Below are 142,758 nucleotides of genomic sequence, written 5' to 3' on the forward strand. Positions count from 1 at the left end.
TCCTCAGGAAATTCATTCCACACAGGAACCACCCTCTGTGTAAAACATTTGCCCCTCGTGGACTTTTTAAAATCTCTCTCCTCTCACCTTAAAATAAAAGTCCCTTCCTCTTGAAATCTCCTGCCCTGGGGAAAATTAACCCTATCTGTACCCTCATTATTTTATAAACTTCCAGAAGGTCGCCTCAACCTCCTACACTCCAGTGAAGAAAGTCCCAGCCTACCTGCCTTTCTTCATAACTCAAACCATCCAGTAAATATCTTCTGAACCCTCTCCAGTTTAATAATACCCTCCCTTTAACAGGGCATCCACAACTGGACGCACACCACGACAGGTTGAAAGAATCAGAATTTAGGACTAGAATCAGGAGAAATTTCTTCACTGAGAGGGGTGAGCCAGTGGAATTCTCTCGCACAGAACGTAGTTAAGGCCAAAATGTTATATGTTTTAAAGAAGGAATTAGATATAGTCTTGGTGGTAAAGAGATCAAAGAATGTTGGGAAAAAGTAGTAACAGGTTATTATCATCATAGAATCCTCAGAGTGTAGAAACAGGCCATTTAGCCCAACAACTCACACTGACCCTCCGAAGAGTAACCCACCCAGACCCATTCACCTACTCTATTACTCTACATTTACCCCTGACTAATGCATCTGACCTACACATTCCTGAACACTATGGGCAATTTAGCATGGCCAATTCACCTAACCTGCACATCTTTGGAGTGCACATTGGAGCACTCAGAGGAAATCCACACAAACAGATGGAGAATGTGCAAACTTCACGGGAACACTCAGAAGAAACCCACGCGAACATGGGAAGACTGTCAGTGTGAAGTTTGCACAGTCTCCCAAGGCTGGAATCGAATTCAGGTCCATGGCATTGTGAGGCAGCAGTGCAAACCCCTTCGAGTAAAAAATGAGGTCTGCAGATGCTGGAGATCACAGCTGCAAATGTGTTGCTGGTCAAAGCACAGCAGGCCAGGCAGCATCTCAGGAATAGTCATTGTGCCACCGTGTTAGTTATTAAAACTTTCAACGTTTTCAAAAGTTCATTTAAACTACATCCCAACATTAATTGGGCAAAGTGTCCAGTGTCATTCATCTTCATAACTGGGTTCTGAAGAAGAATCACACTGGACTCAAAACATTAACTCTGTTTCTCTCTCCGCAGACACTGTCAGATCCACTGAGTTTCTCCAGGATTCTCGGTGTTTGAGATTTCCATCAGCAATGTTCTGCACTTAATTTTACTCAGACAACATCACTTATAGACACACACACACACACAATCATGATGAACCAAGTAGTGAACCAATCAAATCACATCTGGAACACAGCATCTTACAGTTGCCTTTAAAAAAAATAAAAGTCAGGGTCTAGGCTATCTCCATCTCTTTTCCAGGGATTTGGTCTGATCTATAACACTGTAAGCCTGAGGTCTTACAAGAGACTCTCATTAAACTAAGATGTAATGTAATTGCTAATACAGACAATACCCAGATTGCCAACAGACTCTGTTTACAAGTTCATTTGTACACAGGTTGGAAAACAATGCAAGACAATATAAAGTAGCTGTTCCTAAGTATAGGCAACATCCATATATCAGATCTTTAAAGTTACATCCCTTTATGGGATCACATTCATAAATATATGTTTTTTTAAAGACAGAGGTTCATAAATTTGTGGATCCCCTGTAAGTACTAGTGAACAAATCTATTCGGTTTCTAAGACCAAGCTTCTCTTTTGGTTTGGCATGGTGGAGGATTCCACCCAATATTCCAGCATGGCATCTTGTTCTAGCTGTGTCTTCGGGATACTCCATCATTACTTCATCAGCTTTCCCCAAGTCCAGGAGCCATTAACTGTACTATAATGAACTTTGTCTTTTTTTTTTATTATCATGTATGACTTCTGTCATTGATGTAGGCACTGTGTGGAGTGACATAAAACATTTCACTGCATTTTTCAAATACACATTGAGGAAGTTAAAATGCCACAGAGGGGTCAGTTCCATGCTTTGCTTCTCTTTCAGGACACATTGGGGATTCAAGAGTTAAACATTCCACTGCTAAAGGACTTACTGCAGTATCAACTGAATCTGAAACTGTACTCTTACAATACAGACAGATATGGAGATGCTGGCGTTGGACTCAGGTGGACAAAGTTAAAAAACACACAACATCAGGTTCTCGTCCAACAGGTTTAATTGGAAGTCACAAGCATCTGATGAAGGAGCAGCGCTCTGAAAGCTAGTGCTTCCAATTAAGTGCTTCCTCCATTCCTGATGAAGGGCTTTTGCCTGAAACATTGATTTTCCTGATCCTCAGATGCTGTCTGATCTGCTGTGCCTTTCCAGCATCTGCAGTCCTCCCTTTTGCCTAGTGCTTCCAATTAAACCTGAACTATAACCTGGTGTTGTATGATTTTTAACTTAATAGACAGAACATCTCAGTAGGGGGGAGGCTGACTGTCTGTCAGAGATGGAGCCTAGTGGAGCCACGCATGTGGATTTCCCCTGTAGCCCCAGACAGAGGTATTTGCCCTTTCCAGATAAGACTGATAGCCTTGGCCACAACCCTGTTAAACTGCCTCCTGCTCCCATTGTCTTATTTTCCCTCCATATTAGCATAGGTATGTGACTCCCCCATATACAGCAGGCAAAACCCTTCTGCCTTAATCTCTTCCCATCAACACATAATCATGAAGAATTTGTGTCTTTCACTGTGTCTCACACCTGCACACACATGACATGGGTGTTGGGGGAAAAAAAATCATGAAGAATACGATCATCAGTTTCTGTAATCCACTCATATTTTCACAGGACATCGACATTCATCGGGCTTTGTAAATTCATAATTACCTACTTTCAACTATGTGATGACAATCGCCCATGTGACTGATAAACCTTTTGTTTAATTCCTAAAAAATATACTGTATCTGTGTGTAGGGCAGACAATCGTGGAGAAGTGTCATCACAAGTAGACAATTTGAATCTCTCGCCGGCTCTCCGATAATAAAGCTACTGCTGCTATACAGATAACTTGTATCATCCAGATTTGTGGTACAGACATCAATAACACAACAATAAACTTCTATTCTATTTTATTCCTTCCCCATTTGTTATAGTACCTTAGACCAACACCAATAAGGAGCACTGGTGGCAGAGAATTTACTAACTACACATCACTCTGGTGGAAACCACTGCCACATACACCTTTCCTGCAGAGCTGATTTCTGAACATATGCCAATTGTTGGTGTGGGTTACAGTTATTGGTTGCAATGACAAGCAAAATCAATTGTCACAGACATAATCAGAATTTATTAATCCAAAGTAGTTCACAGGTATAATATTAAACAAAATCCAGCAGCCATCTAAGGAGATATAGGTCAGGTGTCCAAATGCTTTGTCAAAGATTTAGGTTTTGATCATAACAGAGGACAGAGAGGCAGAGAACTTAAAAAAGGAGGTATCTCAAGAACCAAGAATCAGTTGAGTACATGATTGTTAAAACCAGGGTTACTTCATCGGCCAGAAGTGGAGAGTCAGGGTTACAGAACTGGATGAAATTTCAGAGAATGGAAGAGCCAATCACCAAGGAATTTGAAATTCATGACTGGAATTTTAAAATGGAGACATTGTTTGACCAAAAGCCAATGAGTTGAAGCCCTCCCCTCACACAGCATCACTTCTATCACAATCAGATACGCCTTTCCCCTCCTCTTGCACACTCCCCCTCACATCCCTCCTTCAGCCCTTATGGCTGCCTATCAAAATACTTCCCACTACGCTATCTTCCTTCTCTTCTCCTACGCTTGACTGTCTTCCTCCTTTACACCCCCCCCCCCCCCCGCCTCACTCTCTCCTTCCCTTACTCATCATTCTCTCCTTTCTCCTCTCTTCCTCCCTGCCACTGACCAAGTCTCCCTCCCCTTCGTTCCCAGCCCACAACTTACAGCTCTGCAGTCCCCATCTCCTCTCCTGCAGCTCCCACCACAACAGCCCAGTTCCCATTCCACTTGCCCCCCCCCACCTTTCAACTCCACTCCTCCTGCACCACCTCCCCTTCCACCATCCCAATACCATACTGGCCATCACCCACCCACCACTTTCTCCATCTTCCTCACCACTACAGCCCTCCGCCACTATCTTCCCACCTCCGTCCTGCCCTCTCCTCCTTCATCCTCCCCATCTGCCCTCTATCTTACCCAATCCTCTCTCCCCATCCACTGCATCTGCCCTCTATCTTACCCAATCCTCTCTCCCCATCCACTGCATCTGTCCTCTATCTCACCCAATCCTCTCTCCCCCATCTACTCCACCTGCATCACATTCTCTTACCTTCCTCCCATCCCCTCTCAGTCCATCTCCCACATCATCTCCATCTCCCCAGATCGTCTCCCACCATGTATATCTTCCCTCTCCTTCCATCACATCCTGTTTCCTGTCTCCTCCATCCCATCTCCCGCATCTCTCCATCACATCCTCCTTCTGCCCCTCCATCTACCTCTCCATTCCGTCATCTCCATTCATCTCATTCCCTCAATCCTATTCTCTCCCCCTCCATCCTCTCTTGCCTCCTCTTCCTCCTTGCCATCTCACCTCTTCTCTCCATGCCATCCCCTCAATCCCATTTCATCCTCCCCTCCACTCTCTCTTGCCCTCCTACTCACTTTCCCTTCTCCCATCCCCTATCCTCCTTTCCCATATCCTCTCCCCGCTTCCCCCAAACACTTGTCCCCCTCGCCTAATCCACCCCATACCCTCTCCCCTTTCCCATCTCCTCTCCTCCATCCCTCTACCCCTTTCCCCATCTCCCCTTTCCCATCTCCTCTCCTCCATCCCTCTACCCCTTTCCCCCTCTCCCCCTCCCATCTCCTCTCCTCCATCCCTCTACCCCTTTCCCCCTCCCATCTCCTCTCCTCCATCCCTCTACCCCTTCCCCCTCTCCCCTTTCCCCCTCTCCTTCCCGTTTCCCCACTCACTCTCCCCTCTCCCCCCTCTCCCCTCTCTCCCTTCCAGCTCCACCCTTCTCCCCACCCCCATCCATTCACCCCATTCCCCCATCCTCCCTCCCCTTGTGATGACGTCATTGGGGGGCGGGGCAAAGTGCGGGGACCTCCCTGACGCCGAGAGTCCGATCGAGCGCCTGTTTCTCGCGCGCGCGGGGGGGGGGGAAAGAGAGAGAAAAAAATCCAAAGTAAACGGCGGCGGCTGTACACCGGCAGTGAGCCTGCTCGCTGTAGGGAGTGGGCTGTGACATCCCACTGCCCTCGGATGTGACAGGAGCGGTTCCTGTTTTTGTTGTGACGGTGTGCGGGATCTGATCAGGCGGTTGTTGGGTCAGTCCGTGGGGGTGGGGTCCTGACGGTGACTGGGGGAGGGGGGGGAGTCGCTGTCAGTCTCAGGCCCATCGCCGCCGCCGCCGCCGCCCGAGGGTCTCCGCGTTCCCACAGCCGCGGCCTGGCCTCTTCCATTACACCCGGGACAGTCTCCGGGAACCGGTAACTGCGCCTTTCCGCCGCGGGAACCTCCCACTCGGCCCATCACCCTCCCCCTGTCCCTGTGTGTGAGACTCTCCGCTGTCGGTGCCTCTGGCCCCGGGGCCTGTGTCATCCATCAGCCGGCTCCCTCTCCGCAGCTCCTTCTACTCTCTACCCCTCCCCCAAACCCCAACCCCCCCACTCCCCAACCCCTCCTCACTCCCCTACCCCTCCTCACTCCCCTCCCCTCCCCCAACTCCACTTCCCCCTCCCACAACTCCCCATGCCCCCCTCCCCTCCCCTCCCACAACTCCCCATGCCCCCCTCCCCTCCCACAACTCCCCATGCCCCCCTCCCCTCCCACAACTCCCCATGCCCCCTCCCCTCCCCTCCCCTCCCCTCCCCTCCCACAACTCCCCATGCCCCCTCCCCTCCCCTCCCACAACTCCCCATGCCCCCCTCCCCTCCCACAACTCCCCATGCCCCCCTCCCCTCCCACAACTCCCCATGTCCCCCTCCCCTCCCACAACGCCCCATGCCCCCCTCCCCTCCCACAACTCCCCATGCCCCCCTCCCCTCCCCTCCCACAACTCCCCATGCCCCCCTCCCCTCCCCTCCCCTCCCCTCCCCTCCCATCCCCTCCCCTCCCCTCCCCTCCCCTCCCCTCCCCTCCCACAACTCCCCTCCCCTCCCACAACTCCCCATGCCCCCCCTCCCACAACTCCCCATGCCTCCCCTCCCACAACTCCCGATGCCCCCCTCCCCTCCCACAACTCCCCATGCCCCCCTCCCCCATGCCCTCCATTTCTTCCTTCTCCCTCCCCTCTTCTCCAGATCTCGCCCCTCCAGCACCTTCTAACCTATTACTCCAGCTCTCCTACCCCCCCAAGCTTTCTCTACCTCTTAGTTCCGTCTAGCCCCTCCCCATCAGCTTCCCGTACCCCTACACCCAGCTCCTGAACATTTCAATATCGACTCCTTCCTCTTCATTCTAGATTTTTCCAGGCAAATGCCAACATCACTTGCTGATTGACAGCGTGTTTGTTTAATAAATGCTGCGGTTTATGGACTTTGAAAAACATGTACAGGGAAATATCGTAGTTTATGATCTCTACCCACCCTCACCTTTGGTTTTATATCAGCCATGACCGAATAGTCTAATACTGATCCAGGGCTTTTGGTCTCCAAGAAGAAACTGGCCCATTCTGAAATCATTGATATTGATTTTTGGATATAGTGTAACTTGTTTATGTTATGGTGTTTTGTCGTAAATATTTACGTAATAAACACATCCTATGTTTCCAGTTTCTCATATAATGAAGAGAAGTCAAATGAAACCAAATGTTAAATGTTTTCACTAAGTTATAGCACAGAACTGCTACTGAAGATCAGGTTTGTGAGTATCTGTGGAAAAAAAACAGGGTTAATCTTTCGAGGGCCACAGGACTCAAAAGTTAACCTTATTTCTCTTTCCACAGTTTCAGACCTGCTCAGTTACTTCAGTACTTTCTGTTTTCTTTGTCTTGGTATTACTCGTCATAGTTTTAATGTCGTTATGACTGATCTGGGATTTTGCAGTAAAGTAGAAGTAAGGTTTAATTCAGCTAGCTTTAACTTTGAAATTAAAGTATAAACAGGAAATTTTGTTGAAAAAGTAATGTTGATAGAGATATATGGGCAGCTATATTCATTGTTCTGTGAGGAAATTTGTATTACTATTTATTTTAATCTGCTATTTGTTGTATTTTGTATTCAAACAATAGTTATTTTGTGTGTTGAGGAAACGATGCATTAATCTTTCTATTAAAGTAGGACAACATTCTCAATTTCAGGACGTGAATCTCTGAATTAAACAAAAGTAACATAATTTCTTGTCCTTGCAGAATTACAGTGAGCTACGCTGAGACAGCCATTTTACCGACTGAGTTTCTTCTGAGGCTAATCTTGCGACTTAGTAGATACGCCTATATAAGGTATGATTTGATACCACAGTAATTGATGAGAAAACAAAAGTTGGGATCAACTGGAATTGACTTGTTGTATTTCTGACCTTGTATCTGCGGTTAGTATAGCTGCCTCACAGTGTCAGGGACCCAGTTCGATTCCAACCTTGGGCGACTGTCTGTGTGGAGTTTGTGTGTTCTGCCCATGTCTTTGTGGATGCTCTGGTTTCCTTCCACAGACCAAAGATGTGCACGTTAGGTGGATCGAACATGTTAACTTGCCCATAATGTCCAGTGATGTGTAGGTTAGGTACACTGGCCACAGGAAATACAGGGTTATGTAGGGGGATGGGTGGGGTGGGATGCTTTTTGGGGTGGGGTGGTGTCAGTGTGGAATTGTTGGGCCTGTTGGCCTGTTTCCACACTGTAGGGATTCTGTGATTTCTATTATACTTGGAAAACATCACTGACCTAGTAGTTGGTTAAAAAATGTGAAGTATCCCATTTGTTTTTTAGAATTACAGAATTTTAATAAGCCTGGGAGGCTGTTCAGCCTGGTGTGCTGACAGTAGGAACTTGCCAACGAGTTCCATTTCTGTGCATACGTCAAATGTTTTTCCTCATCTCTTTCAAATGCCCCTATGGATTTGGGTTTCACATTGTTTCTGGTCAGGCATTCTATTTCCTTACAATCCTCTACCAAAAATTTTTCTCCTGACCTCCTTTGTTTTATTTGTGATGATTTGGAATTTGAGGCCTTTATGTTAAACTCACCAGTCGAAAAGGATGGCTCTGGAAAAGTTGAGGGGGTCAGGCAGCATCTGGGAAGCAGGAGAGTGCATAAGCTCTTCTTCAGGAATGTAGATGGGGATGAGAGTTAAATAGGGGCTGGGGCTGGGAGAGACAATAGATGGATGCGGATGGGGGATGTTAAACTCACCAACCAATGGAAATTGTTCCCAGTCGTCCACGTAAGACCTTTTTGAATTTTATGCATTTTTTAATTCTTCTGGGCTAATATTCTCTGGTTGTAGGCATCCTTGATTTCTGAGAGATTTTTCTTTAATTGCCATATCATTAGGCATTGCTTTTATAACATAAAAATATCTAACAACTGGAATGGTCTCAAAATTGAGTTTTTTACATCATCACCACATTAAAACAATTCTACTAAGTTATAACAACCAGAATCAACAGCCCTTAATTTTTAATATACCTAGAAATTTTTTTTGTCAATGTTTGTGCTCAAAAACATTTTTGTGATTTCATAATGTGCATCACTGTGATTTTGCCTGTTTCCATATATGGTACCAATGATGTGACCAAACATTGAAATTAAACTGTATTTTATAGTTTTAGAGTGCATTGGACTCCCTTGGATTTGGCAGCAGGCCATCGTTACCTGATGAAGTGTATCTAGTTTACTGGAATGTGGAATTGAACATTTGAAGCTTTCTACCTTCTCCTGGTGAGTTATCTTCCAGATCAGATTCAATCTATACATTGACCTCGCAGTTAAGTTTGAAAAGTTAGTGGTCACAGCAATGTTCCCCATGTATCTAGCACAATTAAAGATGATTCTCATGGCATCTACTTCAAATCTGCTTCCTTTACATGTAGGTGGAAGCGCACCTTGTTTCAGAAATAAATTGCTAAAATGTAGGACTATATCACGCCAGAATGATATGTCCTTTGAAAGCACTGGCATCTGGAACATAGAGTCAGGTGATGTGAAGTTGTGTAGTAATGGAAGTCAGTCTTTTTTTCCTTCTCTGATGTTTCAATTATGTGTTTTTCAGGGATAAACTGAAGACAATATGCTTAGGCCAGTAGCCTCTACCATTGAATTGTGTCCTGCATTCCACTATTAGCAACTGTCTGATTCAGTATGACTAATGAACTAACACTATTGCAACTGGCACTGAGAGATCGCAGCTGCTGCACCCATAAGAAAATATTCCTGTTTGCATCTAATGCTGACCCCAAAGTTAGAAGAAATTGCCAGTTTGGAACATCTAACTTGATTTTTCTACACCATAATGTTTGTTCTAATTGCTGTTTAATGCACTTGTTATTCAATGCTATTGCAGAAACAGTGATATGCAGATGGAATATGACAGCTTAGTGAGGCCTCATTAAAAATGATTCAATGAAAACGTGAGAAAACAGGATGAATGAAAGGGAGAAAAAAGGCAAAAGGTAAGCAAGTGGTAGAAAATGATAGGAAGAACAAAGGCTAATGTACAGATAGTATTGTAGCTGTGTGATTAGGTAATTTGAGATAACATATGTTAAAACCTTTATCTAAATTACACACTCTTTAAATTAGCATTCTTTGCTACAATCCCTCACAGCTGCAATTGTAATGAATTGGCATTCACACATGACATGTGAGACTACAGGGAATTTGTAGGTGTGAATTTTCTACTTTTTGTGAAAAAGTGAAGCAAATAAAATGTTTATTTTGGGAAGTGGAAGAAATGAAGGGAATTTCTACTTCTGCTTCACTCATCATCTCATCTTGCCTTTACCAAAACAAGACATTCGGTTGATCAAACCCACTCTCACAGATGGAACCTCTATAGGCATTAATTTTCTACTGTGCTCACACTACCTCCCCCACTTTTGCTGTCTTTGCAAAAGATAAAATGAGATGGCTGATTTTGGGGTCGGGGGGTGGAAATCTGCCTTTTGGTGTTCAGAGAAGATGCTATCAATTGAATAAACTTTGGGAGTCTGTAGCAACCCAAGCTGATTTTTAGCTATTCTACATCTAATACAATTGAAGATGTTCTCCACTCTCGAGCTTGCACTGAACCCCTTTGAAGGTCGGAACATTGCTTTAACCCTTTCAGAATTCTCTGTGCTATCTAACCTGCAAAAGGAATGGCTTTTGCCTTTTATTTTCTAATTTTCTCAATCTTCTATTCCCGTCACTTTCAAGTATATTATTGGAAAAGTGGTTTACTTTGGCAGGTTATTACTTAAATGGACAATGACTGCACTCTTTCAGGTGCAAAGGTGTTTCTGTGTTCTAATGCACAAACAATGAATATGCAGGTTCAGCAAGTAAAGGGGAAAGAGATGCTGTGCTTCATTATGGGAGGAAATGAACATAATATCCTTCTTTTATGCTTTGGTAAACAGGATTTGGAGGTGCCAGTGTTGGACTGGGGTGTACAAAGTTTAAAAATGACACAACACCAGGTTATAGTCCAACAGGTTTATTTGAAAGCACTAGCTTTTGGAGCGCTGCTCCTTCAGGTGGTTGTGGAGTATAAGATTGTAAGACCCGGAATTATAATAAAAGTTTACAGTGTGATGCAACTGAAATTATATATTGAAAAATATAATATTGCCATTCAAGATTATCATTGATCTGTATGTTCCATATTCCCATTTGATCCCTTTGTTCTACAAGAATCTATCTTCCCCTTAAACCTATTCAGTAACTCTGCCTCCATTGGCTTTTGAGTCAGAAAATTCCAAAGTCAATCAACCCTAGAGAGAATATTTTAAATTAAGATCTAAAACGGCAATATTATATTTTTCAATATATAATTTCAGTTGAATCTCACTCTAATCGTTTGTTATAACTTCTGTGTCTTACGATCTTATATTTCACAACTACCTGATGAAGGAACAACGCTTCTAGTGCTTCCAAATAAACCTATTGGACAATAACCTGATGTGTGTTGGTGAGACGATATTTTGAATATTGTGTGCAGTTTTCATCTTTTTTAAGAATGGATCAGTATCTGAAATGAGTGAGATTTCTTAGGAGTTAAGATTAAACATACTGGGCTTGTTTTCACTAGAGTTAGAAGAATGCTCAGTGATTTGCTTGATGTGTATAAGATCCTGAATAGTTTGAAAAGGTGGACGTAGAAATGATTAGATTAGATTCCCTACAATGTGGAAACAGGCCCTTCAACCCAACAAGTCCACACCGACCCTCCGAAGAGCAACCCACCCAGACTCATTTCCCTACATTTACCCCTGACTAATGCACCTCGCACTACGGGCAATTTAGCATGGCCAATTCACCTGACCTAGACATCTTTGGACTGTGGGAGGAAACCGGAGCACCCGGAGGAAACCCATACAGACACAGGGAAAATATGCAAACTCCACACAGACAGTCACCCGAGGCAGGAATTGAACCTGGGTCCCTGGCACTATGAGGCAGCAGTGCTAATCACTGAGCCACATGATTACTCTTGTAGATGATCCCAAAAATGGCAGACAGTTTAGCGGCTTTTAGGTCCTTTTTAGAATTTATATTCTCTCTCAGGGTTGATTGGCTTTGGAACTTTGAGTCAAAAGCCAATGGAGGCAGAGTTACTGAATAGGTTTAAGGGGAAGATAGATTCTTGTAGAACAAAGGGATCAAATGGGAATATGGAATACATGGATCAACGATGATCTTGAATGGCAAGCAGGCTTGAAGAGTTAAATGGCTTCCTCCTGCTCTGAATTTGCCTGATTATATGTATGGTACTGGTCAAGAAGCCATATGAGATGTTGCAATACACCTTTATAGATGGTGTACAGTAGTTCATAAATGGAAAGTTAATTATTCATCCTGCATCTCGACTATGAGGTTGCTGTGGATGCTTTCTGGAGGCATTGCCCATTGCAATAGCCCTCCACTGGGAACAGTTTGGCCCTGTTGTATTTGCTGCTTGCAATTGAATCATCTCCTCCAGAATTTCTTTTAGCTGCCTTGGAGACACATTCCATCAGAAAACTATGAGTAAGGTCTCACAAAACAATCCTTTATATTAACAACACATTGTATACAGTATAATCTTGGCTAAAACAATTACTAGCAATATCATCACTTAGGTTGGAGAAAGTGGGAGCGAATCTCAAGCAAAACTGGGCTAATAATGTAGATGAGGAAGTTGGAATTGTCACAGAAAAATGAGCTGAAAATTTATAAACCTCCCAGAAATCAACCTGCATGGTTTTCCAAAGCTCTGCCCAAGTCTGTTTTGGTTTATTTATTGAGTTCGATGAGAAACTACAGTTGAGTCCATTTACAGTATTTGTTTTGAAGTTAGTGGGATATCTTAATTTCAGGTAATAAGTCATTTTGATGTTTAGTTTATATAATTTTGTTCGTATATGATAGAGTCATAGATTTGGCACAGTATAATTTCAGCTATTTGATCCATTGTGTTTCTGCTGGCTCTGCTAAGGTATCGTTTCATACTGCTCCTCCATTATCAGCTCCCACATCCCTGCATATTTCTCCCTATCTCACATTTGGGGTATTTAGAAAAAGTGGGGAAAAAAAATCACAACACAGAAGGAGGCCACTCAGCTCGTTCTTTCTGGACTGGCTGAAACCTGAACCATCCAGTCCCATCATGTTTTTCAGCACTTATCCCTGGAGATTGTGATTTAAGGGGCATATGCAGATATTTTTAAATGAATTCAGTTTAATTTTTCAACCAGTTACTGCAAATCTTGCCTGTCCCCCCCCCCCCCTCGGTACTGACCCATTGCTAAAGAAAATGGGACTGTCTCATCCAGGGCCCTCACATCCTTGTACATCTCAATTAAGTGTCGTCTAAGCCTCCCCTGATCAAAGGAAAACAACTGCAGCGTATCCACTCTTTGCTAGCTGCAGTGATTTAGCCCTGGCAACATCTTGAAGCTTGAGAACTTTAATTCCTTTTTTGCTGATCATGATATTGCTTCTATAGCCCACAAGTTTTCAAATAATGGTCCCTGAATTGTAAGCATCATTGGATTTCTGCAATTGCAGTTCAATTACTTTTAATTAGTGTTGGTCTTTTTTAGGATCACGCCAACTCCAAGGTGGTGCATGTTCAAATGGAAAATTGCAGCTGCTTTAATACCACTCCTGAACCAAGCAGGTCCATTGCACTCTAAGATACTGTTGATTGGCCAAATAGCTTGTTCAGTTTAACTATGGTGATAATTCGGTAACATTTACTATGAGTGGTACTTATTTTTAGTTGGTTTGAAACCTGCAATATCCTTGAACACATTTGATGTCTTGTGAAGAGACGTGATGAAAAGTAATTGATCTAAAACATTAAACTGTGTTTCTCTGCTAACAAATGTTGCCGAACTGGAGTATTTTCAGCATCTCTGCTTCAATTTTGTTTGCAATGTCTGCTGTATTTTGTTTTTCTAATCATAAATTCTATGTATATATAATCTTACTCCATATTAATAGCTCACTTTAGAGATTATATATGTTGATGAACTTCTGCACATCAGACATTAGAGAAGAGCAGTATTTGCGTGGTTGACTTTTGTGAAATAGAATAAGGGCAGCCCTGTTTGTGTGTGTGTGTGTGTGTGTGTGTGTGTGTGTGTGTGTGTGTGTGTGTGTGTGTGTGTGTGTGTGTGTGTGTGTGTTTGCTTGTTTGCTTGCAGGGGACATCCCTATAGAAGAATTTGAAAATCCCTGTAAGTCAGTTGACATTCCCCTGAGCTTCTGCAAACACACGCTAGCATCTTTTGAATTGTCAATATATAAAATGCTGCATCCTGTTTTTTAAAAATGATTTTAAACAAAATGTGGTTAAAATATATTAAGTGCAAAGATTCTTCAAAATTGAGGTATATTAAGCAATCCGATACATGCAACTTGATAAATTTATATGAAAGACTATCAACAGCACAAGGATTATCATAGAATTATAGAATTCCTACAGTATTTGGCCTAACAAGTCTATACCGACCCTTTGAAGAGTATCCCACCCAGACCCATTCCCCTACCCTATTACTCTACGTTTCCTCTGACTAATGCCCTGAGCCTATACAACCCTGATCACTATGGGCAATTTACTTAACCTGCACTCCTGTGGATTAGGCCTAGTTTTGAGGAAGTTAGGAAGTTGGAAATGAATTACATAATCTTCTTATTCTTGAGAAGGCTCATATCTCAACCATCCTAAATTTACAGCTTTTGTTTTTGTTTTGCTGCACATGTTGGATTGGATGTTGAACGGAATATTGCATACTGTCTCATCTTTTTAGGCACTTTATTTGTCCTTATACATGTAACAAGGTTTATATATTTCTCACATGACTGAGTTACCTTGAGGGTATACTTTACATTATTGACCAGTTGATTGGAAAATATGACCGTTAACCAATTCAGAGAAATTTGCAAAGTTTTATTTTTGCATTTGGAATATTTGGGGATCTACACATATGCAATGATGTCTTAGTGCATCATAAAATTTGTGTACAATCGCGTGGGTGCGAGCATGTGATGATGCCTGTGTTTCTTGCAGACTCAGTGACATTGTGACCATGAAGGTACCAAGGTGCATGTGCGCAAATTGATCCTGGAAAGCTGGCAAATTTGTGGATCTGTTTTGGTGTTGGCCATTGCTGTGCATACATGGTGAGGTTGTGTATGCACAGAACACACTTGCCTGTGTTGGCATGGTGCATGTCGGAGAAATTGGCTCAATAAAGCAGAGACCCTACAAACCAGATCGGGTGAAATTGACGAGCTGTTTATGACAAGTGATATCCCTGGACGAGAAACTGACTAGGTTGACATAGAACTGACAACTTGTACAAGTAGATCAAGGGTACTCTTCCCTGAACTGAGGATGAAGCCAGGTTTTATAGGAATCTTGGACAATGAGGTTAATTAAAATGGGGAAGGATACAATGTATTTGGAAATTAAGTAATCCAGTTACAATGATGATAATTAAAAATCAGTTATCAGAAGAATGTCCTGATTGTTGATGCAATGGAACATCCTGACAGTGTCAATGAGCTTTTCATGGCTCAGGAGATTTTTAAAATGTCTGAGATAGGTGAAGAAATCTCTTTTGAAACAGTAAGGTGCTTCCATTGTTCCTGTCCTGGGAGCAGGGTCCTTTGCTGCCTCTCTGAATGACCTGTCCGTTGTGTGGCTTTGGTATTGCTGTGTTATGAGACTGCCCTCGGGGCTTCGGGACTGCTGTACTGATCTGGTATTGTTCGTGGGTTTTGGGAAGTGTATTCCCTTGTCTGCGAGTGCTGACTGGTTTCACTTGTCAGCCTGTTTGGACCCTGCTGAGGCATTCTGGATGTTTCTGGTATAGTTTGGCCAAGTTTGCTTTCCTATATTCTGTGTGGGCCTACTATGGGTAGGCAGGGTGGCAGATCTTTTCCCACAGTACACTTTATCAGTATTGGTGATAGTCTGTAGGTCGCCTGCTTCACTCCTCCAAATCTGAGGTTACCATGAAGAACACACTCAGAAATATACTAAATTAACTTTTTTGTTCCACTCCTTCAAGCTGAAACAGATATGTTTGTGCATTTTTCAAATTGATGTACAGTATTTGCAGATCACAGTACTCCAATTTAGAAAGAACAAATGCAGATTGGGTGATTACTTAATTGAACACTTTAGCAGGCATGCCTGCCATTTAAGTTGTTTGTGCTGACATCCTTTGCCTTTCCAGTGAACCTTGAGGAATAATACCTCTTTTGATTAAGTACTTAATAACTTGCTGGACTCAATTTAATTGAGTAGTTTTCAGATCATAATCACCACTCCCATTTTATGCCCCCAAAGGGGTGCTGGTAATGTTTCTGACTCTTTCAGACCCATGTTGGTTTCTTTATCCTGTCCTATTGCTACTCATTTTACTCTGTGATCATCCTTTTGACATTTAATCTCTCCTACTTTCAAGAAGTGTTATTGGACTTGAAATGTTAACTTTGTTTCTCTCTCAACAGATGCACAGATGCTTGGAAACTTGCTGAGTTTGTCCAGCATTTTGTTTTTATATCACATCAGACACCTTTCACCACCCACCACCCTTTAATCCTTGGCTTGCACATACTTAAAAAAAAATTCTCATTTCTGTCCTTTGGCCAGTTTTATACTTACTTTTTCTCTCGTCACAGATATTACCGGAGGGCTGAGTTTGTGCAGTATCTTCTGTTTTTATTCCTTTTTCCATATTTTCGACTTCAGGCCATCAGGAGAGCACAAGAAGTCTGTGAGCATGGAAGAAAAAGATGCCACAGTTTTCAGCAATGAGACCAGAGGCAGTAAAGACAAAGAATCTACTGACAGAAGGCCCGTGTCCAGTAGGGAGAAAGGGCGGGATGAACTTAAAGCCAGTAGCAGAAGGGAAACCATAAAGGCAGCTGAAGAGAAAAAGAAGAGACAAGAGGATGAAAAACGCAAAAAGGAGGATGAGAAACGAAAGAAAAAGGAAGAGGAAAAGTTAAAAGCAGAGGAAGAACAAAGGAAGAAAGAAGAGGAAGAAAAGAAGAAACTAGAAGAGGAGGAAAGGAAGAAACAGGAGGAGGAGGAAAAAAGGCAGAGAGAAGAAGCAGCAGCTAAGCAGAGGCAAGATTTTGGTTTCAAAGATTTTAAAGATAACTGTTGTATTAATTTGAATTCTGAACAAACTTTTTTTTCTTGAATATGTAATTATTCTTCCTCCCTTTTAATATTTATTGTATTAACCAGGTTTTCTAATCCTGAGTAGTTTTGGGTTATACTGAAACTCGGAGGAACAACTCTTGGGTGCAGAGTACCTGAGGCTGGTACTTCATTGCAGCAATAAGTGACTTGTGCAGTTGAACAAGCCATTTTGCAGGTGCAATGTTGTTCTTAAAGTACAGCACAGGAATAGAACCTTCGGCCCACCACACTTGGACCCAACACGTGATACCTTTCTGAACTAAAAACCTTTTTGCCTCTACTTCGTCCATATCCCTCTATTCCCTGCCTATTCATGTATCTGCTAAGATACCTGTTAAATGTTGGTATTGTATCCATCTCCTCCACCATGCTTACCACTCTCTGTAAAAACAAAACTTGCTTCACTCACCTTCCTTAAACTTACCCTCACTTACCTTAAGCTCATGTCCCTGATTAATTCACATTTCATCCATGGAAAAAAAGACTCCATCTGTCCATTCTATCCATGTGGCTCATAATTTTGTAAAATTGATAGAAGTTACCCTTCATTCTTTCATGTTCAAGTAAAAGCAAACTGAGTTTGTCCAATCTCTCCTCGAAGCTAATATCCTCCAAACCAGGCAACATCCTCGTAAACCCATTCTGTACCCTCTCCTGCCTCCAGTAGGTAATATTCCAAATGTGGCCTAACTAAAATTCTGTGCAGTTGCAACATGACTTGTCAATATTTGCCCCAACTGATAAAGGCACACACACCACGGGCCTTCTTGACCACCTTTATTCACTTGTGTTGCCACTTGCAGAGAACTGTGGGCTTGTGCACCCAGATCCCTCTGTATGTTATACTTTAAAGCATTCTGCCATTTGTGCTTCGGTCCTGCATTAAATCTTCCAAAATGCATCACCTCAGATTTATCCAGATTAAACTGCATCTGCCACCTTTCTGCCCAAATCTCCAGCCTTTCCAAATCCTGCTATATCCTCTGGCAATCCTCCTCATTATCCATAGCTCCCCCAATCTTTGTGTCATCTGCAGACTTACTAATCAGGCTATCCATGTTCGCCTCCAAATCATTTTTATAAATTACAGACAGTAGGGGTCTGAGCACAAATCCCTGCAGAACACCACTGGTATTAGATTGAAAAAAACACTTTTCCATCACTACTTCTGTGTCCAAGTCAGCTCTGTGTTCATCTTATTATCTTGATTGAAATGCACCATTCCTCTGTTTTAGGAATCAGTGTCTCTGAATGGACTGAAGAGCGACCTCCTGCATCAGTCATGTAACCTTTTATTTGTTCATATCTGCATACATGAAGTATGTGATCAGGACCAATGTCATGAATTAACACTCCAGTTTTGGATAAAGAAATGCCATAAGCATTAAGGCAATAGTATGGTGATGGAGTTCAGATGAATAGAACTTTGAAATGATAGACTTCGGTCTCAGTCTTGTTTTTCTTATGTTTATTCTGTAGAGAGATGGAGGAAGCATATCAGTTGCATCAAGAGGCCTGGGAGCGTCATCAAACAAGATTAGAACTCCGTAGTAAGAATCAGATAGCGCATGAGAACCGTCCAGAGGAGAGTTTCTTTACCAGGCTGGACTCGAGCCTAAAGAAAAATACAGCATTTGTCAAGAAGCTCAGAACTATTACTGAGCAGCAAAGAGACACACTTTCCAGCGATTTCAATATGCTCAACTTGAGCAAGTATATTGCGGAAGCTGTTGCATCCATAGTAGAAGCCAAACTGAAATTATCTGATGTGAACTGTGCTGTTCACCTTTGCTGCCTGTTTCACTTGCGATACGCTGACTTTTCACCATTGCTCCTACAAGGCTGGAGAAAGCACTTTGAAGCCAGGAAGGAAGAAAAAACTCCAAACATTAGCAAGCTGAGGACTGACATGCGCTTCATTGCAGAACTGACGATTTGTGGAATCTTCACTGACAAAGAAGGCTTGTCACTCATCTATGAGCAACTGAAGAATATCATTTGTGCCGATCGTGACACTCATACTCACGTCTCTGTGATTATCAGCTTCTGTCGCCACTGTGGAGATGATGTGGCCAGCCTGGTGACCAGGAAGATGAAGCTTGCCTCTGAGAAATACAACTTGAGCTTCCCTCCCAGTGAGATCATCAGCTGTGAGAAGCAGCAGCCCTTCATGAACCTGCTGAGGGAGTACTTTACCTCTCTGACCAAACATCTTAAAAAAGATCATCGTGAATTACAGAATCTGGAGAGACAGAACAGGTGATTTTATTCTGTTTATTTTCAGAAGCTTTTGCAGTGGTGTATTTTTGCTGTGATATGTAATCAAGGTTGTGGACCTATATTAGTATTGATGCACAGTCTATAAATGTGAATTAACAAAGCTTGCAAAGCAGTTAATGGTACACTTAATGGTAAGGCCCAAGGGAGTGTTGCTGAACAAAGAGACCTTGGAGTGCAGGTTCATAGCTCCTGGAAGTGGAGTCGCAGATAGGATAGTGAAGAAGGCATTGGTATGCTTTCCTTTATTGGTCAGAGTATTGAGTACAGGACATTGGTTAGGCCACTGTTGGAATATTACATGCAATTCTGGTCTCTTTCCTATCAGAAAGATGTTGTGAAACTTGAAAGGGTTAAGAAAAAATTTACAAGGATGTTGCCAGGCTTGGAGGATTTGAGCTACAGGGAGAGGCTGAACAGGCTGGGGCTGTTTTCCCTGGAGCATCGGAGGCTGAGGGGTGACCTTATAGAGGTTTACAAAATTGAGGGGTATCGATAGGGTAAATAGGTAAAATCTTTTCCTGGGGTGGGGGAGTCCAGAACTAGAGGGCATAGGCTTATGGTGAGAGGGGAAAGATATAAAAGAGATCTAAGGGACAACATTTTCACGCAGAGGGTGTTACATGTTTGGAATGAGCTGCCGGAGGGAAGTGGTGGAGACTGGTACAATTGCAACACTTACAAAACAACTGGATGGGTATATGAATAGGAAAGGTTTGGAGGGATATGGGCCGGGTGCTGGCAGGTGGGACTAGATTGGGTTGGGATATCTGGTCAGCGTGGACAGGTTGGACCGAAGTGTCTGTTTCCATGCTGTACATCTCTATGACTCTGACAAATGGAGGAAACAAAGCTGAATTTTAGTTTCATTATGTTGTCATTGCCCTTTGCCTGGCCAAAGTTAAAAATCACACAACACCGGGTTATAGTCCAACAGGTTTATTTGGAAGCACAAAATAATTTGGAAGCAATAAACCTGTTGGACTATAAGCTGGTGTTGTGTGATTTCTAACTTTATCCATCCCAGTCCAACACCGGCTCCTCCACACCATCCCTTTACTTGGTGACAGTAATTTTCTTAAAGCGACAGAAATTAACTTGATCATTTTTTTCTATTTCTGATGTAATGATTAGTGCTTAAGCAACATTATTTACAATGACAAAAAGTCACTGCACACATGTTCTTGGCATGAGCATTGATGCAGGCTACTGTTGGATTGTAGCATCAGTAATCTTATTGAAGATCAGTCTAAGTGGTCACCAATACACTTCATTGTGAATGGTGTGTGCAGAGCAGAATCATGATAGAAAAGGTAGACTTATGGGCAATTGGTGTAAACTGCTGTGATCCAGTTTCCCTCGCCTTTTTTTTCCATACATTAATCCAATTCCTTTATAAAATGTGTTTTCATCTTCACCTTGGTAACCATTTGTGATAAAAGTTGCATGTTGTAATAACTCTTTATAGAAACAACCTTCATACTTGTCCTTTTTTAACTGTTGAATTTGAATTGTCAGTTCTTTTAATGCAGACTGGGCTTAGTGCAAACAAAATTTAACTAATTTTGGCCAGATGTTTACAATCAGTTGCAAATAATGGTGCTTGCTACTGATTCAGAGTTAGCCTTGCTGAAAAATCGAGTAATCTCTGGGAATTGCAGCTCCCTCTCTGTGCAGTGCTACAGTAACTAATTGCAGTGTTCATGACCGGGGGTTTCCAGTGTTTGAGCCGTACTGATCTTATAAGTCTAAACAGCTGCTCATGATAAAGAATTTTCACAAACACACAAACGGAACAAAGTAGTAACAAAATCACTTCTCTCAAAATGTGACATATATGTGGAGTATAGGCAGAAGTTAAACTGCTTTTTCTTTTTACAAAGCAATTTGTGTTTTTTTTTCTGAATTTATTAATTAATCATTTAATAAGGTTCCACAAATATAAAATCTTTCAGGGGCAGTTCTGTTTATCACATTTTACTAATTACATTGCTGTTTGAAATCTCATCTACCTGACTAAGTGTTAAATGTTTTGATACTTTTTAAATAATAATGTGAAGAGAGGGAATCCAAAAATCCTCACATTGTTTTCTCATTCCTTCTGTACAGTTATCAAATATTACATATGCTAAGTTCCAAACTGGGCTACCTCATTCAGTTTGGCTATCTAATTCTTGTTCTTGAAAACCTCTTTGGGTTCTCTTGATTTGACTGGGCTGGCCTAAAGTAGATGTACTTGGTGCCACGATGTGCCATTACTTTGCACTACACTCAATCACAACAGATATTCTCATTCTTTTGCAATAAAATGGTTGCTATTTAAAAAAAAAATTAGAATAATCAACTTCTTTCTAGAGAGAAATTCAGCTTTAGTTAATTTTGTTACAAAAACAAAGTGCTGGAGGAATCCAGCAGGCCTGACAGCATCTGCAGACAGGTAAGCAAAGGTAATGTTTTGAGTCCAGTAACCAACAATAGACTAGATTCCCTACAGTGTGAAAACGGGCCATTTGGCCCAACAAGTCCACACTGACCCTCCAAAGAGCAACCCACCCAGACCCATTCCCCTACATTTACCCTTGACTAATGCACCTAACACTATGGGCAATTTAGCATGGCCAATCCACCTGACCTGCAGACCTGCTGAGTTTCTCCAGCACTTTGTTTTTGTTTCCGATTTCCAGCATACACAGTCTTGTTTTAATTTTAGTTTAAGTTTGTTATTTGATTTGAAGTTTTGAGATGATTTTCAATTTTTCTTGATGTCCTGATGTATATATTCTCCATATGTGATGCAACATAATAAGCACTATTCCATTCTAGGGTGGAGCTTGTCAAATATGATATCTTTATAGCTAAACTTACCATAGTAAAGGGTTAAATCAGCCAAACCTGTGATTTTTACTTGATGAATTTGCAGCTATCCCAGTCAGGAAATTTTGTAATCTACATAGGATCTACTTCAGATCCTCTAAAATTTGTTCAATTTAAAATTGATTGGAACCTGGTTTCTATATCAGCAAGATCTATATCTCTCATGGATATTTGCAGTGCTTCCATTAATTTGCCCTGTTCATTATGTACTGCCATGAGGAATTTGGCTTTTTACTAATGGCTAACTAAAATGACTTAGGCACTGCTATCTAATTGGAAACTGCGGTTTTGCAAGAATATGTATGTAGAAATTGATATCGAGAATTCATAATTGATCAAATGATTTAGCAATAAAAGCTTATGTTCCACACATAATTAACAAGGCAGTAGATTTGAGCCAGACTCCCTTTTAACTTCTCTATACATTGCTTTTTCTGGTAGGCGAATTTTACACTCAAAAGGAGAACTGAGTGAAGACCGGCACAAGCAGTATGAGGAATTTGCTACCTCCTACCAGAAGCTGTTAGCGAACACACACAGCCTGGCTGACTTGTTGGATGAGAACATGCCTGAACTTCCCCAGGATAAAACTGCACAGGAAGGTAAAGTAACCACCTAGTTTTTATTTTAATCCACTTGTGTGGCATGGACATCACTGACTGGGCTAACATTTATTGCCTGTCCCTAGTTGCCCTTGGTGAGCTGCCTTCTTGAACCGCTGCAGTCCATGTGCTGTAGGTAGACCTATAATGCCATTAGGGAAGGAATTCTAGGATTCTGACTAAATGACCAAAATTCCACCTCTGACATGGCTAAAGCCCAGAGGAATCTCAACCTGGAAACTAGGTTCTAGTAGCAAGGCCGGAAGAAGGATCTAGGCAATCTGGTATTTTATCATCTTGGGTCTGCCGTTATCCTGGAAAGATCCCATTTCTGCTGGTCGCTTGATGGGTCTGCTGGTTCCAGCAGGCCCACCTGAAGGAGTTGGTACAATGGTGTCCAAGACTCTGGAATTGGCAGGCCTGTGGTTGAGAGAACAGCGGAGCCTGAGTCTCCTTGGGGTTCAGCATTGGGCATTGGGTTGGTAGTCTGTTGAGCAAATAAAGGATGGGGCACATCTGTGAGTGGGAGAGGACCATCGATCAATCTGTCACCATAGAGCCTGGCTGGAGCCTAATGAGTATATAAAATAGTAACACGTTTCCATGCAAGTTTTAATATTTATGTGATGTAAATTACTCAATTATTATATTGTGGGTATACGGACAATAGCAAACCCATTCATTTAAATGGGAAACTTACCTCCTCGTCCGCCCCCTAGTCCCTGGCTCTGAAATGCTGTAGGTAATATGTTCAGGCTGTTGTAAAACACGGGTAACTGAAACTGCAGTAGCCAACTCTGCAGGTATGACAGTCTCCCTGTATTACGTTTTGGTACAATAATCAGGAGCAGCACCTATATGGTCGGGCCTTGGGTAGTGTTGTAGAACAGAGGGACCAAGGGGTTTAGGTACATAATTCTTTGAAGTTTGTGTCGTACAGACAGGGTGGTTAAAAGGAATTTAGCAAACTTGCTTTTATTCTTTAGTCCTTTTGAGTATAGGAGTTGGGAAGTCATGTTGAGGTTGTACAAGACATTGGTGAGACCTCTTCTGGAGTACTATAAATGCAGTTCTGGTCACCTGTTATAGGAAGGATGTTATCAAGCTAAAGAGGGTTCAGAAGAGATTTACCAGGATGTTGCTAGGTATGGAAGGTTTGAATTATAAAGAGAGACTGTGTAGGCTGGGACGTTTTACACTGGAACATAGGAGGTTGAGAGGTAACATAGAGATGTATAAAATAATGAGAGATGTAGATAGGGTTAATGGTGGATGTCTTTTCCCTAGGATGGGGGATTTCAAAGCTGGGGGTACATTTTTAAGGTGAGAGGAGAAAGATTTTAAAAAGACGTGAAGCAAATGTTTTCTCCAGAGGATGGTTTGCGTGTGGAGTGAAGATCCTGAGGAAGTGGTGGAGGCGGGCAGAGTTGCAATGTTTAAATGGCATTGGAGAAGTAGATGAAAAGAAAAGTTTTAGAAGGATTTGGGCCCAGGAACAGGCAGGTGGGACTAGTTTAATTTGGGATTAGGTTCGTCATGGACTGGTTGGTCATGGATTGAAGGGTCTGTTTCCATGCTGTATGACTCTGTGATTGTTCTCTGGTTCCTTCCACAATTCATATTCTTTTATATTTGGATAAGAGAAAAATTTGCAGGTCTTTTCCTTGGAAGATGTTTGTGTTTAAAGTGTGTCTGTTATACCATTAATTAGTTCAATCAAAAATGTGTATTAAACAGTGAAGAACATCAATCTTGAGATCTAGTACAAAAAGCTTGAGTGTCATAAATGTATTTAGTAAATTTGCATGAGTATCCACGAAGTATTACTAGAAGATAGCTGTTCCGTATCATCCAACAAGATTCTGTAATTCTATTTCAACAGAACATGGCACTGGCATAGACATCTTCACACCAGGGAAGCCTGGAGAATATGACCTCGATGGAGGAATTTGGGAGGATGAAGATGCACGCAACTTCTATGAAAACCTAATTGACCTGAAAGCATTTGTACCTGCCATATTGTTTAAAGATAATGAGAAGAACTCGCAGAACAAAGATTCGAGTAAAGAAGATTCAAAAGGTAACAATGTTTAGGTGTTAAATGGAAAATTCTTATCTACGTAGAGCATCTGAATTAAATTGGAAAGTGATAGCTGTATGTGTTTGAAGCTGGAGTTTTATTGCTTAGTCTGGCAATCTGGTTTGCTTTTGCATTTCAGAAATTGGAAAAGTAAAATATATTTTTGGAAATTTTGGCAACGTGCAGAGATTCACAATTCATGGGGTGACTTTTCTCCAAGTTCTGAAGTAACTTTTATATTCATAAACTGCATAATTCAGATGCTGATACTTTTCCAGTGAAATCTGGACTATTGACCAAATTTCACCATTGACTTACTGTACATTCATGACTGATATATCTCAAGGACAAGTGCACTCACTGTTACTCAATTGTAATGGATCTCTGTAGGATGTAAATAAGCGAAAACCACAGGAGGCTTCTACTTTGCATAGACTTGTTGGAGCCATAGTTAAAAAGTTAAAACGTCATGTATGTAACAAAAATTATGGTGTTCCACGCTGTCTTGATGACAATCTGCTGGTCCAATTATAAGTTACAAATCTTTTTGCTTAATTGCAAAAAAAAAGACATTTATTTTATTATTGATATTTAAATTATCTAAAATATCTGGTGAAAACATATAGAAATAATATAAACAGAAGTAACCTTTGTAAGTAAATGTTGCTAGCTGGATTCCTTTATTTCTTGCATTCATATAGTTGTTTTATATTCCTGGGGAGGCATGGGAAGTGTGAAGATGAGAGAACTAACCTGTGGACATTTTGGCCTCTTGCAAGTTTCACACCTAATATACGTAAATTCGTAGCCCGTTTTCAGTAAGAATGCCTATCTTGGTTTCTCAATACCATATTCCAGCTCTGAGCAGTGCAAAAGCCACATCTAAACCTCAAACCCCTGTAAACAGAGGAGCCTTGATTATCTGGCATTCCATTATCTGAACATTGGATTATCCAGCAAGATCGCAAGGTCCCAATACTTGACTGAACTATGTTATCCGACACTCAATTATCCGGAATTCGATGAACCGATCGGAATACTCCCTGCCCGCGTCCTTTGGATAATCGAGGTTCCTTTGTGTACTGACACACACGCACCCAATCTTAGCTTTTTTAGCCCATGCCAATTCTGTACTCTGTGTATCCTTAATGCCCTGTGCTCTCCCCTCTCCCATTGTTTCCATGGCCACTCACCGAATCTGTACACAATTTCCTGAAAATTATCTACAGTCCATGAAGGTGGGGGAGTCTTCTCATCATCTAATAAAAGTTTCAATTCATTGACAGAAATAATGATTTTCTGGCACGTGAAAATAAATGACTGGACTCCTTCTCAAAGACAGTTATTTTAATATAGAATCCCAACAGTATGGAAGCAGGCTATTCAGCTTGTCAAGTCCACACTGACCTTCCAAAGTGCATCTCACCCAGGCCTTACCCCTACCCTATCCCTCTAACCAGACATTTCCCATGACTAATCCACCTAGCCTGCACATCCCTGGACACTATGAGCAATTTAGCATGGTGAAACACTCTTGTTTTTCAAAGAATGAGACATTTAGCTGAAATCAGTTAGCGTTTGAAACTCAGTTGAGCATTAATAACTGTCTGTAGCTCTTCAAACAATAAACTATTATCTAGGTAGAAAAGAACAAGTGTTTATAAGCAGATGGCCTGTCAATGTTGGAGGGCAGATGGTTAGAATTCTTCATGTGTCAAAACTGTCCATTTTTTTTTCAGGCAAAGCCATTTAAATCCCACAAAAAAAAGCACATGCTGACAGGATATTTTGATAAATTTCTAACTTCATGATGCTACATTCACCACGTCAAGTACTGGTGAACAAATATACCGAGTTAGTCATTATAAGAATCAATGTAACCTTTAAATGACAAATCCTAGTGATGAGTTCCGACACGGACCATCACTTTTAATTGTGACACTTGGGTAAACAAATACATTTCTACTTTATCAGAATATCCTTCAGCAGGTTTGCCATTTGCTTCTCAAACCTGGTGAGGTTTTAATCTATTTCCAAAATCTGAGAGATTAGCAAAAAGAATCTTCCTGCAATGAAATGTGCCTTAAGATATTGACCGAAATTCAGCATTAGAAGCAGCAACAGCAGTTTGCAATAGTACCTCCAAATGTATTAACACTTTGTTAAACTACAGAGAATTTTTTTGATGCTCTTTAAAGAGTGTCTTTTTTGCTCTTTTCTTCAAGTGATTTAGATCTAATCTCTACTGACAGTAATTTGGAGCAGTGGCTCCTGAAAAATTGAGAGCAACAATCAATGCCAGTGTTGTCCTCATAGAATAATTTTGCCCTATTAATGGTATTGCAGAGTCATATTACACAGTGAAGATTTCTCAAGTTCTCAAATATTCTGGCATATTTTTGACTTTAATAATATTTTATCCCCACTTGGGCTAAGATTATTTATGTTAATGAAATTTATGTTATAGTTCAGTGTTTAATTCTCCTAAGGGCATTCTCATAGTGGAGTACAGTTGAATTGATTGTTTTTGTAAGTAAAGGTTGCCTCAATGTAAATGTTTTCTGTTGAGGTTAGAGACCTAGCTCTCAGGAGATTGAACGAGCGGGATTAAATTATCTAGGTAAGGAAGTACAAACTCTGATTTCTGGATAATTCTGAATTTGCTGCTGACATGGGGAACAGTGCAGACGGCACCCATGTTCCAAGATTGGGCAAAAAAAATTAGCTTTACTTGTATCTGACCACTATTCAGTACTCCTTCAGTTTTTTGCAGCTAATCTGAACATATTTATTGGATTTAGCTTACCTGTAACACCTTGCAGTTGAATAACTTGTTCATAGATGAAGGACAGATAAAGTTTTAAAGGATTGTGGATAGCTTGCAGCTGTGCCCAAATTGACACATACTGCCTTCAGGAAGAAGGAGAAAATGATGATATTCTGGTCTGTGACAGATTGTGGGAGGTGAAATAGAAACTGTGTGATCTGCTTGTTCCTACCTTGCTGTGTTAGATCATCAAATAAAGCATGGATGGTTAATTAGATATGCGAAGACTGATCTGTGCACAGTTGGGAGTCTAGGCTGAAATGTCCTGCAGCATAGGGCTTATGCCATGAGCAGGAAATCAATCAGTCACCATTCCAAATTTCAAGGCTTGCCGCTGTCTGGATTTGCCTTTTTTATTCAGGCGCCAAGAAGTCAAAAACTGAAAACAAATCAATTTTCTGCCATAAAATCCAGCCCTGTGTTGCTATGGGAAATGTAGGAGATTTTCTCAAAAGCCAGAATTTGTAACAGTTGAAGCAATATGGAGGAATGTCTAAATAGGACTGTCACTGTTTTGAGTTTCTTCTCCACTTTGTACAATGAGTAACTGTTTTAGGGGAAAAAAAAACAAGTGGATAGTTTTGAATGACAAGATATGGGTCACACGAGAAGCTTGCAAAATCCACTGCACATCTTAATTTATTGTAATTCACCTGTTTGTACCAGATTCCAAAGATGGAAGAGAGTCCAAGGATGGGAAAGAATCCAAAGAGTTGGTTGCTACAGAAGAATTGGAACTAGAACTAGAGAATCTGGACATTAATGATGAAATATTAGATGAAGAAGGAACAGAAGAAACAGAAGACCTCAGTCAAAAACTGCTCGAGGAGCATGGTAACACTGTATTTCTAACTACTGGAACTAAACTGTCCAGCTTGATACTTTCACTGTGTCGTTGAGCTGCATCCAACCTCTGCAACCTACTCGACTGCCTGTTGCATTTTTATATTTTCTTTTCTATTTTTAGGAATTTGGAAAATTCTAATGGGCTTAAAACAACCATCTGTTGTTGGCTGTATTGACTGCATAGGATTACTAGTCATTAATTGTTTATGTACTGATAAATTATCAAATAGAATCGCCCTGAAGTTTTAATGTTCCTGTTCTGAAACTGGTCTAATAGAGGGCTGAATAACCTGTACTGTACTTCCCCCAAAGTAAAATATAAATGTCAGTCAGGTTGAATGTGTTTTCAGCTTTAAGGGAGAAAACATTGGGCAGTAGCTGTGATTTCTGAGATCATGATTCACTGTGGATTACTAAAACGAAAGCAACATTCGGAAACTTTGGAGGACACAATGACTGGGGTTTCTAAACAAAAAAATTACTTTTGTTTAAATTTACTTTTGCTCCCAGCTATTGCCAAATTTTTATTTGGCAGCAGGAGCGAGGAGACTTCACTGAGACTACTGCAACTGGATTTAGTAATAATAGGCTGTGCAAAAGTGGATGAACTTGATGATGTCCCTGGTTGGCAGTGCTTTTGTAGTCAAGTGTAAAATGACACATGATGTCCCAGTAGCTATCTAGATCAAAATGGAGTGCTAACCTCAAAATTTAGTGAAATTTGACAACTTTTCAACAACTTGACATCATAATATCAAATCAAATTTCACTTACTTTGGTTATGGTATGGATGACTGAGATTTTATGTCTCTTCACTTCTATCATAACTGGGTGAACCCTTACTCTGATCAGTATCAGATGCCTCTGATTGTAGAATCTCCTACATGGGGACACAGCCTCTCAGCATTACACTCTGTAAAGCTTCTTAAGAATCTTTTTTCAGTAAGATCTCTCGTTCTTCAAACTTCAACAAGTACCAAACCAACCTACTCAGCATCTCCTCATGAGAAATCCCTCCATACCTGAGATCAACCTTTGGACTGCCTCTAATGCCAAGATGGCTTTCCTGAGGTAGACTGTTCACAGTATTCTCGATATGGTCTCATTTGTACCTTGTCTAGTTTTTGTAACATCCCTACTTTAGATTAGATTAGATTCCCTACAGTGTGGAAACAGGCCATTTGGCCCAACAGGGCCATACCGACTCTCCAAAGAGTAACCCACCCAGATCTATTTCCCTCTGATTATGGGCAATTTAGCATGGCCAATTCATCTGACCTGCACATCTTTGTGGGAGGAAGCCGGAGCATCCGGAGGAGACCCACGCAGACACTGGGAGAATGTGCAAACTCCACACACACAGTCACCCAAGGCGGGAATCGAACCTGGGACCCTGGTGCTGTGAGACAGCAGTGCTAACCACCTAGCTACTGTTGCCATTTCCTTTGAAATAAAGGCCAGCATCAAATTTGTTTTCCCTATTACCCACTGATCTTGCATGCTAGCTTTTTGTGATTCATGCACCACGGCCCCATATCCCTCTGTACTTTAGCTTTCTGCAGTCTCCTTCCACTTAAAAGATGTTCAGCTCCTCTACTCTTTCTGTGCATAACCTTATATTTTCCCCACATTATGTTCCATCTATCAAGTTTTTGCCCACTCACTTAACCTGTTTTTATTCCTTCGTAGTTTTTCTATGTCACCCTCACCACTTGCTTTACCATCTATGTTTGTACTTGCTGATAATACATTCACTTTTGTCATCCAAACTATTATTATATTGGTAATTAATTGTGGCTCCATTATTGATCCCTGTGGCACTCATTACAGGTTCTCACCATCCTGAAAACTTTCTCCTTATCCTAACTCTAACTTCCAATAGTTAGCCAATCCTCTATCATACTACTCCAATACCATGAGCCCTTGCCTTGTTAAGGATGTCATGGAAATCAAAGTGCCTTTTTACCTGGGGCTACCTTTTATGGAAATGCTGGTTTGGAAAGTTTGCTGTACTGTGATTGTGTTGGGAAAAAAGCCAGTAAGCTACTCTTGGAACCCGACTGCACCACCTGGCACAACTCCTGTCTGTTGGGTTTCTTTCATTATGTCTGTGTTGTTTTCAAGAGAATAAACACAACATATTTGCTCACTTGCTGGTGGATACTGTTATTCCACCACAGTCTTCTCATGTTGTTCTGACAACCTGCTGAGAGCTTGAGCTTGAAATTCGTCTATTGGCTGTTCTTGTGGGACAGGCTGGACAAAATTTGATTTTTTTTGGGTTAAAGTAACTCTGGAATGGTGCACCTGAATTGAATTCAAGTCACTTCCTTTGTTATGAGCTCTACAAATTTAAACCCAGGTCAGGGTACTGTTAATGATTGACCATCCTATCAGGCATATGAATTACACCTGGTGCTGTTGAACTGTTGCTTTGGGCTGGAGTTCCTTCCACTTGCCCTTTGGTAATGGTGAAAGTCAGTGTCTGAGTGGGTAATTTGGGCCTGGTTGGATGAAGGCTAATGATGAAGGTGACTGCCCAAAGTCTTGCTGGCACGGTTACCCCAGGGCAAGATACCGAGCTGGTGAAAATAATAGTTTTCTGGTTACAGAATAGTGTTGTCAGAGTTTTCACAATGTTAGTCCGACTGACCATGGCTTGGTGTTTTTGAGTCTTGTTCTCGACTGTAGGATGCAGGAAATCATGCAGCTAGTCCTTACTAAACTTGTTTATGGGCTGACAGGTTTAATTTCTCATTTTATTTTATATTTTTCATCCATTCTGCTTTAATTACTCTATTTCGTTGAATAGCAAGCTTTTGCCCCCTCGCTACAGCTAATGCTAAGCACCAGAGTTTTGTCAGTCTAATTTGCATTGTTCATAGTGTGTTACTTGTCAGCCATAAAGACACATCTGCTCTGACTTTTCTTAAATCGTTTAGCCAAGATTGGAGCTTCCAGTTAGCTTAATACTCAAAACTATGTCCTACTACCCAATGATTCACCTCCAAGTCCGGTAAATCTGTCAAGAATGACTTTTATTCACTGGTGTAAGTGGGTACAATGTTTGGACTAAGTAACCTTAATCTTATTGTGGAGAATTACTGTGGGCCTGATGGGATATTAAACATAGAGTTGTAAGTCTCAGGATAACTGACATGGAGTTAGAATCTGACTTGTCATCATGGATCTCTTGGGTGGCTAAGAGGTGTTATTATGGAGAACTGGAGATGTTTGTTCTCTTGCACCATTAATGGTGATAGAAGAGATATTTATAACTTTGAATAAAATAACATTATATAATACATTGTCCCAAGACTGAGTTTCTATCTTGTGCGATAACTGATAAAATGTCATATTATTGCATAAGATAGGAGCTCATGGTGTTGGGGTAATGTATTAGCATGGATTGAGGATTGCTTACCACACCAAATGTAGTCAGAATTAATGGGTCTTTTTCATGTTGGAAAGACTAAACTCATGGAGTGTGGCAAGGATCAATGAGCTTCTGGTCAATGGTAACCCTAAGGATAAAGTGAGGTCTGCAGATGCTGGAGATCAGAGCTTAAAAATGTGTTGCTGGAAAAGTGAACAGGTCAGGCAGCATCAAAGGAACAGGAGAATCGACATTTCGGGCATAAGCCCTTCTTCAGGAATGAGGAGGGTGTGCCAAGCAGGATAAGATAAAAGGGAGGAGGGACTTGGGGGAGGGGCATTGGGAATATGATAGGTGGAAGGAGGTTAAGGTGAGAGTGATAGTAGACAGGTGCTGAGGAAGGAGATGTGGTTGTGGTAGTGAGTCTGTTTGAGGATGTAGACAGGTGCTGAGGAAGGACATGTGGCTGTGATAGTGAGTTTGTTTGAGGACCCTAAGGTTGTTGATAATTGGGGATTGAGTGATGGAAACACCATTGAATATCAAGGGGCAGTAGTTCAATTTATCTCTTCATGGAGATGGACGCAGTCTGGCATTTGTGTGGTGCGAATGTTACTTGGCACTTGTCAGCCCAAGCCTGGGTATTGTCCAGATCTTGCTGCATCTGAACATGAACTGCTTCACTATCTCAGGAGTAATGAATGGTGCAAAACATTGTGCAGTTATTGGCAAACATTCCCAGTTCTGCCATTAAGATGGAGAGAGGGTTATTTTTGAAGCAAGTGAAGGTGGTTAGGCCGTCAATACTACCCTGAGGAATCTCTGCAGAGATATCCTGATGCTGAAATGACTGACCTCCAACAATGACAAACAATGACAACCATCTTACAATGTGCTAGGTATGACTCTAACCAGCGGCGAGTTTGCCCCCGATACCCACTGATGCCAGTTTTACTGTGATGCCTTGATGGCACATTTGGTTGACTGTGGCCTTGATGTCAAGGGCAATCATTCTCACTTCATCTCTAGAATTCAGCTCTTTTTTTCCATCTTTGAGCCAAGGCTGTAATGAGGTCAGGAGTTGAATAGACCTGGCGGAACCCAAACTGGGCATCACTGAGTAGGTGCTGCCTGTTGCACTGTTGGTGACACTTTACTAATAATTGAGAGTAGACTGATGTGGCAGTAATTGGCTAGGTTGGATTTGTTCTGCTTTTTGTGTGGATGCCACAACCTGGGCAGTTTTTCACATAGTTGTAACTGTACTTGAAGAGCCTAGAGTACTGTGTACAGTTTTGGCTCCTGTATTTAAAAGAAGATACATTGAGTTTGGAGGCCATTCAAGAAATTCACTAACAAGCACCAGGAATGCTGGAGAAACTCAGCAGGCCTGACGGAATCATTGGAGAGAGAAACATAGTGAAAGTTTTTTCACTGCAATGATTCCTGGGATAAAAGGGTCAATTTAACAACTACAGATTAGGTCTTTATTCAATAGAGTTTAGAAGAAAGAAGGGTGATCTTATTTAAACTATTTTGAGATGTGCGAGGAAAGGCTTTTACACAGAGGGTGGTAGGTGCCTGGAAGACACTACCAGGAGAAGTGGTAGATCACGGTTGCTCACAACATATAAGACACGTGTGGACAGATACATAAACAGGCAGAGAATAGAGGGGTATGTTTCATGTGCAGGCAGATGGGATTAGTTCAGAATGACATCACTGTCAGCACAGACAGTGGTTGGAAGGGTTTGTTCCTGTCCTGTACTGTTCTATAAAACAAGATTTTGAGGGGACTTGACAGAGGATGTGACATAGTCACAAATATGGGGACACTGATTTAAAAATGGAGATGCAAAGAAATTCCTTCTCTGAGGGTCACGAATGGCTGGAATTCCCTACCTCCCAGAGAGCTCTGGAGGCTGGATCACTGAAAGTAATCAGAAAAGAGTTAAGTTTTCTAAAATACGGTGAGCTATAGGCAAGGAAGAGCTGGCATGAAAGAGGAGTTGAGACCTGGGGCAACTTGAGGCATGATCTCATTGAATGGCAGGGCTGAATGGCAGGGCAGGCTTGAGGAGTCAGAATGCCTACTTGTGCTCTGATTTGTTTTTTATTAATGCAAAGTATCGCCTTGTGTCCTCACTGAAATGTAGCAAAGTTTAGAAATAGACTCAATAAAATTACTTATTCCTCCTTTCACTGATCCAATTTCTATGTAAGAAAGTACCTTTTTCATCACTGATATTTGGTAATTATATTGCAGAGCAAGATGAAGAAGAAGCCAGCACTGGTTCTCATCTGAAACTAATCGTGGATGCTTTCCTACAGCAGCTGCCTAACTGTGTCAACCGGGACCTTATAGACAAGGTACTTTCAGAGTCTCATTTCACTTCAAAGCTTCTGCAGAATTTGTGCAGCTTCCATTTCTTTGTGTGCAAGACTTCACTTATCTGCTGTTAACCATGTGGAATTTGTAGGTTCTTCTTTGCTGTCCAAGAATCCAAAATTAACCTCTATCCTACTACAGTCTTGTTTATCAATTGTCAATTAAATTTTCTCTTCAAAGATCCTATAGTCCCTGCCTCATGCGCTCTCTGAACCAAGGTGTGCGATGCCCCATGACGGAAATTTATCCCCTCCCTGAATGATGGGGACTCCTATAAATTATCCATATTCTGTTTTAGTGGAATTAAATCATCTCAGTAACAATGGACCTAGCAGATGAATGAATTGCAATCATTGCTGAATGTAAATGAACTTGTGAATCATCAAATCTTTTTATTTCTTTTTACTCAGGCTGCAATGGATTTCTGCATGAACATGAATACGAAAGCTAATCGAAGGAAGTTGGTCCGAGCCCTGTTCACTGTGCCTCGGCAGAGGTTGGTGTTTGTTTGTTGTGGCACTTTTTGATGGATTTACATGGGAAGAAAGTTTTACATTTTTCTTGATTGTGGGATGTGGATGTCATAGGCAAGACTGCTTCTAATACCCAACTTAGTTGCCTTGAGAAAGTGAACGTGAATCTTTCTCCATGCCCTACTGCAGTTCTGCTGCTGATATTCCCACAGTGGCATTTGGAAGGAGTTCTAGGCTGTTGTCAGTATCATGTAAAGAATGACCATTATTCATCCAAGTCTAAGAAGGGAGTTTGGATGTAATGTTATTTGCATGGCATTGCTGTTCCTGTCCTTCTAGGTGGTGGATGCTTGTATACGTTTTTAAAGAAAGGGAAAATGTAATGTGTTTTCAATTGCTCTAACTGTTTACAGCCACGGATGGCTTGTGGAGTTCAATGAAAGCAGTCAAGGCTAAAACATTGAAGAAGTTGAATATAGCCCTTGGCTAAAGGGATGAAAGGATGTGGGGTAAAAGTGGTAACAGACCATTGAGTTGGATGAGCAAGCATGATCATAATGAATTGCATGGCAGGGTCAAAGGCTGAATGACTACATCTGTCCCCATTCTCTGTGCCTGTATAATACAATTACTGAAGGAGTGCTAATTTGGAGGTGCTGTCTTTCAGATGATAAATTAGTCTATGATGGATGTGTAAGATCCTATGGCACTATTTCAAGGAACAGTAGGGGAGTATCCCCTGCTATCCTAGCCAATATTCCTTCTTCAACCATCATTACTGAAGCAGATGATCTGGCCATTTTCGTATTGCTGCTTGTGGGTCTCGTGCTTTAAAAAGATGACTACGCTTCATAGATTACAAAGTCTTTTGGGTTTATCTGAGGGCATGAAACATTATTATAAATGCAAGAGTTTCATTCTTTTAAACTACCTGAACAATGGTGTTCATTACTGCAGTTTGTTACTCATAGATGCAATATTCTTTTCTCAGCCAATTGGAAAGTTGCATCTACACGATATAATTCAGCAACTTACCCATACTCCTTCAAAGATACCATCCATACCCTTACTGTCTCGAAGGACATGGGCAACAGACACATGGGAACACCACAAACTGCAATATTCCTACAAGCTGTACACCATCCTGACTTGAAATTACTTTGTCGTTCATTCACTGTCACAGTGTCAAAATTATGAAAATCCCTCTCTCATACCATATTAATAGCAGCAGTTCAAGAAGGCAGTTCACCATCACTTTCTCAAAGGAAATTAGGGCTGTTCATTGAATCTTGGCCCAGTAAGTGATGTCCACATCCTAGGAATGAATTGAAGAAATGCTCTGAATGACTACAACTTTATTTCATGTAATGCATTCTGACTTTAGAGAGTCCTCCACCTAGTGCACCAGAAGTTATATGCTATAAGTGAGTGAGCTTCCTGTTGGGTCAGTCAGATCTATGCAATTATCATGAGACCTGGATGTTGAAACCAGTTTTTGGTAGAAATAATGAGTTTAAAACAAAACCAAAAACCACCCAAAACCAATGCACACTGGCCAGCGATTTCTTTCTAGTTGCCTTTAAGGTGAGCTTTAGTTTGTTCTAACAAGAAATTGCGTATTGTAAATTACATGGTCTTGTACTTATAGTTTATGTACCTTGCATTTATTTGATTGCAACCTACTGCATTTTACAGTAGAGGGCACAAGAGGCCATCTTTTTGCAGTGAGCATAATGTATGCTGTTCTTCATCTGAATTTGTATATATTATATCATAGAACAATTTCTTTCTGTGTTACAACTACGCGGCCTATTTCTTCTGGAATATATTTTTCCAGTATTTTGCATGCAATTCAACATCTTATTTAGGCTTTGACTTGAGTAGAACTGGAGGAAATATGGGCTACCTTAAAAAAATATGGGAATTTGATTGAATACCACATTTCATATTATAAAGTTTCATTCTACTTTTGATGTTCCATAGTTGGAGAATAGGAATTCCATCCTGACTGAGTGATCCAGCTATTGATATCTGATGTTCTGATACTCTAGTGAGATTGTATCACAGGCCCCTTTGTGGGAAGGACATGCAAGAGGAAATTTATGGATGGATCATGGAAATGAATAAGATTAACACAATTACCCAGTTCTTATTCGGACAGTGAGGAACAATTAGGAGAAAAGGGACACAAACAAAGTGCTGGAGAAACTCGGGTCTGGCAGCAACTGTGGAGAGAAATGAGAGTGGAAAAACTGATAGTATTTTAAGAAACAGTAGGGAAATTATTCCTGATATTCTGTCCAATGCATAACCTTCAGCCAACATCACAGAAGAAGATGAACTGGTAATTTTCACTTTTCCGCTTCACTTTGCGGACCACACTGTGCGTAAGTTGTCTCCTGCTTTAAAAAAAACTTAAGAACCAGTGAGATGGTTAGTCACTCCTTTTGGGAATTGCCTTTAGCTGGCGCTTAGTGTGATTGTGATTTGCTACCTCTCAGCCCAAATTGGATGTTGTTCAGATCTTGCTACATATGAACTTGGACTGCTTCATCTTCTGACAAGTGGCAAATGTTGCTAAATGTTGTCTCATCATCAATGACCATCCCCACTCCTGACCTTCTGATGGAGGGAAAGTCATTGTTGAAGCAGCTGATGATGGTTGGGCCTGGGGCATGACCCTGAAGAAATATCCTGGGACTGAGATGATTATCCTCTTGACAACCACAGCCAATCTCTTTCTGAAGGATATGACTCCAACTACTGGAAGATTGTTTCCTTGATTTCAACTGATTTCTAGTTTTGCTAAGGATACTGCCAATGTTGCCTTTATGTTAAAAGCAATCACTCTCACCTCCCTCCTGGATTTCAGTGTGTTTGTCCATGTTTGGACTATGATATTAATGATGTTAGCAGTCTAGTAACCCTGTTGGAATCAAAACTGGAAGCAGTGATTAGGTCATTCCTTTGCAAATGCTGCTTGAAAGCACTATTGATCACCCTTTTCATCACTTATGATAGTGTGGCACTTCATTGGATTGGATTTTTTTCTTTTTTTTTGTCGGCAAACCGTACGTGAATAGTTTGAATACCTGTCAGATAGCAACTGGTTTTATAGCTCTACAAGGACAGCTTGGCTGAGGGTGTGGCTAGTTGTGATCATAAGATGTCAGAGCAGGAAAAAGTCCGTTCAGCCTGTTGAATGGTGAAACAGATTGAGTGAGATAATGGCTCATCTGATAATCCTCAACTCCACTTTCCTGCCTTCTTCCCCAAAATCCTTGATTCCTTTACTGATCAAAAATCTGTCTCAGCCTTGAATATACTTAACAACCCAACATCTACAGTCCTCAGAATTAAAGAATTCCATAGATTCACTATCCTCACGCTTAAACTGAATACTAAATTCTACTACGCTATGGTCACTGTTCTCTTCCAACCCTGTACTGGGATCAGTACCCCATGAATCAAAATCCATTTCACCCACTTTTACCTGAAGATGGCACTGATGTGCTGGGCTTATGGGTCAGACAGGGATATTTGTGAGACTGCCTCCTGCCAGTCAGATAGTGTACTTAGGAGGTGATGGTGGCCTTGGATTTTGTGCAGTGTTGAATGTTGCACTGCTTCTTGACTGATCTGTGGAACAGCTCTCCCAGTTTTGGTACAGGCTATTTATAAGGTGGATGTTTAATGGTTAGTGGGGTTGGTTTTGCTGGTGTAATTTCCAACGCCTTAAGCAATGCTGATGATCTGTCTGGATTCATCCTTTTGCTTCGTTGTGGTGATTTGATACAAGTGAATAGCCTTGTCAGGCTGGTGAAAGGTTAACCACACTGGGAGTCAGAAGACCAGATAAGGACTACTTGCCTGAAAGAAATGAATGAATATAATAGTTATTTCAATTTTTAATTGCAGAAATGTCCAGTCATTCAAATTCCATCATCTGCCATAGTGAGATTCAATCTTCTACCGCAGAACCTCAGCCAGGCACACAATTAATTTCTTCCGGACCCAGTCCTGAAGAAGGGTTGCACCCACAACGTCGATTTCTACACCACCTGATGCTGCCAGGCTTGCTGTGTTCTTTCAGCTTCCTGCCTGTCTGTGCTCAATTAAATTCGACAGATATTACCATTGCATACAGCTTTCCCCTGAGTAATTGGAATAGTGCCTATAGAAGAGGAGAGGAAATTGAAAAAATAGTAATTCCTGAATTGTATAAAACATAAATGTGCAATTTTATTTATCAAGAAACTGTTAGAATAGTTAATTAGGTTGAAGGAGGGCAGAGTGCCTGTGTGGGATTAATTACCTCCAGCATTCTGTGATAAAGTAATATAGAATTGCTCAGTTATATTACAGGATTCTCATAGAATGCATTTCTCTATGGGCCTGGCATGAGCCCAATGAATCACCTGTTTGGAGAAAGAGAGAGAGCTAATCGACATGTGACAGGGCAGCCTTTGAAATGTTTGAAGATTAAATTACTAAATATCTCGATGAATAGAAAATGTTTAGAAGCCGCCAACAAGGATTTCTACAAGGAAGGTTGTACTTGGTGAGGTGGGTGGTGGGGTTTATGTGGGAAATGCAGTAGATGACCATATTAATAAGCTCTTGGCAAAATATTGAAGGACTCCATTGGCGAAGAAGTGTACAGAACTGTATTGGGGTGCAGACAAATAAATGAGGTTAAAACTGTTTGAAAGGATGAAAAGGTGACTGATAGATAGAAGGTTTCTCAGATGGTTTTGTCCTAGTACTACATCACTGGTTTTGTGATATCTAACTTTGTGAGAGTGGCAGAGGGTGTAAAACAGGAGGTGAAATGCAAAGGTGAGTCAGTGTAAATCCTGGGTAAAATTGCAGTGGATTACTATGTACATTGCACCTTTTCATTCCATATTATAGAAATTGTCTTCAGTTAGTTGTGAAGGTAGAGCGCGTTCACTTGAATGTACTTGGTGTGAGAAACCACCAATATGAAAGGAGACTTGGAATAATTGAAAAATGGATATTCAGTCAGTGAAGAACTTTTATAGTAAAGCCATTAATGTCATGCAGGAAATCTGGCAATTAATTTAGACAATAAGATCCCACAGACATCATCGAGATAAAAACCAGAAAACTTATTTTCTGTGTCAGTTGAGGAATGAAAGCATGAATGACTATTTTTATTGCTAATGGTTACTTCGTGTGGTTATTTTTCTAATCATGTCTTATTTGTATCTGTTTTGTAGTAGATTATTGTTTTTTTTAATTTCCATGCAGAACTAATCTTACATATTCACTTTGTGGGGAAGATTAATTTCTTGTGAAGGTTGGATGCTAACTGTTTCCTTTGTACAGATGCTACCAGACCACATGAGTTTCCAGTGCTTTATGGCTTTCTTGAATAATATTGAGTTATTTCAGTTGTCCAGGACGTATGGGATAAACTCCTTACCTCCTCTTCAAATAATGACAAAGGAACTTTTACATCAATTTGTGTGTAAAGGGAGTCTTGCTTCTATTTCTCAATCAAAAAATGGTATCTCTAATTGTAGTATCACAATAAAGTGTCAGGTTAAATTAGGTGCATAAGTTTCTGGAGGTGTACATCAACCCATATCCCTCTGGCTCAAAGCCAAGAGTGTGACCAGCTGGCCCATGGTTACTCTTGAGGACTGTTCTTTTGAAACTGAGATTACAGTGCATATTTTAGAATTAAGAACATACTGACAGTAATTAAGGGGCTTAAAGTGAGGGAAACATGGGTGCTGTAAAATTCACTGAAAGATTTTGCATTAAACAAGGAGTAAATGTTTTCCGAAGAGGAATGTGTAGGTGTGGAATATACGGTGAGTTGGTATTTGCAGCAAAGATATGACATAGAGAAGTGGGATTAGGACTGATGCAGATACAGAGGATAAGCAACATGAACAGGGTAGGGCAAATTCTATTTTGTGCTGCAGAATCTTTGTCCTGTACTGGAGAACTGTGTGAAATTGCAATTTAAAAATTCTTCATGCACTTGCAAACAATTGAGGAATGCATTTAGTATATAATGAAACTAGTGTAGTCATGATTTTCTTTTATAGTCTTGTTGTTTAATGTAGTTAGTTCTCTGATTTGTAATAAGTTTCAGATCTGGTTTGTAATAAGTCTGTTTACTGCAATAATGGGGATTTTACATATTTGGTAATACATCCCCATTGTTGGGTGATGTGAATAAATGAACTTCAGTTTTGAAAGTGAGGGCTATCATAGAGTTTCTGCTGGTTTAGAATGAGTTATGATTAATTACATCAAATATGCAAAATCCACGTTTTTTTTTACGAATTGTTTTTAAAAGTATACATAGGTTAAATTTTTTTGACTATGTTGTACTTCTAAGTCATTTTTAAGAATGGATTGGTTGGTCAGGAAAAGATCATTTCAGTACATGACAGATTGGTACTATTTTTAAAAGGGACCTGCAGTTGAAGCATCATCTGATAGGCCTGGTAACTTTTTATAAATGTGGAATAGTCGAGTTGAGAGAGTTAGTTGAAAGATTCTTTAATGGTGACATTTTTGTGCCAGAGTGACTGAAAATTATGCTCAACTGTGTTCATGACCATCAGATTCAGCTTATTAACTGGAGCGATGCTTTCTATGTGCACAGACCGAAAACTCTTTTTTAAAAAATTGCAAAATGTATCTGTGGAGCATTGCTGTGGCTTGCTGAACTTGCAGTAGTCCACTTGTCCAATCTTAATCACTTAAGTTGTCTCCTTTTATCTGAGAAAACTGCCTGCGTTTGGAAAATAGTATGAACTGTTTACCATTGCTGCAGATATACATTGCAAAGGCTGGCTAACTTGAGCATCTCACTTTGTTTGGAATCGATTTTATTCTGACTGTCCATTTGACCTGAAGCACACTCTTAATGTATTTATGTCACCACACTAGTCAAAGTTGCTTTCTAAAAGAAAATGCATTGGCAGTGATTCAGGATGTTGAAAATTGACCACAGCTGTTGCTGGCAGTTCTGAACGACATTGGCGATCAAGACGTTAGATTGAACTGTATTCTCAAATAGGCTTTTTCAAAGAAAAAAGTAATAAAAGCCTTTCTGTTGGCCAGAATTCATTTTGTTTTGCACTCACTTAGCAGTGACTTTATGGTCAATATTACTTGTAAATATCCTGGTCTTCATAAAGCTATGTAAATAATTCTTCTTACTTGTAAGATCAATTTACTAATAATGCCAACCCAGGCATTATTTTGGGAGTTCATCTGGGATCTAATCAAATGTTGCACCAGCCATCATGTTCGTGGGCAAATCGCATGCAGGCAACGTGACAATAAGACTGTTTTTGACATTTGAAAGCTTTGGATCTGTAGACTTTGTCAATAGTGAAAGTAAATTAGCTGTGGAGTGAAGCTGTAGACAAAAGGTCTAACTAAGTGGGAATGGAATAATTTTGACCTTCGGGATAAGGGTGCTGTTACTTGTAGGATTTTTTTTTGAGTTGGGTCTAGACATCCCACATCTGACATGATCTCAACATAGACCTCCTTCACCTTTTGAATTTATGCCAAAAAGAATTGTTTTTTAATTAAAGAGACAAACTAGAGTTAACTTCTAAGATTACCGTTGAACTGATAATCAAGGTGTGATTTTTGTTTGACTGCCTTGTTAAATCAGTCACTTTTTTTTTTCAGTTAATCTAAACGTATTTACAGTCTGGTTTCAAGTCAGGTTTAATTGTGCTCTAAACGCTCCATATGTTTTATTAATGTTGAATGTTTCAAATAATAGTTTAAGAACAAGAAATGTATTTTTTAAGAAAATCTTATAGTATTTAGCATTAATAGTCTGTTCCTGGTATATAGAATGCTTCATTTTAGTTAATTATTTAACAACTTCCTACCCCCTTTAGGTTGGACTTACTTCCATTTTATGCCCGTTTGGTTGGCACTTTATATCCATGTATGACGGATGTGGCAGAAGACCTTTGTGCCATGTTAAAAGGAGACTTCAGATTTCATGTATGTTTTAGATTTTTTTGGGGGAGAATACTGTTGTGCATTCTTCTATAATTATTTGGTACAAAAGAACTGTTTGTTTCAAATTAATTTTGCTCTTGTGAGATAAGAGCATATATTGTAATAGCATTCAGTATGTAGTGGACTGGACCATAAAATACTGATTACCTTTGTTAGTTTGGTATAACAATAGTATTGTAAGTGCCCGAGGGTCATTAGTATTTTTATATAGTTTAACACATGTTTCATAATGCACTTTAGGTCAGGAAGAAGGATCAGATCAATATTGAAACTAAAAACAAAACTGTACGGTTCATTGGAGAATTAACAAAGTTTAAAATGTTCTTGAAGAACGACTCACTTCATTGTCTAAAGGTCAGTCTGAAATGATTGTATCTATATGTTATCCATCTGTGTGATCTTCATTGAACTAAACTTTGATAGAATAATGAACCGATTCTGAGCATATCTTCTTGATATATAATAGTGTCAAGTGGAATATATTATCTTAAGGTTACTTTGTCCTAGCACTGACATGGGTAGTAAGGTCAAAATTTTGTGACACACAAGAGATCAAATACTGCAAAGTGAAAAAAAATTATAACTCATGCTCTGCTGTGTACAAGAATCTTAACTGTTGGAAACATAGCTTGTGATTAATCTGCAATTTTTGCTCTAAACCTTGAATTTTTGGTTAACAAAAGTCTGGTTTCAGATAGAAATGAACAATTAATTGCCATTTGCAGAAGTGTGTTCTAAACATCAGCTGCCTCTTACATTTGAGAAGTGTTTCACAATTTGGCTCCTGAAGCTTGTTAGATAATCCCCCCTCTCCAAACCTAAACTCTCCAACCGATGAAAATAGTTGTTCTACTTACCCTGTCTGTATCCCTTAACATCATAAAAAAATTCAGTCAAATCATCCTTCAACTGACTGAATTCCAAAGAATTCAACACTAGTTTGCATAATCCCTCTTGAAACTTAACTATTAGTGTTCAGATATCATTCTAGTAAGTCAGTGATTTATGCTCCTTTAGTGCTGCTAACCTTCTGAAGTGTAGCGCTCTGAATTTCTCTCAGTACTCAAAGCATGATTCAAGGTATTGCATAGCTCCTCCTTCCATGATTTGTAGTTCTCTGCCTATAGAAACTATTCTCTGTATTCGTTCATGTCATTTTTTAAAAAAAAAATCTACATTCCTGGCTTCCAAAGTGACTTTGGACCTCCCCTGTTTTTAAATTATCCATTTAGGAAGTATCCTTTCTTTCAGAATAGATTAACTATTTGTCTACGTTGAAATTCTTCTGCCTCTTAGTGGCACCTTCACAATCTCTTGTAATGTTATGCTTCGTTAAGGTACATTAATTGCAATGCAACTATCCATGCATTACCAGCAAACATGGATATGTGGATTTCTGCTCATTCATCTGAACCATTAATTAATAAGCTAAGGAGTTGAGACCCCAACCCAGATCCTTGCAGCATCCCACTTGTCATAATCTGCCTGCTACAGTAGCTGCAGTTATTCCTACTCTGTTACTCTGCTAATGTCCTAACTAGGTCAATAACCTGTATTTAGCTCTGAGCTTTAATTTTAGCTAGCAAGCTCTCATGAAAGACTTCATATGTACATCTACAAAGCAGTAGATCCAAGATATTCCCCACTACTTGAATTATATTTTCAAAACATTCTGAGCTTTAAGGGTGATATGGATGGATTAGTCAGTAGGGCAGAATAGTGGCAAATGGAATTTAGTTCTGAAAAATGGGAGATGGTGCATTTTGAGAGCACGAACATAAGGGAATATATGATGATTGACAGGAGCCTGAGAAGTACAGAGGATCAGAGAGATATTGGTGTGTATGTCCTTAGCACTTTTAAGACAGCAGTGGAGATAGATAAGCTGCTTAAGAAGGCATATGGACTAATTTCCTTAATTTAGATGAGGCAGTAAATACAAGAGCAGGAAGGTTATGATGGCATTGTCTCACTTCGTACTCTAGGAAGAATGTGATTGGACTTTAGAGGGTACAGAGGATATTCCCCAGAATGTTACATGGGCCAGAGTGATTCAGTAATACGTTTAGGGTTGTTCTGTTGGAGCAGAGAAGGCTGGAGTGACCTGACTGGGATGTGAGCAACATTGTGGAGTAAAGATGGGAAGAAACCTTTTCCCTTAGTTGAGGTGACAATAACTAGATTTAATGCAAGGGGCAAGAGGTTTAAAGAGGGTTTGAGGAAAAGTCATTTCACCCAGAGGTGGGGAGGCATTCTGGAACTTACTGCCTGAAAGGGTCGGTAGGGACACTAGTAACATTTAAGAAGTATGTAGATGAACATTCAGCGCCAAAACATACAAGGCTATGGGCCAAGTGCTGCAAAATGGGATTTGATAGATGCTTGATAACTAGTGCAGATGCCATTGACCAAAGGACCTCTTTCTGTATTGTGAAACTCTTTGACTTTGTAAGTCAACGAGGAATAAGTTACTGATTACAATTCCATGCTAAGTTTCTCTGATCAAATGCAGATTTCTCTACCATTCATTCTCTCTATCCATAATTGTAAACTCTAGTAACTTTCTGACAACAGTTAAGCTAAGTTAGTCTATAATTCCCTAGTTCCCCCTCATCTTTCTTATTTAAATGTTTATAGTGGTAATTTCATAAATGCAACAGTTTATTATTTTTATACAATAATGCAATAAACTAAATTAAAGACTTTTCACTTGATGAGAGAAAAGATCCATGTTCTTTATTCTCTACAATGAACAGATGCTCTTGGCTGATTTTTCCCACCACCATATTGAAATGGCCTGCACACTCCTGGAGACAACTGGTCGTTTTCTTTTCCGGTCACCTGATTCCCATTTGAGGACAAGTGTTCTTTTGGTAAGATCTGAGACTACAAATCAGCAACATGCTTTTGCTGACCCTTATTTTCTGTGGAATGCACAGGTTACATTTTACTCTACATCTTTAAGTCAGTCTTTGAACTGTCTTCAAGTGAGTTTGTGGTTTGATCACTGCTTTTGTAACTGGCTGTGTTGACTATGGTGAATGAATTTATAGGGTTTTTTTTAAAGCTGTCTATGTCCAAGCTTTTATGGTTCTATTTGTATATTGTAAATTGCTCTCAAGTTTAAAGAAGTGGGTTTTATGGTAAGGTGGTTCTCAAATCCTGTGTATTCTTTTGAGGTGTTAGAAGTGCTTACTTTGCATTTTGGAACTTGTGGTTTGAGTAACTAATGCTGTTCACACAAATTCTCAAAATGTGTTTACTGTCAAAATGAGGATATTTTTAAAATAGAATGTATATTTCTTGAAAAAATTCTTCTTTGTTTTCCACAATAGAATGATGACCCTCATTGCTAATTTCAAGATTGGCCCTATTCTATATATGAGGGTTGGTAATTTAAACTTGCATTCAACTTATATATTGAACATTCTGGATATTGGTAAATTTTTCAATTTGAGATCAAAAATGTTTGATTTGGAAATACAATCTTTTGCCAGCATTTGTTCTCAGTATAAGTATCAGGCATGGCTACACATCGAAAATTTGTTTTCTACTCTGCCACTTCCTAATATTTGAAAAGTACATTTAGAGTTTCTTCCCCAGCCAGACATAAAGCTTCATTAATCTAAAGTGGATATTTTTTATTCTTGATGAAGGGCTTTTGCCCGAAACGTCGATTTCGCTGCTCCTTGGATGCTGCCTGAACTGCTGTGCTCTTCCAGTACCACTAATCCAGAATCTAAAGTGGATGTCAGCCCAAATTACAGAGATTAGGTTAGACTCCCGACAGTATGGAAACAGGCTGCTCGGCCCAACAAGTCCACACCAACCCTCCGAAGAGAAACCCACCCAGGCCCATTCCCCTACCCTACATTTACCCCTGACTAATGCATCTAACATTATGGCCAATTCACCTGACCTGCACATCTTTGGATTGTGGGAGGAAATCCATGCAGATACTGGGAGAATGTGCAAACTTCACACGCAGTCTCCTGAGGCAGGAATTGAACCTGGGTCCCTGGCACTGTGAGGCAGCAGTGCTAACCTCTGAGCCACCATGCTGCCCTGAGATGAAAGGATAGGCTCCTCTTTCAATCATGACACTGTTTACTACCATAAATACTCATTTACACTCATGGTACAGTTAAACATGTCTCCAAGGCAAGAGTAAGGACTGCAGATGCTGGAGATTAGAGTCGAAAGTGTGGTACTGGAAAAGCACAGCAGGTCAGGCAGCATCCGAGAGAATAATAGACGTTTCAGGCAAAAGAGAAGGGCTTTTGCCCAAAATGTCAATTCTCCTCCTCCTCGAATGCTGCCTGACCTGCTGTGCTATTTCAGCACTCTACTCTAAACATGTCTTCAAGCCATTCTTTATTCCTTAATAAGATTTGCTGTTTGCTTCAATAACGCTGAGCACTTTTAATGCAATCTCTTTAGGAGCAAATGATGCGCAAGAAACAAGCAATGCATTTAGATGCTCGTTATGTTACAATGGTGGAAAATGCATACTATTATTGTAATCCACCCCCTGTCGAGAAAACAGTGAGGAAGAAGCGTCCTCCCCTTCAAGAATATATCCGCAAACTTCTCTACAAGGACTTGTCCAAGGTCACGACTGAAAAGGTAACTACTAGTTGATTAATTAAAGTTAATGGTTTACTCCATTAACCGTATTCATTTCCCAAAAGCAGGTTTGCAAAAATGCATATCTAGCACAAATAAAGATGGCCTGGCTGCTGGGAGGCCAATTTGTTTAACCACAGCACATCACTGCAGCTCCTTGGAAAAGTGCTATTGACCCAGTCATCTTCAACTGCTTCGTGTATTACTTCTCAAGTAACGTAGAGACAGAAGTGGGAATGTTTGCTGGTGATTCCACGGTATTTTGTTCCATTTGCAATTCATCACATTAGGAAGGAGTCTGAATTGCAACCAACAAGAACAGGACAGTAATCAAGCTTTGATTAATAGCTGGCAAGAAACATTTGTTCCAGCCAGTATCTAAGTAATTACTATTTTCAACATGACAGAATCTGAGCATTTCCTGAAGCACTCAGTGGTGTTGCCATCATCAGGTGTCCTACCATTAACATTGTGGGGGTTAATACTGACCACAAACTGAATTGGACCTGCCACACACGACTACAATAGGAACGCAAAGGCTGGAAGTGGTTTTGAGAATGTCTCGCTTCCTGACTCCCCAAAGTGTGTCTGCCACCCATATGGCACAAGTCAAGAGTACGATGGAATATTTAATACTTGCCTTTATGTGAATGAGACTAATAATACTTGAGGTTCAACAAAACAATTTGCTTGATCAACATCCTATTCACTATCTTAAACATTCACCCCCCCCCCCCCCCCCCCCCCCCCGAACCCCTGCCAGCCATCACCAATGCCACATGAACTACGATGTGCCCCAACTTACCAAGTGCACTGCAAAAACTTGCTGAGACCTCTTCAGCAGTACTTTCTAAACCTGCAACGTTTACCACCCAAAGGTATGGTGCCAGCATCACCTTTATTATGCCCCACTCATTGCACCATCCTGATGTGGACACACACCACTATTCCTCCTCCTTTTCTGGGTGAAAATCTCAGAACTCCCTATAAAACCATAGTGTGGAAGTTCCTTGACAGCATTGCCTATGGTGGTTCAAACAGATGGTTCATGACCACCTTTGCAAGGGCGATTCTGGGCTGGCAATAGATGTTGACTTTGTTTGGATCCGAAGAATGAACAAATAATTTTTAAGCATGCAAATTTATTCTGTGTTGATTCCAACAATATGCCTGACATTGTTATATTGTTTGTTGTCTTCTGTTATTCCACGGTAGTGTTTCAATCCTCCACACTCCGTTGACTTGAGTTTATCCAAAACATGTTCTATAATTTGCAGCTGTCACTTTCAGTTATCATCCCTGTGCTCATTAATTGACATTGGCTCTGTGTTCTACTGACACTTTGATTTTTAATATTCTTATCTTCATGTTGAAAATTCTTCTGAGCATCACCCCTTGAGATCTGTGCTCCAGAGCAAGTGCTGCATTCTCTAAATTTACATGGTCAGTTCTGCTATAACGCAGTAGTTCCACTCTCATGCAATCCTGTGTTATAAGAAAATCACGTGAAAGCAGCGCTGTTTAAACTAATGGGACCAGAATCACGTTATAACCGACACACACCTGAAAAGTTTGCGCTATAAACTGTGTCCCCAATTTATCAATTCGCATTAATGAAAAACACGTTATGGTAAAATGACCTGTATCTGAATACAATAGACTTTGTTAACTTGGGTAATTAAACAGTGGTCATTTTGTTAATGAAATCAAATCATTAATTAGAAACAGTACCATTCATCCTTTTGCTTTTGTACCATGGAACAATTGTACTGTTTTTAAGCTGATTTTCTGTCTGCAACTGTGTACATCAGCTCTCAAAATACTTTACACTTGGCACAGTAACCAAAAGTTAAATTCTGGGAAGAATAATATTCTTCCATTTTGTCTTTTTCTCCTATCTGACCCTTTCTCAGGAAGCCTGGCAGTTACTTGTTGATCATTATTAACTAGTTAATTTCCCATTGCAGCACCTCTACCAGTCACAGTTTACTTGAAAACCAATCAACGCTCTCCTCTCAGTTTTTAAATATTTTCCCCTTAAATCCATATTATTATGAATTACCCTGATGAGCATAAGACCAAAGTTTCAACAGAATGTCATTTTCCTTCCCCAGCAGTGCTGAAGGAATGAAACTTGTTTTCCCCCACAGCCCTGTGGATACCTCCCATGTGGTCATTCTTCATTCATCACAAAAGTGAATGTCAGTGAGGTTCAGCCTGATTGACCTCAAAGTTTCCAAGCTTGCCTCAATCTCTTGCTCCTCTCTAACCCACCTCATTATTTGCTGCTCAACAGTTAAGTTCAACTGCCAGAAGAAAATCTTTTTTTTTCATTGGACTAAACCTGCATTTGGATCTTTAACAGGGTGTTCTAGTTAATGCCAAGGACTGAGGTCTCCTCAGCATTCCTGAAGCAACCTGCAGGACCAAGTTTTACTACATTTATAGTTGTTAGCTTTAAGAAGTGCCAAATATTCTTGGCATCAGAAGCGGCAGGAACATTATGAGCAGTGCCAGGTTGACCTATTAGTTAAATATGTATATACTGTGTGCCACTTATACTTTGGTTGTTAAGGATAGGAAACACATTTTAATGAAAAGTAAACATTTCGCTCTAATTGGAATTCTTCTGATTAGAGAAGAGAAAGTTTGAGTAAGATATATTGGAGCAAAAAGTGTGCTTGAGGCAGTTGTAGTGACTTTCAAAAAACAATTGAACTTTATTTTGAGGAAAACAATTGCAGTGCTGTTGGAAAAGAGCAGTGGAATGTGATTAATTTTTCAGAGCTGAAGAAGGGCTGAATAATCTCCTGTTATTTTATAGTCAGCCCACTTAATATGAACTTCAGAAGCATTTTGCAAAGCGCCATGTTCTTTGGCCAATCAGCAATTAAACATCGATCTAAGCTTTAGATTTTGTACCAAAATGTCCCCCTCTGAATTTTTTGAACTGCTGTCCTTTTCATTTTTGGCATTAAATACCCTGTGGTCTGCTGTGCACTGTTTTCAAACTTTAAATGAAACTTGATATGTGGCTGAGAGGCAGAGCGTATTGGTGACATATGTTATGGAACTGCAGGATGTAGTTGTACCTGTTACTCTCTACATGGGGTATTCTTGATTTTAACGTCTATAATAGCAGAATGTTGTTTTGATACAGTTGGCTTTCTGGTGAAAAGGGGAAAGCCATAACAATTTAGTCCGTTCCTTTTTCAGCAAATCACTTGTACATCTAATGGTTAACTTGAGTTAAGGATTTTAGAATGAGGTGATATCAAACAAATTCGTGTGGAGAGATATGATATTCGAAGACCATGGAGGAAAAATGACAAAGGCGCCCCATTATGGTATGGTCAATGCTTATGACACGACTGGACAAAGAAAAAGCAATTTTACATCTACAAATAATGACTCTACTTTGCATATTTTGTTTCTATTTCACAATTCAATCTCAATCTGACTGTTGATATGCAATGTGCATTTTTTCTTTAAAACTGACAACTTTCGTATTGCAGGTGTTGAGACAGATGCGGAAATTGGCATGGCATGATCCAGAGGTGAAGGAATATGTTATTAATTGCATGATCAACATCTGGAATGTCAAATATAACAGTATTCACTGTGTTGCTAACCTATTGGCGGGTTTAGTGCCATACCAAGAAGATGTGGGAATTCACGTTGTGGATGGAGTGCTGGAAGACATCCGTCTGGGAATGGAGGTGATATTATTTTAGCAGAAATATTAAACAATTAAAAGATATGAAACATAGCTATCTGCAAAATTGATGCTTAGAAGAAACTGTTTATGTTTTGTAAGAAGCATAATGGTTGTCCTAATTAAATATAACTATTTATAATGATGTATGGGGAACTTTGGTGCAAATAGTCATATTCTTTGGATTTCTCTCTCCATAATGTGCTGATAAAAACTGGGGTATGGTCCTGCAGATGCCAGAATCTCTCTCTAATAACTTCAAGCTGTGTTTAATTATATTGACTCAGCATCGGAAACAATCAGAAGCTGATCCAAACCTCTTGTACTCTCTGTAGTCATCACCCTCCACCACGACCACAACACCCTCACCAAACATATCTCAGCATAAAGGCCAATGTTCTCGTTGCTTTCCTAACTACACATTATAGTTGTATACAACTTTGTGACTCGTTTGCAATGACACCCAGGTCCTCTGTGGTTCCTTAATTTAAGTCTATTTTTTTAATCATCGTACCAAAGTGGTTAACACATTTTCCCAAATTATACTCCATTTGCCTTTTTTTTCCCACGCATTTAATCATAGAATCACCACAGTGTGAAAGCAGGCCATTTGGCCCATCGAGTCTACATCGACTTTCCGAAGAGCATCTCACCCAAACCCACCCCTGCCATATCTATAACCAGGCGTTTCCCATGGCTAGTAAAAAGTGAGGTCTGCAGATGCTGGAGATCAGAGCTGAAAATGTGTTGCTGGTTAAAGCACAGCAGGTTAGGCAGCATCCAAGGAACAGGAAATTTGACGTTTCGGGCCAGAGCCTGATGAAGGGCTCTGGCCCGAAACGTTGAATTTCCTGTTCCTTGGATGCTGCCTAACCTGCTGTGCGTTTCCTATGGCTAATTCACCTAACCTATGCATTTTTGGACATTGGGAGGAATGAAAAGAATGTGAAACTCTGCACACTGCACAGACAATTGCCTGAGAGTGGAATTGAACTCAAGTCCCCGGTAACCACTGAGCTACTGTGCTGCCCAGTTTGTTATATTACATGTCACTGCAGACTGTGTGTTCTGGCAACTTGCTTGTCCACTTCTTGCTGTATCATTAGCAAATGTGTTTGTCATGCACTCAGTCCTTGCACCCAAGCTGCTAATACAGATTACTAGTAGTAGAGGCTCCAGCACTGATCCCTCTTCCACTCCAATAGTTACAGTTTACCAATTTGAAAATGGCCCATTTGTCCTGACTTCCCTTTAGTTAGCCAGCACTCTATTTTTGCTCATATGTTTCCCCTGACATCATGAGCTCTTATTTTGTGCAGTGACATTTGTAATGTGGGACTTTATCAAATACCTTTTGAAAATCCAACTGCAGTACACCTGTTGATCCCTCTTTATCCGTTTTGCTCGTTACATCTTCAAAAACCCTTTTTTAAAAAGCATTTATTACTCTTGCATCCAGTGGTGCTGATTTAAATTGAAGTTAAAATTGACCAAACTAAAGTTGAAAAGACTCCAGATCTGTCATTCACTGCTGCCTCTATTTGTGGGTTTCACTGATGACTAGCTGCCTTTTGCTTTTCAGGTCAATCAACCCAAGTTCAACCAGAGGCGTATTAGCAGTGTTAAGTTCCTTGGGGAATTGTACAATTACAGGATGGTGGAATCTGCGGTCATCTTCCGAATTTTGTATTCCTTTATTACATTTGGTGTAAGCGCTGATGGCAGTGCGACACCTCTGGATCCACCAGAGCATTTATTCCGTATTCGACTAGTTTGTACACTGCTGGACACTTGTGGACAGTACTTTGACAGAGGTTCCAGCAAACGGAAGTTGGACTGTTTTCTTGTATATTTTCAGGTAATTTTCAATTATTTTGAAGCTGTCCTTTCACAAGCTTTGCTTAAAACTAGCAGTAGTGTGTATGTATAATATCTGGATCAAACCTTTTTTAAAAAAAAGAGAGACAGCATACTCTTCCCCACCATTCCCTTATGACCTCTTAAAATGTCACCACAGGGTCACCAATCAGGTAAAGATCTCCTCTGTAGTTGGGAGAAATTAGATTCTGTGGAGCTACACTGCCAATCACCGGTCTCTCTCTCTCTCTCTCTCTCTCTCTCTCTCTCTCTCTCTCTCTCTCTCACATCCCCATTGCTTCAACTTCTCCAATCACCAGCCTCTCCTCTCCTGCAGTTTCAACTGTCAAGTGACAGCACCTGTGATCGAAGAAACAGCAAGAGAGGAAGGAATCTGTGATTGGGCAAGTTTGGTCGCGTTACACTCTGGCAAGCCCTGGAGCTGCATGCAAAGATTTCACAAAGCTTTAATGACAGGCTATTCAGATTGGTGACTACATAATGGAGCTGGGTCCCCATGTCAACTAGACAGAACAGGTCTAGGGAGCAAAGGCCCAGAGTGTCAGCTGGACAAGAGTTTGAGGTTTGAGATTGATTTATTGTCACATGTACCAAGGTACAGTTGTTTTATCTGCTATACAGGTAGTTGTACCATACAAAGCCCATCAGTGTAGCAGGAGAGAGTGCAGAATAGTGTCACAGCTGCAGAAATGTTGTAGATGGAATAGAACTAACACTTGAGAGGACCAGTCAAAAGTCTGACAGTGGAGAAGAAGTTGGTCTTCAATCTGTTTGTAACATGTATTCAAACTTTTATATCTTCTCCCTGACAGAAGTGGGGGTGGGGGGGTGGGAGAGACAGTATAACAGGATGGAAGGAGTCTTTAATTATGTTGGTTGCTTTCCCAAAGCAGTGGAAATAAAGATGGAGTCAGTGGATGAAAGGTTGTTTGCATGATGGACTGGGCTGTGTTCACAGCTCTCTAGATTCTTGTGGTCTTGGATAGAGCAGTTGCCGTACCACACTGTGATTCACCCAGGCAGGATACTTTTTATGGTGCAACAAAAAAATGATCAGGGTCCTTGTGGGCAGAACAAATTTCCTTAGCCTCCTGAGGGATTAGAGACCTTTTTTATGCTTTCTTGAATATTGTGTTGACATAGTTGGACCAGGACAGATGGTTGGTGATCTTCACTCCCAGGAGCTTGACATTCTACCATCCCACCTTCAGAACCATTAATACAGACAGGGGTGTGCCCTCCACTCCACATCCTGAAGTCATTGATCAGTTCTTTCATTTTGTTGACGTTGATGGAGAGGTATCAGGTTTGGAAATGTTGATTAAGCTCATGCAGTGCATGAAAGTCTGCAGAAAGCATAAAAATATTCACTGGGGATAGAAGTTGCTAATTCAAGGTTCAATCTATTTGATGTGACCTCTTTTTAAAAACGTGTTTTAATGCTTTTAATGTTATTCGTTATCAAACCTCTAGGATAAAATAATTATGGTTGAACTGTTGCACTCAAATCTATGGTGTAGAGATGAGGTATTTTGCAATTGTTTTTAAAATAGCTACTGCTGGGAAAGAATAGGGTACATGTGTTGATGGGACAGATGGAGATATTATGGTCTGAGTTAGAGGCTAGGACAGGGTTCAAGTCTTTGCTTGGTAATGGAAGAGGGACTGATTTAAAATTAGGTGTTATGATGCTTTTGATAAAGGATCCACTAAGTTATCACAAAATAGGAGAAACCTTGGACATGTCTTTTGATAATAATTCACATTATGAAGAACCGTGCCTCGTGTATTTTAAAGAATGGCAAACTCAAACTTAACGTGCGTGAAAAGGAATTCAATTCTGTCCAATAGATGCCTGTAAGGTATTAGATAAGGCTATTGATGGTGGTCTGAAGTTACAACATACTGCTGTTTCAAAGGATGCTGAAACAAATACTGCAAAGGAACTTTTTTTCCAAGGGGCAAGGCCAGCATTTATTGCCTATTCCTAATTACCCACAGAGCAGTTGAGGTTTTGTGTGTCTGGGTCACATGTAGGCCTGACAGTACATTTCATTCCCTCCCAGATATTATGAATCAGACAGATTTTTTTCAAAATGGACAGTGGCTACATAGTTGCCATTAGGGCAGGGTTTTTCTTTAACTGAATTTAAATTTCACCATCTGTCATGAGGGTATTCAAATTAATGCCCTCAGAACATTAGCCTGGGTTTGTGGACTCCTAGTCCAGTGACATTGCCACTACCTCACCAATTTCCATTATTGAACCAGTAGGGGAACCAGCTGAACAAACCCTGAATAGCATCAAGCACTAAAGAAAAATATTGCCAGTACTAAGCTAACTGAGTTTTGATGATTGGTGATGTTTCTGTAAAAGATCAACTTGCTGCTTTGGAACAAGGACTGGATATTTTCTATACTGCACTGGGAAAAGAGTGCAGAATTGTACTGTATTTATGATTCAATTTTGGAGTATGGTGAATGTGTTTATTATAATAAACTGCATATGTCTTATTTATAGATTCCAAGATAAAATATCCAATAACACATATGCATACAATCTTTGAAATTTGTTCTATCTTACCTTCCTTAAAAAAACCTGAGAAAAATACAAAGGGTATGGTTTCTGTGTGACTGCATCATCCAATAAAGGGGTTAACTAGAATGATAAGGTAGCCATCGAAAATGTCTTGCAAAAGTGCTTGGGAGGAGAGCAGCAGTTGGTCCCTGATCTGAATAACAATTCTGGATTTAGCAATGCTGACATTTAATTGAGGTCAGTGGATTATGTTGATTTGCTGCAGGGGATGTGCCATAATAGCTCTAAGCGTTTTACAAAAATAGCAACTAAATTGTTGACAATCTTCTCCACTGTCAGCAAAGCCAGGAGAAATTCAACATTGTATTTTTAAATGACTCAACAATGCGATTGGGGACAATGATACAAAAAAAATCAAACATCTGGTTACTGCAAAACCTCGAATTATGCAAGAATTTTATTTGAATAGGATGTCTTTCTCGCTGTTACCCATTAGGTCTCTGATTGTAATTTAGCAATCAAAAGAAATGTATGTCTACTTTGTGTCCCTCCACACTGTGTTAAGAATGCAAACACAATGTCCTTGCTTGGGAGGAGAGAATTTTGCAAAAGTAAAATGTTGTAGATACTGGAACTCTGAAATAAAGCAAGATGTTGGAAAGTAGCATCTGGCAGGGAACAGAGTTCATTTACAGGTCAGTGACCTTGCATCAAAGCTGAAGAAAGTTGGAAATTCAAATTTTTAAACCAGTGGTAAGAAGCAGGAAGAGCAAAAGGACAGTTCTGTAATAGGGTGGAGAGCAGGAGAGATTAAATGACAAAAGATTTCATGATAAAGAGAGAAGGAGTGGCTAACATAAACTAGGTTAATGGCCAATGTGAAATATTAGTTCATACCAACTATCTGATTCTGGCTTGAAGGAAGAAACGAAGCAAAAATATAAGCAAAAACACAGCACAATGGAGGTAAAAATAATGATCTTGTAAAGGTTTACACCATGGAAAAAAAGCTCTTCAGGCCATCATGTTGTGCCTCTCATCAAACAGCTACCTGTCATACTTTCCAGTATTTGTTCTACAGCCTAATATTCTCTAGTATTTCGTGTTCATCGAAATACTCTTTAAATGTTGATGCTTCCTGCTTTTTCCACCTATTCAGGCAGTGGGTTCCAGATACCCCCACTATCTGGGTGAAATTTTCTCCCTCAAATCCCCTCTAAGCCAACTGTCTCTTGCCTTAAATCTGTCCTCCCTGGTTATTGAGCCCTTTGCTAAAGGGAACGTTTCTTCCTGTGCACCCACCCGTACTCCTTATAATTTTGTACACCTGAATTGTGTACCCCCACATAAACCTTATGCAATAAAGAAAATAACTCCAGTCCATCGAGTCTGTCTTCATAGCTGAAATGTTCCAGCTCATTCGATGTCCTGGTAAAACATAGAAACTCCTGTTTGTATTCCTTACTGCGGAGTTTCCTACCACTATTGCTGTCTTTTTTGTCCACCTTGTGCAGATGAGCTGTGGATACACTTTTTAGAAGAACCATCACTGGCATAATTTTTCAACACAGAAAAACTGTACTTGTGTGAGATCCACTTTGGGGCTTTCCTGAAAACCTATCTGACTGGTGATCACCCATGCCATTTGTGGCTGCACTTTATTAAGCAGCGGGATGAGCATGCCGAAAAATATCCTGTCCACGTAATTGAACCTTGGGATGCAATGCCGACCCTCTTCAAGCTAATCAGACTGGTTACACTTCTAGTCATCCAGGCTGCTCGCAGCCTCTTAAAACTTTGTGCAAAGTGCAGGCTATGTAATACATTTCTAAAGTTATTGAACTCAGCAAGGAGTCCAAAGGCCACTGAGTATCAATACAAAAGATGTGTTGTTAGCTTTTGTGTTAGTTTATTTGGAATGCTGTATCAGGCCATGGAGAGATAGTCTGAATGGGAGCAAAGTGGAGAATTAAAATGATAAGCAATAGGAAGTAATAATAAGTTTTAGTTCTTTTTATCTCCAATTTCTAATTGTCTTTTAGTTTTATTTTCTTGTGGAAAAGATTTGAAATCCATTTAAGCTGAACCATTCAGTCGAATGATTAAAAGAAACCCTGAAAACGTTTTAAAAGCTGCATGTTTTCAAATTAACAAGCAAGCTGCTAATCTGGTCAGACTGTGTCAATTTGGGTGAGACAAAGTAGAGATCTGGTTTCTCAGTAATATCTTGTTTGTGTTAATAAAGACAATGATCTGAAAAATAATTGGGATTTGACAAGTTAACTGTAATTGTATATCTTAACATGGAGAGCATGAATAGGATCTGATAGGCATACATTTAATGGTGTCTGTTTTGGCATATTCTTGTAAGTGGCAGAGAACTGTGCCTCGTCAAAGAAAGACTATATATCTTTGCATCTATTCACCTGATCATATCTCTGAAGCAACCACAAGTGTCTGCATGCAATATAATTTGCAGTTTCTATTGCATAAGTGAATAACTGCATAACAAGATTCGACACATAGCAACGAGATAGTGATCTGTAGATCTCTGCCTTTGGCTTTAGATGGAAAGAGTTACTTGGAACACACAGAACACTTTGTTCTTAAAATAGTACCATATTCGCTTCATATTTTACTGTCCCTTTCCTTATCATTTTCTTGGTCCTCCTTGGCTGTATTCTTAAAAATCTCTAAATTGTATGAATTTATTGCTACTTTTTGCAACTTCATAAGCCTTTTCTTTTAATCTCAAACAATCCTTTCCTTTGTTCCCCAAGGGTGGCTGACTGTTTTTGAGTTTTGCACCTCAAAATTCTAAGGATGTAAACCGTGTAATCGATCTTTAAAGTCTGTCCATTGCCAATGTGCAGTCATGCTTTTTAATGTGTTTCCCAGTCCACCTCTGCCAATTTGTGCCTGAAACTTTTATACTTTACCTTCATTCTAAGGCAAGGGTGTTAAATTTGAAATAAGTATCCCACTGTCAAATCATGTGAAGTATCTAAAGGTCCTTTAACAACAAGATTATTAATTAGTCCTGTTTATTCCATATTACTAAATATAAAATAACATGCCTTCTAGTGGTTGTAATCTGGGAAATTTTGTTTATTTCTTCTGTTGTTAGTTTCTTTTCTAAATTAATTAAAACTTTTTTTGAAATCCATCACTATGTTGTGGTTCTGTTCGCCGAGCTGTAAGTTTTTGTTGCAAACATTTCATCCCCTGGCTAGGCGACATCATCAGGGGACAAAACGTTTGCAACAAAAACTTCCAGCTTGGTGAACAGAACCACAACAACGAGCACCCGAGCTACAAATCTTCGCACAAACCTTGAAATTATCACTATATAGATTCTTTACATGCTAATAAATTAGATTCTTATGCCATTTGCAGCGTTATATCTGGTGGAAGAAGAGTTTAGATGTGTGGACGAAAGATCATCCTTTCCCGATTGATGTCGACTATATGATTAGTGACATACTTGAGCTGCTTCGACCAAAGATGAAATTCTGTGGCTCCCTTGAAGAGGCCATAAAACAGGTTCAGGAACTTGAACGCGAGTTCTTGATTAAACTAGGTAAGGAACAGTTCCAATTATATCATTCTGAAGAAGAGTCATACTGGACTCAATGTTAATTCTGTTTCTCCGGCATTTTCTGTTTTAATTTCCTCAAAACATAACTTTGCGTGTATGTTTATAAACACAAAATGAAGAAGCAAATTTTCTTCTCGCATATCATCTTGTTTCTGATGAAATAGTTTTGATTTCTTGCATAATCTTTACATATTAATGAAGTAAATCTCTGGTTAGAAAAGAAATCCACAGAGACACTGTCCCTTAGAAGCATTTGTCAAGCAAACTAGTCCTCTTTGTCTGCAGCAGTTATCAGGAAGTGCATGAAAGTAAAGCAGATGCTATTGAGTGACCTGGAAAAGAATCTTTTCTCCTGTTTAGCCCTGCCATTATGTGTGGAGGTACCAGCTGTAATGACCTTGTGAAAATCTGGGGTGGTTCTCCTTGGAGGAGAAGAAGTTTAATAAGAGATGTTTAAAATAATGAAGCACTTCTGTAAAGTAAGTAGAAATAGACTGTTTCCAGTGGCTGAAGGGTGGATGAAAGAGGTTTGTGTCGCTAAAGAATCGGAAGAGATTCATGGAGAAGCTTTCTTACACAACAAATGATTAAGATTTGGAATGCAGTGATACAGATTTAATTGTGGCCCTCAAAAAGAAGTTGTATAAATATTTGAAGGATAAAAAGATGCAACAATGTCAGGCAAAAAGGAGAAGTAGTACTTGAGTTCTGAAGAAGAGCCACTTTACTTGAAACATTAATGTTGTTTTCTCTCCACAGTACTAGACCTGCTGAGTTTCTCCAGCAATTTCTGTTTTTGTTTGTTTCAGATCTCCGGCATCAGCAGCTTTTTTTTTGTATTATGGAGAGGGATTTAATTAATTTCTATCTGAAAGAGCTAACACTGACTTGATAAGCTACATAGCTACCTTCATTGTGGTACTATTCCATAATTATTCCATCTCTGTTACCTGTACTTCAGTCACACCACTTTCTGCTTACTAATCTGGAGCAACAATGCATTTTAAACTATTTCAATACCTTCTGGTTTTCCTCGCTTAATCTTTTATGTTAACTCTCAACTTAAGCATTCCAACGCACTTATGGCCTCCTTTCCACCGTCCAAAATGAAAGGTCATTCAAAACTCCATTGTACCTGTCTGCTTGCTGACCTATGTTATTCCAAATCCAGCAACAATTCCATTCTAAAGCTGAGTTACAGTTCTGCTATTGTCTGAACATCTCAAGATATCACCTTGATGATTATTTCTGGCTAATAAAGCCGCCACTGAATATTCTGGCACAGATGGATGTGTGTTGGTGTTTAGCAGGAGAAATTTATTTATGCACCTTTGAATTTCACCGACTTGGAAGTTAAGCAAGCTAACATTATGCTGAATGACCTGGCAGTACAGTTTTTGTACGTCTTTGTTAATTTTGACACTTCATAAATGCTGACAGTGTAGGTTTGAAAGGGCTCTTGTTCTTTGTTTCATGGATTTAGCGAGGGTGGAGATGGAATGTCTCATAAAGGTCTTCTGTTAACAACAAATTGCCAAGCCTGTTTCTATCCAGCATTGCATCCAGGATTATGGTACACCAAAAAGTGAGAAATTTTTCAAATTCTTGTGATATGAGATTACATTTTGGTAATTTATGTTACTGATAACGTATTTTGATCAGTTTGTTTTGAAGTTTTGCTTTGGAATACACTCCTTTCATTATTAATTTTAGATACAGGAGTGATTGCTTTACCTTTAAAAAGAAAGAAATTTGTGGAACACGTTTATTGCTACTTTTCACATCAATAGCAATTTACAAAAGAAAAGCCTTGCATTCCAGGCACTTTTAGGTTGAGGAAAATTATTTCAGGAAACAGGCATTGATGAAACTATCTGACCAGGTTTGGAGAAATTATATTTCAGTAAAATAGTTCCTCCTCTTCAGCTTGACATTCCTGTTTATACTGGGATGCCTCAGTGAAATTAGACCAGAAATTTCACAACTATTCATGGATTGAAATATCATAATAATTAGCAAAACCTGCGTTTCTGAATCTCAAGATTAAATTTTCTCTTAGAATCTTTCTTCTTACATTGTACATTTTATTCTGAGAGAAACAGGTTTTTATTTTAGGTAATAAATTTGTCTAATAATTTAGCAAATATTGCGCTCATTAATCCAAATAGCTGATGTTTTTCAGTTTACTTTTGAGGAAATTTTTAATGACGTGATATTAATTCTTGAAGCCATTGGTTTTAGGAGCTCACTCATTGTTGCTTTGTCAGATTGGGCAGAACAACTAGCAGCAGACATAGGGAATAGTCTAATTATGTTTCATATTTTTGAGGGCATTCGTAGCATTAACAATGGCCTAAAATATTTTGATACAGATAACTGAAAAATTCTATATCACCTTCTGATTTCTTGGCATTTCCTCATGATTGTTATTTTCTGCCTTTTAATTTGGAGTTTAATGAATGTAACTTCTACATTTCTAAAAAGAAAAATCATTGATTACATTTGGAGAAGTTGTTATTACTTTGAATCAGTAAATTCATATTAATCAATAGGTTTTATGAACATTTGAAATAAGAATAGAAGGCTCCTTGCTTTTACAAGAAGCATATAGTCTTCAAAAATCTTATTCATTGCTATTCCATGATTATGATATTTATGCAACAATCTGTTTTTCTCATATAATAAAACCTAATATAACTAAAAAGCTATCAAATTGTACTCACATGATTGTTCCAATCCTGCATCTTGATTTTGGGGCTTTGACTCTTCATGTGATGGCTGTAGATGAGGATCTGAGTTCACCAGCCATTCTTTCCTGTCATATGAGTTACCCATGTATGTTAAAGCTAGAATATATAAAATGTTGTAAGACATGAAATGAGAATATCAAAACATTCAAAAGGCTTTGCCAAATTGCTGTAATTATATGTTTGCCACCTGCCCAGGTGGTAGATTGAAAAGCTACAAGACTCGCTTTTAATATTGAAAGCTAAGCTCTGAAATCATTTCAAATCCATATTCGATACACTAAATTTTTTGTCTGCATAAATTCCTAACATATGAGAGTAGGTTCTGTCCTGACTAATTCCATGGTGTATGTTTCATTTTCAGACTAAATCTGAAGCAATAAAAGTTAACACTAGATCCATGAATAAATCAACAGTTTGCAGCTTTACCTTCCTAAAGGTGAAAAACAGACCTTTTCTGTAGTGAAGTGGCACAAGATGCTAGCCAAAATCTCAACACTGTTATTTCAATCCTCCTGCATGCACGTACACTAAAAATGTGGTTCCTTGCAATCAATCTGGTTATCTTTGTGAATCTCCCAATTGTTTGCAGTGACTGGTATTGTCAGGCTGGCTGGGAGTCTTGCTACTGATTGGAGAACTGGTGAGGAATTACTATTAACTCCATGATGAGGCCTGACTGAAACAAAGACTTCAAGACTTTATGGTTATTGTCAGGCCTACCCTACAATTGAGGTCCTAATTGGTGGAAGTTCTTCTATCAGAGCTGCTGCTCAGACAGAAGCTGGCAGTGTCTCCTGCTGCTTACAAGAGTGGGATTGGGAGCTGCTGATGGTACTGCAACCATCCAAGGCCGCTGTTTGGGAAGTGACTCCAGGTCACAGATGAGGAAGGGCAGGAAGAGATTCACGGGATTGGGAGGCAAGGAGAGGGGGATGGGAGCAAGGGCAGAAGGTGGCTCTCAGTGGTTGCCACACACAATGTCCCCCCACCCCCAACTTTCCTGCCTGCTCAGCTTCTGTCCAAGACTGATCCTTCTGTGTGGGGCCCACTTCCAGGAGGCCACTAACAGAGATGGTAGGTTTTGTTGGGTAGCTGAGGATGCAGGGCAAGTTAACCTCTGAGGCACCACTAAACTGCACTGATCTTAGAGTTAACTATTGGCCTATTAATGATCCTAATCCAAATCCCACTGATGGAAGGGAAACCCTCACCCGTTCAATTTAGTCAGACAATGATTTCTTGCTGTCAGAAGACTTGTACAGGGAGTTTCCCAAGATTGTGATGCATGGACTAGGAGGGATATGTGAACGGTACTCAAAATGGTAGAATATAATTGAGGTGTCCAAGATGACAAAAATGACTTGGGTTTTGTTTGCTGCTGATAAAGATGAGGAACCTCAGTACTCGAGAACAAAACATTTTGCCATTTAAGTAACCAGTGGCATGAAGCATACACCAGTCAAGTATCTTATTACTGAAATCATATTACAACTCCCTCTACTTTCCCCCAATTTAAAAAAAATTAATTTATGGGATATGGATGTCACTAGCTAGACCAATATCTATTTGCCTATCCCTAATTGCCCAGAGGACAGTTAAGTCAGCCACATCACTAGGCTTGTGAGAAACATGAGAATGACAAGAACAAGGGTAGGTCCAATCAAGGACAGTAGTGGGAGACTGTGTATTGAGTTGGAAGAGATAGGAGAGGTCTTGAATGAGTACTTTTCTTAAGTATTTGCAAATGAGAGGGACTGCATTGTTGAAGAGGAGAATATGAAACAGACTGGTAAGCTAGAGGAGATACTTGTTAGGAAGGAAGATGTGTTGGGCATTTTGAAAAACTTGAGGATAGACAAGTCCCCCGGGCCTGACGGGATATATCCTAGGGTTATGTGGGAAGCAAGAGAGGAAATTGCAGAGCCATTGGCAATGATCTTTTTGTCTTCACTGTCAACGGGGGTGGTGCCAGAGGACTGGAGAGTGGCGAGTGTTGTGCCCCTGTTCAAAAAAGGGAATAGGGATAACCCCGGGAATTACAGGCCAGTTAGTCTTTCTTCAGTGGTAGGCAAAGTAATGGAAAGGGTACTGAGGGATAGGATTTGTGAGTATCTGGAAAGACACTGCTTGATTAGGGACAGCCAGCATGGATTTGTGAGGGTTAGGTCTTGCCTTACAAGTCTTATTGAATTCTTTTGAGGAGGTGACCAAGCATGTGGATGAGGGTAGAGCAGTGGATGTAGTGTACATGGATTTTAGTAAGGCACTTGAAAAGGTTCCCAATGGTATGCTTATGCGGAAAGTCAGGAGGCATGGGATAGTGGGAAATTTGGCCAGTTGGATAAAGAACTGGCTAATCGGTCGAAGTCAGAGTGGTGGTAGATAGTAAATATTCAGCCTGGAGCCCAGTTACAAGTGGAGTTCCGCAGGGATCAGTTCTGGGTCCTCTGCTGTTTGTAATTGTTATTAATGACCTGGAAGAGGGAGACGAAGGGTGGGTCAGTAAATTTACAGACGATACGAAGATTGGTGGAGTTGTGGATAGTGAGGAGGGCTGTTGTCGGCTGCAAAGGGACTTGGGTATGATGCAGAGCTGGGCTGAGGAGTGGCAGATGGAGTTCAACCCTGTCAAGTGTGAGGTTGTCCATTTGGAAGGACAAATAAGAATGCGGAACACAGGGTTAACGGTAGTGTTCTTAGTAAGGTGGAGGAGCAGAGGGATCTTGGGGTCTATGTTCATAGATCTTTGAAAGTTGCCACTCAGGTGGATAGAGCTTGTAAGAAGGCCTATGGTGTATTTGCGTTCATTAGCAGAGCGATTGAATTCAAGCGTTGTGAGGTGATGTTGCAGCTGTATAGGACCTTGGTAAGGCCACATTTGGAGTACTGTGTGCAGTTCTGGTTGTCTCATTTTAGGAAAGATGTGGAAGCTTTGGAGAGGGTGCAGAGGATATTTACCAGGATGTTGCCTGGAATGGAGAATAGGTCTTACGAGGATAGGTTGAGAGTACTAGGCCTTTTCTCATTAGAACAGGGAAGGATAAGGGATGACTTGATAGAGGTTTATAAGATGAACAGGGGAATAGATAGAGTAGACAGTCAGAGACTTTTTCCCCAGGTACAACAGAGTGTTACAAGGGGACATAAATTTAAGGTGAAGGGTGGAAGGTATAGGAGGGATGTCAGGGGTAGGTTCTTTACCCAGAGAGTGGTGGGGGCATGGAATGCGCTGCCTGTGGGAGTGGCAGAGTCAGAAACATTGGTGACCTTTAAGCGGCAATTGGATAGGGACATGTATAGGTGCTTCAGCTAGGACAAATGTTCGGCACAACATCGTGGGCCGAAGGGCGTGTTCTGTGCTGTATTGTTCTATGTTTAGGCTTGGAGTCCAAAGTAGGCCAGCCTTGGTAAGGCCAACTATTTCCTTCTGTAAAGATTTGTTTTTCTGACAATCAACAATGGTTTCATGATCATCATTAGACCCTTAATTCCAGATTTTTATTGAATTCAGATTTCAGTGTCTGCCATGAATGTGATTCAAAATCTAGGTCCACAGAACATTACCCAGATCTTCTGATGAAGTCTAGTCAAATAAAACTAGTCTGGCTCCCAATTTTGAAATAGCACTGCCTGCTCTACCATTGTGTTCTTTTTATTTGCAGGACATCACTCCCCGCCCACCCTGGCCAAAATCTGTGTTCTCTCTAGGTAGTGGAAGTTATTTTGCTGTCAATCCATGCTACTATGAATTCATACCTTATAGCATAAAAGAGGACTGTTCAGCCTATAACACCTGTAACAGCTCTCTGAACTGCATAAGGTACTCCCTCAGTCACTGAGCATCAACACCCTGTCTACTTGAGGTCTGAGTTGGGCTTGAACATGCTGCTGCTGCTGCTGCTGAGCAAAGGCTTGAGTGATTGCCTTATTTTTCAACCTTTTGTTGCTATGTACTTGTAAACTACATAAGGGAGTTTTGAAAAGAGGGTTGGTAAAATATAATTTATTGGGTCACAAAGAATAAAGTTTACATTCTTGACATTTTTTGTGATCCAAGTCCTCTTTAACCTTCAACTGACCACATTATTGTTCAGTCTTACATTGTCTTAACTAATCACCCTTGTGATATTGCAATATAATGAGTTATTACATATATAATTAATGATTAAATGCTTATATCCATTTTACCTCTATTAATGGAACTTCCTAAATTAAATTGGCTGACATGTTTTCTAAGCATGCATTTTCAACCAGGCTGCATATTAATGACTGCAGTCCTTTAATTTCTTTGAAACTTGATCTTCAAACAAAAATTAAGGAGTGTTATGTCCCGTATTTCATTTTTGTTTTAAAAGCCGAGGCATACATGGCTTAATTTGAGACCTTCAGCCTTGGCCATATGAACTGTTAAACAATCTCCTTTTTAAAACGTGACGTTTATCTTTGATATGTTCTCCTTTTATTTAAAGCATTATTGTCACAGGAACATGGTCGATTTTGTTTTTACGCAAGCATGTTGGTGGACTTCATTTTGTTCTTGTTGTCAAGATTGCATCTCTGTCTTGAGTACGTTGCAGAAATGTGATCGTTTAGGTACTTTACAATTTCTAGTGATCCTTTTAGCAAAAACGTAAGTTTGAGTTGTGTTCAAAACATATGTGCAATGAAAACAAAGCCAGATAATTAATGATTAAGGTTTAATTTAGTGAGAACTCTGTGCTTTGGCTTTTCTTCAGATTACCAGTGCTCATGCATTTTCTTTTTGACTGTGTTTGTTGTCAGCACAGCTGTCAGGGCCATGCACACTGCTCAGATTGTCACAGTTCCAATGATGCCACGGCATGTCAATCCAGGTTTACCTACCTTTTCCTATCAGACTTATGACTGTATTGGAAAGTTCAATAAACTGATTTTCATGACCTTTTTTTAAAAATCTCCCATTTATAAACTCTGTGCAAAAAAACTGCTGACCCAGTGGATCACTCAGGAAGAACCCAAAGTGAGCTGCTCCTGAGAGGCAACAAACAACGAGCGCACAGAAGATATGTCAGCAGTGTAGATTTTTTGATCCAAAGCATTGGTAGGAGATGTGTGTTTCCATTTAAGCTGCACAACAAACATTCTCTCTTCCTCTTTCTTGCCTTTATCAAATTCTCTCACCTTGGGCTAGCAACATGATGCAGGACATTAAATGGCTTGAAATATAACTGCTGTTTGTAGTGAGCGAACTTCCTGATCTTCTCAACAATTCTCCCTTACCTCTCTGGAATTAAATTTGACATTTTGCACGGTGATCCTCCATGTAGAGTAGGTGCTGCAGCGTGCTTGAAATACTTTGTGCATTTAAATTGTGAAGAGTGAACCACTGGAATGACTTGGGATATGTGAAGTTCTGATTATGTGATTCCTGATGAAGGGCTTATGCCTGAAATGTCGAATTTCCTATTCCTTGGATGCTGCCTAACCTGCTGTGCTTTAACCAGCAACACATTTTCATATGTGAAGTTCAGCATGTTTCAATATTGATAACCACAATGGTTAAAAATGTGCACCAAACATCAACTTGTTTATATCTTGATGTAATATAAATCAGAAGTATCCATTCCTACAAGTTATTTAATTAATCCTTTAGTCTATTCCTAATGTGTAGCCAAGGGTCTATAAGATGTTGGGGGGACATGATAGAGTAGATACTTATTCAGGAATATTCTGGATTCGTGCTCTTGGCTGGCAAAGGGAGATTTGGAGATGGACTAGATGAAATTGAAAGAAAGGTAGAAACTAGAAACAAAATGGATTAATTTTTCCACTTGAGGCCAAAATAAGTGGCACAGTTACATTGGTGTCCTGGAAAAAGTATTGTGGGAAGGGTCCTGAATGGGTCTAGAACAAGAAATGTTCCACTTCCGCCTTAAAATGATTTGTGTAGCTAGGATCCACGCAGGCGCACATGAAGTTCCCTTTAGAAGAAATGAGAGTAGTGAACAGAATCATCATTTAATGAGTGAGCAAGCTCAGGCAGGCTGAGGAGAGTGCTGCATATGGACTATTTGGACCAACATTCAGGGAAGAAACAGTCCTCAGGCAGTCCTGGTGAGGGATGGAAGTGTAGAATGGTTGGTGACCACTGAAGAACAGGTGGCTCGGGCCAGAACTATTGAAATGATGTACGGTGTCAGGAGATTGGTAAATGTAAGTGGGACTGACTCATCCAGAATGTTATTGAATAGTGGAGCAGGCTGAATGGTCTGTTTGTGTTTTTTATCTTTTTATCTGCAAAATCCATTTGATCTTTAGCTATGCTGTTGTCTCATTTTCTCTATTGTGTGCCCCATTTGTGCTGATGGAACTAGTGACCCTAACAGTAATGAAAGTGAAGATATGTATATGTATTTATCTAGCTCCAGGCTTTACACCAGTACAGACATGTGTAATGTTGAACTGACATTTCTGTTCCTCACTGAGGGGCTTTTGTCATTGACCTAGGTTTTAGCGTATGTAATACTGTTCCTTTTATTCTTCTGGCATCAGTGCTGCATCTTTCCTCTGTGTTTATATTTTAATGTAACATGGTAAGACATCATTCATAGCTTTTGTTTTCCCAAGCTTTGTGTGTATTGTAAATTTAATTTGTGGATCCTGATTTGGGAGTGATAAACTGCAGGTGGCATCTATTTCGTAAAAAAGCTGTGCTGTAAAGAATCTAGGGTATTGTTGTAATTAAGCATGTCATGAAAAAGATAGAGCTGTCAATTGAGTCAGTTTCCATTGAACTAGTGGTTAGTTGGGAGAATTGACATTGGCAGAACACCTGCTTGCTCCTTTCAGCATGGTATTAGGGGCACACACAGACCTAGGAATGAAAGTGAACTAAAGCGTGAGGTTTGTGGTAGTCCACTGGAGGGAATTTAAGGAAACCTTTTGGCAAAGTAATTGCATTTGTATCCAATTGTAGGAAATTTTAGATGATCCTTGGAATGTAAACCTAATTCTGGTGCACAATCTTTTATCCAAAATGCTCGATACCAGCTGGTTTTCAGAATTTAGAATTTTTTGAATTTCTTCTGAGGCTAATCTTGCGACTTCGTAGATATGCCTATATAAGGTATGATTTGATACCACCTTAGTTGATGAGGGATCAACTGGAATTGACTCTTTGCTGTAGTTCTGACCTTGTATCTGCGATTAGTATAGCTGCCTCAGTGCCAGGGACCCAGGTTCAATTCTAGCCTTGGGACCACTGCCTTTGTGGAGTTTGCATGTTTTGCCCATGTCTATGTGGGTTTCTGTTGGGTGCTCCGGTTTCCTCCCACAGTCCAAAGATGTGCATGTTAGGCGGATCGACCATGCTAAATTGCCCATCATGTCCAGTGATGTGTAGGTTAGGTACACTGGCCACAGGAAATATGGTGTTAGGTAGCGGGATGGCTCTGGGTCGGTGTGGAATTGTTGGGCCTGTTGGCCTGTCCCCACACCGTGGGGATTCTATGATTTCTAAGTGACACTTTGGTGAAATTTTTAAAAACCTTGCCAGACGGCAGATGCACTGAGAGTAAAATGGGCCTCGAAACAGAATTGAGGCCTGCCAGTACCGGCACACACCCCCACATGATGCATCTGAGTGATACGCATTGAGTGGGTGTGGAGTTGGGTTAACTGTTTGCATGCCAAACAACATTGTTAATGAGAAAGAATCTTTGCAAAAAGCCTTTGGATTTCGGAGCTGTTTGGATTTTTGGATTTCGAATAAAGGATTGTCTACCTGTATCTAGTTTGTAAAACTAAAGTTTTGCTTCATCTGAATTTATTTTTAAATTAAATTCGGGTTTCTTTCATAGGTCTTGTAATTGATGGGAAAGATTCCAAGTCAGACAAATTGTCTGGTCTGGGGGAAGGGGAAGAAAATCAGGATGATGATGACGATGAGGAGGAGGAAGAGGGTGGAGCAGAAACAGAGGAACAATCTGGGAATGAAAGTGAAATGAATGAACATGAAGAAGAGGTATGATTTCTAATAATTGTCAAAACTACCATTATCTTAAATGGCTGTCAGACTGGAATGAATGACATTTCCTAATGTCAAATAGGGTTTGTTGAACATCACATTATTTTCATGTCATATAGGAGCTGAGCTTTAGCTTAAAAACATAATAAATAGAGGGAACCTTGATTGTCTGAAGGACATGGGTGGGGATATATCGTTCGGTTAATTGAATTCCGGATAATTGAATGCCGAATAACATAGTATACCCGAGCACCAGACCATGTGATCTTGCCAGATAATCTGATATTTGGATATTCGAATGCCAGATAATTGAGGTTCCTCCGTAATTGTTATATCATCCTCGAAGTTATGCATTTTTTAATCAAGCAAACAGGCGAATTTGAAAGGTGTTCTATTAGTTTCCTCTTCAGATACTCATCTTGAAAATTCCCTGCAAAGAAATAATTCATGAGAGTTTCTCAAGTTACTTCCTTTGGAGTGTACTGACAAATTATTTTTGAGGCCTATTTCTCATTGCAAGACTTGGTTCAACGACTTATGAAACTTAAGAATCTTACAGCATTATGACACCAAATTATCATCATTGGAAAGAAATGCTTCTGTGGGCACATCCCTTTTACATTTGACTGTAACTAAGTTACTGTCCTCTTAGCATCGCCTGAAGTTTGCCCTCTTGTGTTGATATTTCAATGCTGTTGGATGTTGTCGGAGGTATGAGCTCTGACGCTGAGTTCCCATTGCACAAGTTGAAGAGCGCTGTGACCTGTCAGTATTCCTTGATCCAGCCCAGTGAAAGTAGATGTAACTGGTCATTAATCTGATAGCGAGAAATAATTTATTTCACTTGCCAGTAAAATGGTTTCGTGCACAAATGAAATTAGTTCAGTTGAAGCGCTTTAGAAAGATTTTAGAGGTATTAAAATAATAGCCTGCATAGCTGTAAAATTACCTTTTTTTAAAAGGTGAAAGCATTTAAACATGTATATCTTTCTTGCAACTAATTCCTGTAATGGGAAGCATAATAGAAAACTGGAGAGCGTTCAGAAAAGATTTACCATGATGTTGCCAGGAATAGAGAGTTTGAGATATAAAGATAGACCGAAAAGTCTGGGACTCTTTTCACTGGAGAGTAGAAGGTTGAGGAGTGACCTTATTGTGGTTTATAAAATCAAGGGGCATAGATAAGTTCACTGGCAAGTGTTTTTTTTTGCTAGGGTGGGGGAATTCAAAACTAAATGACATATTTTTAAGGTGAGAAAAGAAAGATTTAAAAAGAACATGAGGGGCAGCATTTTAATGCAGAGTGTTTTTTGTGTGTGGAATGAACTGTTAGCGAAAGTGGTGGATGCAGGTACAGTTAAAATGTTTAAAAAATAATTGGATAAGTTCATGAAGAGGAAAAGTTAGCGGGATACAAGCCAACTGCCGGCAGGTAGGGCTAGGTTAGTTTGGGACCATGATCAGTGTGGACTGGTTGGTCTAACAGTCCATGTCCATTGCTGACCCTGGCATAATTCACGAACAACTTTACAGTCAATTGCTTTAGAAGCGCGGCCGCTGTTGTATTTTGGAGACCTAATCGTCAGTTTGCATTCAGTAAGCTCCCACAAATAGCAGTGTAATACTGATCAAAGAGTATATTTTTGTGAAGTTGATTGATAGATGGATGTTGGCCAGAACACTGTAGATAACTCCATTGCTCTTCATTGAAATTGTGTTGTGGGATCTTTTACATACACTTGAGAAGGAAGGTCAGACCTCTCATCTGAAATTCAGCAGATCAGACAGTGCTGTACTGAACTGTTAACCTGGGCTCATGTCCTGGAGTGGGATTGAACACTGAGTCTGCCAACTGAACTAAAGTTAAAGCCAGATTAAATTTTTAATTTTTAGTACCAGGTTCCCTTTGTTGCATTTTGTACATAGCAAATTCAATGTTCAAATGTTTTTTCTAATTTGTATTACTAATGGAAGTGTAATTGGACATTTTAACCCTCGAGTCCAGCCCACTAATGAGATGGTGTTTTGCGTGGCAATGTTATTATCTTGGCCCTTTTAAAAATATCATAATCCCAGACCTATACTGAGCCTTGAGTAACTTTCTGTACAATGGAAGCAACTCTCAAATAATCTCTAATATTGGGCATTCTGCAACCAAGTTCCAGAATGGCTAACGTGACCTTGACTGGTCCAGAATAAACCATAACTGAGCTTGAAAAGCCCAGTGAAGACAACCCACATGCTAATGTTTTTCCCACGTTGGCACAAGAGTTTCTTGAAGATAATTTAAAAACATCACAAACCATTGCTCAGTGTCTTGTTCACTATTTAGTACTACTTTAACGTCCTTTTATGAAATTAGGTTAAAATATACCTTTTGGAGCGCAACGTTATGCACCGACAGTGTTCAGGTATATCAATTGGTGATTTCTGAGCTACAACAATGGAAAAATCTCATTAAAAGGAAGCAAGTAATTTGCATTGTTTATGTAAGATTATAGCTAGATGAGCACATTTTGGTTGAGTGCCATAGAAGCAACCACACAACACCTTTTATAAAACCAATGTCACAAATAAGGTATTGTATCCAATTCTGGTCATTACACTTCAGGAACAAATGTTATGGTGAAGAGGGGCTTCACCAGAATGGTTCCACGCTTGGGGGAATTTTAACTACAAAGTGAGGTCTGAGAAACTGGAGTTGTTCTCTTGGTACAAAAGACATGATGGGGACATTTAGATTAATATGTATTGTGACAGGTTTTGATAAGGTGTACAGGTGACAAAGGGCAAGAAATGTAGGAAGGATGCGAAGGAAACGTTTTTACACACGTGGTAATGATCTGGTACTCAGTAGCAGCAAGATCGGTGGAATAAGACTTGAATAATTTTATAAAGAAGTTGGGTAGACACTTGAAGGAAATAAATTTGCATGGTTGTGGGATTGAATGGGGAGGCAGGAAGGTGTGGCTTGCTCCACAGCGAGCTAGCGTGATATGATAGGCCCAAATGGCTTCCTTTTGTGCTCTAGAGTCATAGAGATGTACAGCATGGAAACAGACCCTTCAGTCCAACCCGTCCATGCCGACCAGATATCCCAACCCAAACTAATCCCACCTGCCAGCACCTGGCCCATATCCCTCCAAACCCTTCCTATTCATATACCCATCCAAATACCTCTTAAACGTTGCAATTGTACCAGCCTCCACCACATCCTCTGGTAGCTCATTCCATACACGTACTACCCTCTGCGTGAAACAGTTGCCTCTTAGGTTTCTTTCCCCTCTCACCCTAAACCTATGCCCTCTAGTTCTGGACTTCTCAATCCCAGGGAAAAGACTTTGTCTATTTATCCTATCCATGCCCCTCATAATTTTGTAAATCTCTATAAGGAGACCCCTCAACCTCCGATACTCCAGGGAAAACAGCCCCAGCCTGTTCAGCCTCTCCCTGTAGCTCAGACCCTCCAACCCAGACAACATCCTTGTAAATCTTTTCTGAACCCTTTCAAGTTTCACAACATCTTTCCGATAGGAAGGAGACCAGAATTGCATGCAATATTCCAACAGTGGCCTAACCAATGTCCTGTACAGCCGCAACATGACCTCCCAACTCCTGTACTCAATACTCTGACCAATAAAGAAAAGCATACCAAACGCCTTCTTCACTATCCGATCGACCTGCAACCCCACTTTCAAGGAGCTATGAACCCGCACTCCAATGTCTCTTTGTTCAGCAACACTCCCTAGGACCTTACCATTAAGTGTATAAGTCCTAAGATTTGCTTTCCCAAAATGCAGCACCTCGCATTTATCTGAATTAAACTCTATCTGCCACTTCTCAGCCCATCTGGTCCAGATCCTGTTGTCCTGTTATAATCTGAGGTAACCCACTTCGCTATCCACTACACCTCCAATTTTGGTGTCATCTGCAAACTTACTAACTGTACCTCTTATGCTCGCATCCAAATCATTAATGTAAATGACAAAAAGTAGAGGGCCCAGCACTGATCCTTGTGGCACTGCACTGGTCACAGGCCTCCAGTCTGAAAAACAATCCTGCACCACCACCCTCCGTCTTCTACCTTTGAGTCAGTTCTGTATCCAAATGGCTAGTTCTCCCTGTATTCCGTGAGATCTAACCTTGCTAATCAGTCTCCCATGGGGAACATTTTCGAACGCCTTACTGAAGTCCATATAGATCACATCTTCTGCTCTGCTCTCATCAATCTTCTTTGTTACTTCTTCAAAAAACTCAATCAAGTTTGTGAGACATGATTTCCCACGCACAAAGCCATGTTGACTATCCCGAATCAGTCCTTTCCTTTCCAAATACATGTACGTCCTGTCTCTCAGGATTCCCTCCAACAACTTGCCCACCACCGAGGTCAGGCTCACTGGTTTATAGTTCCCTGGCTTGTCCTTACCACCCTTCTTAAACAATGGCACCACGTTTGCCAACTTCCAGTCTTCCGGCACCTCACCTGTGACTATCGATGATACAAATCTCTCAGCAAGAGGCCCAGCAATCACTTCTCTAGCTTCCCACAGAGTTCTCTGGTACATCTGATCAGGTCCTGGGGATTTACCCACTTTTAACCATTTCAAGACATCCAACACTTCCTCCTCCATAATCTGGACATTTTGCAAGATGTCACCATCTATTTCCATATCTGTATCTTCCATATCCTTTTCCACAGTAAATACTGATGCAAAATATTCATTTAGTATCTCCCCCATTTTCTGTGGCTCCACACAAAGGCTGCCTTGCTGTTCTTTGAGGGGCCCTATTCTCTCCCTAGTTACTCTTGAGTCCTTAATATATCTGTAAAATCCCTTTGGATTCTCCTTAATTCTATTTGCCAAAGCTATCTCATGTCCCCGTTTTGCCCTCCTGATTCCCCTCTTAAGAATACTCCTACTTCCTTTATACTCTTCTAAAGATTCACTTGATCTCTCCTGTCTATACCTGACATATGCTTCCTTCTTTTTCTCTAAGTTACTCTGTGGCTTTATCCTCTGTAGAATAAGTAGATAGAGGAATGTATAAGCATGATCTATCCAAGAAATAAAAAGGTTGAATTAACTGTATTCTCTTATTCTTTTGTAGAATTATTCATTTGAACATGTAATGATAATTTCATTTAGTTCACCTTCAGCAGAAGAGAACTTGCTTTCTGCATGTTTCTGAATGAAATACAATTAATGTTCATGTAACCTAGCATGATTTTATTTTCTATACCTTTCAGAATAAACATCTTCTCTTACTATAATCTTGTTATGGCAGCTAATTGATATTATTCTCTGACAAAATCTTTTGAAGTGAGAATCTTTCCCATTTTAGGATGCTTCTGAGAATGAAGATGATGATGAAGAGGAGGAGGAAAATACAGATTACCTGACTGACTCCAATAAGGAAAATGAAACTGATGAGGACAACAACGTAAGTATGATTAGTGAATTGATAAAGAATTGTCTAATGTGCATGCTCCTACTTTTCCAAGATAATTTAGTTTTGAACCCTTAAATCAAGAGCAACAGATTTACTTTTGGCTGCTTGGGTACATACATGACATGCAGGACATATTGAATAAGGATTTGTACAAGGCATTTGATCAAGTGTTGAGTAGGAGGCCAGCTACAAAAATTCAAATATTTCAGTTTGTGAGTTGGTTGACATGGGGAGAGAAAGAAAGGAATGATTGGCTGTTCCCTAAATTGGATGAAGGGTTGAGAAATCTGTATTTCAGTAATTGGTCCAGAAACCAATTTTGTTTTCAGTATGTGGGACCAGTTTTGAACGTAAGAAATAGCAACATTCTGCACCCAACTATGCGTTAGTGTGAATTTGGCTCAGTCGATAATACATGTCGATGACCCCCCCCACCCCTATCCCAGACTCTCAAGTTTCAGGATTCAAATCCCATTCAAGGGCTTGAACACAGATCCAGTACTAAGGTGCGCTATAGTATCAGATGCTGGCACCTTTCGGGCAAAATGTTATAAAAGGTCTTACTCTACAGGATGTAAAGGATCACATTTCAGAGAACTGCAGGGCCATTGCAACATTGATCCAACATTCAACAAAAACAGACTTACCACAAACCAGGTCATCTGGTTATTGTTATGTTGCTTTTAGCCGGAGCTTGCTGTGCACACGTTGCCTGGAGCATTAATAGTAACGACATCTCAAAAAGTACTTAATTGTTGTAAACACCAAGAGATTACCAAAGGGATAATGAAAAGTGCTGTATAAATGAAAGTCTTCTCTCCCAAAATGTTTGGTTAAAAATTAGGCAAAGTGTAAAAAAAAGTGTTAGTGTTGAAGAAGACAGTAGTGCACCTGTTGAGGTGGAGAAGAGTGCTTTAATACATTTTCAGAGGTAGAACAAGGAATGAGAAGATACAATTATTGGAACAACACCAGTGGATTAACTGAGTGACTTAGAAATTCAAATATATAATTGCTTGAATGTTTAGAGTGCAGGCAGCTAATGCTAAGAGTTTTAATTTTTAAAATTGCACATCACAGAATGATGCAGTGCAAAGGCGGAACTCCAGCTCTTCATGTTTGCACTTTTTTTTGTAATCTGTCGAGTACAAGAGCAAGATATAAGGGCACTGCTTCAGAATTCCAATCTGCCTCACATGGTCTTATAAAGTTTATAATCTTGATTTAGGATCGGAATTTTAATAGAGAAATAAATGGTTTTAGTTCTGTAAGTGACTTCTTAAAAGTGAGTCTTTTTTTTAAGACTTAAGCATAATCAAACCAGCAAGCATGTGACCTTAACTAACCGAATAGACAAACTTCCTGGAGAATTGATGAAATGTTTACAAAGTTGAACTTTTATGATGTACAGATAGACTGGCCAATCCACTCATCTGGGGCCATTTGGGCTTAGAACAGCAGTACGTCATTGCAACTTGATTTATGGCTGTTCAGGCTTTCAGAAGTGAAAGAAGTCTGAAAAAGTGTTTTAGCGATTGAAGTAAATGGGATTTACCACAAAAGATAAGTTAGAAAAATTTCCATCAAGTAGTCATTGTCTGTATGTCTCTGGGAGAGACATCTGGTGAGTGTGTAGAAACTTGCCAAAATGAGCTGCTTAAAACCTCATCAATCAAGCAAAAAATTAAAATTAAACTAGGAATGATAATCCACTTGTGATGAGTCCGGTAAAGGATATTGCTGGAAAAGTAGGTTGATTACATCTTTTTAAAAATGTAAATTCATAAATATAGCTTTTTTCTTTTGTCGAATAAAGTTTTGTTCCTTTGATTAAAAAAATACTCGCAGCCTCGTGAATAAGTTTAGTGACTGAGCACTGCCAGCATCTGAAACTATATAGCACACTTCAGTACTGCACTGGAGTGCTACCCTGGATCTGTGTTCAGGCCCTCAAATGGGATGTGAATCCTGAAACTTGCAAGTAGAGGGGACATTAACATGTTATCAACTGAGCCAAATGCACACTAATACATCGTTGGGTGCACAAACTGCAAAAATGAATTGTGTGATCTGTCAAGTCAGGTTTCGTTCTGAGATCTGACTTGTCCAGTATTGCCATCAGCTGGGATCACAACACAATTTTTGAAAAAGGATTTTAATAGCCCATTGGTTTTAATTTGTGTCGTTTGTGACTTTTTGTTTTAGGGATTTCCTGTTTTTCTGCTCACCATATAATTATCTTTAAACAAGGAAATTTTCAAGCAAAACCCTTGAGCACATGAGTGGTAATGGGAAGACTGGCTGCTAATAGCAGCTTTGGGGGCAGCTGATATCATAAATGATTCCTGACTGTGAAAACTGCCCACCTCTCTTTCAATGCTACCATCATTAGATTGTCCACAAACATAATGCCTTTGTCCCTGTGCATTCACTAATTTGCTCTTCGAGATTGTTAAATATGGTTTGTTATTACCAGATTTCTACATATTTCTCTGAAATTCCCTATTAGAATCCCACTAATCCCTTTCCCGGCCACTGAAACACCCCTAACCACAATTATGTTTGGTACTTCGTTATAATGACCATAATATTTTATTCTTTATCATCCTCCCCTCTCTGTGTGCAGCTTTCGAGAAAGTCAGTTACACCTTTCTTTCTTGTATGTTTTTCCTGCATTGTACAACTTACTCAAAATACATTTACTTCATTCCATTCCCTATATGATTCTCTTTCCATCACTGTACTGTGACCTTAAAACTGCCCATTCTTCATCTCTCTCTTCATTATTTTATTTGTGAATGTTGTTACCAGGGGATAGAAAATAGGAACAATCGCATAGGTGAACTGGCAACTGGCTGCAGTTTCTGATCTCTTTCTGTCTTTCCATTGCCACTTTTCTACTTAACTCATTGATTAACTTTTTCTAGCTACACATTACCAAGACTGAATTCAAAAAATTTAATTTGGAATATAAACTGTGTTCCTTTGCCATGCAGTTGCCCAGCCCCCTTGCTACCCTGCTGTATCCTCAGTCTGATGAATTCAACTATTCACAGCTTGGCTTCCTACTTGAACACTGGAATTCCCATATGCTCTTCATTACAAAGATTCTTTGAGATTTCCAGCATCTGCAATATTTTTCTTTTGTTAATTACAAAAATTGTCTAGTTGCATCTCTTTAGCATCTCTGTCCCTAACCAAGCTTACCTGCTTTTGAAATTCATGCTTTTTGCCAATTCTAGGCTTATTGCTCCAATGTTTTAACAGAAATTCTCTTATCGTTAACCCTCTGTGTGCACTTTTAACTCACCAAAATCTCAACTACAATATTCTTCAATACAATGTTGTTTTTCTTCTCTCAGCTAAACTGAAAGATGAGATTGGAGGTGGTTTAGATTAGATTACTTACAGATTAGGTTAGATTAGATTACTGACAGTGTGGAAACAGGCCCTTCGGCCCAACAAGTCCACACCGACCCGTCAAAGCGCAACCCACCCATACATTTACCCCTACCTAACACTACGGGCAATTTAGTATGGCCAATTCACCTGACCCGCACATCTTTGGACTGTGGGAAGAAACCGGAGCACCCGGAGGAAACCCACGCAGACACGGGGAGAATGTGCAAACTCCACACAGTCAGTCACCTGAGTCGGGAATTGAACCCGGGTCTCAGGCGCTGTGAGGCAGCAGTGCTAACCACTGTGCCACCGTGCCACCCATTTGTGTATTTGTGGATTCTGTTTCACATGTTAAGAAGAGTTTCAAATGTCCAGAATAAGGATGGACTTTTAAACTAGATTTCTTTTTTTCAAAGTTTGAAAACCGTGTATCTTTAGGAATTGCGTTGGGTTTCGGAATCTTTTTACATATTTGGAATCAAATTTTTTGATTTGTTATGGGATACCAAAATTAAGTAATGCTCTCAAAACAGTACTCCATTTGTAATTTGGTTTGCAGGAGGTGATGATCAAGGGCGGAGGCTTAAAGCATCTTCCTTGTGCAGAAGATGAAGAATTCATTCAAGCATTGGATAAAATGATGCTCGAAAATCTGCAGGTACCTCGTGCATGGAAGTTACAAGCTGTGATTTTACATTCAGAAACTTTGCACTGGAAATTCGGACTAAACTCTTTGTTCTAAATTCTAGTTTGAATGTAACAATAACAGGAAATACAGAAAATTCATTTGCATTAGAAAGAGTGTTTTTAACATTTCTAGTGCAGATTAATTCTGCTGTTTTAATTTAGACCACTGACAGTGACCTCTTGGCAGAAAAGTTTAAAGTTTCTAAAAATATTTAGGAAGTACTTGCACCAAAATCATTCCTTATGCATTCTTTATGCAGCAGCGATCTGGCGAGTCTGTCAAAGTGCACCAGTTAGACGTGGCTATTCCACTGCAACTAAAAAGCCAACTGAAGAAAGGTCCTCCACCCCAAGGAGGAGGAGAAGGCGATTCTGAAAATTCAGAAACCATGCAGTTTGTGATGCTCACCAGAAGAGGGAACAAACAACAGGTACTCTACAGCTGCAAATTACAGATAATTGTCATGCAGAGACTTGGTTGGAAAGTCTGTTCATTGTCTTGGCATCCTACCCAACCCCAAGTTCATTTTCTGAGTCTGTGATTGGCCTTTGTCATCATGTTTCATTAACTTAACCTGGAATGTTGTGTGGTTCTGATCCCTAAGAAAGTACTTACTTGTCATAGAGGGAGGCAATGGAGATTCATTGGAATGATGAGACTGTCCAATGAGGAGAGTCTTAAGGACATTGGGCCTGTATTATCTGTAGTTTAGAATAATATGTGCTGATCTCACATGAATATACATTTTTTAAAAAACCGCTTTGATAGGTAAGTTTGTCTTCCCTGGCTGTGCAGCCTATAATAGGGGACACAGTATTAAAATAAAGGCCAGCCACTTAAGACTGAGATGAGGGTAATGAAACTTTGGAGTTCTCCTGCCCAAAGGCCAGTAGTTGCTCAGACATTAAACAAGCTCAAAGTAGAGGTTAATAGAGTTCCAGTTACTAATGATATCAAGTATTAGGGAGATAGTGTGGGAACATGTTGAGGGTAGAGCACACTTGAGCTGAGTAGTTGTCACCTCCTATGGTCCTGAAGGTCATTTCAGTCTGACCCTGCCTCAGCCTGAAACTGTCATTCCTGCTGTTGTCACCTCCAGACTTAACTACTTCAATATTGTCTTGTGAGCCCCCATTCCACACCCTCTAACCTTCAGCCCGTAAACAGTTCTACTGTTCATATGTTCTGTTCACCAGTAATTCCTACCTTTGCAGACTTACTTGGGTTCCCAGTCTCACAGTGCTTCACACTTAAAACACCCATTCTCATATTTGAAACCAATCATCATGCTTCTCTCTATCTCTGCAATCTCCTACAATTTTAACAGACCCCTTTTCCTAAACTACCCATTCCTCTGACTCTGGACTTTTATACATTTTCACATGCATTCAGCCAACTTTTATTGGCCGTGTATCCAGCTGTTAGGGGCCTATGCTGCAGTTATCTCTTTGGCGTTAGAGGAATGTAAGGTGGATGGTGGCACAGTGGTTAGCACTGCTGCCTCACAGCGCCAGAAACCCAGGTTCTATTCCCACCTCAGTCAACTGTCTGTGTGGAGTTTACAGATTCTCCCCATATCTGCGTGGATTTCCTCTGAGTGCTCTGGTTTCCTCCCACAATCCAAAAAAAATGCACAGGTTAGGTGAATTGGCCATGCTAAATTGCCTGTAGTGTTAGGTGAAGGGGTAAATGTAGGGGAATGGTCTGGGTGGGTTGCTCTTCGGAGGGTCGGTGTGGACTTGTTGGGCCGAAGGGCTTGTTTCCACACTGTAAGTAATCTAATCTAAGAATAGAAATAGTGTTGGACCTGTGAAAAATAATTTTTGATAAGTGGACTATTGGTTGTTTGATCAGGGCTGAAAAGCTAGAGAGATCTCTTCCTGCTATCTTCCACTTTGCCCTCTGAAAGAGGCCTCAGCGTAGGTGTAGTTGGATGTTTCGGAGTGCTTGTAGAGCTCTGCAGTGGATATGTGAGGATGGCATAAAACTGATAGATATGACATCATGATAGCGGATTTTCTGGCAGGAACAGTTGCCAGCAGGATTGCTGGAGTGACGTTGTCATTAAATATGTGCCTAACTTGTTTTAAAGGTTGTGCTAACTGAATTGAGAATGGATATTGTATTTTTAGTATCAATACTCTGTAAACAATATGTGGCAAAAGTGCAAACTTACTAACCAAACTGTTATGAAGATGTGTACTTGTACCTTTGAGAGTAAACACGAGCAGTGACAGCACCAAGTGTTCTCAATATTCACAATGTAACATGTGCTCCAGCTACTGGGGTACTAGTTGCTGGGACATGACAAAGCAGATTTGAATTAGGACAATCAGTTTAAATTATACCCCAAAAAATACCAAATTCTAATCCAGTTTGAATTGAGTATATTGACAATCTTTAAAAGCCAATGACACAATCCGATGCTTTGTGGGAGACCAGGGAAAATTGAACAGTTGGAAGGAGAACTGCCACCAGACCAACAGCTGTAAACTGCTAGTCAGAACTCTGAGAGGTACCCGTCTAGTGAAGGAGTTTGCACAGAGAAAAACCTCACCACTGACCTGGAGCGTTAAAACACCGACGAAGATAAAGAGAAGATTCGATCGCTGGCTGGTTTTAACATTTGGATTTTTCTGTAAATCTGAATTGGGAGTTTTATTGGACCAGTATTACAGAAGGGAAAGTAAAACATATGTTAGAGCAAGGAATTGTGAATAGTTATTAGTTAGTTATTCTCTGGTATACTTTAAGAAATAAAGTTAATTTTTACTTTAAAAAGTTCTTGGCCACTCGGAAATTTACAGATTACTGCACAGGATAAATCTTTTCTGTGTTGCTCGTTTTAAATTGAGCAGGAGGGCTTATACCGTGTTGTAACAATATCTCCGACATTATCATCCAAATCATTTATATAAAGGATGAAACGCAATGGCACAAGGCTGGTCACGAAATTCCAGCCCGAAAAAGACCCTCCATCATCATCCTGTGTCTCCTACCTTCATGCCAATTTTGTATCAATCTGGTTAGCTCCCCCTGCATCCTATATGATCTAACCTTGCTAACCAGTCTACCGTGCAAAACCTTGTTGAATGCTTTGCAGAAGTCCATATAGACAATGTGTACCACTTTGTCTTTATCAACCTTGTCACCTCTTCAAAAGCTTGCTCAAGTTAGTGAGACATGATTTCCCATGCACAAAGCCATGTTGACAATCCCTAATCGGTCCTTGCTTTTCCAAATGCATGTAAATCCTGTCCCTCAGAATCCCCTCCAACAACTTATTCATCACTGATGTCAGGCTTATTGGTCTGTCGCTTCTTAGCTTTTCCTTACCACCTTTCTTAAATAATGGCCCCACGTTTATCTCCCTTCAGTCTTTTGGCACCTCACCCAAAGCTGTCAATAATACAAATATCTCAGTAAGGGGCCCAGTAATCTCTCTCTTAACTTCTGGGATATACCTGATCATATCCCAGCGATTTATCTATCATTACATGTTTTAAGACCTCCAGCACCTCCTTTTGTCATGAGGACATTTTTGAAGACTATTTGTTTCCGTAGGTTCCCAGCTTTCAGATTTATTTTTGATTTTCTGTTGTGTTTTTCCCACTGGTTGATTTTGTTTTGTACGTTTAAATTAATCTAGGAAATAAAACTCATGGATCTTAATCAGATAATACAATTTTATCCATTTGCAGCTGAAGACCAGATTACCTGATTTTATTCAGCTAAATCTTCTCATAAATAGTTCAAAAACAAAATCACAAGGTGATTATGGATAGTAAAAATCATTCTACTCATCTCGGCTCATTCCTCCAGAAGCCCCTTAATGGCAGTATCTGGTTTATCTTAACTAGTTACAGGATTTTTGTTTCCATGGTCTTTTTGGGCTTTTGAGATGAGAGAGAGAGAGAGAGAGAGATATTAGCCCTGTGGTCTAACTCTTGATATTATCCCTGTGGTCTGCTATTTCCCTCTGTTTAAGACAGCTTTTTAGATTTACCTCTTCTTTATTACATTTAAGAGGCATTTGGCTGGGTATATGAATAGGAAGGATTTGGAGGGTTATGGGCCAGGTGCTGGCAGGTGGGACTAGATTGGGTTGGAATATCTGTTTAGCGTGGACTGATTGGACCGAAGGGTGTGTTTCCATGCTGTATATCCCTATGACTCTATTTACAGTACCACATATTATCTTTAAATTAGTTTTAAGATGTCTTTTTTTTCAGTTCTCTGAAATGTTTCAGCATTTTCTAAACGTAATGGTGTTATGCAAATATTAATACCTTTCTAAAAGAGCTGATGAGAACGCCAAGTTCTCCATTCTTCCTAACTGAGATCTGTAAAGTTGGAGATCAAGTTAAACACTGTTCTTTGACCAGAATTTCAGTGTTCCATTTGCACCTTGGTGAACCAGAATTGACACTGTACTAGAGATGTGTTCTGACCATAGAACTAAACAGTTATTGCAACTTCCTCTGGCTTGTAATTTATTAGTTTTGCCATATACATGCAGGTTTGTTCTATCATTCAGACATTTTATTAGCCATATTGATTGCTTTGCTAACGTACTCAGATTCCTAGTTCTTGCCTTAAAATGAACAGCGTGCAAAATATGATTTTGAAAGTGTTTGTATTCTGAAACAAGTGGTTGGTTGTTCAGATTTTGACAGTTTGCTTCAGAGGCTGGTTAGTTACGTAATGAAGTGAAATACATGGGAGGTGTATTGTTTATAGCAGGTTAAAAATTGACCCACAATCACCAAAGGGGACAAAAAGGTTCAGTCATTACATCTGAACTGATTATGACGCCTACTTTTCAGTGTTGTGTCATGACCAGCCTCATTACTTATTATATTGAAGAATCAATCTGTGGGCTGCAAACTTTCAGCACGATGCTGTTAACAACGAAGGATAGCATTGATTAAAAATAATCTGTGAATAGTGATACTTAAATTGCTCTTTATGCACCCAATTTAAATATTAGAAAAAACCTAGCAGACTGTTCATCTGAAATATAGGTAGTGTTTTGAAGCCTGTTGTAGGTTAAATTGTAACAGAAATGCACGCTTTGGGTTTGTGGTATTGGAGTAATGAATCTGTGCTTTGTTCTAAAGGAGGTTTCACTGTTTTCTAAAAGGGTGGATTCTTGTTGGCAGTAATGAGAAAATTCCTGTTCAGATTCCACAACATTGAACAACGCACATTGCGTATTAAATTATATTTTAACTGGACCAAAAAAAGGTCTTTTTGTCAACCACCAAGAAAGCTTTGAAAAACAACTTCTTTTTCTGGTATACGAGAAATTATGGATTGGGGTGAGACTGCTCCTCAAGCTTTATTGTGGAAATCTCAGCATAAAATAAAGCCTGACATACTGCAAGAGGTTGGCATGCATGCCTTTGAGTGCCAATGTCTCTTAAAAATAACTTCCTATTTAATCCAATAATGTATGAAGTATAAGGATAGGAGGCATCCCTACCCTATCCCTACATTTCCCATGGCTAACATACCTAACATGCACATCCCTGAACACTATGTGTAATCTAGCATGGCCAATCCACCTAACTTGCGCATCTTTGGAATGTGGGAGGAAACCGGAGCACCCTGAGGAAACCCACGCAGACACTGGGAGAATGTGCAAACTACACACAGACGGTTGCCCGAGGCAGGAATTGAACCCGGGTCCCTGGTGCTGTGAGGCTGCAATGCTAACCACTGAGCACCTTCTCAATGGGTAATACAGAGGAACCTTGATTATCCGAAGGACAAAGTTGGGGAGTATTTAGTTCCGTTAATTGAATTCTGGATGATTGAATGCTGGATAATATAGATTAGCCAAGCATCAGGACCATGTGATCTTACTGAATAATCCGATATTCAGATAATCGAATGCTGGATACTCGAGATTCCTCTGTAAATGCTGAAGTACCCACACCCAGCAACAATTTTAAATCATTTATGGAACTGGATCACCCATATACTGAAGGAACTGAATAACTGTCAGCATCATTGCTGTAGATTGGTACTATGTCACCTTACACCATGTATGTAGCTCCATATAGCCTCCTTTTAAAAAGCCCATTAAAATCAAATTCTTAAATTACATTTCTTGGATCCCCTCTAATTTCTATTCAGGCTGGCTGATGTTGTGATGCATTAAAGGACCTGTGTGGACATACTTTTTTTTCAGGGTAATACATCCTGCAAGCAGCCATTATATTCTTGATTTGGAAATGCTGGTGTTGGACTGGGGTGGATGAAGGTTAAAAATCTCACAACACCAGGTTATAGTCCAAAAGCGCGAGCTTTCGAAGTGCTGTTCCTTCGTCAGGTGACACAAATTGTTAAAGCTCACTTGAGAATGTAACTGTAAAGAAGTTCTGGAATTTATATATGAAAGAACTGAAACTAACATGTTCATTCTAAAAGACGAGCGACTTAACAAACAATCCAATCTTTTTCAATGTATAAGTTCTGTTCCATCACGTTGTAAACTTTTGCTATAAATTCTGTGTCCTGTGATCTTATACTCCACAACCACCTGATGAAGGAATAGCGCTCCGAAAGCTAGTGCTTCCAATTAAACCTGTTGGACTATAACCTGGTGTTGTGTGTTTTTTAACATTATATTCTTGCAGAGTCATTGTGGCTGTTGAGGAGGTGTCAACCAATGTTTGTTATAAATGCACAAGCAGTGTACCAAAGAACAAGTTACAAGTTTGAGATTTAGATTATTCAAATGTTGATGAAAGGTGGCAGTGTCTCAAGTCATGCCACTTGTTTACATCAAGTCATGTGCTAAGATAGGATGGTTTGTTCTAAGTACCGGGGTGTATGCTGTTAAAAATCAAACATCAGTTTACCAGGAATCTATAGACACAAACTTCATTTTAAACTGCTCAATTTTCAGATGAAAATGGAGCAAAAATCAATAGAGGAGAATGTGTACCACTAAGTTTCAACAGTTTGCATGTGGACTGTCTGAATACATTCTAATGAAACTTAACTGAACACCTACATACCATAAGGTTGAAGACAAATTATTTATTTTTGCCACTTTGAGCAGCAGCTGATAACGCAGACTGAAGTGCTTGATAGATTTATCATTCAGATTTCCCCCTCTCTCCATCTTCATTATTATCTTGCAATTGGCAACTGCTGCTGCCTCTGCTTCTGTAATCGTCCTTACCATCATTCCGATGTCTTTGTAATGTATTGGCCTATAGCAACTATCTCTGAGACATTGCTGCAGTCATTGCAGTCCAACTGCGATTATTCTCCCAATGCAAATGCACTTTTATTTAAACTAATTATATTTAAAGCTACAAGATTTATTTGAATGATGTAGGTCAGGAAGCTTTTGTGTTCACCTAGTTCGCAAGTTGGCTAATGTGTAAAAGTCAGGGTGATGCTTGGGTGGTGCCTCTCTTCTTCCACAGCTATTATGAAAATTCATTAATTGCGAATTATCGAGGGCGTACAAAATAATGGAATTTTATCCCTGTAACTGAAAAGGAAAGGAAAAAAACAGTTCTGGGGAAAATTACTGTCAGACATGAATATAATTTACAGATCACTTGGGAATCCATCTAAAACCAGAATAATCACTAACCTCAGCTATTAAACTACAGTATACACCATCAGTAAAACTCACTGACCTATTGGTGTAAAGTTTTCTCTATCTCTTACGAGCTTATTTTTGGCTGCTTTGAAGTAGACAAATCTGGACTCAATTCTAACAGAAATTGGGTTGTGATTTTTGCCAAATAAGTTTGATGTAAAACCTTGGCTGTGAAGGAAGGATAATTATAATTGATTTGGACATTCCAGTGTTGGACTGGGGTTTACAAAGTTACAAATCGCACAACACCAGGTTATAGTCCAACAGGTTTAATTGGAAGCACTAGCTTTCGGAGCAACGCTCCTTCATCAGGTGGTTGACAACCCCACCTGATGAAGGAGCGCCGCTCCGAAAGCTAGTGCTTCCAATTAAAACTGTTGGACTATAACCTGGTGTTGTGTGATTTGTAACTAATTAAAATTATAACTAATTAATGTTGACTTTTAACCCAAGTTGAGTTATTTTTGCAGCAGATGTGACGGAGATGAAACGCATCATTTGCCAAGAAACTGCGTAGTTGATTCGTTTTGCAGTTTCGGAGCACAAGTTGTAATTCTGCAGAAAATGATTGTTCGGCTTTGCTATGTCATTAACCATCTGTGTAAAATCCATTTTCTGACCATTTAAATTATTTTTATCCAGTTTAAAATACTGAACGTACCAATGAATTCGCAGCTTGCTGCAAATCACTGGAATCAGCAACAGGCAGAACAAGAAGAAAGAATGCGTATGAAGAAGCTGACACTCGATATTAATGAACGGCAAGAACAGGAAGATTACCAGGGTAAGAAAGTGGGAGGAAAGAGCTTGCAGTAATTCTGGAGTGTTTATCATTAAACTAGAAAGTGATTGGAGCAGTCTTTCTGCAACTAAAAATAAATGTTTTGGTTTATAATCTATTATGTATATTGGTACACCCATTATGTCTACGCTGCACTGTCAGCTGAGCTGAGATTTGGGATTGTGCTAACCTGTTTCCAGTTTGCAGTATTCACAACTTCAGGAGTTCAAGTGAATATAATCAGGGCTGATTTAGTCCAACTGGTATTTGCCAACTGGTTTACATGTTTCCCAATCTTGCTTTGAGTTAAATTTTGACAAAACTGTTAGTGATTGTCTAGGAAGTAGGAATATGGCTAGAAGTAACTGAATTCTAGTCTTTGTATTGTTTAGTTATGCATGCAATTTTGTAGGAAAAAAGTCTGCATAGCTGAAAGCCTGTGATGGCGCATAATCATTAATAACTGTACAGGTCCCAAATGTAAGCTTTAATTGTTTGGAACTTCAGCTGGAATCTATCAGCATAGGCAGGAGAAGCTCTTAAAATCTGCGAGAAGGTTATAATTTATAATATTGCCTACATGTTAAAAGATCTGGCCAGGTGCCTTGTGTGATTGCAGCACAGGTTTGGAACGCAGATTTCCCAAACTGTGCTGTGGTTTCCTACAGTCAGGAAACTCTGGGAACACAAACAACTTGTTTGATGTGGATGTCCAGGAACATTTTCTGCAGCTAATGCCATTGGAAAGTTCTAGCAAAATGGAAGACCTTGCTCCATAGAATCAGAGTCATTCAGCACGAAAACAGACTCTTCTGTCCATCCTGTCCATGCTGAATATAATCCCAAATTAAGCTAGTCCCACCTGCCTGCTCCTGGCCCAAATCCCTCCAAACCTTTCCTATTCATGTACTTATCCAGATGTTCATGTTTTACCTGAAATAGTATTCTGTAAAGTATTTCCTCTTTAAGTATTTTGGTGAGGTTAGAAAAATACACTAAATCTATAGAAATTTGGAAACAATTTTCAAGTAAAATTTGTTGAAGGAACAAGTATGTTTCAGGTTCTTTAAATATTTTGTCAACATTTTGAATATAATTTTAGCATTTCTTTTTCTTGTGTTCAGTACACGGTTGGTGTGATCAATACCTGTTTTTTAATCACTTCAGGTTTCCATCAGACTGTATGCACATAGTATTAAATGTAAATGTAATTATTGTTATAACCTGAAAATAGATGTAATATTTGAAACAGCTATGGATTTGAAAAGTTTGAGAAAATGTTAACAGTTGCAATTTTGTACAGAACTTGATCTATACAATGAATTATGTATGTCCAACGTAAATTTTGTTTTCATTAATTCCTGGAATGTGAGCATTACTAAAAAGGCCAGTATTTATTGTGCATTCGTGGTTGCCCTTGAGAAATTCTACAATCTGCTTCCCTTAGATCACAACACTGCCAAGTTTCTCCTTGTCCGTAAACTTTGAAATTGTTCCCTGTGTGTCAAGGTTTACTTCATTAATGTATATGAGAAAGGGCAAGATCAGTAATATGTTGGTTTTAATTTGAGTGCATAATGTGCAGTGCTGTACCATGCTTCAGTGATATATTGGGAATACCTAATACAATACACTACACTAGGAATTATTTGCTTATTATTGCATATTTCCACGATTCATGTCGTTTCCAGTGTTAGGACAAGTTGAGTGGGTAAAACTCACGCTTGTTGAAGCAGGGTTTACTCATTTGTTCAATCAGGGTAAAACTGCTGATTTAGATTTGATAGAGTAATCTCATACACAAATATGGCTGAAATCATTCCACTGTTTACATAAAGAAATGGTCACTTGGGAAGGGTGTCAGAAGCTGATAGCTTTCACCTCAAGGAGCTTCGGTGGGGTTGGTAAAGTCCTAGGGTGTGTTGTTGAACAAAGAGACCTTGGAGTACAGGTTCATAGCTCCTTGAAAGTGGAGTCACAGGTAGATAGGATAGTGAAGGCGGCGTTTGGTATGCTTTCCTTTATTGGTCAGAGTATTGAGTATGGAAGTTGGGAGGTCATGTTGCAGCTGTACAGGACATTGGTTAGGCCACTGTTGGAATATCGCATGCAATTCTGGTCTCCTTCCTATCGGAAAGATGTTGTGAAACTTAAAAGGGCTCAGAAAAGATTTACAAGGATGTTGCCAGGGTTGGAGGAGTTGAGCTATAGGGAGAGGCTGAACAGGCTAGATCTGTTTTCCCTGAAGTGTCGGAGGCTGAGGGGTGACCTTAGAGATTTACAAAATTGAGGGACATGGATAGGGCAAATAGACAAAGTCTTTTCCCTGGGGTGGGGGAGTCCAGAACTAGAGGACATAGGTTTTGGGTGAGAGGGAAAAGATATAAAAGAGACCCACGGGGCAACGTTTTCACACAGAAGGTGGCATGTGTATGGAATGAGCTACCAGAGGAAGTGTTGGAGGCTGGTACAATTGCAACATTTAAGAGGCATTTGGATGGGTATATGAATAGGAAGGGTTTGGAGGGATGTGGGACTAGATTGGGTTGGAATATCTGGTCGGCATGGATGGGTTGGACCAAAGGGTCTGTTTCCATGCTGTACATCTCTATGACTCTATGACATACTAAATAAAATGAGGAGGAAAAGGAACTGAGACAAAACAGAGGAGGAATAACGAATGAAATGCAAGAATATTTAAATGATCAATTTAAATAAGAACAGCAAAGTAATCTTTTAAAAATCAAGCACTTGTTTTCATGAACTTAAAAGTTATGACTGGCAACATGCAGGATGTTGAAGTTGGAGCCCGCAGAGCTTCTGCTTTGATGTTTTGATGAACTCTTGTGCTATTAAAATTCTTCTGTGTTGGGCTTGGAGGCACAGGGTCTTGTAAATAAGTAAGATCTCACATTATTTGAACTATTTTTGGCAGTGGTTAGATGAAACATTGCTAAGCTTATGGACACTTTTGAACGTAGCATGTTACCAGTCTTGGCTTTGAGGTAACAACTTAATGTTATTAAATGATTTTATTAAATTACTTGAATTATTGCACAATTAATTGGATAGACCGTTTCTTACAAGATTTCAAATTGCTCCTCTTTCACTTTGTTTCAGCATTCCTGCTTGGAAGTGTTATTTATTCTTCCTTGTTTGTTCATTAGGACACTAGAGGTGTGGAGAAACATATGCAAAAACAATGCTGAGAAATATGCTGCCTTGAACCAGTTTAGACAAATTGCTTTTTCCCCTCTCTCTGCATGTAGGTCCTTATTCCATTACACACCCTTAGTTTATTTACCTCAATCTATAATATTCTGAATCTTAACTGATGGATGCATTGTAAAACACACTTCGCCACTGAAATTATTGCAGTTCATAGTGTATGATACAGTTAGTTATCCTCCTGAAAGTTAAAGAGCAGTGAAACTTAAAAGGGATTTTCCAGCTCCTCAAAGTGACAACTTGGAGTATTGTTTCACTGGTAGCAAATCTCTTCCCTTCCTACCCACCATCTCTATTCCTTTTGCCTACTTGGATGGTGAGTGCTGTCAGGCAATTCAAATCTGCTGTCGAGTTTTTTTTGCATAAAATGGCATTATATTCACTAGCGCCCTGTGAGACTTGGAATTGGCCCAATTTACATCTAAATGAAGTAACAATATGCTTAGTTTCCCAAGATGTATTTTTGGATTTTTGCAGAGGATGGCTGTGTTCAACCTGTCAACACCTTTCCCAAAACTATGTTGTGCAGAGCAGTCAGAAGTCGTGGTAGCCAGAGACTTTTAATCACTAATCGTAGAATCCTCTGTTTGGACAGGGCACAGGAAGAGTGTCACTTATGTTACATCATAGACTCCTTTCTTAAAAGAAAAGGGGAATTTCTCAACCGCTACTGAGCACAAGCTTAAAATTCAAAGTTATATCGTTATAAATGATTTATTCACCCCATTGGTTAATTTAGACTTGAAAACAATTTGGTTTCAGCTTTGTACGTCACGCCTGCATTGATTTGGTTCAAACCTGTTTCAAATTGGCTGGAAAAAGTGTTCAGGCAGCCAACAGGATTGACACCACCATTGCTCCAAAACTACGACCTTTTTGCTTTTTGTTGGAAGAATTGATTTTAGCACAGGGGTCATTCACCATCTAGGTTTTGCCTTGGTTTTGACTTGCTCTGTGAAGCAATAATATTGTATTATTGATGACAATGCTGAATAGATACTGCACTGCATGTTGTTAATGGAAATGCTTGAATGGTTAAAAAGCCTTGTGCTTCTCTGTTTCTTGTGCTGGGGTTTGAATAGACAAGAACATGAGCCCATAGCTTCTAGAGGAGAGAGGTAAAACAAAACTATTCAGTCGGTTCTACAATAATGCATGTTCTTTAATGTGAATTGCCTTTAATGTGATTGAAGAATTTAGACCATTACTTGTAGAATGTAAACTTTCCTCACCTGACTTGGCTATACCATGATTCCTGCGCCATTAGTTTACCTGGCACGGCTGTTGTGCGGTTTTCTTTTAACACAGGATCTCATGAGAACAGTGCTATCACGTTATATCAGAACCAACTGCCTAATTTAATCCTTTCTGATTCAGCAACAGTAATTTACTTGTCCTTATCCTGAAAATCATAACTAAAGTATAATTGAAGGAATCCTATAGTTAAAGCGAGAGGAACCTTTATTTATCAACTTTACATATTGAGCATTTCTCTTTTTTGGTGCCTTAACATCCTTTGTCCCACATTTTCAGCTAAATGAAAATTTTGGAAGCACTAGAAAATGAGAAGAAACCTTTTAAGTTGCAATGTTTCTCCTAATAATTTTAAATTATTGTTACAGAGATGTTACAATCCCTGGCACAGCGCCCAGCTCCAGCAAATACCAATCGTGAGCGTCGACCGCGGTATCAGCATCCGAAAGGAGCACCAAATGCTGATCTCATCTTCAAGACAGGGGGGAGGTAAGGGTGTTACAACCCTCCAAGAACTCTGCGTTCCTCCCACTCTGGCCTCTTGTGCATCTCCCACTCCCTTCACCCCATCGTTGGCTGCCATGCCTTCAGCTGTCTAGGCGCTACGCTCTGGAAATTTGTTATTAGGTCTCTCCGCCTCCCTCTCTTCCTTTAAGATCCTAAAAACCCAACTCTTTGACCAGGCTTTTACTCATCCTTCCAAATATCTCCTTTGAACATCATTTTTTTTCCCAGATTGCACATCTGTGAAGGGCTTTGGGACAATTTAATGTGTGAAAGACATTACAAAAACGCAAACAGTTATTGTTGGATATTATTGTATTAAAAATGAGCATGCTTCTCAACAGGTTACTCAGTGTATTTTCACCCTGGCATGCAGAAACCCTTGCTTCTTTGGGTGAATGATTTTATTTTTAAAGAAAATATATATTAAGGAGGTTCTGTAAAAGAGTATTAAATTATTGAGATTGATTCACTGAACACAAGTGATAGACAAAATCTAAACATCTTGATAACATTTCACTTTAGCTCATCATTCTGAGTTGTACAGAAGAAGTCTAAATTTCCCTCAGATTTTCCTTCTGTCTGCAGGCAAATGCTTCTTGGCATTTTACCAACAACAGAACCAATGTGGAACTGGTTTTGTCAAGTTAGAGTTATGGATCTATCCATGGAGCACTTAGGTTAAGAGCTCTTTTATACCTTACTCCATTACCCAGGAGTTCACGGCAATGTTATAACAAAAATACTTCTTGCTAATTATGGTTAATTGGCCTTATTTTAAATTGTTATGCAGGGGTGATAGAATGCATAATGTGAAGTAAGAAGTTCTTTGAATTTGCATTCATCAAACAATAAATATCCCAAGACCAGTGACTTGGCACTTCAGGTCATGTCCATTTTCACGAGCACCCTTTTTAATGCCCTTGATTAAATAGGATATAGCTATATTTTATTTAATGATTATGTTTGTAACATCTACTGCAGGGTTCATTCAGTTTTCAGTTTGAAGTATTTTCAATCTACTCGATCTGTCATGGGGTGCAGGGATGGTTGTGTATTCATGTTCATTTTGCTGCCACTTTACACTTAAGCTGTGCAAAAAGAGCTTGTGTCTGAATGCCAAACCTCATACAGGCATGGGAGAGAATGATTAGAACAGGCAAAGGATACTTTACTATCCTTGTCTGCTATTGTAAAGGATAATCAAGCATTGACATTGTCTTAGATTGTGGGAGATATAGCAGTTTGGATCAGTAATTGGCTTGCTGAAAGAAAACAGAGGGATGTAGTTGATGGAACATGTTCATCTTGGTGTCCAGTTACTAGTGGCGTACCGCAAGGTTTGGTGTTAGGTCCACTGCTGTTCGTCATTTTTATAAATGACCTGGATGAGGGCTTAGAAGGGTGGGTTAGTAAATTTGTGGCTGATGCTAAGGTTGATGGAGTTGTGGATAGTGATGAAGGATGCAGTAGGTTGCAGAGAGACATAGATAGGATGCAGAGCTGGGCTGAGAGGTGGCAAATGGAGTTTAATGTGGACAAGTGTGAGGTGATGCACTTTGGACGGAGTAATCGGAATGCAAAGTACCAGGCTAATGGTAAGATTCTTGGAGTGCAGATGAGCAGAGAAATCTCAGTGTCCATGTACACAGATCCCTGAAAGTTGCCACCCAGATTGACAGGGTTGTTAAGAAGGCATACAGTGTTTTGGCCTTTATTAATAGAGGGATTGAGTTCTGTAACGAGGAGGTTATCCTGCAGCTGTACAAAGCTCTGGTACGGCCACATTTGGAGTATTGTGTACAGTCTGGTCACCGGGTTATAAGAAGGATATGGAAGCTTTGGAAAGGGTGCAAAGGAGATTTACTAGGATGTTGCCTGGTGTGGAAGGAATGTCTTATGAGTAAAGGCTGAGAGCCTTGAGGCTATTCTCGTTAGGGAGAAGAAGGTTGAGAGGTGACTTAATAGAGACATATAAGATAATCAGCGGGTTAGATAGGGTGGACAAGGAGAGCCTTTTTCCAAGTATGGGAAAGGCAAACACGAGGGGACACAACTTTATAATTGAGGGAAGATAGGTATGAGACAGTTGTCAGAGGTAGTTTCTTTACTCAGAGTAGTTTGGGTATGGAATGCTTTGCCTGCAATGGTAGTAGATTCATCAAGTTTAAGTGCATTTAAGTTGTCATTGGACAGGCATATGAACGTACATGGAATAGTGTAGGTGGGATGGGCTTCAGATTAGTATGACAAGGCAGCGCAACATCGAGGGCCGAATGGACTGTACTGCGCTGTAATGTTCTATGTTCAGAGGTTTAATAGATTTTGGATCACCTTTACTGACTCTCTTCAGACTCGGGCAGTGGCTCTTGCAAAGTTATAATGTGGCAACTCAAACATACCACATGAGGTGTCAATTTTCAGGACCGACCATTATGATTAAGAAGAAGCAGGTTCAAGAGGTAACAGGATATACTTCATATGTGCAGTGGCTATATAGAGCAAACAATTTTGGTGAGACTGAAAGCTATCAGGTGCTAGTAAACAGTATTTCAGCATGAGGGAAGAAGTGAGGTAAGGAAGAGGGAAAGTAAGATTTCAAGGTAGAAAGCAATTGTTTTGATGCTACTCTGCACTGATTTAGTCAAGCTTTATACTTTAATTTGGAGTGTGGATTTATGCTGTATCTCTGGACACAAATATATGATGTAATCAGGGGAAGCAGAAGTATGAGAGAATGTGTTCTGTGCCACTTTGCCTAATTTTGGGCAGTAAATTATCGAGTGGTCATCCCAAAGATTAGCAGGTTATTTGCCCAGTACTTTGAGGGAAGAGTATGACATAACAGAGGCTACAAAGACCTCCAGAATGTTGGTGGGGTGACTAAGGCTTGTGTGGTTTCAATCTCTTTGAGGAAGTAATGTCCAGTTGAATTGTGTAGGTGTGTTTTAAAAGATGATTGTTCTAGTGAAGAGTTTGCATTGTTCCTTATGAGAACAAATAGGCTCAACTTGATAAAAATAGTGGGGTAGACTGACTATAATTTCAGGTGACAATAATGGAAATAATGATCTATGATAGTATTTGATTCACTGTGTTAAAATATTTCTAAGTATTAGTTCAATATGTATTTTGAAAAATAAAAATAACCGCATTTTTTTCTATAATTGTTTCAAGTTGTGTTGCATTGTCCCTTCAAGTCTGATTTTCAGTACCTCAATCAGAGTATTAGCCAAATGTAATGGAAAAATAATTTGCTAAGCAGTGGCCATTATGGAGATATGAGAGTTGTGCCACACAGAATTGAGCAACAATAAATGTTACACCGGTGTTCATTTTAAAAATTCCGATATGAAAACAATAAAAAATGTATTTGCGAATTCTTTTTGGTTTTGTTATAGATGAGTTTCTAGAATATGTAGAAAAGAATTAAATTAGTGAATGCTTGAAAAGTCATGACATAATCAAAGATATTCATTTATGAAAGGCATGTTACATTGATTAACTTGAGACATCAAGTAATTTAGAAAAATGTAACAATGTGAATATTTCATTAGAATTTTCAAAAGACACAGTAAGGTATTATCTCAGAGACTTGCTATAAATTAATTGTATACTAAAGACAACATAATTGAAATGACAATTATTGGGGAACAGAAAGCAGAGAGTATGGATAAACTAATGTTTCTCAGATTGATAAGACATGGGTAATGAAATATCACAGTTCTACCTGGAGCCTTTCCATATATAAAAGTTGTTTGATATTGGATGCCTGAATGATGATGCTGAAGTATTAAATATTAAATTTAATGGGGAATATGGCAAAATGAATAATGTATGCTACTGCAGTGGTTAGCACTACTGCCTCAAAGTACCAGGGACCTGGGCTCAATTCCAGCCTTGTGTGGAGTTTGCGCATTCTCCCCAAGTCTGCGTGGGTTTCCTCCAGATGCTCCAGTTTCCTGTCATCTAAAGGTGTGCAGGTTAGGTGGATTAGCCGTGGGGAAAATGCCTCATCATTTCCAGAGATGTGCATGTCAGGTGGATGAGCCATGGGAGATGCAAAGTTACAGGGATAAGATAGAATCTGGTATTCAGAAGTTTGTTGCAGATTCGATGGGCTGAAAGACCTCTATTTGAACTGAAGGGATTCTATAGTTCTATTCGTGGAGTAGCAGAAGTATTTAATATTGGGAAGAAGCATAGTAACAGGAAATATACTGTCAATATGCATGAGTGGAACAAAAAACAGTGGGTACACGTTCAATAAATCTTTTAAAGAAAGAAGTCAGGTGCAAATGATCAAAAAAGGGACAAGTGAAATTCTTGATTCCAGGGAGATCTTGGAAATAAACCAAGTAGTAATGAATTTATGCAAGGCTTATACCATGGGTATTGACTTACTGCAAAATTGACTACAGTGGTGAGCAGAAGTATGAAATTATGTTTGTGAAGGTTGGTGACAATTGAAAGCCATGGTTATGGGACATCTGCTATACACGTTAAAAACTAAAAGATATTTATGAGGTTAAATAACAAAATTTTGTTCTGCAAGCAAAATGGGCAAAGACTTGAGCTTATTAGTAGATGGAAAGTAACATAATCAATACACAATACTTTCCTGGTGTTCAAGAATTAGAACTGGAGATGATCCTGTAATGTTGGATTATTTAGCACTATCTGGAAGTTGATTTGTAGATTTCAATGAACTTGCAAGTAGAAACATTGAATGCTGTTCTATTCAGGACGTACAACTCAAAAATCAACTTGAGCAAATTTCCTATGTTCCTCTGCTCTTTTTTTGATGATGGAACAGAACACTAGTTTGGATTTGCTTACAGCTTTGTACTTTTTATGATGTTGAGGAGTTGCGAAGAGTAGGAGAAGGGAAACTTGAGTTGTTAAGTTTAGACATCAACTAGCAGAGGCAAGTTTTTTTTTCTGAAATGGTATTTAGGGGAATTAGACCATTTGCAAATATAGTCAGACTGGGCTTTTGTTTTCTTTAAAAAAAGCTAAAGCCACTCAATTAACATTTTCGTTTTGTCAGAAATAGTTTTCGGAGGCTTCCCTTAAAAAAAGCCTAGTTTACATTACTCGTTTTAAAAATATAAGTTTACAGCACCAGGTTAATCATCTCTGGGTCAGCGAAAAAATCCTGCAGCAAAAACTGCAGAAAGTGTCTGGAAAGCTAAACAATAAATAACAGACAGACAAGTCTTTTGTTCAAGATGCTTACTTAGAGGTCTGTGGATTTAATTTGTGTTAATTTTTGTTTGATTCTTGCTGTAAAACGCAACAGAATTCAATCCTGTTGTGTTTTGCACAGTCTTTGAACTAAACATATTATAGCTACAAAATATTTTCATGGAGGGAATTGTCTTTGTCTTTTTCATTGGTATGTCTTGTAGTCGCACAAGATTTTTTCCTCATGTACCTGTTGTCTTTTGAATTTTTATTTCACTGTGAAATTCTGCCTTACAATGAAGTCGTCTGACTATTTGAAGTCAATTCTCTTTCATCAACTTCAAAACTGGTTCAATTTAATAAAGTTCCATCAAAAATTGAACAGTGCCAAAATACTGTCTACATTGAAAAATCTTAATGGTTTTTATTTCGGTTCCTTTTCACCTCCTTATCTGTTTTCTACAAAATTAAGCATCTGTTTTCATTTAATGTTTAATTTTATATTGAATTGTTTTGGGTTGTGTGTGTTTTGTAACCTGGTCAAAATATCTAAAAACAGTTTTCTTTTGAAAATCATATCCAGTTGTGTAAGTTAGGAAATTCTAAAGGATTATTTGAGCACTTGGAAGTGTACAGGCACCACGTCTGTATTTATTGACCTGATCTTTGCACATTTTTGCTGGTCAAATTCAAGTCTGGTTTCTCACTATGGAAGGAAGTTATTGCAATAAAATGATTTGGTATCTGGTTTATCCTACTTCTGTTTCAAACGCAAATAATTTCAAGGAATGCAGTGTTGTAGTGGTAATAAACCAGAAGCCCAGCTAATACTCTATGGAGATGGGAACAAATCCAATTTGTCAGGAATTTAAATTCAACTCCTAAAAATCTGGAGTTAAAAGCGAGTCTCAAAAATGCTGACTGTGAAACTTATCTTTGCCATTAAAAACCTATCTGAGTCGCTAAGGTCCGTCAGGGGAAGAAAACAGCCATCCTTACCCAGTCTGGTCCTATACATGATTTCGGACTCAATAATGCGGTTGACTCCTTGCTGTCCTCTGAACTAGCTTACCAAACTACTTAGTTCAAGAGCAATTAGGGGTGGGGAGCAAGTATTGGCATTGCCAGAAATACCTGTAAACCATGAAAGAATAAATCAGGATAAGCTAATGTCACTTGTTGAAATAGAGCTTTATGTTGTTTTCTTTCCAAACAATACACCATTTATTCCGGCATCTCTCATTCTTGAATGTGTGTAATATCAGAGTAGCTTTAATGTGCTGAAAATTCAGAAGCGAACATGGTATGTGTCCATTTTTGAAATTGGCATGATGAGTGCTACTGGAGAATACATTTTTCTTAAGTTAATTAGACCAGTTCACGAGCCATTCACTTTTCTGATAAGATATATCCGATCTGTATGATAAAATGGGAATCTAGTTAATTTATGATACCAAGGTTTTGCAAGACTGTAGTCCTTAGTTGCATTGCATGTCCTGTAAATAATGTCAAAAATGCCAAGGAGCATGCTATCTTTGCATTTGATTTTTTTTTGTGACAGCATCATACAACTAATTTTAGAAGTCTTATAAAAAGACAGGGAAAGATTCAATGGCTACATATTGAAGTACTGATTCAAGTTCTGCTGTTTATTAGAATTGTTTGTTTTCTTCCTGTCCCCTCCAAAAAGTATTTTTTTGTTGACTATAGAAGTGTACCTTGACCATGAATAGCTTCTCATTTTGATGCTGGTTGTGATTTTTCTTTAAGTATTGGCTGCAGGTGATGTTTCCTCAATACCTCAGCTCTCTCCGTAGCTTTATACTTGGGTTCTCTTGTTTTAATAAATTAATAGACTCCCATTAATTAAAATTATGAAGGTGTTTTTTTTCCCCCACAGTTGAAGAACAGACCCTTTTAGTTTGCACAATGAAATGCTCCAACAATAGCAAAATGACATCAATACTATCAGACATCATGATGAATTTTGCAAGATGAATCACTAGTTAGGGTTTATGTATGTTATTATTTAGATTAGACTTACAGTGTGGAAACAGGCCCTTCGGCCCAACAAGTCCACACCGACCCGCCGAAGCGCAACCTACCCATACCCCTACATTTATCCCTTACCTAACACTACGGGCAATTTAGCTTGGCCAATTCACCTGACCCGCACATCTTTGGACTGTGGGAGGAAACCGGAGCACCCGGAGGAAACCCACGCAGACACGGGGAGAACGTGCAAACTCCACACAGTCAGTCGCCTGAGTCGGGAATTGAACCCGGGTCTACAGGCGCTGTGAGGCAGCAGTGCTAACCACTGTGCCACCGTGCCGCCCACCTGTGCCACCGTGCCGCCCACCTGTGCCACCGTGCCGCCCACGGGTTCAATTTAGGTTCAGTTGCAAAGAAATGCTTGCTATGGTGATACTGAATGGCCAGGTTCATAAAGTTCCCAATAGGTTCTAATTCTCTATTTTTGAAAAAATACAGTAACCATCATATAACACTGCATTGCAGAATCTATAAAATATCTTTATCTTTTTCTGGAAGCTTTATGGATAGACATATGGTATAGTGATAGGAGCAATTCCATATGCAGGATTTCCCTTTGACCGATTTTTGGAACATTTAAAAAAATCAAAGAAAATGGTACCTACTTCTGGAAATAGACAGTAGGCTCTATTAAGCAGAAATAACATTAGCTTTTCAGTTTCGATCCGTTATTTGACTGTAAAGACTGGAATTGATTCCCACCTGTGAATATATGACAAATAAAACCTACGTTTATGGATGCCTGAAGGACCCCATGCACAAAGGTCATTAAAAGATCTCAAATCCTTTACTTTGGCTTGGAAATAATTTTAGCAATGTTATTACGGTGTCCCAGTCTTCTCTCTCTAGTACATTAGGATCTGAAGAACAGTCACCAATAGAACTTGCTTTTAATTGTCTTGCATGTTAAGATGGCTTCTTCTAACTTCTTGGTTGAGTATTGCTACCAGCAACATGAGAAATCGTTGAACTTAATTGTAAAAGTAATTTGTGGAATAATGGATAGATGACAATATAATATTGTTGAGGGTGCAACAACAAAACTATTAAAGCTTCACAATTATTATTTGAATTTTGTTAAATAACCAGCTATGTTTGCTTTTTAATTTCAGTTTTAGAATTTATCAACAAATATTTTTGCTTCTATCTTATTATTGACTGATATCTGCGGCCAATCTTTCCATTATTAAATAGCTCTGAATCTTGATTCAAATATTATAATTTAACTTACTGAACTTAGTTGAATATAAACAGAAGTGTGATGCAAAAAACAAAATCCACTTTGGGTCACAGTCACTATAATTGCCAAAATGCTAAAATATCTGTGGAGAAGACAGATGAGTTAATATATCAGCTATGATATGTTTGCTCATCTCTCCATTGACACTGCCTACTGAGAGTGTTTCTGCTTCATTCTGTGAGCATTTCTTTGGGCCTATAATTGGTGAGTTTATAGATGTGTACTGATAATTGCCATACTTGATTCCTCAAACTTCAGTCATGAACTTCACATGTACACTGTGGGATTCTGGCCAAGCAACACTAACATTCCGTCTCTTGTAAAGGCCAGTCCTTTTATCTTCTGGCAGAGCTGGTGAACTAACATTATAATAAACACATAGCAGGTTATGCAATACCCTGTCTAGTTGTTACTAATGCTAAGCAGTAGCTGGTGCAAATTAGTGACAATACAAGGATTGTACCTTGGTGAGAAAATTTTATGTCAATAGAGATAGCTTTGGAACCTTGCGGAACAAGTCCCACAGATGATCACATGGAAGGTTTAGATAATGGGACTTTGTTCCTTGTAAGCGTCAATGGTGTAAAAGCAATAAGAAAGCTGCAAGAATTTCTAGTGAGGAAAGTTTTATTGCAAAGTCTTTTGCTAGGTATAATTGATCTCATAATACGGATTTATGGTAAATCTATATTGTCAATTTATTTTATTTAAAGATTGACTTGATATCTGTCTTATTAAATGGTGTAGCAGGAAATTTGGGGATCTGGTTAGTGCTTCTTAGAAGCCCTACAGTGTGGAAACAGGCCATTGGGCCCAACAAGTCCACACTGACCCTCCGAAGAGTAACCCACCCAAACCCATTCCCCTACTACTCTACATTTACCTTAATCTATACATCCCTGAACACTATAGGCAACTTAGCATGGCCAGTTCACCTAATCTGCACATCTTTGGACTGTGGGAGGAAATTGGAGCACCCAGAGGAAACCCAGGCAGACGCGGGAAGAAATTGCAAATTCCATACAGACTTGGGACCCTGGTGCTGTGAGGCAGCAGTGCTAGCCACTGAGCCGCCCCATTCATTCTGCCAACAATGTTTTTATGCTCATTATTTATCAGATAATGGGAACCCAATTTCGACTATATTTTTGAAAACGCCAGCATGGCATACCGATTGTTCCTTACAAATGCTTCACCTATTGAACCAAAGTGACACTGAAAAGCATGCAGCTTACCTCTGTTGAATCTGCAGGATTTTAAATGAAGTGGCTTGGTCCTTGGTTTTTATGCTCATCACCCAAGAGCTGTAGCCCAAACTCAGCACTCCGAGGGAGAATAACACCTAGGGTTCCCATTTAGAGTCATAGAGTCATCTCAGTGCCCAATCCTTCCTGTCGAAAATACATGATTGTCTGCTGGGGAAGAGAAAATCAAGCTTTGCTGTGACATCAAATGATTTGCCAGTGCTTCTTTTTCAGGCACTCCCATTAACATTTCAACCCCAGGGCATCAATGTGGACTTCACCAGTTTCCTCATTTCCCCTTCCCCCACCTCACCCCAGTTCCAAACTTCCAGCTCAGCACTGTCCCCATGACTTGTCCTACCTGCCTATCTTCTTTTCACCTATCCACTCCACCCTTCTCTCTTACCTATCACCTTCATCCCACCTCCATCCACCTATTGTACTCTTTGCTACCTTCCCCCACCCTCCTCCCTGATCTATCACCTTCATCGCCACCCCCACTCAACTATTGTACTCTATGCTACTTTCTCCCCACCCCCACCCTCCTCTCATTTATCTCTCCACTGCCTGTATTCCTGATGAAGGGCTTTTGCCCGAAACATCGATTTTCCTACTCCTCGGATGCTGCCTGAACTGCTGTGCTTTTCCAGCACCACTCTAATCCAGAATCTGGTTTCCAGCATCTGCAGCCATTGTTTTTACCTGTTGACAATACATGCTTGCTGTGCCAGAGGGTAGCTACATTGTTTGAAAGTGTAATCCGAAAGTTTTCAAATGCAAATGTTGACACGTAGTCAAAAAGCATTTGGAAGGCTTCTAGCTGTTTAAAGGAAATACAACTATATGGCAACATAATGTCACTTCAGTAAATGGCAGCAAAAGTGGATTTCAGTAGGTCAGCAAATATAGCAGCCTGATGACTGACAGACTGAAAACTCATCTTGGAATCTCCTGGGGTCTGGGCACCCGGATTGGAAACATTTTCAAGGCTGCAGGAAAGGTGTGGAGTAGTTTGGATGCAGAAAAGAATTGTTTAAAAGTAGGGTAATGTTTGCGTGTATTGGATAACCTTTAGAAAAAGCACTAGCGTAAGCATTTTGCAAGTTCTTAATATTTTTTGTTTCCTCAATTTTCTTCAGTGCTTCCTATGCAACGTCCCTGGAAGGCAATCTGTGTGGACCACCCTGAACTTAAATTTTAGAACTGAAAGCACTTTTTCCTTGTCCTTGCTGGTTGATCTGATCTTTACAAGCTGCTGGTATATGAACAGGTGGTGCACATCAGTTTGCAGTGTGCATTTTCGTTGCATGATCACTACAGGGTCCGATTCTGATGGCCCATAAAGCAACTCAGTTCACTGATGCTTGGCATCTGAGCCTGTGCACTTCTATGAGAAAATAGCCCAACAGCAATGAAAGCTGAAAACGTGTTGCTGGAAAAGCACAGCAGGTCAGGCAGCATCCAAGGAGCAGAGTTCATGCCCGAAACGTCGATTCCCCTGCTCCTTGGATGCTGCCTGACCTGCTGCGCTTTTCCAGCAACACATTTTCAGCTCTGATCTCCAGCATCTGCAGACCTCACTTTCTCCCAACAGCAATGAAACTCTGATTTTATTATTTGCAAGAGGTGGGGAGGAGGAAAGTATAAGAATATTAAAAATAGTATTTTGTAATTGTTTCAAGGAATACATTTTTGAATTTTATCAAATCAGTACTTTATTGATCTTTTTTATTATTTACAGGCGACGTTGATGTTAGTGACAGGTGGCACTTTGACTTGCCCTCTGTATCTCTGATATCAAAGGTATCTGAGTCCTCCCATCGAGAGCAGTGGACACACCTCACCATGGCTGTCTAGAGATCAACACGTGCCTGGTATGTGCCAGGCCTTGGGCAGACATTGCAGCCTCCGACAATAGCGTAAAGTGGCTGGCAGGCTAAACAAAACGAGAATTGATAATGCATCTACAAGAACACTGCCAAGTGTTAATTCTTATACATCATTTGGCACCTTTTAGAATGAGAGTGAAATTGTGAGGTGGCCTATGTGTCAGTAAGTAGTAAAACAAAAGAAAAATCCATTTAATTAAGGATGGGGATTACTTCTCAAGTCGAAGACATTTTGGCTTCATTCATCAGTATCTTCTGGTTTCAGAATTTTTAACTTTGTGCGAATGTAAACATATAAAAATATTGAAATTTGATATGAAATGGCAGAAGTGAAGGAAGACAGTTTTGTTTTTGTTGAATGGAAAGTGAATCATAAAAAGGCAGTAATCCTTCCATGAGGGTCATATGGGTGGCGCTGAAGGGAGGGAGGGTGAGAGATGAGGGAAATGTTTTTCCCATAAACAATTTGGTTGGCACTTTCAGTGAAAACTTGGCTGTACTCCTGGATAATGGGGCAACGATATTGAGCTGAACATCCCAGATCCTATGTGGTTTCTACTTATGGGTGCTACTTAAAAGTCAGTCATTGTTTTTTTGCTGTCACTGGTTAGAAGAGGTTTCAGTTTTATTCATTAAAAAAAAGTTAGTCCCAGAATTGCAGATATAAAGCCGACCTTACAATTGCCATCCAATAGAACATGTTGGCCGTGGAAACCAATATTAGGGCAAAGGAGCATCTAATTCAGTTTTGTTTTTACATTCAGTTTTTGGAATTCTTTCAAAAATTTGTAAACTTATAAAACCTTTGTTTTATTTTCCACTCTTTTGGCGACACAGATGAACACACGAACGTAGACTCGGGTGGGTTTGAATTTTTTTGCACAAAAATTGTCATCTGGTTGTCAGTTCAACTGCAGTTGTGAGCAAACCCATTTGTTTAAATGTGTTTATGAAGGTACAGCTATATGCATCAAACAGATGTCACTTTAGCAAATTTATTTGTAATAGCACTGTAATTTCAGTTTAATGCTTGCCATTGTTTGTTTCTTCTGTTTGTAGTATCTGCTTGTATAATACTTAGTGGAAGCTAAGTGTAGAAGTATATGTTTGGCTTTAAGACACTGCATGGTCTAATTCATGAGTTGCTAAACTTTTGGCTGTTGCCAGTCTTGCAGTAAAAAAGAAAGTTGTTGACCTAATTAAGTTTCTGCTCAGAGTTTTTGTGCACACAGGCACGCGTGTATTTTAAATGCCGCAGAATGAGGAGGACTAAAAGTAATGGTGATGCTGTGTATAAGGCATTAAAGTTCATTTCATCAATGTTTTCCAAAATCATCCTAGCTTTTGGCTCTTGGAGGCCTCTCTGGTTGCTATCTGACTTTGATGGATTTCTGAAACTATATGTGTAACATTATCACATCCAGAAAAGGCAAATTTGTTAATATATAGAATGCAGATTCAAGCTCTTCGCTGCACGAACTGCTTAAGTTCCAATTTACTGCTTAAGAGCAGATAATGTTGGGGGGGGGGGGGGGGGGGAGGGGAAGGAATGAAGATATTAAATTATTGTTTATCCCTGTACACCCACATGACTATAACTTCACCACGGTTGATTCATTAATAACCATGAATTTCAAAAGATTTTGGGAACTTCAAGTACTACATGTCCCAAATCCATTGGGTTAGAAGCAAAATTACCTAACAAGTTATTGAGAGATTGCACACTAGTATTTCAAATTTGGAACCAAAACCAGCCCATCCTGTTGGAATTAAAGTCTCCTTTGTCAGTCCTTGGCCAGCTTCATGTCTGCTTCAGATGGAAACCCTTCAAAATACTGAAGATTTTCCAAAACAAACGATTGAGAAATCCAGACAGGTAAAGCTTTTCTGATAGCTATGCATCCTGCTGCGTGGATACCATCTCTCACTTAGATCAACTGAGCTTGAAGAGTCTAGGTCTAGAGTTCTTTACATGTCCATGGGTATTGCTGGAATTTATTGTTATAGATCCACTGTTTGCAGACTGTAGAAACAAGCTTCTTGCTCCGCCACCTGGGACCAACTAATCTGATGTAGCAGGATTGCTTGAAGCTGAGAAAAAAGATTCCGAGATTCCCAGGTAGGTCCATTCCTTCAAGGCTTCAATAATAAACCAGGATGATCAGTCTGTCATTAATAAATCCTGGGATACAGCTAAACTTCTCAACTTTGGTGTCTGACTGCCCGATCTACTTTACAAAATTGTAGTATTCTGTCACTTGGCACGATTAACTTTCATACCCTCTGCCCAGAGAATGGAAATTAGACAGCTGATGGCATGGGTTTCAGCACCTTGTTATGTGAATGGAAAATGTCAGTAACACAACAAGTGCATGATGAATAGCCCAGCATATAATGGTTGCTTGGGTTTCAGGATTATTTGTGAAATGGATTTCAACTTTGTTCCTGGTGAGGATAGAAGAATTGCAGAAAATGGCTCCTAATTTGGCCTAAACTTGGCAATCAAGGGGGAGGCTGACATGGCAACTGTGAGAGGGATACAAGAGTGAATATTCCTTTTTAAACTGAGGATCAGAATATGTCATGAGACAGAGTAGAAGAACGTTTCAGTCTATACCTGACCCTAAAACAATATGGTGCTGATCCTGGGTGATTGAAATTGGAAAATTATTCAGAAATTACATTTCCCAAAGGCTACACCAGTCACTCTGCAGTTCAGTTTAAACTGCATGTAGAAGTATGTGGATGTCAGGTAAGTACAAGAAATGGATTCACTGTGTTAACTGCCATGATCCATTCACCTTATTGACACTCCCGAGGCTATGGTTATGGTGATGGACTGCCACAGGCATCATTCCTCACAAGGACTCAGGACTTCCAGGGAGAGGGGTGGGTAGAGTATAATGTTATGCATCATGCTGTACAATAAAGGTTATTTTTGACTGTAAAATGAGCAGCACGGCTAGGTTGGCTAAATTGGTGGAAATTTTTGTACATGTTCGTATGTTCCTGTTCAGTAGCTCCTTGTATTAAAACAAATTGCATTTTCAGAAATGTTCTTTGACTGTGAAGTGGCTTAGGGTGAAATGAGTTCATGAAAAATCCTGTATAAATGCAAGCTCTTTAATTGTATAGTATTGAAGTGTTCCTTTCTGCTTCTGTTGTGAATCACAAATTCCTAACAATTTCAGTGTTTTAAATTTTAAAAGCTAATGGTTTGCTTTGTTAACAATTCATTGTTTCGTGATATGTTGTGAAATTCATATTTTGGGATTTGAATGTTGCGCAGATTGAATCTCAACTGTTTGTGTGGTCAACATAATTCCTGTTCTACTGGAACAGTTAATAAAAAGAATGAGAGGCATGTAATGCTAGCAACATTAAACTAATGAATTAGTACTTCTCTCTGCGTTCTAGTATGATCTATTTGCTGTTATTCAGAATGAATGATTGCGTTTGATCAATATCTGATTGAACAATATGGCAGGAATTGCTAATCAGGATATGTGGATATCTTTTATTGTTTCACCAAAAATTCAAAATAGTAATTTCACATGAGCTAGTCTAACAGATTATACTTTGAATGTGAGCTGTAAAATGAGTACTTTGTGTAGTTATCTTTTATTTTTGTCTTGAATATTTTGGTTAAAGTTGTGGTATGGTACAAAGTTTAAGCTGATAAGCCACTTTTCTTTTATTTGTTAATGGGATATGGATGTGAGTGAAAAGGCCAGCAGTTTTCGGTCACCAGTTAGCTGCCACCTTGAGCTGGTGCAGCTCTCGTGCACAGTTCCATTGAAGAGGGAGTTTCAGCATTTTGACCACAGAGCCATGAGAGAATAGCAATATAGTTCCAATGGTGACCATACCGTGACATTTAATGGTGAGAGATTTGATGGGGAGTTTGCAGGTAATAGTGCTGATACGTATCTGTTGATCTCCTAAATGCTAGAGGTTATAGATTTGGAAGCTGCTCAGTGACATTTTATTTTACAATGCTCTGGTGCCGCCCCTTGGAGCACATTACATTAAAAACATACCATCAATATAACCCTATTGTTATATCTTCAGACTCTTCACATTGCAGAGATATGATCTGCGGTCAAAATCTCTGCTAACCCACCTGGTTTAACCCATGCCTGTTAAAAGCTGCCTTCAGTTGTAACAAAAGTAAAGATACATTAGAATTTACTAATAGGTTAGCAATAGCAACCAAACCTTTGTGGTTATAATATTGAAACTGACAGGTTTACCATCGCTGCTCCAGCTGTATATGCTGTTAACCATGGGAATCCAGAAGATGCAATCTGATTGTTTCAGCTGTCATAAATTTTAATCTTAAATCAATTGATGTGAACCTTCACATTCTAATCCTGTTAGTATTCGTGTAAAAGAAAAACACTTTGGTGGTGCAACTGCATTTTTAGCACATACTTAGTTTTATAACTATTAATCAACACCCAGCTGGTCCTGAAAACCTAATTACACATTTGTGGAATTGCAGAATTTCTCCATTTAGTGAAAGTCTAGATTTTTGAAATTTACCTCCAGTTTGGTCTTTGCATTTCAGCTTCCATCTTGGTCCTGTGTGGATCTCCCTTTTTTAAAATACTTCCTGTAAAACAAAATTTTAAAATTGATTGGTAGTTACTTTTACTTCCTGGTCAGGTGCCTGAGAATTTAATGTTGATTTGACTACTTAACCCACTAGTTGCTGGGCATTTGAGATCCTTACAGTTGGTGCCTAGGAAAGGTGAAATCTGCATTTCATCATGTACTCGTTTTGAACAGCTTTGTTCTCAGTCAGTGGTAACCACAAATTCCGGACCACCATGTTTTGGATTATATGATCATTCTGATGGTTTTACATCCTTCCTGTACCTTTGTATTATTGTGTAATGTGTAGGTACCACACCAAACATCCCCTTCCCTCCTCAGCATGCCAGGGTCTTCTTGAATGACAAGTATCAGTTGCCCTGAAAATAAAACAAAGAATTGCAGAGTTTGGAAACTTGAATCAAAAACTCAGCAGTTGTGGTGGTAGTCAGAGAGAAAGTATATTGACCCTTCAGAACTAATGGTGCCAGTCCTGTTCCATTCCTCCAGCAATTTCTGTTACCCCTGTTAGGTCTAGTTAAAAATTAAACTATACAGCAATGTATTAGATCTTGATCTTATTCAAAATAAGTTTTTCCAACTTGCCCAGACAGCTCTTAAATAAAGAAATATTTGCATTCATGGCAAGTATCTCATTAACTCCACAAGTGTTTCAAAGACTAGGAGGCCAATATGTCAGCATTTAAAGCAGCCAGTGTGGGGTGAGGGTGAGGGTGACGAGTTTGCCAAATATATTAATTTACTTTGTAGATTAGATTTGGACAACTGTTAAGAGTGTGGTGCTGGAAAAGCACACAGCAGGTCAGGCAGCATTCAAGAAGCAGGAGAATCAATGTTTTGTGCAAAAGCCCATCAGGAATGAGGCAGTGAGCTGAGGAGGGGGTGGCAATGGGGGGAGGGGGAGGTAGCTGAGAGTGTGATAGGTAGATGGAGGTGGGGATAAAGGTGATAGGTCGGAGGGGAGGGTGGAGTGGATAGATGGGAAGGAAGATGGACATTCAGAACAGGTCATGAGGGCTACAAAGTTTAGTGCTTGCCTATTACATCAATCAGCAAGATTGACTAAAAACATTGGTCTTAAGATAGCAATTAGGAAGATGAGAGAAGCAGAGGGATTTGGAGAGAATTGCAGGAACTTGTTTAGCTGAAGATGTAGCTTGTTTGGGCAGAAGCAGGAGGATCAGCATCAGATTAAATGAGAAGGAATGAAGCTGTGAAGAGGTTCAAGCAGCTACATATAAGGGTGTTGAATTCTGAAGTGTTGGGATACCAGGAGGTGGCAGTAGGCAGTCTTTCTGTCAGAAGAATGTGGTTGTGAGTTTAATTTGAGGCCTAATAGGATGCAAAGGTTGTCAGCAGCCAAAGACTAGAGTGGGTGGGAGTTGCAGTGAAAGTGCAGAATTTATGCAGGAGTTGTTGCTGTTCATTAACCAAATATGGCTGTTTTTAGACCAATATTGTAACAGGTATCTTGAAATATTCAGTACCTCTAGCACTATTGTGTGAAAAGGAAAAAAAATGATAATGCTACTGATTAAAGCATTACCACAGTTTTGATTTTTATTTAAGGTCTCTCACTCTAGTGCTGTTCTTTCCAGATATTTTGCCCAGTTTCACGGGCTTGAAAATTGCATTGAACTTACAGTGAGAACTTCGAGGGGACAGAGTATTCAATCTGTCTGAGATTTCCTTTTCGCTGAGGATTGTTATAGTCGAATTCAGCCTTCAAAGATTGGCTGATACGGCCATGTTGCTCATTAAAAAGAAACATGAGGCATTAAATGGGCCTAGTGTTGTTAAAACTCACTGAGAGCTCTCATAGTAGTCATTGCTGGCTAGGACATTGTCCCCACACTATGGGTTGCTATCTACAGTTTGAGAGGTCCTGCATCAGGATATCCGCAGATGCAAGGAGTCATCTGGTGTTCAAATTTTCTTCATTTGAAAGTCTAGGTGACACATCAGCTGAAATCTATTAACTAAATACTGATTTGCACTGTGAACTTTTTTTTGTGGGTTAAATTAAGCCAAGAGAGCCTTGTGACTCAGTGGTCATCTCCCTGCGTCAGGTTCAGAGGCTCTGGGCTCATTACCCTCAGAAAATCTGATAGTTAATGGAAGTCATGTTTATTTTGCAGCCCAATTGATTGATTACCAACTTGTAAATTCTTCATACCTACCTATCGTAGGTGGTTTGAGCAGGAGTCTTTCATTGTCAGCCTAAACTCTGAAGTAGCTAAAATGTCAAAACCTTCCCACATTACCAGACTCTTGTGGGAAGATTCCTGCCAGTAGTACTTGTCATCCTCATTCAGAGGGGCTACCGAGCATTGGTATGCACGTTTACCCAGTAAACATCAGGAGGATTTTTCACACAAAGTTTCTGGTTCAAGATAATGAACACAGTCATTCCAAATTTTTACAAAAACAATTAGCTTCTGTCAATCTACATCTTCAAGGCTTCAGTGATGGAAGCCCTTGTTTTGACTTAAATAATCTGGTTGTCGTGTTCTGAGGAGTGCTGGGTGCCTTCCACATGCTGCTTTGTTAGAGGCTTTGAGCCGTGCACTTTACTCCAATTTACTTAGTAACCAGAGCCCTGCTCTTAATGAAACAACCGTATGAACTGACATAACTTAATTGCCTTCTACATTAAGACTGAGGTCCAGATTAAAAATTCACATCAGTCAATATCTGGTTTTTGGCATACTGGACTGAAATGGTATTCTTTACAAATGTCTGTCCTAGTCATGTGACATCTGCCATGAAGCACAGACTCTGGAGGCAGACATCTTAACCTTCACTTCAATAAAGTCCTCATGTTGAACACCCTACTGTGCTATACATTCCAAACACAGTGTAAGAAGTGGTGTCAGGAACTTAAAAAGCACAGCTGTGAACTGCCAGTGAAAAAAAATTCTTAAAGACAAATGAAAAATCATAGTAGAAACACTGCTTAAGGAATGATGACTTCAGCTTTTTCTCTTCCAGCTCCTGTCCAAATGATGGGACTGAGTGCCAAAACTGGGCAGTCTTCCATCAACAATGGCAGAATAATGCAATAGCAATTGATTTGTTCACTGCGTTTTTAATCAGTGTTGGGAAGGGGCTGTTTCAAAATATATTCCACATGAAATCTGAGTAGAAAAAAATCCAACAGAAATTTTAAAAATTTTGAAGGCATGTTTTGAGCCCCATGTTAGCATTACTTATTAGGGTACAAAGTGAAAGAGGGTCCATTTATTAATAGGTATCACCATGAACTTAGCTTGCAGAAATCTGTGAATTAACACAATTAAAGGATGAGCTGATTAGATACAGGATTGTAGTGGAATAAGGTATGCTCAAGTGAAACGGCACTCAGAAAAAGCAAACTTAGACTCAGGAGGGCAGCTGAACTTCATTCGGAGGCTCACTAAAAATGTTACCTCGTGTGGTGACGAAACATCTGAAAATGAACCTTCCAGCTCAGTGAGCAAATCTACATCCAGAACCTCAACCTGAGCTACAAATCTTCTCAAAACTCACTAACAGCTGAGCTGTACAGAAGTCCCCAGGCTGAGAGTCAGTAGTTGTGGCAGTGTGTCCCAGGTTTTGCTTTCTGCTGACGGATATTCCAGGCACACTGAGCAAAACAATCATGGACAAAGAACACACTGCAGAAGAAATTGTGCACAAGAGAAGGCAGTGCCTCCAGAGGTGGGGGAACCTGTGTTCTCACTGCACAAAGCTAAATCAAGTTGCACATAAAGATATAGCAAGAAAAAACAACAATAAGGTGGCAACTGGAGAGAGCGCCTGAAGATTCTGGCAAGTCATCTCATGCTAAGGGCCAGATCTGTTAAGTCATTCACTTTTTCTTTAATATGTTCAGTCACCTCAATAGGTGAGGCATGGTTTAGAAAGAGGATTATAGAAGGAGAATATCAGGACAATACAAAGTGTTAAATAGCCCCTGGTGCAATGTGCAGCATCATAACCTCCATAGAGTTAGGCAAAGTGGTTCAACACAGATCTGAAAACGAAGCCTTCAATAGTAAGGCTATGTACTGGAACCATGAAAGTTAAAAGGACAGATTACTCTGAGCCCATTGAAATGGTACGAAGAAGGATCTGCGGTTCCAGATCTAAGATGGCAGGCAAATGTCACTGATCTCAGCTGGAGCCAGTCTAAAGCTTGGACAGGTAATCCTCAATGTGCCAAAAGGAATTTGCAATGTGTCGTAGAAACATAGAAACCAGGAGCAGGATCCGACCATTTGGTCGGTCTCAGGACTTTGAGCCTATTCGCCGTGATCATGGATCATCCTTTGTCTTGACACCATATTCTCACTGTCTCCCCATACATCTTGATGATTTTAAAATCTAAAAGAAAATCTTTCTCTTTCTTGAATATATTCAGTTACTTGTCCTCTACTACTTCCTGCGGTAAAGAATTTTGCAGGTTCTCTATCCTGAGTGAAGGCATTTTTCCTCCTCTGAATCCTAAATTGTCAACTCTGAGACTAATTCCTCTAGTTCCCACTTCCCCAACCAGGGGAAACAACCTCCCTTCATCCTGTCTGTCCAGCCCTGTTAGAATTGTATACATTTCAGTCAAATCTTCACTCACTTTCCTAAACCTGGTTGCACCAATCTGTCCTGTGGGCATTTTAGATTAGATTAGATTACTTACAGTGTGGAAACAGGCCCTTCGGCCCAACAAGTCCACACCGACCCGCCGAAGCGACAACCCACCCATACCCCTACATATACCCCTTACCTAACACTACGGGCAATTTAGCATGGCCAATTCACCTGACCCGCACATCTTTGGACTGTGGGAGGAAACCGGAGCACCCGGAGGAAACCCACGCAGACACGGGGAGAACGTTTGTTTCCCGTTTCTAATTGCCTTTGAACTGGATTGCTTGTTGGGTTTTTCAGAAGTCAGTTCAGAAAGAACAAAGTTGTTGTGGATCTGGAGTGACATAGGCCAGACCAGGTAAGGATGGCAGATTTCCTGTCTTTATGGCCACCATCAGGCTAGCCTATAATTCCAGATGCTGCTTTTTCCCCCTTCAGATTCAAATTTTACCATCTGCCATGGTGGGATTCGAATCCATGTCCCCAAAGCAATAAACCTGGTATTCTGGATCACTCATCCACACCTTCACGAAGATACTAATCATAATTCTCTTAAGGACTTTGCCAATTTTACAATGTGTTACTTTCCCGTACTGTTTGTTACTCTGCAAGTAATTTTGAGAGAGCAATAGTCATTTGTTAGTACAGAACTTGAGTATTACTAAAAATAAACACTGTTGGTGAAGCAATTATCCAGAAAATTCCTCTTGAATTTATATTTTTGTGAAACCCACATTTATTTTATGTGAATGGAGAGCACTGATTGGTTTCACAATAATGCGCTAGAGAATGGATTGTCAACTTCTTTCTTAAGCTGCTAATCAGAAGCTGTAAAATTTATCACAACTAAGAGATGAAAAGAATGTTTTGTAGGCTCATTCCCTGGTGGATGGTTTGTAGTCCTTTTGAGAAATAAAAATAAGTTCACTTTTCATGTGTTGGTCAATTTACTTCAATTACCTGCTGAACACATTTACTTATTTTAAAAAAACGCTGAAATCCTACCTGACCATGGAGCTGAGAGAGAGAGAGACAATTGGTGGTGGTTTAACCTGAGGGTCAGCACTCCCTTTGAGGGGAGAATGGAGGAGAGTCTTTCATGGTAACCTCAGCCAATGTAGGACTTGAACCCATGCTGTTGGCACCACTGAGCGGATATCTGCCAATAGAAAGAACATTGTGCGCCAAAATAATGGTCTGTGCCTGACTCTGTTTCAATTTATTTCATAGATTGGCTTTAACCAAAATTATCATTGGACCCAAAAACATTCATTCTTGCTTCAGAAGACCAGCTGGACTGAGGCATGTCCACCTATCTCTTATCTGTTTTACAACAGAACAAAAATTCCTTATTGGCAAAAATAATAATTCCATAATGAATCTTGCCTTGAGAATAATTCTTACTCATTCTCTGGATTCCAGTTTAGAATGACTGTTCAGTAAGGTATGTTTGTATTTGTTATAACCTCAAAACCAAACTGAGGTATTTCTTGTTAATGTTGTTTTATTGCCTTTGAAGAATTCCAATGCATGAGAATTTTTTTCATTTTTTTCCTTCGAGGTTAAAAGAGAACATTATAAGACTATAATATGTCGGAGCAGAAGTAGGCCATTCAGCCCATTGAGTTTGTTCCAACATTCAATGAGACAATTTGCAACTCTACTTCCCAACCTTATTGTTTGCTAGTTTACCTTCGTAGTTTATTTTCTTCCTCTTTTTATTTTTTCATCTTTTTTTTAAAAACTTTTCCAATCTTTTGACTTACCATTAATCGTTGTCATATTGTATGCTTTTGTTTTCCTTTCAGTTTGAAGGTATCTTCCCTGGTTAACATAGTCAGTGTAACCCTACCTACAATCCTCCATCCTTACTGGGATGCATCTTTGGTGGCAGTCACAAACTATTCTCTGAAATGTTTGCTGTTGTCCCTCAACTACCTTTTTTTTGTTGAAATCCTTTCCCAGTCAACTACAGTGAACTCTGACCTCATGGCTGTATAATTGCCTTTCTTTAGGTTTAGTACAGTTGTTTTTAATCCAAACTTCTCTCTCTTAAACTAAGTGCTACATACTACCATGTTATGGTCACTATTCCCTACTGAGACCAAACCTGCTTCATTGTGCATGACCAGATCCCAAACAGTCACAATGTATTCTTCTAGGTAAGTATCTCAAATACATTATATGAAATTTTTCCTCGTAGCATCACGAATTCCTGATGAAGCGCTTATGCCCGAAATGTTGATTCTCCTACTCCTTGGATGCTGCCTGACCTGCTATGTCTTTCCAGCACCCCACAGTCGACATCACCGTGGGGCAGCACTGCGGCTCAGTGGTTAGCACTACTGCCTCGCAGTGCCAGGGACCCAGGTCGATTCCAGTCTCTGACGACTGCGTGGAGTTTGCACAGTCTTCCCTGTGTCTGCGTGGGTTTCCTCCGGGTGCTCTGGTTTCCTCCCACAGTCCAAAGATGTGCGGGTCAGGTAAATTGGCCATGCTGGATTGCCCATAGTGTTAGGTGCATTAGTAGAAAATGGGTCTGGGTGGGTTACCCTTCAGAGGGGCGGTGTGGACTTGTTGGGCCAAAGGGCCTGTTTCCGCACTGTAGGGAATCTAATCTAATCATTAATTATTGGTGAGTCAGACACTGAGGTGTTTGCCACCTTTTTGATCTAATCTACCATCACAGTGGGTCAGCAAATGCTGATTCCTATAAATTCCTGGCGATCCCCGTTAGTCATCACTTTAGAGAATTGTGAGCTGAGTAAGATAGATGTCGTGCTGTGTTTCCCAATTACATTTACTTTCCCAGGAGATTATTCAGACAGTGGGTTATTCGGACAAATCAGGCTGAGATCACCTTTGTCCTGCATGGAGTGTTTGGAATAAATAAACAACAGCTGTACCCCCCAAGTCGACACGAGGTGGTTTTGGCTGCACCAAGAACTTTTCAAAGTACCTCTAATGTTATGGCTTGACAGGAGAGATACTGAGAGGCTAATCTTTTCAATTTCACCTCATAAGATGTTTGGTTATATCATGTATTCATAAATACTCTGCTGTTACATCCTTTGTAACAGACTGTAATGTTTTCCCAAAGACTGTTGTTAAGCTTACTAGCCTATAGGTACCTACCTTTGGGCTGCTTTCCTTTATAGGTAAAGGTTGTAGGTTTCCAATCCCCTGGGACTTTGCCTGGTCAAAGAACTCTTGGAAGATTACCAGTGCATCCGCTATCTCCATAATTACTGAGGGCGGTTTCAGAGTCTGGAGCTGGAGTTATGGGTGTCATTTTAGGAATCATTTTAAATTCCTCAATGTTACAACCTCTCAAGCAACGAGAAAAGGGCACTAGATGCGGGCCCAGCCTGGGAAATCCCCGTATCATGAATACATAAAAAGAATTAGTATTGAGACCGTGTTCTGATTGCAATGTTCCATTGATCTCAGATGTTCCCGTGTACAATGAATTCTGTCAGTAATACAGAAAAGTTGCAGCACAGCTGAAGGCCATTGAGACTGTTATCTCTGTCAAGGAAGAGTAAAGGAGTTATCCAGCTTGAAACCATTTTCCACCTCCTTTAGTTGGAGCCCTGTAACACTTCGGGGATGTATTCAAGTATTTTTCTCAGTGTGATGAAAGTTTCCACCTTTTCAGACAGTGTATTTCAGACACCAGTACTTTTTTTTTATTCACTAAGGTGATTTGGGTGTCACTGGCTGGGCCAGCATTCCTCGCCAACCCCAATTGCCCTTTGAGAAGCTGGTAGTGGTGAGCGGCCGTCTTGAATCCTTGCAGTCTGAGTTTAGGGAGACTGCCTTGATGGAAGGAATTTTGACCCAGCAACAATGAAGGTAGGGCAGTATATTCTTAAGTCACGACAGTGAGTGGCTTGGAAGTGAACCTGTAGGGGGATGGTGTTCTATCTATCTGCTGCCCTTGTCCTTCTAGATGGAAGTGGTTGTGGGTTTGGAAGGTGCTGTCTGAGGATCTTTGGTGAATTTCTGTACTGCTTCTTGTAGATGGTACACACTGCTGCTACTGAGTGTCATTTGTGGAAGGGATAGATGTTTGTGGAAATGGTGCCAATCAAATAGGGTGTTTGATCCTGACTGGTGCAAAATCGCTGTGATCTCCCACAAAACAGTAATTCAACAATGGCTACATAATCTGTAAATTTTTGTGTGTGCTGTATTAGTTGACAGACTAGTATTAGCTGGACCATTGAGAATATCACCCATGCGCTTTGCAACAGACTGTGGGATCGACTCTGAAAGACAGCACTGTTGACAGTGTAGCACTCCTTCAGCACTGAACTAGATTGGATATTGAGAGACTCTCGCCTCTAAAGAGTTAAATGCATTTTTAAAAAATCCTGAGACACTCAGATTACCTCATGTCGATATCACTGAAAGTAAACTGTAATGCTTATGTGTGCTTAAGTAATTTTTCAGTGTTCATGGGACATCCCAGAGATCAGTGAGATTTCATGTGGCTAACGTAGCATTTTTTTTTTGTTGACTTCATTCCCTCTGCCTTTCGGGGACGAATAAATGTTTTTAAAAATATGAAACACAGAGTTGTGGATGCTGGAAATATGAAACAAAAACAAGTTGCTGGAGAAACTCAGCAGGATCAAAATTATTTAGGATCTGGTCTAGATGACACAGTCCATTTTCACACAAATATTTAGCACTTGATTCTCTTGAGCTCCCACAATGCTCTTATGAAATTACAGTGTTGTCATGAGTGTGATATAAGGAATGATTTGGACCTTGGAAAGCGCGCAGCTAAACAACAACAACTGATCCCTCGAGTCAGAAAAATGATTTTTTTTTCAGCCAGTTACATAAATATTTAATTAGCTCTGGGATGAGGCTGAGAACAAAGATTCTTCAAGTTAATTCCTATGGGAATTAAATCTTTCATAGACTTTTTTCCCAAAGAAAGAGCAGGGAGTTTAACCTTAGCAAACAAGAGCAGAAAAAAACAACAACTTGTTGTTGCCCTTGTGTTTGTATTTTTGGGCATTGCAATGCAGATGAAGGCTGTTGCATTGTCGGGTGCTGCACATCAAAGCAGTTGGCTGAAAAAATAAGTTTAGTAAAGTCTTATCTTGCACTCATCAAGTTAATTTGCAAGAAATAGTAATGTAAAGGGGAAACGATCTTCCTGCTATATGAGGAGAGAGTGAGGATCGTTTGACAGGTAGACTCTGGTAGAAACATTGCCATGGGGAATGCACCATTGATAATTGTCAGGTTCTGTTCAGAGTTCAAACCAGATAGGTTGAGTCATAAAGTCAAACAGCATTGAAGCAGGTCCTTTGGCCCAACTCTTCCATGCCTACCAGTTTTCCTAAACTGAATTAGTCCCGTTTGCCTGTCTCTGGCCCATATCCCTCTGAATCTTTCCATTCCAGGTATGTGCCCAATTGACTTTTAAGTGTTGCCTTTATCCTAGCCTCCACTGCTTCCTCTGGCAGAATATTCTGTACATGCATCACCCTCTGGTGAAAAGGTTTCCCCTCGGGTCCCGTTTAAATCTTGGCCTCTCACCTTAAACCTATCTCCCTCTGGTTTGAACTCCTCTGTCCTGGAGAAAAGGCTTTGGCCGTTGACCTTATCTACGCTCGTCATGATTTTGTAACCTCTATAAGCTCACCCCCCACCCTTCTACACTCCAGGGAAAAAAGTCCCAACCTATCCAGCCTCTCATATCAAACCTTCCTGTTTCAGTAATGTTCTTCTAAATCTTTTTTGCACCCTTCACAGTTTAATAACATCCTTCCTATAGTAGAATGACCAGTATTGTATGCAGTATTCCAAATGTGGCCTCAACAATGTCTTGTACAGCTGGACAGTGATGTCCCAACTCCTCTGGTCAGTGCTCTGACCAATGAAGGCAAGCATACCCAACACCACCTTCACCACCCTAGTCCACCTGTGATGCCACTTTCAAGGAACTGTGTGCCTGCACATCTCTGTTCAACCACAGTCCCCAGAGTTCCCTGCCATTAACTATGTAAATCCTGCCCTGATTTATCTTGCCAAAATGCAACACCTTGCATTTATCTGAATTGAACTCCATCTGCCACTCCTGAGTCCACTGGCCCTATTGATCAAGATCCCGTTGTACTCTTCAATAACCTCCTTCACTGTCCATTGTGCCACCACAATTTTGGTGTCATTTGCAAACTTACTAACCATGCCTCCTATATTCATATCCAAATCATTTAGATAAATGACTGACAACAGTGGACCTAGCACTAATCCTTATGGCACGCTCCTAGTCACAGCCTCCAGTCCGAACATCACCTTTCTCCCACTACTGTCTCCTACCATCAAGCCAATTTTGTATCCAGTTGGCTAGCTCTTCCTGGATCCCATTGATCTAACCTTACTAAGCAGTGTACTGTGCCGAATCCTGTTCTCCTTCATCTATTTTCTTGGTGACCTCTTCAAAAAACTCAATCAAGTTTGTGATGCAATTTCTCACAGACAAAGCCATATTGACTACTCCGGTTCAGTCCTTGTCTTTCCAGATGCAGGTCGGTCTTGTCTCTCAGAATCTCGTCGGCTCTGACTGGCCAGGGTATTCCCTGTGAAATGAACCAATCAATGGCTTTCACTTATTTTGGTGCAAGAGCAAATGTGAAAAGGGTAGAGAGACTCAATTTGAAGGTTTGTGCATATGGGAAGTAGATTATCACTTACTCTGCAATAAAGATGAGTTGATTCTCTCCTTCCCATTGGAATATTGAGGAGAGGGTAAACACCCATCACCTGCTGACATTGTATCATGAAAACACACAAACTAATTCAGATACAGGTGAAGGTTTTGGGGCAGAGATGAAGTCTCTCAGTTGCTATTTCAGGTTTGTTATAAAGTGATGATTCTTTCTGGTAATGCAACAAAACTGAACTGGGAGAAATTCTTTATGCAGCTCGAGGTTAAATTTAGTTTTCTAAGCCCTCCAGTGTGGGAGGTTCAGTTAAAGGTGGCGTAAGTTTCTTATGCTGGTCCTGAGTCTCAATCTCAGAAAACTTATTTCTTTCTCCAAAACGTTTTGATGTGGTACATTTTATGGCTCTTATTATTTAAAAATCTTTGCACAATTTTGAGAATCAAAACGTGCATGGTGGAGTGGGAAGGATATCGAGAACATTGACCACAGAACAATACAGCACAGAACAGGCCCTTCGGCCCTTGATGTTGCATCAACCTGTGAACTATTCTCAGTTCGTCCCCCTACACTATCCCATCATCAAACATGGGCTTATCCAAGGATTGTTTAAATCTCCCTGTCTCTTCAATGCAGTACTGAGGGAGTGCTGCACTGTTAGCGATGCCGTGTCTCTAGAATTAGATTAGATTCCCTACAGTGTGGAAACAGGTCCTTCAGCCCCCCCAGTCTACACTGACCCTCCGAAGAGTAACCCAACCAGACCCACTTTCCTCTGACTAATGCTCCTAACACTATGGGCAATTTAGCATGGCCAATTCACCTGACCTACACATCTTTGGACTGTGGGAGGAAACCAGAGCACCCGGAGGAAACCCACACAGACACGGGGAGAACGTGCAAACTCCACACACACTGTCACCCAAAGCTGCAATCGAACTTGGGACCCTGGTGCTGTGAGGCAGCGATGCTAACCACTGAGCCACCATGCTGCCGGTTACCCACTGCATGGGCAGAAAGGATGGATTTGATTGAAGGCTCTTGATGGGTTGGATCTGAAAAGGATATTTCCTTTAATAGGATAAGCGAGGATTAAGGATTGTTGCTTAAAAATAAGGGATCACTCTTTCAAGACAGTGATAAGGTGATTTTTTTTCTGGCATCTCTGGAATTTTTCTTGAAAAGCAGGTAAGAGCAGATGCCTGAAATGTTTTGGAGGTGGAGGCAGGTAGCTTCTTGTTAAGTGAGAGGTTAGTGGGACGGACAGGCACATGGGTTTGAGGTTACAATTCGAATCAATTAGTCTTACTACATGACAGCAGGCTCGAAGACCGAATGGCCTACTCATTGTACCCCCACCATCGAAAATTAATTGTGAAGTTTCCCACTGCCCTTCTCCTAAGTAATCAGTTTGCTGATGGCGAGACTGAATTGGGTGATTCCAGCTCCTGGAAGGCTCGCTGTGAGTGTAAGGGTGGGTTAGAGTTGGCTGCTGAGTTGTAATGCCTCCGGTAAGATTCCAGAAGATGTTCTTAACCAGTGACTGCACATCAGCAAAGGAGCATCAGCCTACAGGAGAGGGAGGGAGGGAGGAAATAAATTTGGATTGTAACCGTGGCCTGGAAAAATGGTGTTGGCAATTCTAGCTGATGAATGCTTTATATTTTCATATCCGATTTATCTGCTGCTGCAGTGGAGGTGTTTAACTACCTACATGAGGCAGCAGCCAGGTTATAAAGACAATGTTCCATAAGCTGCAGTGTCACAAACTCATACTGACGCCATTATCTTAGCTCGCAAAAGAAGCAGGAAAACTGGGGTTACTAACAAGTGGCCGTCATTTTAAGATGAAAGGCAGGAGGGTTAGAGGGGATTTGAGGGAAACCTTTCCCCCTCCCCCCTGCTGAGGGTGGGTGGTGCCCTGGAATGCATTGCCTGGGAGGGTAGTTGAGACAGGAACCTCACAACCTTTTAAGAAATACTTGGATGAGCACTTGAAATGTCATAGCATACAAGATTTATAGGCCTCGTGCTGGGATGTGGGTTTTGTGTAGATGGGTCAGCACAGATCTAATGGGCCAAAGGGCATCTTCTGTGCTTTTCTGGCTGTATAACTCTTATCATTTAATGTTTTCTGGCTGTATAAAGTTTATCAGTTTGTACATGGAGTTGTCACTGCTGGGTAGCACGCTGGAAATTAAGTTATGCTGTTCACAGAGTCATCCCTAAACTCAAGATTTCAGAGGAAAATGCACAGAATTCTCAGCCCCTGGTGGACAGAAAGCACAAACCAGAATCCTGCACTTCACCAAAAACCACTCTTTACTAAAGGTAGTCTGATTCTAGTTGCAGGAGAAAGCGAGGGTTGCAGATGCTGGAGGGTCTGAGTTGAATAGGATGGCACGGCAGGACAGGATGAAGAGCTTGTGCCCGAAGCATCGACTCTCCTGCTGCTCGGATGTTGCCTGACCTGCTGCGCTTTTCCAGTGCTACACTTTTCAACTCTGATCATAGTTACAGATTAACAATTCAATTCAAACTCCAAATCCTTATAAACACCCCTCGAAACTGTGAATTTGAGTAAACTTCACACATTGACATTAACAAATGTTGATCATTTGTGTGGGCACTGTTTATGGTGAGATCTGGGGCTCAGTTAGCTTAGTTGACTGGATGGCTGTGATCGATGCTGAAAGCATGGGTTAAATTCCCACACCAGCTGAGGTTACCATGACGGATTCTCCTTCTCTCCCCTCGCTTGAGGCATGGTGATCCTCTTTCTCTGATTGCAGAGCAGCCCTGAGGTCTCGTATGACTATGGTGACTTTACCTTTTGCAATAAGGATCTGAACCAATTGAATGTTCTTAGAGACATAGAGATGTACAGCACAGAAGTAGATCTTTGGTCCATTGCCAGCCAGATATCCTAAAGTAATCTAGTCCCATTTGCCAGTATTTGACCCATATCCCTCTAAACCCTTCCTATTCATATACCCATCCAAATGTTGTAATTGTACCAACCTCCATCACCACCTTTGACAGTTCATTCCATACACGCGCCACCCTCTGTGTGAAAAAGTTGCCCCTTTGGTCCCTTTTATAAATCTTGCCCCTCTCACCCTAAACCCTCTAGTTTTGGACTCTCCCGCCCTGGGGAAAAGGCCTTGACTACTCGCCTTACCCATGCCCCTCCTGATTTATAAACATCAATAAGGTCATCCTTAGCCTCAAACTCCAGGGAAAACAGCCCCAGCCTATTCAGCCTCTCCCTCTCATTCAAACCCGGCAACACCCTTGTCAATTTTTTCTGAATCCTTTCAGGCTTCGCAACATCTTTTGGCAACTTTGATTTTATTACCTGCAACGTACTAAAGTATTTTTGATTTCACTGAGAGCTGCTGCTATTTTCAGACAGAGATTGGTGCCGGCATCTGGATTGATGGGAGCTGCTCCCAATTATCCTGATCTCACCTTGGGGTTGGATCATGTTTCACTCTGCTGCAATTTAGTTTGCCTCTCTCTGTCTCTCCTGATAATGTGTGCGGTGGGGAAGCCAGACAAGTAGTCAGAAATTACTAACACAAAATATTGCCCTCTCATTACTTAGAGCAATATGCAATTTAAAAGCTTGTATTTTGCAACGATGGGGTGGCACCAGTTTAGCAATGGTTCCTTTTGGAATTTGTCTGCACAATTATCAAAAACCATGTCTGTGTGGGTGATAATGAAGGAAGATTAGAAAGTGTTGCAAAAAAAGCTTTTAAACTGTCTCAATGTTACCCACTCATTGGGATAATTAGAAGCCACGATGCGCTAAGTTGGCTGAGCATGTTTTCTCTGTTAATAAATCCAATTGGTTTCATTATTATGCTGTAGACAATAAATTTCCAAATGTATTTGGATGTTCTGTTAGAGAATATGCTTTGTACTGCTTTATGGCTCAGTTTGCAGCATCAAATAATTAACTTGAGTGTCTGTCAAGGAGTGCAGCCTCTCTACTTATGGAGGTTGCTGTGTTATTTGGACACACCCCAGTCGCAGCAGAGGCTATTTCGGCAGGAGGCTGACTCTCGAAGGCTTCTTGGTGATTATCCTACACTACAGCTCCCTTCTAAATCAATCCTGGCATCGAGTTCACTGTCAGGTGAGCAGAGTTCAAGATTTATGGTATCATGAAAGAATGAGTAGCTTCATTAGCAATCACCAACACCGTAAGTAGCAGCATGTATATTGTAGGAAAATATCCCAAAACACTACACAGGAGTGCTCCCAAACAAAATGTGACACAGAACCACATAAAGACACATGTACATCAAAAGTCTGTTCAGAGGTATTTATAATGTGGAGGGTGTAGGAGACACTGAGAGATTTAAGGATGAATTTCTAGAACGTAGCATCTTGACAAGGCTGAAGACACTGATTAGAGTGATGTTGTAAAAGCTGACCTGCTGTGTTTTTCCAGCACCACTCTAATCTTGACTCCGATCTCCAGCATCTGCGGTCCTTCCTTTTGCCAGGCTGGAGACACTGTTATACGAGGTGTTTAGCTCTGAAAGGGTTAATTATACGGCGTTCCTTCATTACCACCTTTATTACAATGATGCCAAATGGAATTATTTTTTTCATTTCTTCGTGGGACATAGGCGTCTCTGGCTAGGCCTGCATTTATTGCCTATTCCCCTAATTACCCAGAGGGTAATCAACCGTGTTGCTATGCGTCTGGAGTCACATGTCGGCCAGACCAGGTAAGGATGTCAGTTTTCCTTCTCTGAGCCACATTAATGAGCCAGATGGGGCTTTCCTCCAACCATCAGCAATGGTTTCATGGTCACAGTTAAATTCTTAATTCTATTTTTTTTTGTTGAATTCAAACTCCATCATCTGCATAACATAACATAATACTTGTGGGTCAGCAGCTCTGATGTGCTAGATTATATGCATTCGGTAAGTGTGTAACAAAGCTGGGTAGTAATAACTGACTTTAACTTAAATATAAATTGGGACGGGCAATCCCCTATCTGAAAGGTAGCGAATTTCTGGAGGGTGACCTGGATCGTTTCAGACAGCAATATGTCCCCGGATGCAACAACGGAATGAGCAATATTAGATTTAATAATAAGTATTGAGTCAAATTTAATTAGTAACCCTGTTGCATGTAACATTTATCAAATGGTGGTCATAATGTGATGAGTTCAGTGTAGCATTTGAAAGTGAAAAGCGTGAATCAGCTGCAAGAGTTTAGCTTTCAGGAAGGCCAACTTTAATGAGATGAGACAGAGACAGCCCACAGTAAACCTGGAAAGTTTGTTCATGGGTCGGAGAATGTTAAAGAAACATTTGACACAATACAAAATCAGTTTATACCCAAGAGGGAAAAGCTCCACTGCACAGAAGAAAGTAACCATGGGCAACTAAAAGAGACAGCATAATAGTAAAAGAAAGGGCTTATAAAAATATAAAAAACATCACAGCTCCTGCTGAATGGGAAAGATATAAAGACCAGCAAAGTTCCACAAAGCAGCTTTAAGAGTTACTAAAAGTGATTATGAAAGGAAACGTGCTAGGGACATCAAAATCGACAAGAAGAAATTTTGTAGATTTATAGAAATTTAAAAACAGGTGGTCAGGAACAATGTTGGCCCAGTGAAGACTCAAAGTGGGGATATTATCAATGACCAATGAGACATGTTGAAGATGACTTTGACTCAGTATTTACAGTAGAAAAGGAGGAGCGCTTGCCAGAAGAAATTAATAGCGGATTGGGGACAGGAACTGAATAAAATTAACACAGGTAGAACAATATACTGAGGGAATTAATGGAATTAAAAAGAGTGACAAAATCCAAGGACCTGATAGTTGCTAAAATCCTGGCCTCTGCATCCTCGTACTCTTGTCCTTGAGAGTTCATGCCAAACCCTGGTTAGACCCGACTGGGAGCAGGTCTGTGCAGCACACCTTAGGAAGGATAGATTGCCCCTGGAGGCAGTGCAATGTAGGTTTACAAGAATGAAACCTGGACTTCAGGGATTCAATTATGAGAAGAAATTATACGAGATTGGCCTGAATTCTTTAGAATTCCGAAGGTTAAGGGGTGATCTGCTCAAAATATTCAAGATATTAACAGGCAATGACATGAGATAAAGATGAGCGATTCCCTCTGCTTGGGGATTCTAGAGTTAGGGGACATAGTCAGAGAATTAGGACCAGACCGTTCAAGAGAGATGTTAGGAAGCACTTCTGCACACACAGGGTGGGAGAGGTTTGGAGCTCTCTTCCACAAATGCCAATGGATGCTGGATCAGTTATTAATTTTAAATAGTTTTTTTTGTTTAGCAGAAGTATGAAGGGATATGGACCAAAAGCAGGTATGTGGAGTTAGGCCACAGATCAGCCATGATCCCATTGAATGGTGGAACAGGCTGGAGGGACTGAATGGCCTATTTCTGCTCCTGTGTCTGTATGTCTATTAGAAGGTTCCAGAACTGAAAGAGTTCACAGAAATCGGGAGGGATGTGACCAGATAGAGATTTGAAAATAAGGATGAACATTTTAAAATTGAGGACGATATTAGAGCCAAGCGTTCAGACCTGTGCAGTCAAGACGGAATGTATTACTGATGGTAATCCCAGTTGTTGCAGGATGTTTGTTACTACAATGGCAACAACACCCCCTTCCTGTGCAAATACCTGAAGATTTAAAAGGCAAAATAATTATGTTTCTGTCGCAAATCAGACTACATTGAGAGGGGCTTAAAGGCAGTGCTTTAGATCCAGCATTGTAGATATATTCTGATCAGTCTCTTCGGAGATATTCTTACAGATGGCTGGAGCTGGTGAGACTTTGAACCCAGGCCTCCTGGCTCAGAAATAGGGACACTACCAATGCACCACAGAACCCCAATGCTCAGCTTTGGTTGTGGTATCTCATCAAAGGTTTGTTTCAAAGGAAGTAGCAGCCCATCAAGCCTTCTCTGTCATTAAGATAATGGCTGACGTGATTGTGGCCTTTGCTCTATCCTCCCACCTGCAATCGCATGCCCCCCACCCAACAAAGAAACCCCAGAAATCTTCCTGACTCATCCTTGACTATATTCAATGATTGCTGGAAAGAAAATTCCAAACCCCATTGGAAACAAAGTTCTTCCTCGTCTCCATCCTCAAATCCTGGTATTGCTACAGATCTTCACCTGGTGATTGGATTATCGTGAATTCTCTTTACTTTCTGGGTGGTGATGACCATATGCAAGGACAAGTTTACGCACAGGACAAATGGGGTCGCAGAATGTATTAAAAAATCTGGCAAGGATTGGGACAGTGGTCAAATGGGAATGACAGAATTTCCGTTTGGACATCTGTTTATTATTACTGGAGCCTGGATCTTTCACAAAGGTACTGCCCATGGTCAGTATATAAATGTTACACTGAAGGAGTGCTGGTGGGAACAAGGTACACCAAGTGTAGGTGACACGTAAATGCAACAAAGAACTGTTGATGCTGGAAATCTAATTGGAATAGTTCTGAAGAAGTGTTATTGGACCCGAACGCTAACTCTGCTTCTCTCTCCAGATGCTACCCAAACTGCTGAGTCTCTCCAGCAATTTCTGTTTTTTGGTGCGGGTGACATTTTCTGGGTATCCCTGGTTTTGAATTGGCCCACCTTTGAAGCATGTAATCAGCTGCCAACACTCTGGTCTCTGACATCCCTCTGTCTCTCCATCTCACTCCTGTCTTTGACGTCACTGCTTGAAGCATCTCCTCTTTGACCAAACGGTTGGTCATCTGCCCCACTATCCCCTCTCTGTTGTATTTTACAAAGCGCACAGAAACAGACCATTCAGCCGAAGAGGTTCATGCTATAATCCTCCTACCACCCTCCTTCACTCACCTCCCATTAGGATATCCTTCTTTCTCCCATTGTGCCTATCTAATCTACCTTCAAACGCTCCTGTGCCAGTCTAAATCAGTCAAACCATTGGCTGCCGGATAAAGGAATTAAAGGGAACATAAAACCTTGTATTTATATTGCACCCTTCACAACCTCAATGTCCCAAAATGATTAGATTAGATTACTTACAGTGTGGAAACAGGCCCTTCGGCCCAACAAGTCCACACCGACCCGCCGATGCGCAACCCACCCATACCCCTACATTTACCCCTTACCTAACACTACGGGCAATTTAGCATAGCCAATTCACCTGACCCGCACATCTTTGGACTGTGGGAGGAAACCCACGCAGACACGGGGAGAACGTGCAAACTCCACACAAATGCTTGTATTTGTGAAGAACCATCCCTGTTGTAATACAGGATATGTTGAACTATCCTGTTATAGAGTCAGAGGCAAACAGCGTAGAAACAGGCCTTTTGGCCCAACTCATCCATGCTGACCAGATTTCCTAACCTGAACTAGTTCCCCTTTGCCTGAGTTGAGCCCATATCCTGCTAACCCCTTCCTATTCATATACCCATCCAAATGTCTTTTAAAACTTGTAATTGTACCAGCCTCCACCACTTCCTCTGGCAGCTCATTCCGTACATGCATCACCTTCTGTGTGGAATAAGTTGCCCCTCAGGCCGCTTTTAAATCTGGCCTCTCTCACCTTAAACCTATACCCTCTAATTTTTGACTCCCCTACCCTAGGCTAAAGACCTTGTCTATTCAACTTATCTGCACCCCTCATGATTTTATAAACCTCTACAATGTCACTTCTCAACCTTCTATGCTCCACGGGAAAAAAGCGTCTCCGCCTATCCAGCCTCTCCTGCTACCTCAAACCCTCCAATCTCAGTCACATCCTGGTAAATCATTTCTGTACCTTTTTCCAGTTTAATGACCTTCCTATAGTGATGTTAGATGAGATGAGGAGCTGAGACCTTGCCTCATTCGGGTAGAGTGAAAGATCCCAGATGATACTATTGAAAGGATAGAAAGGTTTTCCCAGTGAATGAGTGTTCCCTATTGAATGAAGCTGCGTTAAACTTTGTTGCAAGTGTATATAACAGGCCCATTCTTAGTACAGTCTTTTCTGCCCAAGACCCTTGCTGGTACAACATGTGGCCATTTGCTGCAGGCTGTATTTCCATTCTTCCTCCTCTGTGTCTGGGGTCAGCATCTCTCATCCCCTTGAAAGCAAGGGTGCAACACACAAACTGGCTTTCTGTGACGTGGTGAGGGACAGCATCTCTCCCTGAAGGTTAATCTTGTAGGATTTGGGGGGAAGGCAGGACAACAATATTCCATGTCCAAACGCAGCCATCCGAGGAGCAGGAAAATCTATGTTTCGGACATTCCTGATGAAGGGCTTTTGCCCAAAATGTCAATTTTCCTGCTCCTCGGATGCTGCCTGACCGGCTGTGCTTTTCCAGCACCACACTCTTGACTCACTATCTACAAGGCACAGCTCAAGAGTGAAAACAACAAACTCTGGAGGTCACAGCGGATCAGGCAGCATCTATGGAGAGAGAGCAAGCTAATGTTTCCAGGCTAGATGACTCTTCATCAGAGCTGGTATGAAGTGTGGAGTGTGATGGAATATTCCCCACTTGCTTGGATAAGTGCAGCTCATGAAGTTTGACACCATCTAGGGAAGAAACAGCCACTTAATTGACACCACTTCCATAAACGTCCACTCCCTCCACCGCTGACGCTCAGTAGCAGCAGTGAGTACCATTTACAAGATGCATTCAGAAATTCACCAAAGATCCTCAGACAGCACCTTACTGCTTCCGTGTAGGGCAGCTGGTACATGGGAACATCATTACCTGCAAGTTCCCCTCCAAGCCACTGACCATCCTGACTTGGAAGTATATCGCCATTCCTTCAGTGTCCCCGGGTCAAAATCCTGGAATTCCTCCCAAAGGGCATTATGGGTCAACCCATAGCACATGGACTGCAGTGGTTCAAGAAGGCAGCTCACCCCACCTTCTCAAGGGGCAACTAGGGACAGGCAATAAATACTGGGCCCAGCCAGCAATACCCAGATCCTACAAATGAAAACAAAAGCACAGCGTGACCACTCCCACTTAAATAGCCTTCGGCTGCACTAATTCAGTTCTTAAAATGTCACACCACTAGTACCTTATCCCCTTTGCTTTTGAGTGTCTGTGCCATTTTAGGTATCAGTGAAGATTGAACCACCTTGCCACACAGATCTGGAATTCACTTATGGGCTTGACTTGGTAAGGAGGGCAGGAAAGGGTTGATTCAAATGTTTTTTAACGTCCGTATTCCTGAGGCTGCCTTTTTGTTTTAGAGCTGAGAAATGTGTTGCTGGAAAAGCGCAGCAGGTCAGGCAGCATCAAAGGAACAGGAGAATCGACGTTTCGGGCATAAGCCCTTTATCAGGAACTCCCTCCTGAAGAAGGGCTTTTACCCGAAACGTCGATTCTCTTGCTCCTCAGATGCTGCCTGACCGGCTGTGCTTTTCCAGCAGCACACTCTTGACTCTGATCTCCAGCCCTCACTTTCCCCTTTTTGTTTTAGTCCAGGTTTATTTTAATTCACAGAATTTAAGTTCCTGTTGTGTGATTTTAACTCTCGTCTCTGATTGGTTAGTCCAGACGCACAGCCCCACTGCACCCTGAAGGGAAAGTCACCATACATTTGCCAGTCTGTAGGGCTGTTCTTTCATTAGAGGGAGAGACAGACAGACAAATGTGTGGTAGTTTAACCTGAGGGGAAAGGTTGAGAAGGAGAGTCCTTTATAATACCCCCAGCCAGAGTGGGATTTGAACCCACGCTGTTGGTGTCACTCTGTATTTCAGACCAGCCATCCAGCCAACTGAGCTAACCCTATAAAACATTGTTAAAGAAATTCTTGAACCTACCTTTTATGCCAGAGTTTAGATTGACTGAACTATGCCATGTCGTTGTCAAAAAGCAACAATTGGGATCTCGAACTGAGCTTTAAAAGAAAGACCTTGTTTGTTGGAAATTTCAGGGTAACAATGGAATCTTTATACATTGGCTTTTGCTTGAACCGTAAGGAATGGGGAAATGAGTGATTCATTCAGAAGAGGCAGATTTCCGGAAGCTTTTTGCATTAGAATCACTGAGGTAAATGCTTCTATTGTGACAGTCTGTGATGAGTGATGTTACACAGAAACCCACTGACAAACTACAATATTTCTTTCATGCATCCTCATTATGGAATTTGACGAAGAAGAGGTGTCTTCAAATAAAATGATATATTTTGCAGATAAGACATTCCAGAAAGTCTGTTATTTGATGGGAAGCCTCTGGCTTGACAACTAAACCTTCTTGCATTTGAAAACAATCACAGAATTTGTCAAAAAATGGAACATAATCTTTGACCCCAGCCCAAGAATTTGGATAAGGGTCAATGAGTTGGCAACTTCATTTTTTAACCTGCCTATATGCTTTTAAAAGAAATTCATAGAATGAAGGTGTCCCAGGCTGGTTCCTATCCAAGAGTCAACCACATTGCCGTGAGTCTGGGGTCACATGTAGGTCAGCTTTCCCAACCTAAAGTTTTTGTTTTCCCCTCAGAAATTCAACTCTTAATTCCAGATTTTTAATGAATTCAAATTCCACTATCTGCAATGGCAGAATTCAAACCCAACTCTCCTGGATACTACCTGGGTCTCTGGATTGATAATACCATTAGGCGAGAGTAAGGACTGCAGATGCTGATAGTTAGAGTCAGTAAAATGTGGAGCTGGAAAGGCCCAGCATTCGAGGAGCAGGAGACTCACCGTTTCAGGTCCTGATGAAGCCTCCCCACCTGAAATGTCAACTCTCCTGCTCCTCCGATGCCGATTGACTTGCTGTGCCTTTCCAGCTCCACATTTTGTTGACTGACCCCATTAGGCCTTGCTTCCCATAGCGCAGATTTGACTAAAACCGCGGCCTCCTGGTTCGGATGTAGGGACACTACCACAGTGCCAGAGTATTCCCCTTTGAGAAGGTGGGGGTGAGCTGCCTTCTTGAATTGCTACACTTCATGTGCTGTCGGTCGACCCATAATGCCCTTAGGGAGGGAATTCCTGGATTCTGACCCAGAGAGTCAGCAGTTTCCAATTCAGGATGGTGAAAGAATCCCTCCTGTGAAATAATACCATGTCGCAATATTTTGCCTAAGGCAACTATCTTTTTTGCCTGAAAATGTTTCATAGAATCCCTGCAGTGTGGAAACAGGCCATTCAGCCCAACAAGTCCACACCAATCCTCCGAAAAATATCCCACTCAAACCTATTCTCCTACCCTACCACTTTACATTTACCCCTGACTAAACCACATCCTTGAACACTATAGATGATTTAGCATGGCCACTCCATCCTAACCTGCACATATTTGGACTGTGGGAGGAAACCCACACAGACATGGGGAGAATGTGCAAACTCCACGCAGTCACCAGAGACTGGAATTGAACCTGGGTCCCTGGCAATGTAAGGCAGTAGTGCTAACCACTGAGGCAGCATGTCACCCCAGTGTACAGCATTCAGAACTTGTACAGCAATAACATGTTGGCATTAGATTCTGTTGTTACTATATCCATTGGCATTCACTCTCCATGTATTAATATTAATGCCTATTCCTGTCTCTCTATGTAACTTACAACAAAAACTTACATTTGTATAAATACAGGTGGAGTGTGGGAGCTGGACTGAGCTTGACATATTTATTAGAACAAAAAAACCCTACAATACAGCAAGAAGCCCTTTAGCCCCCCCAACCTGCGCCGATCCAGATCCTCTGTTTAAACCTGTCCATCATTTTCCACTGATCTGTATCCCTCTGCTCCCTGCCCATTCATGTATCTGTCTAGATACACCTTAAATGATGCTATTGTTCCTGCCTCTACCACCTCCACTGGCAACACATTCCAGGCCCCCACAACCCTCTGCCTGAAGAACTTTCCATGCATGTCTCTCCTAAACCTTTCCCCTCTCACTTTGAACTCATGACCCCTAGTAATTGAGTCCTCCACCTTGGGAAAAAATTTCTTGCTATCCACCCTGTCTACACCGCTCATGATTTTGTAGGCCTCAATCAGGTCCCCCCTCAACCTCCTCCTTTCCAATGAAAACAATCCTTATCGACTCAACTTCTCCTCATAGCAAGTGTCCTCTATACCAGGCAACATCCTGGTGAACTTCCTCTGCACCCTGCCCAAAGCATCCACATCCTTTTGGTAATGTGGCGACCAGAACTGTATGCAGTATTCCCAATGTGGCCGAACCAAAGTCTTATACAACTGTAATATGACCTGCCAACTCTTGTACTCAATACCCTGCCTGATGAAGGAAAGCATGCCATATGCCTTCTTGACCACTCTATTGACCTGTGTTACCACCTTCATGGAACAATGGATCTGAACACCCAGATCTCTCTGTACATCTTCCCCAGGACTTTCCATTCACTGTATAGTTTGCTCTTGAATTGCATCTTCCAAAATGCATCACCTCGCATTTGTCTGGTTGAAATCCATCTGCTATTTCTCTGCCCAACTCTCCAATCTATCTATATTCGGCTGTATTCTCTGACAGTCTCCTTCACTATCTGCTACTCCACCAATCTTACAGTCATCTGCAAATTATTCTAATGAGGCAACTTACACCTTCCTCCAAATCATTTATGTATATCACAAACAACAGTGGTCCCAGCACGAATCGCTGTGGGACACCACTGGTCACAGGTCTCCATTTTGAGAAACTCCCTTCCACTACCGCTCTCTGTCTCCTGTTTCCCAGCCAGTTCCCAGTCCATCGAGCTAGTACATCCTGGACCCCATGTGACTTCACCTTCTTCAACAGCCTACCATGAGGAACCTTATCAAATGCCTTTCTAAAGACCATGCATATGACATCTACATCTCTTCCCTCATCAATCAACTTTTTCATCTCTTCAAAGAATTCTATTAGGTTTGTAAGACATGACCTTCCCTGCACAAAACCATGCAGCTCATTACTGATAAGCCCATTTACTTCCAAATGGGAATAGATCCTATCCCTTAGTATCTTCTTCAGTAGGTTCGCTACCATTGACGTCAGACTCATAGACCTGTAATTACCTGGATTATCCCTGCTATCCTTGTTAAACAAGGGGACAACATTAGCAATTCTCCAATCCTCTGGAACCTCCTCCCGCCCACCATGTTCAAGGATGCTGCAAAGATATGTTAAAGCCCCAGCTACTTCCTCTCTCATTTCCCTCAGTAACCTGGGATAGATCCCATCCGGACCTGGGACTTGTCTACCTTAATGCCTTTTAGGACACCCAACACTTCCTCCCTCCTTGTGCTGAACTGACCGAGAGAAATTAAAGATGTATCCCTAACCTCAATGTCCGCCATGTCCCACTCTTCGGTGAACACCGATGCAAAGTACTCATTAAGAATCTCATGATTTGGAAATGCTGGTATTAGACAACACTAGGTTACAGTCCAACAGGTTTATTTTGAAGCACTAGCTTTCAGAGCGCTGTTCCTTCATCAGGTAACTGTGGAGTATCAACAACCACCTGCTGAAGGAGCAGCGCTTCAAAAGCTAGTGCTTCCAAATAAACCTGTTGGACTATAACCTGGTGTTATGTGATTTTTAATTAAGAATCTCACCTATTTTCTCTGATTCTGCATAACTTTCCACCTTTGTCCTTGAGTGGGCCAACTCTTTCCCTAGTTACCCTCTTGCTCCTTATATATAAACAAAAGGCTTTCGGATTTTCCTTAACCCTGCTCTCATGACCCCTTTTAGCCTTCTTAATTCCTCGTTTCAGATTGGTCCAATATTCTCCCAAAGCTTTGTCTGCCTGTCAGTCGCCTAGACCTTATGTATGCATCCTTTTTCCTCTTAGCTGGTCTCACAATTTCACCTGTCATCTGTGGTTCCCTAATCTTGTTATTTCTATCCCTTATTTTCACAGGGACATGTCTGTCCTACACTCTAATCAACCTGTCTTTAAAAGCCTCCCAGATATCGAATGTGGATTTCCCTTCAAACAGCTGCTCCCAATCTACATTCCCCAGCTCCTGCTGAATTTCGGTATAGTTGACCTTCGCCAATTTAGCACTCTTCCTTTAGGACCACTCTCATCTTTGTCCATGAGTATCCTAAAACTTAAGGAATTGTGATCACTATTCCCAAAGTAATCCCCTATTGAAACATCAGCCACCTGGCCGGGCTCATTCCCCAACCTGATGTTCAATATGGCCCTTTCCAGAATTGAACTACTTACATAGTGCTCTCGAAAACCCTCTAGAAAATTCTGTTCCATCCAGATTTCTAAGCCTTAGAGAATCCCAGTCAATATTGAGTTGACACATTTGTGTTATTTGAACTGGAATGTTTTGAAACAATAACAGAAACTGCTGAAGAAATTCAGCAGGTCGGGCAATATCTGTGGAGTGAGAAAGAGTTAACGGTTCAAATCCAGTGACCCTAGTTCAGAATGGAACTCAGCTTTTAAACTTCAACTTTCACATCTCAACTAATTCCTGGGTGCAGGCAGATGCGTGGATCTTCCCATTGACCCTTTCTTTGAAGCTGAAATGAAGTTGGGTTAAGAGCAGGGATTGTGTAATCTTGGCTGGAAATATTGTGTCCACTTATAACGTTGTCATAAATTATTGGAATAACCTCGGAGAGCTACTGCACATAACTCTGTAGGACTGTGCTTATACCAGACGTAACACACTGGTGTTGGAGGGATGGAAATTGTAGATATTAACCCAAAATGTGATGGGTTAACTGAAGAAACAACAAAAAAAAACATATGAAGCCTGGTGACAATGTACTGATGAGAAATGCCATTGGCTGTAATATGTTTCTGTTTGAAAGAGTGTGTATTTGAAATATGTGTTTTAAGTTCAACCGTAATGGACTGAACTCTCACAATAATTCTGAAAATCTGGAGGCTAATTTAAAAACATTCAGTGAATTAGACATGGTAATGTGCATTATTGATAATTTGATAGAGAGTGCTTGATCATTGTATTGTGTTGTGTTAATAAACAGCAGATTGACATCAAGGTGACAACAGTGTGAGGAAGCTAGCTGAGGTCAAGGTCTAAGTGTAACAGATGAGCTTTTATCCAAGGTTAAGACCTAATAGGGAATCAATCAAACTGACTGTGGAAAACATACTAGTTTGTGATGTTTGCCAGTGATCAAAATGACCATTTATTGGAGACTGGGTAGTGTCAAAGTTTGAACACAGAGCCTATCTGTATGGAACAACGATAGCATGAAAACTTGCTTTAGTGTATAGCTAGCTAGCTCAGGAGGTCACCTGCTCAGTGTCTGGAGGTTGGGATTAAGTGGGATGATCATCTCTTTTGGTCTGATCTTCACACATCCACATTCCTGAAGAAGGGCTTATGCCCGAAACGTCGAATTTCCTGTTCCTTGGATGCTGTCTGACTTGCTGCGCTTTTCCAGCACCACATTTTCAGCACACATCCACATTAACCAAGTCATGTGTGATTGTGGGCATTGTACTGGGTAAAATTGCTGTAGAGGTTTGCACTATACTTTGCTTTAATAAAGAACATTGGGTATCTCTCATTGTTAAAACTGCCTTGGGTTATTGATGTCCAGAGTGAACCCATATGTGGTTGGCATGGACAAGTTGGACCGAAGGGTCTGTTTCCATGCTTTCATCTCTCTGACTCGATGATTAGGGAGGGTAGAAGTACAAGCCTACAATATTAAGGATCATCAGCCATTTGTCAGTCCAAGCCAGAATGTTACCCTGATACAAAAACTAAAATTATTGGAAAAGCTCAGCAGGTCTGTGGAGAGGAAGAAGAGTTAGTGTTTCAAGTCACACAGTCATCGAGATGTACAGCACGGAAACAGACCCTTCAGTCCAACTTGTCCATTCCGTTTAGATATCCCAACCTAATCTAGTCCTATTTGCCAGCACTTGGCCCTTATGCCTCTAAACCCTTCCTATTCATATACCCTCCAAATGCCTCTTAAATGTTGAAATTGTACCAGCCTCCACCACTTCCTCTGGCAGCTCATTCCATTCATGCACCACCCTCTGAGTGAAAACATTGCTACTTATATCTTTTATATCTTTCCCCTCTCAACCTAAATCTATGTCCTCTAGTTCTAGATTCCCCCACCCCAGAGAAAAGACTTTGCCTATTTACCCTGTCCATGACCCTCATGATTTTATAAATCTCTATAAGGTCACCCCTCAGCCTCTGACGCTCCAGGGAAAACAGCTCCAGCCTATTCAGCCTCTCCCTGTAGCTCAATTCCTCCAACCCTGACAACATCCTTGTAAATCTTTTCTGAACCCTTTCAAGTTTCACAGCATCTTTCCAATAGGAAGGAGACCAGAATTGCATGCAATATTCCAACAGTGGCCTAACCAATGTCCTGTACAGCTGCAACATGACCTCCCAACTCCTGTACTCAATGCTTCCTGATGAAGGGCTTTTGCCTGAAACATCAATTTTCCTAATTCTCTGATGCTGCCTGGCCTGCTGTATTTTTCCAGCGCCACACTCTTGACTCCTGTACTCAATGCTCTGATCAATAAAGGAAAGCATATCAAACGCCTTCTTCACTATCCTATCTTCCTGTGACTCCACTTCAAGGAGCTGTGAACCTACACCCCAAGGTCTCTTTGTTTATCAACACTCCCTAAGACCTTACTATTAAGTGTATAAGTCCTGCTCTGATTTGCTTCCCCAAAATATAGCACCTCACATTTATCTAAATTAAACTCCATCTGCCACTCCTTAGCCCATTGGCCCATCTGATCAAGGTCCCATTGTAATCTGATGTAACCTCCTTGCTATTCACTACACCTCCAAACTTACTAACTATACCTCCTATGTTCATATCCAAATTATTTATATAAGTGACGAAAAGTAGTGGACCCAGTACCGATCCTTGTGGCACTCCACTGGTCACAAGCCTCCACCACCACCCTCTGTCTTCTACCTTCAAGCCCGTTCTGTATCCAAATGGCTAGTTCTTCCAGTATTCCATGAGATCTAACGTTGCTAACCAGTCTCCTATGGGGAACCTTGTTGAACGCCTTACTGAAGTCCATATATATCACATCTACTGCTCTGCCCTCATCAATCCTCTTTGTTACTTCTTCAAAAACTCAATCAAGTTTGTGAGACATGATTTCCCACACACAAAACTACGCTGACTGTCCCTAATCAGTTCTTGCCTTTCCAAATATGTGTAAATCCTGTCCCTCTGGATTCCCTCCAACAACTTGCCCCCCACCAATGTCTGGCTCACTGGTCTATACTCCCCTGGCTTGTCCTTACCTTCCTTAAACAGTGGCACCACGTTAGCCAACCTCTAGTCTTCCGGCACCTCACCTGTGACTATCGATGATACAAATATCTCAGCAAGGAGCCCAGCAATCACTTCCTGAGCTTCCCACAGAGTTCTAAGTTACACCTGATCAGGCCCCGGGATTTTTCCACCTTTATGCATTTCAAGACTTCCAACACTTCCTCCCTCTGTAATCTGGACATTTTTCAAGCTGTCACTATCTATTTCCTGACATTCTATATCTTCCATATCCTTTTCCACAGTAAACACTGATGTAAAATACTCATTTACTATCTCCCCCATTTCCTGCAGCTCCACACAAAGGCCGCCTTGCTGATCTTTGAGGGGCCCTGTTCCCTCCCTAGTTATCCTTTTATCCTTAATATATGTGTAAAAACCCTTTGGATTCTCCTTAACCCTATTTGCCAAAGCTATCACATGTCCCCTTTTTGCCCTCCTGATTTCCCTCTTAAGTATACTCCTACTTTTTTTATACTCTTCTAAGGATTCACTCGATCTATCCTGTCTATACCTGACATATGCTTCCTTCTTTTTATTAACCAAACCCTTAATTTCTTTAGTCATCCAGCATTCCCTGTACCTACCAGCCTTTCCTTCCACCCTTAGAGGAATATACTTTCTCTGGATTCTCATTATCTCATTTCTGAAGGCTTCCCATTTTTCAGCTGTCCCTTTACCTGCAAACATCTTGCGAAATACTGTCGAAATTGGCCTTTCCCCAATTTAGAACCTCAACTTTTAGATCTGGTCTATCTTTTTCCATCACTATTTTAAATCTAATAGAATTATGGTCTCTGGCCCCAAATTGGTCCCCCCACTGATACCTCAGTCACCTGCCCTGCCTTATTTCCCAAGAGTAGGTCAAGTTTTGCACCTTGTCTAGTAGGTACATCCACACACTGACTCAGAAAATTTTCTTGTACACACTTAAGAAATTCCTCTCCATCTAACCCCTTAACACTATGGCAGTCCCAGTCTATGTTTGGAAAGTTAAAATCCCCTCCCATAACCACCCTATTATTCTTACAGATAGCTGAAATCTTCTTACAGATTTGTTTCTCAACTTCCCGCTGACTATTAGAGGTCAATAATACAATCCCAAGAAGGTGATCATCCCATTCTTATTTCTCAGTTCCACCCAAATAACTTCCCGAGACGTATTTCCAGGAATATCCTCCCTAAAGTACAGCTGTAATTTTATCAAAAATGGCACCCTCCCTCCTCTCTTGCCTCCCTTTATATCCTTCCTATAGCGTTTGTATCCTGGAATATTAAGCTGCCAGTCCTGTCCATCCCTGAACCATGGTTCTGTAATTGCTATGATATCCCAGTCCCATGTTGCTAACCATGCCTTGAGTTCATCTGCTTTCTTTGTTAGGCTTCTTGCTATGAAATAAATCAGTCTCACCTTGTTCTCTGCTTTGTTCATGCCTACCCTCTGTTCTCAACTGTACCAATCCCAGATTGATCTCTTTCCTCACCATCTCCCTTGGTCCCACGTCCACCCCCCTACCCAACATACTAGTTTAAATCCTCCCAAGCAGCTCTAGCAAACCTCCCTGCCAGTATATTAGTCCCCTTCCAATTCAGGTGCAATCTATCCTTCTTGTACAGGTCACTACTACCCAGAAGAGATTCCAATGATCCAAAAATGTGAATCCTTCTCCCATACACCAGCTCTTCAGCCAAGCATTCATCTGCTCTGTCCTTCTATTCCTGCCCTCATTAGCTCCCAGTAATTAATCCAGATATTACTCGAGGACCTCCTTTTTAAATTTCTGCCTAACTTTCTATATTCTCCCTTCAGAATCTCATCTTTTTCCCTTCCTATGTCGTTGATGCCAGTGTGTACAATGACCTCCTGCTGGTCCCACTCCCTTTTTTAAACTTTCTGCACCCTCTCTGAGACATCCTTTGTACTGCCACCAGGAAGGCAACACACCATTCTGATTTTTCACTGCTGGCCACAGAACTGTCCGTCTGTGCCTCTGACTAGAGAGTTCCCTAACATAATCGATCACTTGGAACCCGGTGTATCCCTCATTACATTAGAGCCAGAATTGAAATCAGAAACTTGGCTTTCGTGCTACATTCCCCTGAAAGTCCATCACCCCCTACGTTTTCCAAAATAGCATACTTGCTTGAAATGGGAATAGCCACAGAAGACTCCTGCAGTACCTGCCTACCCCTCCTATCTTTCTTTGAGTTAATCCATCTATCTGATAGTAACTGCAGCTTATCTCCCTTCCTATAACTGCCATTCATCACACCTCCTTGCTCTTGTAAATTCCTCATTGCCTCGAACTGTCGCTCCAACCAATCCATTCAATCTGACAGGATTTGCAACCAACAACATTTATTGCAGATATAATCCTCAGTAAGATGTCAACTCTCCCGAAACTCCCACATCCAAGAAGAAGAGCCCAGCAATTTCTGTTTTTCTTTCTGACTTCCAGCATCTGCAGTACTTTGGTTTTTCGTTTAGGAATCTTACCGTGGTATCCTGTCTGACACATATTCCACAGTCAGCATCCTAAAGGTTGAATTGGTCATTATGGCATTGATATTGGTGGGAGCTTGCTATGCCAAATTGTCTGCTGTCTTTCCCACCTTTATGCCAGGAGCTATAGCTTTTCATTGGCTATGAGAGGTCATGAAAGGCGCTACATAAATGCAAGTCTTTTATTACTAATTCAGAATTTGAATTCATTATCCAGAATAATTCTGAACATGAATGCAGTGTGAGATAAATGTTGTTCAACATTGTGACAGGCTGACCTGGTTCTGCCCATATAAAAGACAGTTTGTTTTATGAAAGTATCAACTTACTAGGTACCTACTTTACCCTTTTATTAGATTTTAGTTACACGGTGCAGTGAAGAGGGTTATTGTTGACTGAAGCATAAGAGGTGCATTATTCTGGGAAAGTACAAACACACATTTCGAATAAAGACTCTGAAACCTCTTTTGAATGTAAATATTCCCTAAGGCCATGCAACAACAGAAGTTACTGAGTAAATATCAGACTCATATTCTGATAGAAATAGATCAATGTTTCTGATTTCCAAATGTTATCGCCATGATAAAAACACAAACAGCCCTGACAGCACTGATGGAGGGAGAAATAGAGAAATAATATTCTGAAGGAGAGTCAAAACGTTACCTGGTTTGAGTTTGATTGGTGCTGCCTGCCATGCTGAGTATTTCTAGAATTTTCTATTTTAATTTCAGATTTTTAGGTACGGAGAAGGTTGGATAAGTTTGGGTTTTCTTTGGAGCAGAGAAGTTTGAGGTGGAATCTGCTAGAGGGATATAAGAATAGGAGGGGCAAGGACTGGGTGTATAGAAAGCAGCTGTTCCCCTTAGCTAGAAGGTCAATAACAAGTGGGCAAAATTTTAAAGTGAAAGGCAGGAGGTTTAGAGGGGAGTTGAAAACATTTTTTACCCAGAGGTTGGTGGGTATCCGGAATACTGCCTGGGGGAGTAGTTGAGCTAGGAAATGTCACAATCTTTAAGAGCTACTTGGATGAGCAATTGAAATGTCTTAACATTCAAGCCAATGCGTCTAGTGCAGGAAAGCGGGGCTGGTGCATCTTTGGCAGTACAGCCTCTGGTGGGCTGAGGGCATTGTCTGGACTATGTGAGTGTATGATTCCATTTCTTATCTCTGCTATTTTGTTTCTGCCCAATATTTATTGCAGTAAGCAACTGGAGTGGAGTTCTTCAAGACACGGTATATATGTTTACAAATTGTTAGCGAGATTGATGAAGTAAATGGGATGATTTGGTCAGTTCAGTTCAAAGGTTATGATGTCTGAGGCTGATGCTTCATTGTAACTCCTGCTGAAACCCTCGTTACGTCTCAACTGGAGTGTTCCATGCTTAATGTGGGAGGAGGTAGTAGCGTAGTGGTAATGTCACTGGACTAGTTATCTGGAACCCCAGGATTTTGGACACCTGGGTTCAAATCCCACTACAGCAGATAGTGAAATTTGAATTCGAGAACAGAAATCTGGAATTAAGAGTCTAATGATAACCGTAAATCCATTGCCAATTGTTGGAAAAACCCATCTGGTTCACTAATGTTCTTTAGGGAAGGAAACTGCTGTCCTGACCTGGTCTGCCCTACATGCAACTCCAGACCCACAGCAATCCCCTCTGGGCCATTACGGATGGGCAATAAATGCTGTTCTAGCCAGTAATTCTGTGAATGAATTTTAAAAACATGAATCTGGG

At 40.4% G+C, this 142,758-nt stretch overlaps 1 protein-coding gene across 3 annotated transcripts; it reads left to right on the forward strand.

Moving 5' to 3' along the window:
* The first annotated feature begins 5,176 nt into the window (after positions 1-5,176).
* upf2 (UPF2 regulator of nonsense mediated mRNA decay) lies at positions 5,177-105,845 on the forward strand. Of its 3 annotated transcripts, none has more exons than XM_060842627.1 (25): positions 5,177-5,343; positions 7,368-7,457; positions 8,781-8,895; positions 9,518-9,626; positions 16,403-16,783; positions 18,341-19,120; positions 22,454-22,614; positions 24,497-24,694; positions 28,188-28,355; positions 34,010-34,113; positions 34,543-34,628; positions 42,516-42,624; positions 42,883-42,996; positions 45,399-45,515; positions 47,083-47,268; positions 50,784-50,987; positions 52,566-52,841; positions 58,797-58,980; positions 69,587-69,750; positions 75,097-75,195; positions 79,166-79,264; positions 79,554-79,724; positions 87,564-87,705; positions 92,553-92,673; positions 104,156-105,845. In XM_060842627.1, exons 4-25 carry the CDS (start codon positions 9,598-9,600, stop codon positions 104,163-104,165), a joined length of 3,903 nt encoding a protein of 1,300 aa, XP_060698610.1. In that variant the 5' UTR covers positions 5,177-5,343; positions 7,368-7,457; positions 8,781-8,895; positions 9,518-9,597; the 3' UTR covers positions 104,166-105,845. The 3 variants fall into 3 exon arrangements, with proteins under 3 accessions (XP_060698610.1, XP_060698609.1, XP_060698611.1); XM_060842626.1 differs by lacking the exon at positions 5,177-5,343 and adding an exon at positions 5,391-5,505; XM_060842628.1 differs by lacking the exons at positions 5,177-5,343; positions 9,518-9,626 and adding an exon at positions 5,391-5,505.
* Positions 105,846-142,758: the final 36,913 nt, after the last annotated feature.

The sequence above is a fragment of the Hemiscyllium ocellatum genome, chromosome 23, assembly GCF_020745735.1.
Source record: "Hemiscyllium ocellatum isolate sHemOce1 chromosome 23, sHemOce1.pat.X.cur, whole genome shotgun sequence".
NCBI lineage: Eukaryota > Metazoa > Chordata > Chondrichthyes > Orectolobiformes > Hemiscylliidae > Hemiscyllium > Hemiscyllium ocellatum.

Bases quoted from the DNA above. Each gene is read 5' to 3' on its own strand.
- upf2 (XM_060842627.1), top strand. From the start codon at position 9,598: ATGAATGAAAGGGAGAAAAAAGGCAAAAG. The intron at 34,114-34,542 runs GTACTTTCAGAG...CTTTTTACTCAG, and splicing joins ACCGGGACCTTATAGACAAG to GCTGCAATGGATTTCTGCAT. The intron at 42,625-42,882 runs GTATGTTTTAGA...AATGCACTTTAG, and splicing joins AAGGAGACTTCAGATTTCAT to GTCAGGAAGAAGGATCAGAT.